The sequence below is a fragment of the Schistocerca americana genome, chromosome 8 (assembly GCF_021461395.2).
Source record: "Schistocerca americana isolate TAMUIC-IGC-003095 chromosome 8, iqSchAmer2.1, whole genome shotgun sequence".
Classification (NCBI taxonomy): Eukaryota; Metazoa; Arthropoda; class Insecta; order Orthoptera; family Acrididae; genus Schistocerca; species Schistocerca americana.
In genome coordinates, this window is record NC_060126.1 from 415,422,403 (window position 1) to 415,566,581 (window position 144,179).

The window sequence follows — 144,179 nt, forward strand, 5'->3', positions numbered from 1 at the left end:
GATTCGACCTGTTTCGCTGCATTCATGTACAGCATTCCAGAGGGTGATTTCCAACAGGATAACGCTCGCTGTCGTAACCCGAAATGCTCTACAGCGTGTCGACATGTTGCCTTGGCCTGTTCGATCACCATATCTATCTCCCATAAAGCACATGAAAGATATCATCGGAACACAACACCAGAGTAATCCACAATCAGGATTAACCATCCCTGTTTTGACCAACTAAGTACAACAGGCGTGGAACTCCATCCTACAAAGAGACTTTCATCAGATGTACAGCACAATGCACACACGTCTGCATGCTTGCATTCAATATTTTGGTGGTGACACCGGTTGGTAATGTGAAAGCTTATCTTACGCTTACATTAACCTGTAATCTTTCAACGTTAATCACTTAAACATATTACCTCGACAAATGCAGTCCCTAAATTTCCTTACTCTATATTTATCATTTTTTGGTGTTGCGATGTCTATCTCGTCAGTGTATATAACATGCGTAAGCAGTCAAGGCTACAGTTAAAATCTTGTATTAAATATATATCAGTGGAAAGAATCGCCCTGTAAGTTATCTGCCAATTTCAGTTAAAAATTACAATACTAAAATGTACTCTAGCAGAGTACTCTAGCTATCACTTTGATTTTCACTTCTCGTGATTTTTTTAAAACGTTCATTTCTTGGATAAGCGGTCATCATAAACATAGTCTTGATGTGTCTACTCCAGCAAGTGCAGCATAATTCCAAGCCGAGTAGCCAACAAACTTGTGGTACAATTCTTTGTCTTTTTCGTACTTCTCCACACATGTAACGTGGCTCTTTAGCTTCCTTACGATATGCAGGCAGTGATTTCAGTGCTCCAGTAAACTGGTTCGCACAGTCATCATCATTGTCATTATTCTGTGATTACTTACGGCTACATTCGCAGTGCCCGTCCACATCTGCATGCTCCTCTGTTGTGGAAACTTACACGGTGACACGATACATACTTTTGGGAAGCTTCCCTCGCAACCTACACTTTTGCATCTAACAAAACACATTGTTTGCGAAACTTCGTGGCAGATTAAACCTTTATGCCGGGACGGGATTCGAATTCTAGACATTCACCTATAAAGGCGAGTTCTCTTACCACCTGAGTTATCCAACCATGACTCAGTTTTAATATACCAGATAATTTCATACCAGCGCACACTCAGCTACAAAGTGAAATATTCATTCTGGAAACATTGTTTATGTTGCTGCTTTATGCCTAGTCTCTATTCATGTTCACTTGTTTTTATATCAGTCTGGCGCCATATTGGAAAATTGTCTAATTTCTCTCTTGTGTGTGTGAAAATTGTCTAATTTCTCTCTTGTGTGTGTGTGTGTGTGTGTGTGTGTGTGTGTGTGTGTGTGTGTGTTCGGGTTCATTTACTTCAAAACGACTAAAGCACACAGACAGGAAGATCTAATAATATTCTCTATGAACTCACATGGGTGCCCCATATTATATTCCTGATGCTATATTATATTGCATACGCCGGCCATTGTGGCCAAGCGGTTCTAGGCGCTACAGTCTGGAACCGCGCGACGGCTACGGTCTCAGGTTCGAATCCTGCCTCGGGCATGGATGTATGTGATGTCCTTAGGTTAGTTAGGTTTAAGTAGTTCTAAGTTCTACGGGACTGATGACCTCAGAATTTGCTCATCTGAGGAAATCACGAGGCCTGCTAGCTATGAAGGAAGATTTAAGTTTGCCTTGGTGGAAAGCGAGCGGGCTCAGGGGCAACATAGTGGTTCCAGCGTGACCACAGGACGTTTGTCACAACGTCTCTGGTCAAAGGAGGTCTGACTCAGGAATGCCGCTTTTCGCAGAAGCGTTGTAGTAAGCCCCTGGCTGTCCATTTCGGTCACGAGTGTGGTTTTCTCCTTCTGCAGGAGCTGTCGACTAGTCCCCACATAATTACCATGGATTACGAATTCATCTTTCGGTACACAGAAAGCAGAAAAGAATGATATGGCGCCGCTAGACCAGCGTGGAAAAATTGGTTGCCTTCCCTCCGACATCAGGTTATCTACCTACGTAAATCTTGGTCGACACCGTGCTTTGATGCAAAGGACTTGATCAATGAACGGAAACTAGGAGTCAACACCAAACTTGTGCATACTAAAATGCATTCAATGAGCCCCTGTGTTCTGGAGAAGAAAGCGAAATTCTCCCTCCAGGTTGAATTTTTGGTTAGAGAGTTACGAGGAGAAGACGATTCAGCTTCGACACCTGCCGTGGAGAAGATGCCCGGACCTGTCGTGGCGTCGGTGATATCCATTCGCGGCCGCCACCTCTGTCACTTTTGCATTCGGTGCTGGCTTCTGCGTTGAGGCACACGTTCGCTGAGTTTTAAGTATGTTTCGCATTTCCCAATTAGCACTGCACGTTATCTTAGCAGCTTACAACTTGCAGGAGTTGTAGCACAGTTTGGGTTGCTTCATTACTTGTCTTATTTCGCGAGTATTGCACTGTATTACTTTGCATTTGTGAGCCGTGCAGATTGTGAAAGTTTGCTCCGCTTTCCAAGCAGTCTTCCAGTCAGATATTACGTATCCTACTACGTGTCTGAGGTACATTCTGATAACACTGAGCTTCTTGTGAGCCACTGGTCGCCGTTAATGTTCGCAGGACAGATTATTCTCAAGATTTTAACTGCTTAAGGAGCTCCGGAACGCCCTATACTTGCAATGTTAAAATAACGCTTATAAATTACATCTTTCCTCACAAAGTATTTGAGGTAGGAAGTTGAACTTTTTACAGATTATTTATTGGAATATGGGCTACAACTTAACACAGAGATTTTACAAAATTTTAGTTTAGTTATTAAAGATGATTTTTTTTCAATTGTAACGAAAATTCACAACATTTTTTTGCAATTTTTTATTTGTATATTCAAAAATATACAGTTTTTTGGAAAAAGGCTGTGTTAAATTATGCAGAAGGTACTGTGTAACATTAACTGAAAGTTTGAAACAAATATGTTTGGAAGATCCTTAGAAAACATGTAATTAGTATGAGAAAATAAAAGTTTTGGGAATCGAGCGACAAAGATTGGATTAACTTTTTAGTGCATTCCAGGTCCATAGGATGGATTATCTTCATCCTCTGCAAACTCCTCCTCCAGCTTCCTCTTGTTCCTCCTCCTGTTTACTCTTGCTTGTATTTCTAGACTCTTTACAGCCCTTTCTGCAGCCCGAAGGCGTTCCTTGTCTAAAGCAAGCATCGCTCGTTGTTGTGTTCGTAGATTTTGCTACCATTTTCTTCAGTTGCAGTTACTGCAACACTGTTCCAAAAGGTGGTCATGTATGAACACTTATCACATTTCAGTTGTATTTCACTAGCAAGTCCTACGTGCTTTATTATGGAGAGTTCCAGACCAACTTCACTACAATGAATACATCTTACACAGTTTGAAAAAAATCCTTTGAGAACCGACATATCAAATATTTCATTCACATCCGATTCGCCCATAAAACATTCATAGTTTTCACTCATTGAACCAAGCTTCTTCTGTGAAGTATTTTCTTTCCCACTTTGACTGCTATGGGCAGGTGTACTTGAGAGGTTAGGTTCACTCACTTGGTTATCGTCTTTATTGTTTACAGTAATATCACATACCTTTGGCTTTCCAACATTTCTTCTTTTCTTAAAAGCCTTCAGAGGATTTCTAATAACTTTACTTTTACTCATTATTATACTTCAACAAAACAGAGACTCAAGAAACAGAATTAATTACGAATATTTTCGAGATAACGACATAGTAAATAAACATGAAACAATCGACAATCACACTAGCGATATATATTGAACCATCACAGGTTAGCCACAACACATACTTTATCTCACATCACTAAAATGTAACTGATGAACACGGACGTTAATAATAACACCATTTGACAGCAGTTTAACAGCGCCACAGTGGGTCACGCCCATGTAGAACACATTTCAAAAAAAAAAATTTAAAAATAGTTGTAGTCTTGGGAATTGAATAAATTATATATCTATTAAAAGGTAATAGTCTGCAGATTCAGAAAACACAAAAAAGTAAAAATTGAACTTTTCATGATTTTGAGCCTTTCCGGAGCCCCTTAAGTCATTTTCTGTGTTTCATGTAGAATTTTGTCCACAATAAACTGACATTGTTCTATGCATTCTTGCTTTGCAATTATAAGCGCCGTTTGTTCTAAAACTGCTCTTAATTAGGCGAGCCATAAGTAATAAATATGGTTAGTTAGTTGCATATCTAATTTGTTGTCTCGCTGTGACGGTATTTCCGCTGCAATGCAGGTGCCCAAGCTCCAAACATTTCAATTAATTTCCTTAAATTAATGTATAACGAGCACTGAACTCGCTCGTCTAGCATTTCGATGTTGAGGTCGTTAGCGAGGTACACATGGAGCACCCACAACTGCCGAGCCCCAGCACGATTTCGACATAACGTCTCATTGGGCCGCTATACTAACGGTTTATGACATCGTAAAAGGGCTCAGTTTGAAAACTTTTTCTTTCATTCTTTAAAGCTCTCTGAAAACATTCTAATAGCAGACCAATATACATAGTGAAATGTCTGAGTTGAAAGTAATTTCAGGAAACCCGAATACGAAGTGCCGAAGCGTGTGCTCTGTTGGAACCTATGAACCGAAGGAGGATGGCGCAATGGGGATAACACTGGACTCATATTCGAGAGGAGCGGTATTCCATTCCCAATCAGTCCGCCCAATGTTTTCCATGATTTCCCCGTATCACTTACAGCGAATCATGGGATAATGCTTTAAAATGGGTATGATCGATAGTCATCCCTCTTTGTGCAATCCTAGCTCCAACAACATTACTAGTCATCTCACTGTCGATGGGACGTGAAATCTAATTTTCCATCCTCTCTTCTTTAGAATCCTGGAGTCAAGAGGAAGACAGGAAAATCTGCAGGCTACGCGGAGGACCATAATCGAGAGGAATATTAGCGAATTGTATTGAAACCTGTACAGAACTAGAAACACTTGCACAAGATCGACTGGACGTAAACTGTTTGTAGCATATCCGTTGTCCAATAATTAATGAAGCGAAATAATTTACGAATGGTAAATAATTTTCCGTTGCCCTGTAATATAACCGGATAGCTACTGCTATAAACACGTGTGTCCTCTCGGTTATATTGTGCCCACTTCCCATCCACTTACGTTGCGCATACGGCGCGCTAAAGCATTGCCTATTTTCCATGCGCTTGCACTGGCGCTCTGCCAACTCGGGATAAGGCTTCACGTGGTAAAGGTATAAATCTGCAGGGTCTACGTGCGAGAAAGAAGCTCCGCTCCAACGCTAAACGGGTGAATCATTGCTGAAACGTGGGCCTTGTGTAGGCCAGACTCGCAAAGTCATCAGTTTCGTGGCAGTCTGCTTACCGCACCAAACTCCGCTTGGCTTGGTGCTCCACAATTCAGATCATAATTACGCTAGCATCCAGGGGTGCGTAACGAGCGAGTAAGGATCTTGTCATGTTTCACCAAGACTATAACCCTGGTTCCACTCGGACTCACTGTTCCCATTCTACCTCTGTGACTGTCGAATATTTGTTGAAACAGTATTTAGACGAATGAATGTATAGGTTACTGGCAAACTGTGACATCAGACATTTTATGGAAAGCGTAGATAGTGTACAGAATACCAAAAATCGTTAGGAAGGGTATGAAATGTATCTTATTTAATACTAATTCTTGGCTTTTAATAGAATATCGATTACATTTAAGGCAAAGTACGACAGAAAGACAATTTACTGCCATAAAGCATAAAAGTAGTATAGCTTCGATGTAGAAAATCATTTCCTAAGGAAAGTATTCAAATAATTTAAATATCTTAACGAAAAACCGAGCGAGGTGGCTCAGTGGTTAGCACACTGGACTCGCATTCGGGAGGACGACGGTTCAATCCCGTCTCCGGCCATCCTGATTTAGGTTTTCCGTGATTTCCCTAAAATCGCTTCAGGCAAATGCCGGGATGGTTCCTTTGAAAGGGCACGGCCGATTTCCTTCCCCATCCTTCCCTCACCCGAGCTTGCGCTCCGTCTCTAATGACCTCGTTGTCGACGGGACGTTAAACACTAATATCCTCCTCCACCTTAACGAAAAAGTCTAGGAATTCTATACAGCCCCTGCCCCTAATATAAATCTTGGAGTCCATCAAACAATAGTTGCCTTTTAAGGTTTGTATTTTGTCTAGGCACTCTAAACAACGCCTTTATTTCACACTTCGCCGGTAACTTGTGCAATAATTACTGATAAGTATGATCTGCAAATGCTAGAATACGCGCTCAAGCTTTAATTTCCAGAAAGGTCAATAAATCAGTTACGTAAGGAAGGTTATTATGGAAACAGCAAAAAAAATGAACTTGCATTAAACAAATAATTAACATTTGAGTAAACCGACCATATTAATAGAACCTCTCATGGTGGCTTTCCACTTTTAAGTCTATTTTTCCATTTGTGTTTCAATATGTTCTGCAACAGGTTCCATGTAATGGCGGCACATTGGCAAGTTAAGAAGATGGCAGCCTCAAATGAGCAAAATTCACTATATCGTCGAAACGAGTTTTTCTACCAAACGTTCACAAGTCAGTATTCTTAGCCCACCTCTCCAACAGAAATTTTGACGTCCATCAAACAATGGTCGTCTTTTAAGTTTTTCCAAATATCCGCTATTGATATGTGACGTTACTATTATTTTAAAACTTGTCATGTTACTATTATCATCATAACAACTTAATGATTTTGTAAGTTGTTAGTGTACAGTGGGAATTTAACATAACAATTTGAAAGCCATCTCGTAGAAAAAGCCTTTATCTTTACGCACGTTGTAAGGCCCTAGCGAGGCGCAATGATTCTCTAAGCACTGTTTTCATCTGCTTTTGAAGTCGCATCTTTGGGTACAAAGCGAAACCATTTCTGTACGCGGCTCTTTGGAGGCCGTACCTCGCCAAAGACTCGGCTAACAGGGCGGTTGATATTTGAGTTAGCATTCCAGTTGGACGGAGAGACAAAGTATATTTGTGTTTCTGCTGACAGATGGGGCTAATCCAATAGTTAGGACTCTGCCCGCAATTTTCATGGTACTATTTATTAACATCTGACGCATTTGTGTAATTTTTTTACTTCGATGACCATTTTCAAGTTGTAACATATAGGATGGCTCAGAGCACTATGGGACTTAACATCGGAGGTCATCAGTCACCTAGAACTTAGAACTACTTAAACCTAACTGACCTAAGACATCACAAACATCCATGCCCGAGGCAGGATTCGAACCTACGACAGTAGCAGTCGCGCGGTTCCGGACTGAAGAGCCTAGAACCGCTCGGCCACCGCGGCCGGCAACATATAGGAATTTATGGTAATAACATTGTCCGCTAGCGCTCTTTGGCGTAATATTACATTTACATGATTTTCAACTTCCCAGGGTCAATGAAACTTCCTGGCAGATTAAAACTGTGTACCGGAGCGGTATTCGAACCTAGGAAGTTTGCCTTGCGCGGCCAAGTGCTCTACCACTAAAGCACTTGCTCACGAAAGGCAAAGGTCCCAGATTCGAGTCCCACTTTGGCACACAGTTTTAATCTGCCAAGAAGTATCATTTTAGCGTATACTCTGCTACAAAATGGAAATTCAGTCATTAATGATCAACATTCATGGGTTCAGGGGTATGACAGGAATGATCATTCGAAGAAAAAAAAATTCCATGGGTTCCAAAATGCATATTTTCAGAGCTATGACCTCTTGTTCATCTTTGCTACTGTGAAACGCATCTCTTCTACTGAACAAGTATCTCTTAAGGTGTGCAGTGTTTAGTAGACAATTTTCTGGTTTTGATCCATACATTATCTTCCCAAAATATGGAAAGCAAAGAGCTTGCAGTAGAAGTGATTTTTTTTTCACAGTATCGAAGATGAAGTGGTCGCAGCTCTCAAGCTGTACTTTTTAGAGCCCATGTTTACTCGACTTTTTTGCTTCGATTAATCCTCCCTTAATATTGGCTATTCCGTATTTGTCAATAAAGTTAAATCAGCTGTTCCGAGCGAGTTAGTTTATTTCATGTTCAAGTAGCAATATCGATCTTTCATTAAGTCATCCACGAAAACTGGTCATGGTTCACCTTACTGTCCCACTTACTTAATGTTACAACAACTATATGAAATTATATGCGGCTCCTTTTGTTCTGTTTCTGATGAATTGTGATACTCTGTTCCTAGTGGTCCTACTGAGGACGTTTCTAATTTCACTACAGAACTTCCGTACTTGTTTCTTGGCCGGCCGCGATGGCCGAGTGGTTCTAGGTGCTTCAGTCCGGAACCGCGCGACTGCTACGGTCGCAGGGTCGAATCCTGCCTCGGGCATGGATGTGTGTGATGTCCTTAGGTTAGTTAGGTTTAAGTAGTTCTAAGTCTAGGGGACTAGTGACCTCAGATGTTAAGTGCCATAGTGCTTGGAGCAATTTGAATTTGAACTTTTTTCTTGAATAACAATATCCGTAACTTATTTCAGGTGCTCTTCAATATTTTTTCTTCCCGAAGCCACTAATAATTTATCAGGCTTTCATGGTCAGCGTCCATGTGCTCACTTATTTTTGGTCTAAAGTCGTAGCTAAAGCGAACACGCTTCACTAAATAGGTCCGCCTTCGGTGTAATCGTTATTCAAATATAAAATAATAATATCTTTGCACGAATATTACAGCAAATATAAGGTAGATCCAAGCCGCTGAGGAATTCTAGACACGTTCTGGTCCTAAATTATCCAAATAAGGCGGAAATTGGTAGGTATTCATGTACAGAAAAACAGATAATTAAAATTTCAGGAAAATTGGATAAATTATACAAGAGAAAGAGCTTCATAAATTGAGCTAGTCAATAACGAGGTGGTCCACCTCTGGCCCTTATACAAGCAGTTATTCGGCTTTCCGTTGATTGACAGAGTTATTGGATGTCCTCCTGAGGGATATCGTACCAAATTCTGTCCAAGTGGTGCGTTCGATCGTTAAAATCCTGAGATCGTTGGAGGGTCCTGTCCATAGTTCTCCAAACTTTTTCAGTTAGGGAGAGATCCGGCGATCTTCCTGGCCGACGTGGTTTGGCGAGCACAAAGACACAGTAGAAACTCTCGCCGAATATAGACAGGCATTATCTTGTCGAAATGTGAGTCCAGGACGACTTGCCACTTTGGCAACAGACCTGGGCGTAGAATATCGTCGACGTACCGCTTCAGTGTAAGGGTGCCGCGAATGACAACCGAAGGGGTCCTGCTATCAAAGTGAATGGCACGCCAGACCACCATTCCTCTGTAAATTACTTGCCAGCCGGAGTGGCCGAACGGTTCTACGCACTACAGTCTGGACCCGCGTGACCGGTACGGTCGCAGGTTCGAATCGTGCCTCGGGCATGGATGTGTGTGATGTCCCTAGGTTAGTTAGGTTTAGGTAGTTCTAAGTTCTACGGGACTGATGATCTCAATAGTTAAGTCCCATAGTGCTCAGAGCCATTTGAACCACTTTTTTTTCTAAATTACTTGTTATCAAGATGCCTGTGCAGTGGTTGACGATGCCGGCTCGAAGGTATGCAATGAACCCAGGCAGCAGAGGCTGCCTCAGCGAAGCCCAAAGCGGTGTGTTCGGCTGTGACGGACCGTAGTAGCAGCAAGGCCAGCGACCTCCACGAAGCATAAGCATCGGCGGCCTTGTGGACGCTACAGCAGGGACCGTGCTCGCCAGACAGCGGGCGTCTCTGGGAGTGGCTCTGGTGCAAGACGCGTTGGAGAACAGAGTCGAACGTAAGACCCTTTGGAGATCTCCAGAGACCGAATGATGTCACTCTGGAGGTGGCCCACTCTTGGTGGTTCTGGCTCAAGGTACAGAATCCTCAGGTCAAGCATCCACACGTAGACCAGTAGCTACCAGATGTTGCAGCTAGACAGAGACGAAGCTGGTTGGCCCACGTCACAGTATAGGCTGGCATGGAACATTTCTCGTTTTAGTAGCATACGAAGGAAAGGATACCGACAGGTTTGAGCAGCGAGTAAACAGCATTGCATAGATATATATTTATTCCTCATTCCCTGTCACTGTCATCTCCTCCATCGCCTCTCTCGGCCCGCTGCATCCATTCCCCACTCTCTCTGTCCATCTCCTCCTTCCCTCTCTGTATCCATCTGTTCCTCCACCCTCCGTTTATCTCCTCCCTCCTCCTCTGCTGATCTTCCCGTTTCCGCTCTGTCCATCTCCCTCACTACCCCTTTCTCTGACCACCCCCTTCCCCACCTTCTCTCTGTCCATTCCACCTCCTGTCCATTTCCTCCTCCACCCTTTTCTGTGTCCATCTCCTCTGACCATCTCTCTGTTCACCTCTCTTCTCCTCAAGTTATCACCCTCACCCCAATAGGAGGCCGGTAGTTCTTATACCAAATACCATTTCTTGCCAGTTCGTAAGTGATACGTGTACCAAATGTGATTTAAATCGCTCCAGGGATTGAGGATGAGCTTTTACGCCGAGTACCGTTAAGTCAAATGTATTTTATTTGTATTTAAAATACGTCACACGTATTTGTACACACATTCCAGTTATATCTCTGGCGAGTTTCGCCTTACTGTTTCGTTTTAGCTGAATGTTTATGACGTGGTATCTCCAGAACATTAAATTTTGCGTAAGACAAACATTACGCATTGCATATTCATTGGCAAACAAAAACACAATTTTTTAAGAGAACGTTACACTCATAAAAAACCACAATTTTTTAAAAGAAGGTTACAATACAGACATACACTCCTGGAAATTGAAATAAGAACACCGTGAATTCATTGTCCCAGGAAGGGGAAACTTTATTGACACATTCCTGGGGTCAGATACATCACATGATCACACTGACAGAACCACAGGCACATAGACACAGGCAACAGAGCATGCACAATGTCGGCACTAGTACAGTGTATATCCACCTTTCGCAGCAATGCTGGCTGCTATTCTCCCATGGAGACGATCGTAGAGATGCTGGATGTAGTCCTGTGGAACGGCTTGCCATGCCATTTCCACCTGGCGCCTCAGTTGGACCAGCGTTCGTGCTGGACGTGCAGACCGCGTGAGACGACGCTTCATCCAGTCCCAAACATGCTCAATGGGGGACAGATCCGGAGATCTTGCTGGCCAGGGTAGTTGACTTACACCTTCTAGAGCACGTTGGGTGGCACGGGATACATGCGGACGTGCATTGTCCTGTTGGAACAGCAAGTTCCCTTGCCGGTCTAGGAATGGTAGAACGATGGGTTCGATGACGGTTTGGATGTACCGTGCACTATTCAGTGTCCCCTCGACGATCACCAGTGGTGTACGGCCAGTGTAGGAGATCGCTCCCCACACCATGATGCCGGGTGTTGGCCCTGTGTTCCTCGGTCGTATGCAGTCCTGATTGTGGCGCTCACCTGCACGGCGCCAAACACGCATACGACCATCATTGGCACCAAGGCAGAAGCGACTGTCATCGCTGAAGACGACACGTCTCCATTCGTCCCTCCATTCACGCCTGTCGCGACACCACTGGAGGCGGGCTGCACGATGTTGGGGCGTGAGCGGAAGACGGCCTAACGGTGTGCGGGACCGTAGCCCAGCTTCATGGAGACGGTTGCGAATGGTCCTCGCCGATACCCCAGGAGCAACAGTGTCCCTGATTTGCTGGGAAGTGGCGGTGCGGTCCCCTACGGCACTGCGTAGGATCCTACGGTCTTGGCGTGCATCCGTGCGTCGCTGCGGTCCGGTCCCAGGTCGACGGGCACGTGCACCTTCCGCCGACCACTGGCGACAACATCGATGTACTGTGGAGACCTCACGCCCCACGTGTTGAGCAATTCGGCGGTACGTCCACCCGGCCTCCCGCATGCCCACTATACGCCCTCGCTCAAAGTCCATCAACTGCACATACGGTTCACGTCCACGCTGTCGCGGCATGCTACCAGTGTTAAAGACTGCGATGGAGCTCCGTATGCCACGGCAAACTGGCTGACACTGACGGCGGCGGTGCACAAATGCTGCGCAGCTAGCGCCATTCGGCGGCCAACACCGCGGTTCCTGGTGTGTCTGCTGTGCCGTGCGTGTGATCATTGCTTGTACAGCCCTCTCGCAGTGTCCGGAGCAAGTGTGGTGGGTCTGACACACCGGTGTCAATGTGTTCTTTTTTCCATTTCCAGGAGTGTATAATTTTGTAGTTACAGCCAATGGTATAATTGTCTGTCTGCGAAATGTGTTTCAAATAGAAGTAGTAGCAAAGAAGTAATAAATTTAAATGTCACGTATGATGATGTTTTCAATGCATCTAAGTGTATATTAAGCCATATATCCTGAACCACGTGTCGTATAGTCATATGATTTTGTTGGTATTTTCCGTGGTCTATGTGAATACTGTCTGCAAAATCTGTCACGAATACGATTAGCAGTGAAGAATTAAAAAATTAAAAATCATGTTTCATGCAGTTGTATCTCGGCATGAACAGCTGAAATGTAGAAAACTGTAAACTCTGTTTCTTTCATTTTCTGTGGGGATGGACGTCTGCGAGGAAAAGTTTCGAAAAGATCTGAAGTTACGTGTAGTGTTTGTTCCAAATAACCAATTTCTCATTCTCAAATACTGGATGAACGAAGTATGGGTATTTGTGCATCGTGGGCTACACTGATTTCTCATCCCCACCGCTTTGATAGGTAGGTGGTTCTAATCGGAAAAGCGATTCTTTCCAGATAGCAAGTGATATGTGTACCAAATTTGGTTGAAATCGGTCCAGTGGTTTTAGAGGAAAAATCGAACACACATATACAGATTCATTTTTGTAATATGTTGGATTTGTCCAGCATTGTTATGACCAGTCCCTGCCTCGGCCACACTGGACGCCAAGCCGAGCATCGTCAGGCCACAGCATGGTGTAATTCGGCTCGTCACTGTGGCAAAGTGTAGTCTGGTGCCACGCCGCCACAGTGTCATTCTGGCCCTGGCAGAAGGACTGGACAGGCAGCTAGCGTGCCTGCCTTAGCCACTTGGTGTGGAGCTCTGCTTGGAGGGCTGATGCCACAACATGAAATTTGTTTATGGATTTGGTGCCTGTCTTCGCAGTGTTTATTCATTATAACTAACCATAGTTTACGTCGCGACTGGTAGTGGGAAACTGTACTTTTGGGCTTTGAGTTGTGTAACTTTGTGTGTGCATAGGACAGCTATTCGGTCGCCTGGACCTGGTATAGGTTAGGTGAATTTGCTTGTACGGCCGAGGACCAGTTGCCATTTCCAGGGCTGGGGGCGCATCACAGGCCGTCCGGATAGAGCGAGCCAGATACAAAGATGAGCTGCGTCGCCAGATGTGGGAAAATCGTAGTACTGGGTATTTTCACAACGTTCGTTCGCTTAAGAGGACAGACAACCCTCCAAGAAATGGCGAGGTTTCAGGTAATCTTAAAGATAACTTCTTAAAACTCTCTGAAATTCGACAATAAAGACAATAAATCAGAGCTTCGTAATGATGCAAATCTGAACACATTGGCGATCTCAGAAAAATGAGGTAAGTCCAGTGGCATAACAATTGTTGTTGTTGTTGTGGTCTTCAGTCCAGAGGCTGGTTTGATGCAGCTCTCGATGCTACTTCATCCTGTGCAAGCTTCTTCATCTGCCAGTACCTACTGCAACCTAAATCATTCTGAATCTGTTTAGTGTATTCATCTCTTGGTCTTCCTCTACGATTTTTACCCTCCACGCTGCCCTCCAATACTAAATTGGTGATCTCTTGATGCCTCAGAATATGCCCTACCAGCCGATTCCTTCTTCCAGTCAAGTTGTGCCACAAATTTCTCTTCTCTCCAATTCTGTTCAATACCTCCTCTCTAGTTATGTGATCTACCCATCTAACCTTCAGCATTCTTCTGTAGCACCACATTTCGAAAGCTTCTATTCTCTTCTTGTCCAAACTATTTATCGTCCATGTTTCACTCCCATACATGGCTACACTCCATACAAATACACTCCTGGAAATTGAAATAAGAACACCGTGAATTCATTGTCCCAGGAAGGGGAAACTTTATTGACACATTCCTGGGGTCAGATACATCACATGATCACACTGACAGAACCACAGGCACATAGACACAGGCAACAGAGCATGCACAATGTCGGCACTAGTACAGTGTATATCCACCTTTCGCAGCAATGGAGGCTGCTATTCTCCCATGGAGATGATCGTAGAGATGCTGGATGTAGTCCTGTGGAACGGCTTGCCATGCCATTTCCACCTGGCGCCTCAGCTGGACCAGCGTTCGTGCTGGACGTGCAGACCGCGTGAGACGACGCTTCATCCAGTCCCAAACATGCTCAATGGGGGACAGATCCGGAGATCTTGCTGGCCAGGGTAGTTGATTTACACCTTCTAGAGCACGTTGGGTGGCACGGGATACATGCGGACGTGCATTGTCCTGTTGGAACAGCAAGTTCCCTTGCCGGTCTAGGAATGGTAGAACGATGGGTTCGATGACGGTTTGGATGTACCGTGCACTATTCAGTGTCCCCTCGACGATCACCAGTGGTGTACGGCCAGTGTAGGAGATCGCTCCCCACACCATGATGCCGGGTGTTGGCCCTGTGTGCCTCGGTCGTATGCAGTCCTGATTGTGGCGCTCACCTGCACGGCGCCAAACACGCATATAACCATCATTGGCACCAAGGCAGAGGCGACTCTCATCGCTGAAGACGACAAGTCTCCATTCGTCCCTCCATTCACGCCTGTCGCGACACCACTGGAGGCGGGCTGCACGATGTTGGGGCGTGAGCGGAAGACGGCCTAACGGTGTGCGGGACCGTAGCCCAGCTTCATGGAGACGGTTGCGAATGGTCCTCGCTGATACCCCAGGAGCAACAGTGTCCCTAATTTGCTGGGAAGTGGCGGTGCGGTCCCCTACGGCACTGCGTAGGATCCTACGGTCTTGGCGTGCATCCGTGCGTCGCTGCGGTCTGGTCCCAGGTCGACGGGCACGTGCACCTTCCGCCGACCACTGGCGACAACATCGATGTACTGTGGAGACCTCACGCCCCACGTGTTGAGCAATTCGGCGGTACGTCCACCCGGCCTCCCGCATGCCCACTGTACGCCCTCGCTCAAAGTCCGTCAACTGCACATACGGTTCACGTCCACGCTGTCGCGGCATGCTACCAGTGTTAAAGACTGCGATGGAGCTCCGTATGCCACGGCAAACTGGCTGACACTGACGGCGGCGGTGCACAAATGCTGCGCAGCTAGCGCCATTCGACGGCCAACACCGCGGTTCCTGGTGTGTCCGCTGTGCCGTGCGTGTAATCATTGCTTGTACAGCCCTCTCGCAGTGTCCGGAGCAAGTATGGTGGGTCTGACACACCGGTGTCAATGTGTTCTTTTTTCCATTTCCAGGAGTGTACTTTCAGAAACGACTTCCTGACCCTTAAATCTGTACTCGATGTTTAACAAATTTCTCTTTTTCAGAAACTCTTTCCTTGTCATAGTCAGTCTACATTTTATATCCTCTCATAACAATATTATCAATATATTTCAAACTACAAAATTTAATATTTACAGTGACTAAAGATTTTTCACAATGAGCTGCTGAATTTTCAACTTTTTAAAATCTCCATGCAGTTTCAACAAACTGTATCTCAGATGGTAGAACTGTACAACAATTTTCATCCCAGAAAGCTAAGTATCTCTATATGTTTTATTTATTATTTAAAGGGTCTTTTATACCTTTTTCATTACGCACAAGTCTGCCAGAACATCACATTCTTCACAATAACACAGCATACGAATACCTCACATTTTGTTATACTTAAGTATTTATTTAATGAACAGTTCATTATTCTGCCAGTAATTTTATTTAAATATTGATTGCAAGCACTATTAAAAAATCTTGGAAATTTAGGAAGTGGTCAATGGTATGTGTTAGCTCACACCACTTTTGCAAAAGTGCCAAACGACATCTCTGTCAAGCAGATATAAATAATTGTTTAAACAATACTTAACAATATTCTGTTGTCATTTATCACGAGCACATTTGCACAAGAATGATGCCTTATTTATTAAATGAACAAACCATTATTTATAATTATTGTGAATGATCTAGGTGTGACCAAATGTTTATAACATTTCTTTATTTAAATAGTGTTGTAATATATCAGTTAAGCGTGAGATTGAGTCAAATTATGTCTGTAAAACGTATGAACGATGTACTTTTGAGGGGAGCGATTCTGGACACTTTATTTTGAGATCTAGCGGAGGGAAGACTTGCCTATGGTAACATGTGATAATGGATCATCTCGGTGATATACTCTGGACATGAACTGTCGCTACCATACTCTAACTTTTGAAGAGAATTTATATTTTGAGAGGTGTGAATGTGTTTCAGAGAAGATATCTCTTGCTGCTTGCAGGCAAAGTAAAAAATACTACTTTTCGTACTTCGTGTGTTTTGTTAATCGTAATGCTGAGCACGGAATTATTTGAGCTGGTGAATATTTCATATATTGTGAGCATAAATTGACTTCACTCATTTAGTTGGGGAATTTTGCTACCATTCTCGTAACGCTCTCAGCGTAACAGTACTGCATTTGATAAGAATATTTTATGTGTGTAATCGAATATTGTAGACCACATTCCGTTTAAGATATTCTTTCAACATAATGTTCTATCATTTACGTTAATTACAGACATTAGAATTAGAGCCCCTTTTTACCAAATTCTTCCTTTATCTGTTATTTTATATTTAGGTATAATTTATTAATTCGCAATATTCTAGCCAATGCGTAGACTATCTGACTGCAGGATCACAGTTACAGGTTATTATTTGCAGCGAGATAGCACCTGGGAAAGAAAGCAGATATGCACGGCTAACATAGAAAGTCTCAATTAAGAACTTTTAAATACTTCATACGATTTGTGTGTAACTACATTGAGCCATTCTTTTTTTTTTTTTAAAAAAAAAAAAAAAAAAAACAGAGTCGTGAGTAGCCCAAGTACCTAGACGCGAATAACATCAGTTGTTCGCAACTGGTTTGCTTATGGGGTTACGGTTCAGAACAGAAACTATTCAGCAGAAAACTGTAACACTAATGAAAACAGGGAAAGCAGCCGGACTTGACGAAATCCTCCCAGAATTTCTGAGGGAGCTGGGACCCATTGGGAGGAAATGGATGGCCAAGCTCTTCACGGAATGCATTAAATCAGGTGGACTCCCGAAGTTATGGAAAGAAGCTAAGGTAATAGCGGTACTGAAACCAGGGAAGGATGGAGATAATGCAAAGAACTATAGACCGATCTCACTGCTTTGTACCTCTTACAAACTATTTGAGAGAATATTACTGGCCAGACTAGCACCATACGTTGAGGCGAACCTCCCGGACTATCAAGCAGGGTTCCGTGTGGGAAGGAACTGCTGTGAACAAGTTTTGTCCCTTACAACATATATAGAGAAAGGCTATCAGAACAAGCTGAAAACGGGCCTGGTATTAATAGATCTTACATCAGCCTATGACACTGTCTGGACGGAAGGACTACTGCTCAAGCTTACTCGAATTATCAAATGCAATCAGACGTACACATTACTAAAAAATATGCTGACAGGCAGGAAGATCAAGGTCTATCTCCATGGAAAGAGCGGCAAAAGCATGGTCATAAACAATGGCCTGCCGCAGGGGTCAGCCCTGGCGCCGACCCTTTTTCATTTATACATATCTGATATGCCGAGCACCAGGTCGCGTAAATTTGCGTATGCGGATGATCTGGCCATCGCATACCAAAGCAAAAATTTCGAAGATCTTGAAAAAACATTGAATGCGGACCTTGAAGCGCTGAACACCAACTACCTTAAGTGGCATTTGCATCCCAACCCCAATAAAACGACCAGTACCATAATGCACCTTAATAACAGAGCTTCAAGCAGGAAACTATAACTTTCCCTGAATGACCGGCATATCAGACATGAAGATAGGCCCAAATATCTGGGAGTAAAATTAGACCGCACACTAACGTTTAGCTCCCATCTGGAAGACACCCAACAGAAATTAAAATCTCGAAATGCCATTATGTCTAAACTGGCCGGAACATCATGGGGGTGCGGAGCTAATACACTAAGGACGTCAGCATTAGCCCTCGTGTACAGCGTGGCTGAATATTGTTCACCAGTCTGGGCGAAAAATGCGCATGTAAATAAAGTAGACACCCAACTGATAGAGACGATGAGAATTATCTCAGGCACACTTACGGCTACCCCATGTGACTGGCTCCCAGTCCTTGCCAACATAGAACCCCCTGATATAAGGCGCTCCATGGCAAACTCAAGAATATATAGGAAGATCGTACACAATCCAGAACTCCCTATACACCAAGACTTATCACCCATCAACAGGCTAAAATCTAGGTCCCCCTTTTGGAAGACTGGCAGGGAATTACAGGACTTCGACCCAAAGCTAGCCTGGGGGGAATCATGGCGCAAAGGGACACACAAGAACCAAAAGCTTACCGATGACCCCAGCAAGAAGATAAATGGTTTTGATCTCCCTCGGAAGCTCTGGGTTGTCTTAAATCGCCTTAGAACAAGCGTGGGAAGATGCAAACATCTAATGAATAAGTGGGGACTTGCGGAGAGTCCCGTGTGTGAATGTGGTGAAATCCAGACAATGGACCACCTACTGGTGTGTGAAGTGGTAGGATATAGTGGTGAACTGAAGGACATACATTACTTGCCTGACCTAGCCATAGATTGGCTCAGAGCTATAAGTAGCATTGTGTAGTGGTGTAATTTCCTGGTGGATTGTAATGACACTGTAATATTTGCCTTGTATACGCCGAACGAATAAATAAAAAATGTTACGTAGTGTCGCAGTTATCGCTGTTGATTTACGTGAATTAATTAGCAGCTAACTGAATTTCTCTCACAATCCTTTCTCTATTCGATGCTCTACCTGTACCACATGCATTTGTTATTATTCGATAGTTTTTCAATTGAATCAGTAATTTGTATGTGGCTACTCTTCACACGCGTGTGAATATTATTCAACAGCTATGAATTTGATTTAAACTGTAATCCTTTCGTTTCGTCAATATTACTAATCCTACAGGATTTATTCGTTAATTTCACTATTTATATGTTATACGCTAACTTGCCTGCTTACGCAGAATGATTAAGAATCAGTTCTGTAATGAATTTGAGTTTGGAGCGCTGGTTCATGACCGACCGCTATGATATCATGATGAGCCACACCAACAAATCGGAAAGTGCGTTGCTCATACCGACAGTGCCCAACAAAACGGCTGGTGCTGTCATAGCTTGCTGGCCAAATATTGGCGGTGAAAATTTGTTCCACCAACAAAATTGCAACTGGCTACCTCCGAGTCGAACACGACAGCGCAGGAGTGCGTTAGCAACCTCGCTTACGGAGGCGGCTATTCTAAACGATACTAGCACACTCGAGCCGCAAGTGCTACTGTACTGAAAGTGCGCACTTAATGTAGCACTCACTGATATTAGCAGTTTAGTAACTGCAAATACATGCTACCAGTTAGATGCATGCATTTTCAATTACTAGTTTACGAAATACTATACAGGACGCTGGTAGTTTGCATTTTTATTCTAGTTACTGACCATAAATCGCGCCATGTATGCCTGTGATGCTTAACTGAATGTCTATGTGCTAACACGAATGCGTGCATCAGAATATTTGTGTGTTTGATCGTGATTGGAATGTTTCGTGCGATGAGATCCTACTGTGTAGGATGTGGTACGGCATTGTGAATCATGATTTATGTCTTCTCTCGTATCCTCTACAAAAGTATTGCAATGATGTTTTATTTAGTTATTCTCGAGGGGCTTATGATTACAGAATCTTATCTACATTTACTCTCGGCAAGCCGTCTTATGATTCGTGGTAGAGGGTTCTATGTGTATTGTTATCACTTTGCTTCTTTTGTGTTCCATCCGCCGATAGTGTTGCGGCAAAACGATTGTAGGTCAGTTTCCGAGAGAGCTCAGATCTCTTAATCTTCTCTGCTTGGTAGGAGAAAGCAATGCACTGATTGTGCGATATGTATAGACGATGATATTCCTGGCCACAAGCGTCCCAGTTACACCAGTTTCAGTTTCAGTTACAGTAGCAAAACGGTTCAAATGGCTCTGAGCACTATGGGACTTAACTTCTGAGGTCATCAGTCCCCTAGAACTGAGAACTACTTAAACCTAACTAACCTAAGGACATCACACACACCCATGCCCGAGGCAAGATTCGAACCTGCAACCGTAGCTGTCGCGCGGTTCCAGACTGTAGCGCCTAGAGCAGCTCGGCCACCCCGGCCGGCAAACAGTAGCAAACGTGTTGGAAGAAATGAGAGTTTAACCAGTAACAAAAGCCCGAGTCTTTAAGGAATCGGACACCCATATATAAAATAGCTTCAGAAGTCTGATTACAAATAAATTAGTGTGTTAAATATTTGACGTTAAGCAATTAAGCCAAATTTTCGTGCTTTAAAATGCTTATGACGCCATATCTTCTCAATGACACGTTATTCAATGATATAATTTCGCAAGCACATTCAGTGTCATATGTGGATAAAGTCCGTAAAACAGGTTTCAAATAGATTTACTGGTAAAAAAGTAAAAAATTGAAACTGAAGTTTTACTGCATTAGCTGCGAAAATGTACGTAGTGACCGATAAACTTTCTTCGTTTCACTATTTTTGAAGGTTCGGCGAGCAAAAAGTTTCCAAAAGCTTTGAAACTTCGACTAAAGATTGTTGGAAGTCGCTAAGTGTTGTCATTCTCAAATACTGGATGAATACTGTACAGGTATTTTTGCGCGCTGTGAGCTATGCTGCCTTAAGACACGTACACAGTTTCCAACTTTGATACTTGACTTCCTGTATTAAACCTTTAATGTAAGATTATACCTCTTAATGCGTAGATAATGATAGTATTTTAAATATTTAAGTTGGGTCAATAATTATGCGAAATACTGAGAACCAAATTTATGTTGCCACTGAAAGTCGTTACATAGGCACTCTGCAACTGAAATTGGCTGAATGGGTGACGATTTTAGCCGATTACTAACACAGATGTGTGTCGCTGCTCTATACTGTTGTTGTTGTGGTCTCCAGCCCATAGACTGGTTTGATGCAGCTCTCCATGCTACTCTACACTGTGCAAGCTTCTTCATCTCCCAGTACCTACTGCAACCTACATCCTTCTGAATCTCTTTAGTGTATTCATCTCTTGGTCTCCCTCTACGATTTTTACCCTCCACACTGGACTCCAATACTAAATTGGAGATCCCTTGATGCCTCAGAATATGTCCTGCCAAGCAATCCCTTCTTCTAATCAAGTTCTGCCACAAATTTCTCTTCTTCTCAATTCTATTCAATACCTCGTCATTAGTTATGTGATCTACCCATATAATGTTCAGCATTCTTCTGTAGCAAAAAAATGGCTCTGAGCACTATGGGACTTAACATCTGTGGTCATCAGTCACCTAGAACTTAGAACTACTTTAACCTAACTAACCTAAGGACATCACACACATCCATGCCCGAGGCAGGATTCGAACCTGCGACCGTAGCAGTCGCGCAGTTCCGGACTGAGCGCCTAGAACCGCTAGACCACCGCGGCCGGCTCTTCTGTAGCACCACATTTCGAAAGCTTCTATTCTCTTCTTGTCTAAACTATTTATCGTCCATGTCTCACTTCCTGACACTTAAATCTACACTCGATGTTAACAAATTTCTCTTCTTCAGAAATGCTTTCCTTGCCATTGCCAGTCTACATTTTATATCCACTCTACTTCGACCATCATCAGTTATTTTGTTCCCCAAATAGCAAAACTCCTTTACTACTTTAAGTGTCTCATTTTCTAATCTAATTCCCTCAGCATCACCCGATTTAATTCGACTACATTCCATTATCCTCGTTTTGCTTTTGTTGGTGTTCATCTCATACCCTCCTTTCAAGACACTCTCCATTCCGTTCAACTGCTCTTCCAAGTCCGTTGCTGTCTCTGACAGAATTACAATGTCATCGGCGAACCTCAAAGTTTTTATTTCTTCTCCATGGGTTTTAATTCCTACTCCGAATTTTTCTTTTGTTTCCTTTACTGCTTGCTCAACATACACATTGCATAACGTCGGGGATAGGCTACAACCCTGTCTGATTCCCTTCCCAAGCACTGCTTCCCCTTCACGCCCCACGACTTTTGTAACTGCCACCTGGTTTCTGTACAAATTGTAAATAGCCTTTCGCCCCCTGAATTTTACCCCTGCCACCTTCAGAATTTGAAAGAGAGTATTCCAGTCAACATTGTCAAAAGCTTTCTCTAAGTCTACAAGTGCTAGAAATGTAGGTTTGCCTTTCTTTAATCTATTTTCTAAGATAAGTCGTAAGGTCAGTGTTGTCTCACGTGTTCCAACATTTCTATGGAATCCAAACATCTTCCCCGAGGTCGGCTTCTACCAGTTTTTCCTTTCGTCTGTAAAGAATTCGTGTTAGTATTTTGCAGCCGTGGCTTATTAAACTGATAGTTAGGTAATTTTCACATCTGTCAACACCTGCTTTCTTTGGGAATGGAATTATTATATTCTTCTTGAAGTCTGAGGGTATCTCGCCTGTCTCATACATCTTGCTCACTAGATGGTAGAGTTTTGTCAGAGCTAGCTCTCCCAAGGCTATCAGTAGTTTTAATGGAATATTGTCTACTCCCGGGGCCTTGTTTTGACTTAGGTCTTTCAGTGCACAAGCTCTTGACACACTATCGTATCTCCCTTTTCATCTTCATCTACCTCCTCTTCCATTTCCATAATATTGTCCTCAAGAACATCGTCCTTGTGTAGCCCTCTATATACTCCTTCCACCTTTCTACTTTCCGTTCTTTGCTTAGAACTGGGTTTCCATCTGAGCTCTTGATATTCATACAAGTGGTTCTCTTTTTCTCTGTACTATATTACAATTTTCAAAGACGAGTAATGACAACGGTTCTCTACAATTCCCTGTTGCGGCCTTATAGGTGCTATTGGTGCAGTCACTTTTGTTTCGTGAACTGAATACTAAAGTCGGGTTTGGGAGAAGCAATAGAATAGTTTTATTTTGTACCTGTTCTGTCGTAGCTGTTCCGTTACAATCTGCATGAACGGTTATCCAGCTTCATGATTCGATGGTCCATGCTCCTTGATGAACGATGCTAGTTGCAGGGGAACTATCTAACGGCTTCCAGGGGCAAGAAGAATGTGATTTTTAATATTACGCATAACTACTGACCGAATTCAAAAATATAAAACTTGTCATAGTATACTCATTAAGAGATCTTATGTGAAATGCTTAACAAAATAAGACAGGTATTACAGTTAAGTACTATATATATACATCATCGTGCATAAATACCCAGAATATACTCATCCAATAATACGTTCTGCGTAGTTTCAACTGCCATCGAAACTTTTTCTCGCGGATACCCCCGCACAAAATAGTGAAAGAAAAGAAGTTGATGGCTTATTATACTTTGGCTGTTCATCCACTAAAACTGCCGCATCAGGAATGACGTTTTTATTTATTACTTCTTTACTACTATCTCTACTTGCTGCTCACTTTGCAGACAATATTTGCGTGTACCGGGCGATTATAATTAAGTGCAGCTAGTCACAGATGTCGAGTGTGAACTGTAATTATTATACGGCGCGAAACTTAGTGGATAGGCTAATGCGTTAATGAGGAACCGATTTACGCTGAAAAGAACGTTAGTTCCAGGGGTGGTCACCAGGAGCAAGACTGGCTCTGTACACCGTTTGTATGGCTTGCTGTCATCTGACAAGTCATAACGTGAGTGAGCAGTATGGCTATCGAGAAGAAAGGCAGTGCCCTGTTCTTGAAACCGTGCTATGTGAACGGCAGCAATTACAGTGCTTCAATGAGAGAGCATCGCCGACTGAAATGTCTGAGAAAAGGTCCGTTGTCATTAAATGATTTAAAGAAGATGATAATGAAATTCGAAACCACGGGCGAGCTCGGCAGAGGAAGGTGTCCTACCCCTGTGGAAGTTACTGACGAGGCTGCTGCTGCTGTATTTGACCATGCGGCACGTGCAACGGGTAGCGCTAGTGTTTGTGCACTATCACCAGAACTGTCTATTCCATGGTCAACAGTACGGAAAGTTTGCGGTCTACGTTACGCTGGTACCCCTACGGGATCCAGACGGTACAGCAACTGAAACCTCATTTGCTCTTCTGTTTCTGCAACGACCCAAGTTGAAGACATGCGGCTGGGCAATATTCTATGGAATGAAGAGGCACGTTTTGTACTGCTGTCCTCATTAACGAACAAGCTGGATTCCGACCAGGAAAATCATGCTGTGGCCAAATCCTGAATCTCACACAGTACATCGAAGACGGCTATCAGAGAGGAGAAGTAACTGGGGTCGCATTCCTGGATCTCAGTGCTGCATATGACACAGTTAACCATAAGTTGCTTACCCAGAAAGTGTATAATGTCACTAAGGACTACACCCTTTCTATGTTCGTGCAATGTATGCTACAGAACAGACGCTACTATGTAACCTTACAATCTAAAAACAGCCGATGGAAGACACAGAAAAATGGACTTGCACAGGGAAGTGTTTTGGCTCCAATATTATTTATCATCTATACCAATGATCTTCCTATCAGCCACCAGACACGAATGTTCATATATGCTGATGATGCAGCAGTGGCCACACAGGATAAAACCTTTGAACAAGTGGAGGAGAATCTCACAGGAGCCTTAACAGAACTTGCTACCTATTACGACGGCAATAATCTCAAACCAAACCCCAGTAAATCACAAGTATCCGCCTTCCATCTTAGGAGCAAACAAGCCAAACGGAAACTCCGAGTCATGTGGCAAGGGGAAGAGCTGAAACATACAAACAGCCCAAAATACCTGGGAGTAACATTGGACAGAGCACTTACTTTTAAGCAGCACTGTCACAACACTAAAAAAAAGGTCTGTGCCAGGAACAACATACTGCGGAAGCTAACAGGTTCATCGTGGGGAGCTCAACCACATGTTTTGCGCACCACAGGTCTGGTGCTGAGTATCTCAGCTGCGGAATATGCGGCGCCAGTTTGGAGGAACTCTGCCCACGCTAAGCAAGTTGACATCGCCGTAAACGAAACTGCACGTATTGCCACAGGATGCCTCAAACCAACCCCCACAGACATCATTTACCCCATCATAGGCATAGCACCACCCACTATCCGCAGACAAGTAGCCGCCGAGATCGAAAGATCAAAACAAAAGAATGATCCTCGACACCCGATGTATATGCACCGAAAACAACGTGTCCGGCTGAAATCTCGCAGGAGTTTCATGGAAGCTACTGAAGAGCTCGCCACCAAGCCCGTCGCAAGGCGACTATCTCTCTGGGAAGAAATGGTGCCACACTCCACAATGGAACTACTTGAGGAGGGATCTGCAGGATTTCAACTACCTTTTACAACTTGGAGGTCATTAAACCGGCTGCGCACTGGAGTAACTGGGTGCAAATCAAACCTATTTAAATGCGGTTACAGTCATAGCGATAGGTGTGAATGCGGAGCAATACAGGACTTGGACCACCTACTGATCTGCCCAGACATGTCTATGACATGCACTAAAGATGATATTTTGAAAGTCAATGACAAAGCAATCTACGTTGCTAATTACTGGGAAGGGAAGATATAATTGGTGCACCCGGACACGGAAGAAGAAGAAGAAGAACTGCGGTGGACACACAGAGCTGCTGAATGTCGTGTTTTGTTTAACCGGTTGTCGTGCTCGAAGAGCCAGTGAACTCCCCGTATGTGACTCTGTGGTTTGGGTTCCGTTCTTCTTTTAAGAGAATACACCCAGGTGGCGTGCCACGTGTACCGTGACGTCAGCACGCTATCGAGACCTATTTGTACAGCATACGATTTCTGCTTTAGAAAGACGCAACTGGGCGGAAATCACTGTTTTCAAGCAACATGGGCAACATCTCATTTCGCTCGCTCAGGAATGATATGCTTACAGCAGCTTTTGACGAACGTAATATCACCAGAGGTTTTACAGATCACCTGATCTGAATCAGTGTGACTTTTGGCGCTGGGAACGTCTAAAAGAACGCGATAACCTGGGCTTAGTTCAGTGTGATCCTGATATGAAGGCCAGTACACAGGAAGCGTCGCTCAGATTCCAGAAAACGTTGTCAGAAACTGTTGATCACGTCGTTTTGTTGATGCAGCACTCCGTCGACATCTCAGGTGCTCATATTGAAGAAGTTGTGCTAGAGGCAGTCCATAATAGAATCACCATTAGGCCGTTCTCAATTGTTAAGGTTTTCGTGGCCACTTGTTGACCAACTGCCTGGCTCGGGTTCTTCGGCCGACGTTTGTTCCTTGATTTTTCCGACGTTTCGCCAGCACGAGTGACTGGCATCGCAAAAACTTCACCCTCCATTGCTGGTGGTGCACGATGGCGCACCAGGTACATATAATCTTCGGCCGTGAGCTCGACACCAGTCCACCACCAGCAGTGGAGGTTGAAGCTTCGACAATACCAGTCACTCGAGCTGGTGAAACATCAGAAAAATAATCGAACAGAAGTCAGCTGTAGAGCCCGAGACAGAAACCAACAGGCAGTTTGCCTTTCTCACTTGTTTGATCTTTTTGTCCACGTCTCGTTGCTTACCCATGGCGTTTACGAACATTTCTGTACGTCTTTCTAGCATTCACAGTACCAAATATGCTTGAATACCTAAGGACCAAACTGCTGAAATCATCGGTCCATAGACTTACACACTACTATGGTAAGAACAACACACACACACACACACACACACACACACACACACACACACACACGCCCGAGGGGAGGACTCCAACGTCAGGCGGGAGGGGCCGCGCAATCCGTGACATGCCGCCTCAAACATATTTGCACTTCGTGGACGAACTCGCAAACAATTTTTTAACAGTGTAAACCGTTTCCGCATAAGAACGTCAACCAAGTTACGTTGCCATACGACAATTCAGCCTACATTGGACCTCTGTGAGTAGCTACACTTTAATTGTAACCAACCAGTACTACTTAACGACCCTGCAATGTTATATAGTTGTATGACACTTTGATCAGGAGATCTGAAGTCATAAACAGTGAGACTTGTAAGAAACTAGCTTTTGCTTACAAATGCAACACAAATTATAAAGACTATATTCATCCAGTGTTTTATAATGAGAGCAGTTAACGACTTGCAACAAACCTCAAATATAACTTCAAACCTTTTCTAAAGTTTTCACTGCTAACATGCTTAACGTCAGATATTTAGCACATTAACTCTTTTTTGTAAAGTACTCAGATTTTTTTGGCTATTTTGTACTAGCGATCGTGTGAGACCCAACTCGCTCTATTTGTTCATGAGACCCAGAAAATATTAGATACAGGCTCCCAGGTAGATGCCATTTTCCTTGACTTCCGGAAGGCGTTCGATACAGTTCTGCACTGTCTCCTGATAAACAAAGTAAGAGCATACGGAATACCAGACCAGCTGTGTGGCTGGATTGAAGAGTTTTTTGCAAACAGAACACAGCATGTTGTTCTCTATGGAGAGACGTCTACAGACGTTAAAGTAACCTCTGGCGTGCCACATTGGCGTGTGATGGGACCATAGCTTTTCACAATATATATAAATGACCTAGTAGATAGTGTCGTAAGTTCCATGCGGCTTTTCGCGGATGATGCTGTAGTATACGGAGAAGTTGCAGCATTAGAAAATTGCAGCGAAATGCAGGAAAATCTGCAGCGGATAGGCACGTGGTGCAGGGAGTGGCAACTGACCCTTAACATAGACAAATGTAATGTATTGCGAATACATAGAAAGAAGGATCCTTTATTGTATGATTATATGATAGCGGAACAAACACTGGTAGCAGTTACTTCTGTAAAATATCTGGGAGTATGCGTACGGAACGATTTGAAGTGGAATGATCACATAAAATTAATTGTTGGTAAGGCGGGTGCCAGGTTGAGATTCATTGAGAGAGTCCTTAGAAAATTTAATCCATCAACAAAGGAGGTGGCTTACAAAACACTCGTTCGACCTAGAGTATTGCTCATCAGTGTGGGATCCGTACCAGGTCGGGTTGACAGAGGAGATAGAGAAGATCCAAAGAATAGCGGCGCGTTTCGTCACAGGGCTATTTGGTAAGCGTGATAGCGTTACGGAGATGTTTAGCAAACTCAAGTGGCAGACTCTGCATGAGAGGTGCTCTGCATCGCGGTGTAGCTTGCTGTCCAGGTTTCGAGACAGTGCGTTTCTGAATGAGGTATCGAATATATTGCTTCCCCCTACTTATACCTCCCGAGGAGATCTGGAATGTAAAATTAGAGAGATTCGATAGCGCACCGAGACTTTCCGGCAGTCGTTCTTCCCGCGAACCATACGCGACTGGAACAGGAAATGGAGGTAATGACAGTGGCACGTAAAGTTCCTTCCGCCACATACCGTTGGGTGGCTTGCGGAGTATAAATGTAAATGTAGATGTAGATGTACTAGGACTGTTGATATTTTTAAAAATATCGTGAAGCCGATATATCAATATTTAAGAAATTATCACTGTCGGCTCTCGATGTATCGGGCGAAGGCGTAGATGTATCGATGTATCGAAAAATAAACATCGACGTATCGAACAAAAAAATAAAATAATAATCGGCTGTATATTGTAAATATACTGCCGCTTTCAGAGCTGTATATTTAAGTTTTGACTTATTAGATATCCTACGCATCAAGAAACTAGCAGCCCGCCTATTCCCCTAAGAGAAAGAATGGGAAGGAAAACGATGAACGTTCACGCTTGGCAATAACCACTTTGCTAACAGTGGTAACTGCTTACAAGTAGCACAATAAAAGGTGCCCGATGGGTCCATCGCTAGGTTTCGTCACATACTGGGTTTAATCAGAATACTTCATGTCGAGGTCCCTGTTTTTTCCATTTCTGCCACCGCCACCGACCTAGTAGCTGTAGTGTCAAAACTGAGTGGTGAAGCTAAAAGTCGCAGTTTCTGCACTTAGCGCCGAGCGCCCATTACGTCAGCATTTCCCCTCACACGTCTGCGCCCACCGCAAAGACCAGTCTTGTCATTTAGATTTTTGTTCCTCATTTTCAGCAACGGTCTTTGAAGAACACCGATGAAAAGAAATAACACACTAGTTGCGTTAAATTGTTTTTTATTTCTTCACATGGGAAAACTTGTTATTCCATTCACCCCCCCCCCCCCCACCTCCCATGGACTTCTTTTCTTGTGCCACATATACTTGCTTCACACAGTCAAAGAAAAAGATAGGACGTGATGAATTCTGAAAAAGTAGTAAGACTTCTTCACTCAGTGAAAGTAAAATTATGTTCTACTACAATTTCAAAAGAATTACTTCAGATACATACCGAATATTGTGAAGAACATACAATATGAAATAAAAATATCTGCACTCGACATTGCCATTTTGATATCGGTATATCGATATATCTCGGAGAAGGGCGACGCCGAAATATATCGATACTTTTGGCGGAAATAACGGCATATCGATATTTTACAAGTCATAATTTGTGCATTGGAGTTCGATTAGACTTTAATGGCCGAAATATATCGATACTTTTCGCGAAAATATCGACACATCGATATTTTACTACAAGCCATATTTTGTGCATTGGAGTTCGATTAGAGTTTACTGGCCTATCCTAACACTGGTAACGTAACGCGAGAGGGAGAGAAGGGAGTCAGAGAAGTCTTACCGTGTTTACGCAGTCCAACCCTTCTTTCTCTAAAGTCGGTTATTAAAAAGTGTGCGCACCGTAGATGGCGGCAGACCGTGGCACCGTGCGGCGCAGCCGATGCGGCAGCCGCTGCGGCGAGGGCTGGGAGCCGTACCAGAGAGGCAGCAGATATTTCCCAAAAGGCCGGTGCAGCTGACGCGGCCGTCGTAAAGACGCCCCATGACCTGCGCCAACGCGGCCCTCTGCTATCCGCTGCTCCACAGAGCTTACGTCATAGGACCGGCGTCCTCAGGAGGCCGCGGTCGAGGCTGTCGCTTCACTTATTCGGAAGTGCAATGTCGACGCAACGCAGCCTACGTGTACACAGAAACGCCATACTAAGTCTCCAGTGTCCGTGACTGCGACGACAGTGTCAAAGCGTACTTCCGGTGTAACTATCATTTTTCACTTTTGCCAGTTCCACTAGCGAATAGTGAGGTATCTCCGGTATGTGTTCTAATTTCTCTGACTGTCGTGATCAGTTCGAAAGACATTTGTGATATGATGTGATATGCTGCTCTTCTTCGAAATTTCAACACAGCCATATTTGTCACATATCCTTAACGCACATACGGAAAATACATATTATATTCATTTCATTGACGTTTGCAATATAGGATGTGTTATTTATGGTTGTTCAAAGCAGGAAAATACGTAGGCACAAAAGCGTACAAGCCGACCTCGACTGTTGACTGACAGAGACTGTCGACTGTGAAGAGGGTTGTTCAAATGGCTCTGAGCACTATGGGACTTAACTTCTGAGGTCATCAGTCCCCTAGAACTTAGACCTACTTAAACCTAACTAACCTAAGGACATCACACACATCGATGCCAGAAGCAGGATTCGAACCTGCGACCGTAGCGGTCGCGCGGTTCCAGACTGTAGCGCCTAGAACCGCTTGGCCACCCAGCTGGCAAGAGGGTCGTAATGTGTAATAGGCAGACATATATACAGACAACCACACATGAATTCCAAACTGCATCAGGATCCAGTGCAAGTACTATGACAGTTAGCCAGGAGGAGAGAAAACTTTGATTTCAAGATCGAGCGGCTGCTCATAAGCCACACATCACGCCGGTAAATGCCAAACGACGCGTCGCTTGGTGTAAGGATCGAAAACATTGGACGATTCAACAGTGGGAAAACGTTGTGTGGAGTGTTGAATCATGGTACACAATGTGGCGATCCGATGGCTGGGTGTGGGTATGGCAAATGCCCGGTGAACGTCTTGTGCCAGCGTGTGCAGTGCCAACAGTAAAATTCGGAGGCGGGGTGTAACGGTGCGGTCGTGTTTTTCATGGAGGAGGCTTGCACCCCTTGTCGTTTTGCGTGGCACTATCACAGCACAGGCCCATATTGATGTTTTAAGCACCCTCTTACAATTTGGGGATGGCGATTGCAACTTTCAATACCATCGAGCACCTGTTCATAATGCACGGCCTGTGGCGGAGCGGTTACACGACAATAACATCCCTGTAACGGACTGGCCTGCACAGAATCCTAACGTAAATCCTATAGAATACGTCTGGGATGTTTTGGAACGCCCAGTTCGTGCCAGGTCTCACCGACCGACATCGATACCTCTCCTCAGTGCAGCACTCTGTGAAGAATGGGCTGCCACTCCCCAAGAAGGCTTCCAGCATCTGACTGAACGTATGCCTGCGAGAGTGGAAGCTGTCACATTTCCCAAAAGGGCACCTGTTCATAATGCACGGCCTTGCCAACACCGTATTGAATTTCAGCATTACCGATGGAGGGCGCCACGACCTTTTAAGTCGTTTTCAGCCAGGTATCCGGATACTTTTGATCATACAGTGTATATTTGCGATATGTTTCATTCTTATTAGTCTCTTTGTGGACTAAACATCGGTAACGTAAGTTATTAGGTCTACATTTCAGTTTACTTGCCTCATGTAGAGCAATTCTGTTGTTTGCACAAGGCTTGGAAAGGTAACATTATACTGAGTATATAAGACGAATACCCGCAACACTGACGCCACAGTGGCAGTGTATTAAAATTTCTTGGCGGAACACATTGATACGTGCTTATAACTTTTTGTATGAGTGGTCGGACAGCGTTTAAAAAGGGATAGATGTCTATGGAATAAATACGTGCTCCTGTATAAAAAAGTTAGGATGTACACCGCGCACCAAAATACTTGCCTCTTTACGTAATATCATTTGCCGAAAATCTAGTTCCCATAACATCTTCCCCTCTCCAATTGGTCGTTCTAAGCTCATTAGCCCGAATTATTGGGAATCTCCACCAGCTTTAACCCTAAATGGTACAAATATCTACTTCTCTACCTCAACAAGTAGTCTAGGAGTAATAATAGATGAAAATCTAAATCGCACTGAGCGCTTAACTCCAATGCTCAAGAAAGCATCAGCCTCTCTCCATGTCACACAAATGTACGGAAAGCTCTTCCCTGCTGACCTGAAAAAGGAACTTGCAACAAATGCTTTTACTTACAATTATTGATTACAGCGAGATTATCCTAGAAGGTTGAAAGGTTACAGGCCGTCTGGCTTGCCCCCTTCCATTTACTCGTGTACGCTACATTAATCTGCACCTTGTATCAACTTGCTATCAGCAGGACACTTTAGTTTCATCAAGCTTAAGCCTCATGACGTTATTTAATGCTGAGTAATGTATTTTACAAAACTGCAGTGTTTGTCAGTCGAGGCTTGTAGTTCCATTCTAAGAATGCGTGAGAATCGCTCAGTTCGCACAGAACGCAGAGAGCGACAAGGGTTCCAGAGCCCTTGTTCCGGCTTACATGTGTCAAGTGGCCACCCGAGAAGGATCACGGAACTCCCACGTGAATCAAGCTAAGACGAGCTTCATGGTATTCGGCACGGTTATGCTCTGTAGAAGGGTAACGGCGATAGTCTCAAGCGCTGGCTGCCACCTAATAACTGACGGTAGGAAGTCACAAGTCCCGGAATTTTCGGGCCTTCGTGACGGGAAGAAAAGTCTTGCGGAGTTCTCGTCACGTTGGTTAGCTTGTGGAAATTCAGATGTATGTAAACAACGCTGTGATTTTCACGTCGCCTACTGACGTCAGGCGGGAATTTCTAGAGCAATCTGGCGAAGAAGATGTGCTGTGATTGGCCAACGTGTGGAGACAACCTGTGATGCGAATTTGTTAAATGCGGCAGTTGTCACGCTATTGGCGGAGACCGTAACATGCTTACTGATTGGCGGTTGCGACAGGATTGGTGCAACCAGCATAGATGGAAGGAGGACACGTGGAAACGAACGAACTTGGTTTGGTTATGGAAGGTGAAAAGTCTCTGGTTTTAGACGTCGAGGACGTTGGATGAGACTTCTGGAGTCCTGAGGAGCGAGATTCTGGACCTTCACATGCTACCACGCACGGCCGACTTACCACCGCAGCATATTGGTAATGCTGGCAAAAGGGAACGCACCGTTGCGACAGTACCATCAATCCCGGATCCAGTCTTAGTATCGTTTCCCTTTATTATTCAATCAACCAGTGGAGTAACTAAAACGTTTGGTGGGTTTCATTCGTATTAGTGATGGAATGTGCAGCTAGGATGCGGTACTGCTCCCACCACCTGTGTCGTTCCCTAATTGCAATCACTTTTCTTGATAGTCGTGCCACTTAGTCTTATTCTATGTCATTGCTTCAAGCATAATAAAACACCAATTTGATTTTACTTGCATTTCATTTGAAGCAAATTGTAGTTTCCTCCAATTAATTATACTCATTCAGCAAATTTTATAGCTATTCCTCACCGTAGGGATCCATGTTAGGGTCATTTTTCAGATAGCGATTCCGATGGGCAATTAAAATTTAACATCGACTGTTCAGGGGTGTGTGACGGAGTCTGGACAGTTCCATCATTCCGGTAGCATTTCACATCGACATACGTAATGTCTTTCTCAGGAAACTTCACGGCATCTGGAACTGGTTATGAAGGCCTGTGTTCGACATACACTCCTGGAAATGGAAAAAAGAACACATTGACACCGGTGAGTCAGACCCACCATACTTGCTCCGGACACTGCGAGAAGGCTGTACAAGCAATGATCACACGCACGGCACAGCGGACACACCAGGAACCGCGGTGTTGGCCGTCGAATGGCGCTAGCTGCGCAGCATTTGTGCACCGCCGCCGTCAGTGTCAGCCAGTTTGCCGTGGCATACGGAGCTCCATTGCAGTCTTTAACACTGGTAGCATGCCGCGACAGCGTGGACGTGAACCGTATGTGCAGTTGACGGACTTTGAGCGAGGGCGTATAGTGGGCATGCGGGAGGCCGGGTGGACGTACCGCCGAATTGCTCAACACGTGGGGCGTGAGGTCTCCACAGTACATCGATGTTGTCGCCAGTGGTCGGCGGAAGGTGCACGTGCCCGTCGACCTGGGACCGGACCGCAGCGACGCACGGATGCACGCCAAGACCGTAGGATCCTACGCAGTGCCGTAGGGGACCGCACCGCCACTTCCCAGCAAATTAGGGACACTGTTGCTCCTGGGGTATCGGCGAGGACCATTCGCAACCGTCTCCATGAAGCTGGGCTACGGTCCCGCACACCGTTAGGCCGTCTTCCGCTCACGCCCCAACATCGTGCAGCCCGCCTCCAGTGGTGTCGCGACAGGCGTGAATGGAGGGACGAATGGAGACGTGTCGTCTTCAGCGATGAGAGTCGCTTCTGCCTTGGTGCCAATGATGGTCGTATGCGTGTTTGGCGCCGTGCAGGTGAGCGCCACAATCAGGACTGCATACGACCGAGGCACACAGGGCCAACATCCGGCATCATGGTGTGGGGAGCGATCTCCTACACTGGCCGTACACCACTGGTGATCGTCGAGGGGACACTGAATAGTGCACGGTACATCCAAACCGTCATCGAACCCATCGTTCTACCATTCCTAGACCGGCAAGGGAACTTGCTGTTCCAACAGGACAATGCACGTCCGCATGTATCCCGTGCCACCCAACGTGCTCCAGAAGGTGTAAGTCAACTACCCTGGCCAGCAAGATCTCCGGATCTGTCCCCCATTGAGCATGTTTGGGACTGGATGAAGCGTCGTCTCACGCGGTCTGCACGTCCAGCACGAACGCTGGTCCAACTGAGGCGCCAGGTGGAAATGGCATGGCAAGCCGTTCCACAGGACTACATCCAGCATCTCTACGATCGTCTCCATGGGAGAATAGCAGCCTGCATTGCTGCGAAAAGTGGATATACACTGTACTAGTGCCGACATTGTGCATGCTCTGTTGCCTGTGTCTATGTGCCTGTGGTTCTGTCAGTGTGATCATGTGATGTATCTGACCCCAGGAATGTGTCAATAAAGTTTCCCCTTCCTGGGACAATGAATTCACGGTGTTCTTATTTCAATTTCCAGGAGTGTATGTGTAACGTTCCACACTCTGACCGTATTTGACCATCATATGTACAGTTATCCTGGCTGCGTGCATATAAACGCCGAGATTTCCATACTCTCTGTCTTGTGTACTGTCTTATCAACCTACACATTTCCTCATTTCTCTCCTCGACATTAACGCTCTTGTCTGAACGATATGGCAGAAACACCTGTACCCTCAGACTAAAAACCCTTCTGTTCTAGTCCATCACTCAGCTACTTTCTCAAAGCCCTCTTCACTAGCAGGAACCCGACTCTGAAATAACCTCGCTCATTCTATCAGGGAACGGAGTAATATGTCCAGTTACAAAAGACAGTTAACGACGTATCCACTGAAAAACAATAATGTCTGTTTTTTATCCCGTACGCAACCGTTACCTCTATTTTGTACACCTACAAATACGTTTTTATATCTACCACTATCTTTACTATCATTACTATTGTCTTTATTATTACTATTATTGTTATAATCATTATTAGTGGCAGCAGCAACAGTCACAGTAGCTGTAATAGAATTAGTGCTAATATAAATTTTATTCGTCCTTAGTCAGTGCTATTTATTCACTTAGTCTCTCCATACACTCAAATCATTTTATTGCTATTTGTCATATTAAAAGTATAGTTAGTTCTTAAGTAATTATGATGTATAAAATGCTGTAGGTGTGACGCCCTGGTCTAGTGTAACAGAGGGCCTAATGGCTCTAATCTGATCAGCTGAAATAAATAAATACATGAAATGTGATGAATTTTGTGACTCCTCACGCCGATACTCCGCTTGGTAGCTACGAGGTCGTTTTTAGGTGCAGCAGAAGACCAGCCATCTGACGTGAAATGATAGCCGTCGAGGTTTGTAATGAAGCCAGGTGAATGGATGGTATACGGACAAACAGAAATTCTTTTATAGGCAGCAAAAGGTCACTAAAAACCAAGAAGTACCCTTAACTGAAAGTGGGTAAATGATATTGGAAAACATACAGGAGCTGGTCCAAAATAACATTTCATGCACCTTAAGATAGTCTTACTGTCCAGTGGAAGATGATGTAAGTTGGGTTGCCTATCTTAAGGTGCATGAAATCTTTCAGCGGCAGTTTTATTCGTCCCACCCTGTAGCTGAAGACAATAGTGCATGGCAAAGTATAGAGGAGACCACTCACAAACGGAAGTCCAGTGCATGACGGTGATGATGATGATGTTGTTGTTGTTGTTGTTGTTGTGGTCTTCAGTCCATAGACTGGTTTGATGCAGCTCTCCATGCTACTCTATCCTGTGCAAGCTTCTTCATGTCCCAGTACCTACTGCAGCCTACATCCTTCTGAATCTGCTTAGTGTATTCATCTCTTGGTCTCCCTCTACGATTCTTACCCTCCATGCTGCCCTCCAGTACTAAATTGGTGATCCCTTGATCCCTCAGAACATGTCTTACCAACCGATCCCTTCTTCTAGTCAAATTGTCCCACAAACTCTTCTCTCCAATTCTATTCAATACCTGATTAGTTATGTGACCTACTCATCTAATCTTCAGCATTCTTCTGTAGCACCACATTTCGAAAGCTTCTATTCTCTTCTTGTCTAAGCTATTTATCGTCCATGTTTCACTTCCATACATGGCTACACTCCATAGAAATACTTTCGGAAACGACTTCCTGACACTTACATCAATACTCGATGTTAACAAATTTCTCTTCTTCAGAAACGCTTTCCTTGCTATTGTCAGTCTACATTTTATATCCTCTCTACTTCGACCATCTCTACTTCGATGATGGTCGAAGTGGTGATGATATGAACAAATATTTTCGCAATGCTGTCTGAGCCGTGCTGCGGCTCGCGTTGCTGTTTGTAGGTTTCCGCCCTCCGTTGAAGGTCAGACCGTATCCTTTGGTTGGCATGGTTGCGGTTGTTTGTCTTCTTCTCGTCTTGACTGGCGTCACTCGTTTCGCAAGCGTTGCCTGTCCGCTAGTGGCAGCAGCGGCGGTTATCGATATGTAGTAATTGCGGCCCTATCTTCGGGGCGACGTCGCGGTTTTTCAGTGTCGTGTGAGTGAGGCAGTACGGTTGGGGACTCAGGAGGGGCCAGGTCCGCGCAGTGCGAGAACTCAATGGGACCGCTAGCGGCACGCATGGACTGCCGGATGGAAGGGCTGTGGTCACGAGGATGCAGGACCTTATAAAAATGACTTTTTTTAAAATTATATATATATATATATATATATAGCGTGGAATGTCAGATCCCTTAATCGGGCAGGTAGGTTAGAAAATTTAAAAAGGGAAATGGATAGGTTAAAGTTAGATATAGTGGGAATTAGTGAAGTTCGGTGGCAGGAGGAACAAGACTTCTGGTCAGGTGACTACAGGGTTATAAACACAAAATCAAATAGGGGTAATGCAGGAGTAGGTTTAATAATGAATAGGAAAATAGGAATGCGGGTAAGCTACTACAAACAGCATAGTGAACGCATTATTGTGGCCAAGATAGATACGAAGCCCTCACCTACTACAGTAGTACAAGTTTATATGCCAACTAGCTCTGCAGACGACGAAGAAATTGAAGAAATGTATGATGAAATAAAAGAAATTATTCAGATTGTGAAGGGAGACGAAAATTTAATAGTCATGGGTGACTGGAATTCGAGTGTAGGAAAAGGGAGAGAAGGAAACATAGTAGGTGAATATGGATTGGGGGACAGAAATGAAAGAGGAAGCCGCCTGGTAGAATTTTGCACCGAGCACAACATAATCATAACTAACACTTGGTTTAAGAATCATGAAAGAAGGTTGTATACCTGGAAGAACCCTGGAGATACTAAAAGGTATCAGATTTAGGAACCAGGTTTTAAATTGTAAGACATTTCCAGGGGCAGATGTGGACTCTGACCTGTAGATTAAAACTGAAGAAACTGCAAAAAGGTGGGAATTTAAGGAGATGGGACCTGGATAAACTAAAAGAACCAGAGGTTGTACAGAGTTTCAGGGACAGCATCAGGGAACAATTGACAGGAATTGGGGAAAGAAATACAGTAGAAGAAGAATGGGTAGCTTTGAGGGATGAAGTAGTGAAGGCAGCAGAGGATCAAGTAGGTAAAAAGACGAGGGCTAGTAGAAATCCTTGGGTAACAGAAGAAATATTGAATTTAATTGATGAATGGAGAAAATATAAAAATGCAGTAAGTGAAACAGGCAAAAAGGAATACAAACGTCTCAAAAATGAGATCGACAGGAAGTGCAAAATGGCTACGCAGGGATGGCTAGAGGACAAATGTAAGGATGTAGAGGCCTATCTCACTAGGGGTAAGATAGATACCGCCTACAGGAAAATTAAAGAGACCTTTGGAGATAAGAGAACGACTTGTATGAATATCAAGAGCTCAGATGGAAACCCAGTTCTAAGCAAAGAAGGAAAAGCAGAAAGGTGGAAGGAGTATATAGAGGGTCTATACAAGGGCGATGTACTGGAGGACAATATTGTGGAAATGGAAGAGGATGTAGATGAAGATGAAATGGGAGATACGATACTGCGTGAAGAGTTTGACAGAGCACTGAAAGACCTGAGTCGAAACAAGGCCCCCGGAGTAGACAATATTCCATTGGAACTTCTGACGGCCGTGGGAGAGCCAGTCCTGACAAAACTCTACCATCTTGTGAGCAAGATGTATGAAACAGGCGAAATACCCTCAGACTTCAAGAAGAATATAATAATTCCAATCCCAAAGAAAGCAGGTGTTGACAGATGTGAAAATTACCGAACTATCAGCTTAATAAGTCACAGCTGCAAAACACTAACACGAATTCTTTACAGACGAATGGAAAAACTAGTAGAAGCCAACCTCGGGGAAGATCAGTTTGGATTCCGTAGAAACACTGGAACACGTGAGGCAATACTGACCTTACGACTTATCTTAGAAGAAAGATTAAGGAAAGGCAAACCTACATTTCTAGCATTTGTAGACTTAGAGAAAGCTTTTGACAATGTTGACTGGAATCCTCTCTTTCAAATTCTAAAGGTGGCAGGGGTAAAATACAGGGAGCGAAAGGCTATTTACAATTTGTACAGAAACCAGATGGCAGTTATAAGAGTCGAGGGACATGAAAGGGAAGCAGTGGTTGGGAAGGGAGTAAGACAGGGTTGTAGCCTCTCCCCGATGTTGTTCAATCTGTATATTGAGCAAGCAGTAAAGGAAACAAAAGAAAAATTCGGAGTAGGTATTAAAATTCATGGAGAAGAAATAAAAACTTTGAGGTTCGCCGATGACATTGTAATTCTGTCAGAGACAGCAAAGGACTTGGAAGAGCAGTTGAATGGAATGGACAGTGTCTTGAAAGGAGGATATAAGATGAACATCAACAAAAGCAAAACAAGGATAATGGAATGTAGTCTAATTAAGTCGGGTGATGCTGAGGGAATTAGATTAGGAAATGAGGCACTTAAAGTAGTAAAGGAGTTCTGCTATTTGGGGAGCAAAATAACTGATGATGGTCGAAGTAGGGAGGATATAAAATGTAGGCTGGCAATGGCAGGGAAAGCGTTTCTGAAGAAGAGAAATTTGTTAACATCCAGTATTGATTTAAGTGTCAGGAAGTCATTTCTGAAAGAATTCGTATGGAGTGTAGCCATGTATGGAAGTGAAACATGGACGATAAATAGTTTGGACAAGAAGAGAATAGAAGCTTTCGAAATGTGGTGCTACAGAAGAATGCTGAAGATTAGATGGGTAGATCACATAACTAATGAGGAAGTACTGAATAGGATTGGGGAGAAGAGAAGTTTGTGGCACAACTTGACCAGAAGAAGGGATCGGTTGGTAGGACATGTTCTGAGGCATCAAGGGATCACCAATTTAGTATTGGAGGGCAGCGTGGAGGGTAAAAATCGTAGAGGGAGACCAAGAGATGAATACACTAAGCAGATTCAGAAGGATGTAGGTTGCAGTAGGTACTGGGAGATGAAAAAGCTTGCACAGGATAGAGTAGCATGGAGAGCTGCATCAAACCAGTTTCAGGACTGAAGACCACAACAACAACAACTATATATATATATATATATATATATATATATATATATATATATATATATATATGTATGTGTGTGTGTGTGTGTGAGAGAGAGAGAGAGAGAGAGAGAGAGAGAGAGAGAGATTTTTGATTGAGACTCTTTAAGTCGTAACTGGTACCTGAATTATGGTTGCTGCCTCCTTGAATGATCAGCTTCTGCACCAGTTGTTGACGTATTGCAATTTGGAGGAAGTTACTGTTCTTTAAAGTTTAAAATACGACTCTGTTAGTTACTTGGCGGTATTGCAGATAGCTTAGAGCCCAAGTTTTCGTAGCTTTTCATACCTAAGGGACCACTGTTGTAAGTAAGTAAGTAAGTTCAAACAGCAATCTGATTTTTGTGAGAAAAGGAGATTGCCTGGCACACAAACTTTCTTCAAACTACACGTCCTGCTACGTCAGAATTGGTCAGTGTGTAACGCCGGAAATGCATATCCTCCTATTTCCATCTATTGTACTATAATTTTTTTTCCTTATTTTGTTACCTGAAGATATGACGTTTCTGTGTGATTGTATATTGTAATTGTTTTACTATTTGTATATATATGCATTTATGTCTATGTATGATTGGTTTGTTTTGTAAATATTATTTGTATTTTTACGCTGGGTCTGGCCTAGGGAAAACTATGCTATCGAACGATTACATCGATAGGTCGTGTGGAGAACCAAAGTGTTTAGGATCTTTGGTAGTGTTAACTCTGCCGCATGGAGCGCGGGCTGAGAGAGTCTGGCTGGAATAGGGCGGTGGAGCAGGTATGTTGTGTGACGCTCCCGCGAGTTGCCGCGCTTTCGGGGATTGGCAGCATGTAATTGCGCTCGACTTGCTATGATAGTTTCTGACACGGGGTCGCGGACGGGAAGCATCAGCTGGCGCACATCAAGAGCCCGTTTCGCCTGGTGACCGTGTCGAGAAGAAGGCGCGCCAGCATCCAGCTTCTGCAACAGCGACGGCCGACAATGAGTGACTGTCGCCACCTCCTGGACCGACGGCTTCAAACCTTCAATCAGCCAACAAGGAAGACTGGAAGCACCTAAAGTTTTAGAACTGTATGGCAGACCTCAGCTTTTCAAACTTTTAAAATTGTTGCATCACAAAATTACAGCAACTTAGCATGAACCTTTGTTGCTCATTGTCCCAATTGCATTGCCAAGCAGGGTCCCTTCCTTTTCCGAAATGAGCCCGAGTGTCGTTGAAATTCAAACGCCAGCATCAATCGATTTCACTGCTTTAATTTCAAACTTCAGTTAAGGTATTCATAGCTGGCTACAATATTTAGATTGCACAAGCACAAATTAAGAGTGCGAGTTTTGTTACCGTATTTTAGTTACCTGTGACTGCAGCTCAGCTTGGTACATACTAAATTTTACTATTGTTAATTGATCAGAATCATTTAATTCAAGTTCAAAGTTAAATTATTTATTTCTAAATTGCGTAGATTCAAGTAGCTTTTGAAATGATTGTTGAGGTAGCCCAAGACTAACCTTATTTTATTGAATTTCGTAGTGCTTCAGAAACAAAGCTCACTATTAATTTCAATCACTAAATTAACTTTCAATTTTCCGGTTTTATTAATTCTTTTGCTAAATTAGGTCAGAATGTAGCGAAATTTATTACTTCTGACAAACTTTCAGTTTTCACACAACACGTGTCAACCTTCAGTTGCCACGCATTTAGTGCTAATTATATGCGCAATAACGTTTCTTTTTCAGTTATTATAGTAGTTGTCCATAGGACTGGCGACCGTAATTTTCTCCAAATCTCAAATATCTAATTAACGCCAATTAATTGTTAACGTGACGACCGCACATTTACTTTCTTTATTAGTTTTACCCTTTTCTCAAAATTAATTTCGACCAATTTCATTTACATTTTTCCTTTCATTTAGATGTAACCCTTTCCTCCCTCTTTACCGACAGATTAACTTCGGTGACGATTCCCAAATTTCCATTAGGTACACGCGGTTTAATTTTTCACTGTCATTAAGGTCGATAAGTGAGGGGGAGGTTACAAGTGGAGTTCAGCATCATACTATTGTACAAGAACATAATCCAGTTACTGTAATTAAGAAATTATGAGGGATTGTTACTTACTGAATGAAAACTATAGAGAATGCATTTCTTTCCTGTATTTTAGTGAACTTTGTACACTTACAATTCTGTCGACTGATAGGCGGCAACGACAAATAAAGTTTACTTCCTTTTCCAAAACCAAGATATTTCTACTCTTCACTTCCAGAAGATTTGTATACATAAATGTTTGGCAACTCTTACACATACTACCGAGCGAGGTGGCGCAGTGGTTAGCACACTGGACTCGCATTCGGGAGGACGACGGTTCAATCCCGTCTCCGGCCATCCTGATTTAGGTTTTCCGTGATTTCCCTAAATCGTTTCAGGCAAATGCCGGGATGGTTCCTTTGACAGGGCACGGCCGATTTCCTTCCCACACCTTCCCTAACCCGAGCTTGCGCTCCGTCTCTAATGACCTCGTTGTCGACGGGACGTTAAACACTAACCACCACCACCATCTTACACATACTTTACTCGGTTTTATCACTAAAATATCAATTTTCATTAAATGTAACAATACGTTCTGAGCGACGGCCTAGCAACACGTCCTCTATCCAGAAGATACAGATCAACAGTCTTTTATTAAATAAAATCAATTGTCTTTTTAGATTCTCTAATACTATCGTTGCGGGGATTGAGCGCTTAAGTGTTTCTTGCTGTCCAGCTGCTCTTCACTTCAAGTACTTTTTGAATCACATTTACATTTACGATATTTACAAACATTACTGAGCTTCTCAGAATAAAATAAGGCACAAATTAGCTAAAGAGAAAAAGCAGCGAGGCACACATAACATTACAACCTCCTCGTAAACCAGATCCAGCAAGCTTTATGATGAATGCATTTCAAATCCAAGTAGAGCAGAGTCAGTCACCCGTGTGGGCCTCGTAGTAGGTTTGTGATGTGACAGATTACCATCGCGCCGTCATGTTCAGTTTGGTGGATCTGCCTATCGCTTAGTATTTGAAGACCCTACTGTGTTAAAAGCACTTGGATCAGTGATTAGACGGTGTGGTTACTGAACTGTGAATTAATAAAGCAGTGAAGAGATTTGTTTCATTCTGCCAACCGTCCTCAGAGTTGTGACAGTGAGTTCAGTGGGCGTTTGTGTGCCTAATGAATTTGATATCACTCATTTGGTACTTGGTTTTGGCTCGCTATGTGATTGTTTCCGGAATGTCGTGTGGTTGCTGATTCTGGATGGTTACATTTCGGTTTTGCCTCGCACGCAAATCGAGGGGGGGTTTTAGTTACTGTTACTGTTACTGTACTGTACTGTGACTTGTTTGTTCAGATTTTCGGGTTTGTGGAACCGGACGGAAATATCGTAGTGGTTCCTTTCTCGTCCGGGCGCTCTAAATACAGTATTCTGGGGACGTAGTGCAGGCCGCCGGTTCCGACTCTGGCGTGTTGTTCCATCATTGCATTTGGTTTATTGGACGTCAGGTAGAGGAACCAAGATCATCATTAGTCATTCGTTAGATTGCCACTAGTCTGAGTTAGCATCTTGTGAAGTGAATGAAACTCTTGTTTGCCTATCTCATCGCTCGTGAAAGTGTTCTCAGAGGTCGATTCCTGGAGCACCGTCTGTGACTGGTCCTTGTCTTTTATTATTGTATTATTTATTACAATACCTTGTAATGCCTACATAGCTAGTTAATAGTTCTGGTAGCCTTCTGGAATTAATCTAGCGGAGTAAGGGGTGTGTTACAAGGTTTACCATCGTTTTATTTCACCCGTTTGGTGATCAGTTGCTTTTTTTTAAATTAACCTTTGCTATTGTATTTGCTGTTTTATGGCAGGTTTCCAAATTTTTAATATAATGGCCGTTCCTGGCGGGTAAGGCCTTCACCCGTAACTGTGGTTATTTGCCTTAAAATTCTAATTGTGTATTGGTATTTTTAGCAGTAAGACTTAAAACCTTATTTACTGCCATGTCTGGTGTCTGATGCCTTCTGCTGTGCCGGCCGAAGTGGCCGTGCGGTTCTAGGCGCTGCAGTCTGGAACCGCGAGACCGCTACGGTCGCAGGTTCGAATCCTGCCTCGGGCATGGATGTGTGTGATGTCCTTAGGTTAGTGAGGTTTAAATAGTTCTAAGTTCTAGGGGACTAATGACCTGAGAAGTTCAATCCCGTAGTGCTCAGAGCCATTTGAACCATTTGAACCTTCTGCTGTGTTTGTGGCTACTCACCTTAATATTTTAATATTTGTAAGTTGTATATTGCAGCGAGTTCTCAAAAATTCTTAATTTATTGCCATTCTTGGCGTATAAGGCCTTCAGCCGTGATCACAGTGGCTTGTTTTTAAAACATTATCTGTTGTATCTGTATTTTATGGTGATTCGATAGATTGTAACACTATTATTTTACACAGTTGTTCATTCCTTCATTAATAACGTGTGGTTTTTTTATTTATTGTTGAGTCTGGAATTATTGGTTTAAAATAAATGTGTGTAACTGTAAAAGGCAACCAATAGTAACTGTGAGAGGTGGCGTGCCTTTAGATGCACACAGTGACTCGCCCCCTCTCATATTTAAAAAATGTTCAAATATGTGTGAAATCTAATGGAACATAACTGCTAAGGTCATCAGTTCCTAAGCTTTCACACTACTTAACCTAAATTATCCTAAGGACAAACACACACACCCATGCCCGAGGGAGGACTTGAACCTCTGCCGGGACCAGCCGCACAGTCCATGACTGCTGCACTTTAGACTGCTTGGCTTATCCCGCGCAGCTTTATATCTTACTCTGAGTAATTCTATTTAGGGAAGTATGGCCGAGTATTGTCATTACAAGGCTAGTATCGAGAACTCAGAAGACATGAATATTTTCCTCTCTAATTGCATGTGGTGAAAAGTTGCTATTGCTTCACACGCAGACTTCCCACACAGGGTCTCTCGTCACCCAGGTGGTCCGGTGACAGGTGGCTTCTGCTGATCTTGAAAGGGTTACGCCAACAGGTAAGAGGGAGTCGAGTGGATGCTTTCCAGACGCCGACATTGTCATAAGAGTGGGGGTGACACGCCCACAAGGGCCTGAAGGAGTGGCTGGGCTAGAGATTCCGTTAATTCGCAGAAACTTAGTCAAAACACTTTCTGACGGGCTACCAGCGAGGTATGGGAATGATTTGTGTTCCCAGGCAGTCTTGGCGGGCAAATTCCAGCGTTTTCTGCAAAATCATAACTGTGATTGGCTTGCTCAGGGGATAGCTCCGTGGCGTAGCAAAATCGGCGCAGAAATTTGCACCAAGTATCTCCATTGGTGGAATAGTAGTGCTTCGGCAATAGAGTGGAATTTTCCGCCGATTTTCGAGTTGCTGATTGGCACGTTTTAACCACGGCCACTTTCGTGGGGTGCGAATGTTCTGTGTCCAGCTTGTACAGGAGCTCTTGAGAGAGTCAGCTCTCGGCTTTAGGTTGGAGTAGGTTAGAAGACTGAGCTCTCGCTTCTCTGGACAGCCTACCTGCCGTTGGCTCTCTAATATGCTTTCATTTGATTGTAATTGTTTGACAAAGTTGCTGGAGTTTCGACTTCAACGTAACTTTCCGAGCACAGTTGGCAATTGAGCGTTCTGCGTACAAGCGGCCTATGTTGTCCGTCTTGAGCAGTTTTGGCTAAAGTTGACTGTATCAGAGTTACTGTGTGACTTCGGTTGTTAAAATCAATCACTGTACCGTCAGTGATTGTGTAGCGAGCCTTCTTCGTCTCCCTAAGAGGCGCATTTGTGTTGGTAGGAAGTCTTTAGTCTGGAACAACCAGACCAGAATTATTTGTATCGGACTATACTCGTGACATTATCATCACCACGACTGGACCTCGAAGCAACCAGCCATCGCTTCCGGTACGCCAGATCGTGTCCTTGCAGTTAAGAAGACAGCTTGGTAATGTATGTCCGCAGCATCGACAGATTAGGGAATACTGCTACGTGACAATCAGAGCTCAGCAGAGCGTGCCTGTTCCCATCTTTTCTAACGTGGCTCTGTCTTGGGTGTTCATTGTCTGAGTTCTCACTACTGTAGCAGCAATTAATGTTGGGTTAGTTGGGTGTTTCTCTTAAGATTTGAGTTGCAAGTAGTTGGCTCCACATACCACTTGGTCATAAATGCCACAGTCTAGTTTATGGACAACTTCACCTTCACAGTATTTATTTGAGTATCCAATTTGACGTATTGTAAATATTTCATGTGTTTTGTTTATTATTTTGAGTTTAGTCATAATAAATCAAATTTTTATTTTGGACAGAACTTTCATTCTGTTGATCGGTAGAGCAACCCTTTCATTTTTCACTACGTTAATAAAACTCTCCTTTATCAAATTAATTGCTATCAAATTAAATTATTGCAGGTGCCAAACTCTTTTCTACTCCACCTGCAGGGTCGATTACAGTCAGTTCGCGTTTCTTCTTAATCCATGTGCAACAGCAAAAGTCGGAGTTAGAAAAGGTGGGGGGGCTTAGAGTATCATTTCGATATGAAGATTCTAGAAGAATTTAGTGTTAAATACACTGCTAGCCCCGGCACCTCGCAACTGACTGTAATCCCGTTCACAATCGTAACCGGATCCTGCCTTCCCCTGACGACCAGGTTTCACTGTGCGTCAGGCAGGTCCCACTCCGTGTTTTCGACTAATATTCACCTGTTCCTGGCATAAAACAGTGGGTGTGTATGCTGCACGTGTCAGTCTCTGCCACGCGTACAAAAAGGTCAGCAGCAGTGAAGTAGATGGACGAGCAGCAGCAGCAGCAGCAGCAGCAGCAGCTGTTGAGGGCCGGTGCTGTTTTATATGGGCGGAGGGCGGCTTCTAAATCTCATCCGGCTGATGGGTGTGGCTGTGGGTGGCTCCGGCTGGCCGGAATTACTGGGCCAGCCAGCAGGCAGCGTCATAAGCCGCAGCGCGGCTGGCGCTCCGCCAGGGGCTGTGGAGGCCTGCCACACCGCTGCACTCGGCACTGCGTCACAGAGGCAGACACGCCCCCTCCACAGTAAAGCCGAGCTACGGCGTCATTTCAAGTTCGAGATAACACATCTGGAACCTAAACATGAGTATTTCTCAAATTGCAAAAAGAAATTTTCCAAGGAGTAAAAGCATGAAGGATTCTATAATACACTGACGGAACAAAATGCTACAACAAAAACATTTACCGTAGAGTAATGAAATTTCGGGAATACATCTGTCTAGGTAACATATTTAAGTTATTAACATTGCAAGATCACAGGATAATACAAGCGCGATATGGCCCATTGTAAATGTGAAATGATGGTAGTCGTGGACAAAACGAGCGAGACCCTTCGCCTTTTCGTTATGCTGATCCGCACAGCTTTAAAGTCTGCTACACAGCATAACAGGCAAGGCGACGAAGCACTGTACCAATAAAAATTAATTTCAGCTTATCGAGATAACATAACCGTTTTAGTAAGACAAATAAGACAAAGTACCCCAGGTCGTTACGAATTAGCACAATATTATGCGCATTCGGCTTCGAAACGGTCTGTGTCAACGTTCAGACCAGTCAGAATGGGTTACCGTTGCTATCCTACCATGAAATGGTATAAATTTAGCAATGCGTGAAGAGTCATAACGAAATTCTGTTAAAAATCATTCAGTGTCACGCTCAAGTCAATTCAGTTATTGACAGAAGCGGAAGAAGTAGGCAGTAATAAGCATGAAATTCTACAAGAGTATCATATTGACATCCACAGGGCGCCGGTACAGAATAAATGTAGCAATAAAACGTATTTGGGGCGCGAGAATTTCTTAAAATTGATTTACTGATAGTCTATCTGCCTCCATCGAGATGAGAACCGAAAGTAAACCAGACCTCCCTTGCAGTAGCAAACACCTTTCACTATGCTAACGGCTTTCCCAGGCAAACAGCCCTCTATTATTACCCCAGACATGAATAAACCGGCAATTTCGCAATGAAAATGGCAAAATGATCTGTAGTTTCTGTTGCATACAGCTTTCTGGACTCAAAAATTTATAAATTTTCTACCTTTATGTCACCGCTTATGTGACAATCATTCAGGATGTTTATCGAAATAACAAAATGTTGTTATTAGGGAGTAAATTTAGTATGATAATTCCGCACAACTCCAGTAAATGAACGGCGACATAGCTGCCAAAAGTATTCTACAATGTTTCGAATTCTCTGTTAGATTCGCCACAGCCAGAAAACGTTCATTACCAGAAGTGTTTCTTAAGCTAACTAGCAATGGGAACACTCGCACTTCTAAAACGCGGTGGCATTAATACTGCAATCTGAATTACCTCGTGTATAGGCAAATTGATTTTATTTGCAATCCTGTAAATGTGATTTGGATGGAAAGCGTAACTACCATTAATATGCTGATGTATCGACTGCAACTAGAACATTTAGAATAAAGAGTAGGGGGAATTATTTATGCGGCCCTCATCTTAAATTACTGTTGTAGCTATTTTCGTTTTCGGATTTCGTCACCTAAATCGGTAAAAATGGAACCCTACTAGTCTCATTTTCTTAACCGTCTATCTGTCTACCCAACCCTTAAAACCCGTTTATCTCGAGTACGGGTAGACATAACAAGCGGAAATGTATCGCACTTCCTGCGGTTTACGGTCCCTTGGTGGTGTAAGAAAGTGAGCTGTGTCAACGCAATCTAAAGATAGGGCCGTTTATGTAAAGAAATTTACGCGAAAGGTCAAAAAATGGCTCTAAGAACCAAACTGCGTAGGTCATCAGTCCCATAGACCTAGAACTACTTAAACCTACCTAAGTTAACACACTTCCATGCCCGGAGAAGGATTCGAACTGACAGCGCAAGCAGCCGCGCGGTCCACGATATGACGCCGTTGAACGCACGGCTAACCCGCGCTGGCAAGCTGTTAATATCATCTGGTGTTGCTAAAAAGTTGTTCACTCTGGTGTATGATTTTCTGCGCAGTTCATTTAAGGTAGAATAACTAAAATATATTTGATGTTACGGAAGAGGAAAGACGCCTAATTCGTTTCCCTTTGTCTTTATTTGTGATGTTAGATTCGCAATGTGAGCATACGTACTATCCATAACCAACTATAGCGCCAAGTCATAGTCATAGATATGCGAATACCACACATTGGCTGATACTTCAACTATTTCGCGTAGTGAAAGGTGTTTGCTACTGCAAGGGGGGTCTGGTTTGCTTTCGGTTCTCATTTCGATGGAGGCAGATAGGCTATCAGTAAATGAATTTTAAGAAATTCTCGCCCCCCCCCCCCAATACGTTTTATTGCTACATTTATTCTGTACCGGCGCCCTGTGGATGTCAATATGATACTCTTGTAGAATTTCATGCCTATTACTGCCTACTTCTTCCGCTTCTGTCAATAACTGAATTTACTTAAGCGTGGCACTGAATGATTTTTAACAGAATTTCTTTATGACTCTTCACGCATTGCTACATTTGCACCCTTTCATGGTAGGTCAGCAACGGTAACCCATTCTGACTGGTATGAACGTTGACACAGACCGTTTCGAAGCCGAATGCGCATAATATTGTGCTAATTCGTAACGACCTGGGGTACTTTGTCTTATTTGTCTTACTAAAACAGTTATGTTATCTCGATAAGCTGAAATTAATTTTTATTGGTACAGTTCATACTAATTAGCGTTTCTTCTTTCATTTATATCTTATATTTACTTGTTGTGTTTAACACACTAATCAGCATTAATATAGTCTTACCCATGTTTGAAAACAGTCTGACAAAGTTCGGATAGTTTTTTAATTTCACGCCTGTGCATAGTATGTTGGTAGCACTTCGTCGCCTTGCCTGTTATGCTGTGTAGCAGACTTTAAAGCTTTGCGGATCAGCATAACGAAAAGGCGAAGGGTCTCGCTCGTTTTGTCTAAGACTGTACATGAATAATCGGTATAAACGGTAGAATGTTGAATACAAGCATGAAAACGTGCTTCCATTGTGTTGTACAGGCCGGATGTCAGTTTGTTTGATGGAGTTCCATCCCTGCTACACTTCGTCAGTCAATCCACGAACGTTTAATGCTGTCCATGTATGACGTTGCAGTTGTCATATGTGCTCGATTGGAGATGGATATGGTGATTGAGCCGGGTAAGGCAACATTTCGACACCCTGTAGAACAAGTTCGGTTACAACAGTGGTATGTGGGCGAGCGTTGTCCTATTGGAAAACACCTCCTGTAATGCTGTTCATGAAAGGCAGCACAACAGATCGAATCACCAGAATGAGGTACATATTTCCAGTCAGGGTGCGTGGGATTACCACCAGAGTGCTCCTGTTGTCATATGAAATCGCATCCCTGACCATGACTCCGGGTGTAAGTCCATTGTGACTAGCATGCAGACACGTGGGTTACTGGCCCTCAACTGGCCTCCTTACGACCAGCACACGGCCATCACTGACGCCGAGGGAGAACCAGCTTTCACCGGAAAACACATCAGACCTCCACCCTGCCCTCCAATGAGCTCTCGTTTGACACCACTGAAGTCGCAGATGGCGGTGGTTTGGCGTTAGTGGAAAGCACGACAAAAGGCGTCTGGCTCGGAGCCGTCCTTGAAGTAACCGATTTGTTGCAATTCGTTGTGTCACTGTGGAGCCAACTGCTATTCAGATTGCTGCTGTATATGCAGTATGATGAGGTCGATAGTGCCCCGTCTCGTTAGTGCCCTGTGGCCGCCCGGGGCTGTCTCCTTGTGACCGTACATTCTGATGACCACCGCTGCCAGCAATCATGTACAGTAGCTACAGACCTGCCACGTGTTTCTGCAGTATAGTATAAGGAACATACAGCGTCTCGTAGGCCTATTACACGACCTCGTTCAAGCCCAGTGAGCTGCTGATAGTAGCGTCTTCGTCGTCTTTAAAGGTATGTCTAATCTCAAAGTTAACTAACGCTCACGACTGCTACAGCATATTCAAAGTAAATCTACTAACGCCACTCTTATGCGACTAGCGAGAAATCTGAATACACATCGTCTTTCGGATGTAGAATTTCGAATGTAAAAACACGTCGATCAACTTTCTTTAATGTCTCACAACTCGCTGTTGCGTTGCGATTTTTTCCGTCGGTGTTTGAATATTTCGTAATGACTATAAAATTTACAAGTGTTGCATTTAAAACCGCTAAACCGTGAAGGCGTCATGTATAGTACTTTTATCCCACAGCAAACGCAAGGAGCAACGCCATCGTCATTCCGTACATAATGAAAGATTACGCAGCGGAGTATTCATTCAAATATCTTATTTGTATGGTCTTTTTTTTATCCACAGCTGGCATGATTTTCTTGAGGAAAGTCATTTTCCTACGTCGATTGTATTAATTTGAAATAACCGTTTTATTTCATTTTTTTTTGACCAGATATTAGGGTCAGTCAAAAAGGATGGAGGCTGTAAAATTAAATTCGCGGAAGTGATCGTGATGATATTACTAACGGAAGTGGTGTTGTCCCTGTATCCCTGTAAAGTCGCTGAGGCTCTAAAGGAGCAACTAGAGAGACCATGAGCACACACCCACGCAACGACTCTCGCCCATGTCCCTCAGCGCTCTTACAGGGACCACACCTTCGCCCGTAGGCAATAGCGTTGCGGGTCCTTCACTTGGTTTAATTTTACAGGCTCCAGCTCGTTCTTTTTCAGCAACACTAATAATTTCGCCTTTTAGGGCGTTATGAAAGTACATCGCTGTCAAACAAAAATGAAGTGCATGTACCATAATACATTAAACACACATGTGTGTAGTAACCAACATGTGATGGCGCCCAAACATAGTGGTTATGGGCACAACTATATTGGACATAAAATCCATATGTGCAAATGGGAAAAAAGTGCGACCCTTATCTGGGATTTGTCGCTGTCACAGCATAAAATAGACTAGTATAATTATTTGAAGTTAAAATATACATGGTGAGGTCAGAGATAGTAATAGGATAATGGCAGTTCTGGTGGAACTTTGATATCAAATTTATATCAAATTAATTAATTATATCTGCCCCATACCCTGATGGATTAATGGGTTCTCACCAGCTGGCATGCGGGTCCCTTCCTCCACCACCCCTTGCCTGTCCCCCTCTCTCCTCCCACCTCCCTGCCACCACCACCCTCACCACCACAATCCCTGGAAATTGCAGGAAACTCGCTCACTCTGTGTTGGGTTGTTGGACTGGTAGGACCTCACAACAGTAAGCTAATATAGCATGCATAAGGCACTGTTTAACCAATTTTCAGGGATATCGTTTGTTTACAGAAGCCAAGGCAGTGGAGAATACTGTATACTGTTTAAAAAATTCAGATGATGTGTGTAATACTGTTTATTTAAACAATTTCGGCACTTTTTTATTCTGATAGCGAAAGAATTACTGTCATGTAACACTCACCAAACGTAATTAAGCTGTCACATGTCTTTCTAAATATATCTGGCAATCCTGTTTCACTGTCTGCAGGCAGCAGATCAGAAACCACACTGCCTTCCTCTCTGGGACATTTTACACGCTTTTGCGGAAATACCGCAGTTGTCCCTTGTCTTTGAACACGAACTGCTTCAGGCATTGTTAAATCTGGTGTTTAAACAATTTAGGTAATTTGAGGATACTGTCACACACATATCTTGAAGATGTCACAAAACCATGCAAATGTCGTTTCAGGAGAGGGATCACCGGAAATATTACTTAAACAATTCGCTTCACAAACTGAATATATGGCTCAACGATAGAGTGAGACAGAAAGCGTTTTGCTCTGATGGGAGCGGGTAGACAAGAGCATTAAGGTAGAAGAGAGGTATAGAATACAGCGTACATTAATCAGACACTAAAGAAAATACAGTGTATGGTAATGTCTGCACTTGTGTGCACGTCGCCGCAAGGATAACTGAGCATATGATGGTGAAATATTATCAAAGAGTCGAACATGACACATGCAACGAACACATGCATTAGGAACCAGTTACAGGCACTGTGAGCTTTCGTAAGACAGACCTTGCAGGATAACATCACTATAATCAATAATTGGAAGTGTAAGTATTTGTACAAGTTTCTTTTTCATGTCCCGATGGAGAAACTTATATTTTTGTAGAGCATGGAGAAGCCTTCTCGCACGTTGCAATTATGTGCTCAGCCCAGTTTAGATTATCATCTATTATTAGTCCTAGACCCTTCTGAGGGAAATTAGCTGAATTTGTACCATTTATGGTTAAAGATCGTAGGGATTCCCGAAATTTCTGGTTAATCAACGTTATGTCTTTGGTTTTGGTTTAGATGAGCTCAACTTTAACCCTACGTCCTGTGCCCATTTCGATAGTGCACACAGGTTGGTACTGAGATTCTAGATAGCTGTCTTCAGGTTTGTTGGTTTTTACTTACATACAACTGAAGGTCATCTGTGTACATGTGGTATTTGCAGTATGAAAAACTCATGTCGCATCACTGAAGGCATTAGGTTTTGCACTTTGAAATCGCACTTTCTTATGCCTCGTGTAAGTGGGAAAACTGTCTGCCACCTTGTGACGGAATTCGACATTGCTAAGATCAAGACCAACTGTGGCTGCAGTTTATCGTTCCATGGACATTTGAAGTTTGTTGCTCGTTGCCTTTTCAACAAGCAGCAATATATTCCTTTTTTCCAAGCAGGCATGCCTTGTGAATTTGTTTGGAGTAAAAAATTCCACTCAGTCTCGACTTGCAGCAATATATGGTGAATATTTTGACAGGGCGAAATCATGTTGCCAGTTTTATTTGTAAATTCAAGCTTTACCTATGTAGGGATGAAATTGAAGACTTGTTTATGTTACCGGGACTGACTATAATGATCGACGCAGCAAGTGAAAGATGCTCATTCACAAAATGAAATTTGTTTTTTTAAGTAATAAATTCTGTTAGCAACCGTTTTCCTAGTTTGCAGAATGGGTTCTTAGATAATTTATAGTTAATGAACACTTTTAGAAAGCGAAATCCAATCCAAAGTAGAATTTCTTCGCTTCTGCAGGTAAAGTGTCCTGAAAATGATTATGGTAGCTCTATCAAAAATTTAAGGGTCGGTGAGCAGTATCAATTATGAGATAAAGCTGTGAGAATACTGAATCCATTCCCCAAAACTCATATTGTTCGAAATAGATATCCGACTATGCTACCAATAACAACAAAAGTGACAAACTGAATGAATTTATAGAATGTGATATGCTTTGACTGAGGCCAAACCGAATATAATAGAAGACATTGTTAGAAATAAGTAGTATCAATCTACTTCTTTTACGTGTTACATAAATACAAACTGCACTTCACGGTGATGAAAATATTAGTGTTCAAAAAGCTTTTCTATTGATGTGAAGTTTCGTTAGGTTTTACACTTCATTGCATGTATTGGGCGACATCTGGTCTTTTTCGGGAACAAAGCTCTCAGAAGAGGTGAGAACCATTGTTGTACATAGTACACTCCTGGAAATTGAAATAAGAACACCGTGAATTCATTGTCCCAGGAAGGGGAAACTTTATTGAGACATTCCTGGGGTCAGATACATCACATGATCACACTGACAGAACCACAGGCACATAGACACAGGCAACAGAGCATGCACAATGTCAGCACTAGTACAGTGTATATCCACCTTTCGCAGCAATGCAGGCTGCTATTCTCCCATGGAGACGATCGTAGAGATGCTGGATGTAGTCCTGTGGAACGGCTTGCCATGCCATTTCCACCTGACGCCTCAGTTGGACCAGCGTTCGTGCTGGACGTGCAGACCGCGTGAGACGACGCTTCATCCAGTCCCAAACATGCTCAATGGGGGACAGATCCGGAGATCTTGCTGGCCAGGGTAGTTGACTTACACCTTCTAGAGCACGTTGGGTGGCACGGGATACATGCGGACGTGCATTGTCCTGTTGGAACAGCAAGTTCCCTTGCCGGTCTAGGAATGGTAGAACGACGGGTTCAATGATGGTTTGGATGTACCGTGCACTATTCAGTGTCCCCTCGACGATCACCAGAGGTGTACGGCCAGTGTAGGAGATCGCTCCCCACACCATGATGCCGGGTGTTGGCCCTGTGTGCCTCGGTCGTATGCAGTCCTGATTGTGGCGCTCACCTGCACGGCGCCAAACACGCATACGACCATCATTGGCACCAAGGCAGAAGCGATTCTCATCGCTGAAGACGACACGTCTCCATTCGTCCCTCCATTCACGCCTGTCGCGACACCACTGGAGGCGGGCTGCACGATGTTGGGGCGTGAGTGGAAGACGGCCTAACGGTGTGCGGGACCGTAGTCCAGCTTCATGGAGACGGTTGCGAATGGTCCTCGCCGATACCCCAGGAGCAACAGTGTCCCTAATTTGCTGGGAAGTGGCGGTGCGGTCCCCTACGCCACTGCGTAGGATCCTACGGTCTTGGCGTGCATCCGTGCGTCGCTGCGGTCCGGTCCCAGGTCGACGGGCACGTGCACCTTCCGCCGACCACTGGCGACAACATCGATGTACTGTGGAGACCTCACGCCCCACGTGTTGAGCAATTCGGCGGTACGTCCACCCGGCCTCCCGCATGGCCACTATACGCCCTCGCTCAAAGTCCGTCAACTGCACATACGGTTCACGTCCACGCTGTCGCGGCATGCTACCAGTGTTAAAGACTGCGATGGAGCTCCGTATGCCACGGCAAACTGGCTGACACTGACGGCGGCGGTGTATAAATGCTGCGCAGCTAGCGCCATTCGACGGCCAACACCGCGGTTCCTGGTGTGTCCGCTGTGCCGTGCGTGTGATCATTGCTTGTACAGCCCTCTCGCAGTGTCCGGAGCAAGTATGGTGGGTTTGACACACCGGTGTCAATGTGTTCTTTTTTCCATTTCCAGGAGTGTATTTCTTGCCTGAGGATATTAGCAGCACCTGAATTTTTGGCTGCTCTGCTTCTTGGTCTCCTGGACTTCACGACAGAGTTGGAAGCTAAGAACGCCAAATGTCATAAGCATCAGTCAGACGCCCTACACCACTTGGTCCCTGCTGTGTTAAAATGGATGAAGCAGCGACTGGGTAACCGCAATATCGTAAGTACGCTCAGTGCAGGAGAGCGAGGCCACAGTTACCAGCGTGATCAAGCCTCCAAGGGGGACCAATTATCGGTACGTAAACACTCTGCTGTTGTCTTTATAGGGTCCGTGGCAGCCACAGCTCGGCTGTTTAACCGTGTCCTGCAAGCCAAACTACAGGCACATTCACCTCACCTGTTCACCTCAGATGTCTACTAAACAGTTTGCGAAATATTAATTCTGTATACACCTAAATTAATAGTGAAGAAGCCCCTTACTAAATAACATACAGACTCTCTCCATAGCTATTGAGCAAGGTGATGGGAGTGGCTGACACGCTGGGCTCGCATTCGAGAGGGCGACGGAACAAATTCACGTCCAACGATCCTTGCTTAGATTTTCCGCGATTTCCCTAAATCGCCCCTGGCAAATTCCGGGATGGTTTCTTTTAAAAGGCGTGGCCAGTTTACATCCTCATCCTTGAAACACACTGAGCTTGGTCTCTGTCTCTAATGGCCTCGATGTTGACAGGACGTTAGTCCCTAACGTTTCTTTCTTTTTATTTTAACGGCTACATTAAATACAGATATAGCTATCAACTTTGATTACTCAGACAGGTATGATAACTGTGGTGTCACCGCCAGACACCACACTTGCTAGGTGCTAGCCTTTAAATTGGCCGCGATCCTTTAGTATACGTCGGACCCACGTGTCGCCACTATCAGTGATTGCAGACCGAGCGCCGCCACACGGCAGGTCTAGTCTACAGAGACTTCTTAGCACTCGCCCCAGTTGTACAACCGACTTTGCTGCGATGGTTCACTGTCTACATACGCTCTCATTTGCAGAGACGACAGTTTAGCCTAGCCTTCAGCTACGTCATTTGCTAGGACCTAGCAAGGCGCCATATTCAGTTACTATAAGTACTATCTTCAAGAATGTATTCCAAACAGATTATATTGTGAATCATTTACCGTCAAGAGCGACGTTCATCATTAATGGATTAAAGTTAAGTATCAAACTAATTACGTCCGCTTTCTGAATTCTCATTCCTTGTCATGTTCCAGACCTCACGTCAGTATAGTTCTTCCCTCCTCACGCTAGCCTGCTTGAGCTAAAACGCGTGCATTTCGGCCTCCACTCGTAACACGGTGTTGGCTCTTCATCTAACACAAAAATAACGTCTGACGGTAGTATTGTAGCTCCGAGACAGACAATTTCAATGACGGTTTGCTCTTCAAAATCAGATGATTAGTTTCAGAGAACTCAGGTCCTTTGAGTTTTCAATGTGGAACCGATTTCTGTCTTATACAGAAGTTCGAGCTGTTATACGGAACTGTAGTGTCAGGCTGATTAAATGGTCCAGATTCACGCAGACAACAGATTCGACTTAAAAAAGAAGAACAGTTGCGGGAAGTCTAATTTACGCGGTCCAGTCAGAGTAATGTGACCACTTGGCAAAACCCTGAATATCTTTTGCAACACAGACGTGCAGGAAGAGAGTCCCGAGGTTCTTCGAAGGTACCGACAGGGAGCCACGCCGCCTCAAGTGCTGTGTCCAGCTGCGCCAGGTTTCTCAGCTGAACATCCATGCCGAGAATAGCCCGATTGAGGTGATCCCACAGATTCTCAACTGGGTTTAAATCCGAAGATTCTGGTGGCCATACTTCGAACCATGCACTTAAATTGCGAGCTGTATGACACGTTGCATTGTCATGCTGGTAGATGCCATCGTGTTGAGGATGAAACTAACTGCATGTAGGGGTGGATACGGTCCCCAAGCATAAATGAACACTTGTGTTGATCCATGGTGCCGCCCTGAATGACTAGATCACCCAGGGAATCCCACGAAAACATTCTCCAGACCATAACTCCCCCTCTTTCGGCTTGGACCATTACATTGATTGTTGCAGGGCCATACGCGCCAATGGCCATCTGTCCAATGGAGCTCAGAACGTGAGTCATCTGGAAAGGCCACCTGTAGCCACTCAGTGGATGCCAAGTTGCAGTACTGACGTGCAAATTGCAGGCTCAGCAGCTGATGAACAGCAGCTGGCATGGTTGCATGAACCAGAAACTGTTTCAGAGGCACATACGCAGCAGTGTTCGTTGAATGATCGTTGAGAACACACCGTTAGCCGCCACTTGGTATATTTGGGTGGTCAATTGGTCTAAAGTTGCACGTTTATTCGCCCGCATACATCTCCACAGCCGTCGTTCACCTGTCATCTACAGCCCACGGTGAGACACTGCTGTCTCGGCGGTGGCTTCGAATAGCGCAATTTTCCCATGGTGGCACCCGTTTCGGAAGTGCTTCCACCCTTCACCCGAAAGCCAATGATCATGCCGTTTTGAACGTCAAAAAAATCGCTCTGTTTCCGCATTACGACTGCGACTGAACTGATTTGTGCGCCTCCCCCACCCCCTCCTCTCCTAGTGTTACCACCTGCCGTCTGTAAGTGGTTGTTGCACGTTGATGTCGAACATATGTGTGATCACGGTAATGTGATTGGATCGTGTAAAAGTGCCATTAATCACAATTGGATACGTGTGGTTGAACCGTTGCCCCAGCTGGATAACAAAGGACGTGGCATCTTTCGACGATTCATGAGTGAAGTAAGGTAACAATTACGTTGTTGTTTCTGGTAGTGCGCACGACTAAAATCGAACTGGTTTGATATACGCAGAACTGAGGTATAAAGACTATCAAACAGTAAAATCGCGTGTTGGCAAGGTACACACTAACGTTTTAAAAAGTAGGCCTATGTACGAACAACCAACGAAAAGGAAATCGTAAAAAAGAATTTGGTCGTAAATTTTTCTTTAAAACTTTGTTTAGCTGGAGCTCACATGTGGATCATGAGCAACAGCTGTCAAAACAACTATTCCGTTTGAGTAGTTCGTTGCAGGCTTATTCGTTACCTTCTGTTTAGTATTGCAGTGTCCTTCCAGTGACAACTTTTAGCGCATTGACTAAATGGTCAGTTTAGTTGGACACGGTCTGTCGAAATACCTTTGTGTGTACAACTCACCTGTTCTCTTCGTTTTCGTTATGTGTTCTCCATATAGACGTAGCATATCTCGTTTCTCTCAGTCTTTGAAACACATTTATTTCTTCAAACTATCCAACACTTGACACACGTGTGTGACACAGACAGAATAAGAGCTATCGTTACTCTGTGACGCCTTTATACCGATATTGCAACCATATCCTCAGTTTCCTTTTTGTCCGGCGTGACGTATTTCGTCATTTAGATATGAAATCACGAACTTCCAAATAAGACAACAATCGCTTTCATGTTTAAAACAGTCAAATCGCCACTGTTTCTTCCTATCAATCCTCTCCCTCACTGTCCATACCCTCCCGCCATCCACCCCCTCCTCTATCCATCTCAATCTGCCCCCAGCCATGCCCATCTGCACGTGAAGCACCTACAAAAAGGTCGATAGAGCAGACAGATATTGCTTCAACACGATGCACCTGTCATGCACTGCAACCTACACGTTAAGGGCTTGAAAACCGTTTTTTGTCCGTGATGTACAGGCTGTCGTGCAAAGCGGGTCGATAAAGCAGGGTGATACTAGTCCAAACCAACACGTCTATCGTGAATGACTGTGTACATGTTGGGGCCCGCAAACCATTTCTTGGCTCTGAAAACCAGATTGATAACGCAGGCAGATACTATGCCTACACAATACACAACATGTGCAGGTCTGTTCGCGTTAGAGCTAGAGCGTTATAAACCCTAAAGTGCTGATACTCGGGACGTTTCTTCTATTTGTGTGCCAAATTTGGCTGAAATTGATGCACTTAGTTTAGGAGGAGGTCCTGAACACACACACACACACACACACACACACACACACACACACACGATGCTGCTCTCTCTCTCTCTCTCTCTCTCTCTCTCTCTCTCTGTGTGTGTGTGTGTGTGTGTGTGTGTGTGTGTGTGTGTGTAATGGCTTAGAAAAAGTTCAAATATGTGTGAATTTCTAAGGGACCAAACTGCTTAGGTCATCGGTCCCTAGACTTACATACTACTTACACTAACTTCAAGTAACTTATGGTAAGAAAAATACACACACCCATGACCGAGGGAGGACTCGAAGCCCTGACGGGAGGAGCCGTGCGATCTGCGACATGGCGCCTCTAACCGCGCGGCTGCAATGGCTTGGAGCCACACATGGTAGCCACATGGTCTGGGGCTCCGCACCACGGTTCACACGGCTCCCACCGGCGGAGGTTCGTTCTCCCTTGCGCATGGGTGTGTGTGTTGTCCTTAGCATAAGTTAGTTTAAGTTAGTGTAAGTAGTATGCAAGTCTAGGGACCGATGACCTAAGCAGGAACTTACCACCATCAATGGCTTGGAGCCCCACGCTCGTCTCACACATACTGTCAACAGAGTTAAGAGCCCCCTGAGATGTGGAACAGTCCAAAGCTTCTGTTACTTACATTTCCCTCAGCACTGAATGGTTTATATTTGAGTTTATTATATTCTGTAAGTTACACAACATTTACAAACGTTGCTGTGACTATGGAAGCACTGCATAATGTCTCTATCAGTTTTTTTATTATCAAGAATATTTAAATAAATTATCTACGAGGGCAGTTCAATAAGTAATGCAACACATTTTTTTTTCTCGGCCAATTTTTTTTGAAAAAACCGGAAATTTCTTGTGGAATATTTTCAAACATTCCCGCTTCGTCTCGTATAGTTTCATTGACTTCCGGCAGGTGGCAGCGCTGTACGGAGCTGTTGAATTGGCGTCTGTAACGGATGTGCGTTGCAAACAACGGGCAGTGATCGAGTTTCTTTTGGCGGAAAACCAGGGCATCTCAGATATTCATAGGCGCTTGCAGAATGTCTACGGTGATCTGGCAGTGGACAAAAGCACGGTGAGTCGTTGGGCAAAGCGTGTGTCATCATCGCCGCAAGGTCAAGCAAGACTGTCTGATCTCCCGCGTGCGGGCCGGCCGTGCACAGCTGTGACTCCTGCAATGGCGGAGCGTGCGAACACACGCGTTCGAGATCATCGACAGATCACCATCAAACAACTCAGTGCTCAACTTGACATCTCTGTTGGTAGTGCTGTCACAATTGTTCACCAGTTGGGATATTCAAAGGTTTGTTCCCGCTGGGTCCCTCGTTGTCTAACCGAACACCATAAAGAGCAAAGGAGAACCATCTGTGCGGAATTGCTTGCTCGTCATGTGGCTGAGGGTGACAATTTCTTGTCAAAGATTGTTACAGGCGATGAAACATGGGTTCATCACTTCGAACCTGAAACAAAACGGCAATCAATGGAGTAGCGCCACACCCACTCCCCTACCAAGAAAAAGTTTAAAGCCATACCCTCAGCCGGTAAAGTCATGGTTACAGTCTTCTGGGACGCTGAAGGGGTTATTCTGTTCGATGTCCTTCCCCATGGTCAAACGATCAACTCTGAAGTGTATTGTGCTACTCTTCAGAAATTGAAGAAACGACTTCAGCGTGTTCGTAGGCACAAAAATCTGAACGAACTTCTCCTTCTTCATGACAACGCAAGAGCTCACACAAGTCTTCGCACCCGAGAGGAGCTCACAAAACTTCAGTGGACTGTTCTTCCTCATGCACCCAACAGCCCCGATCTCGCACCGTCGGATTTCCATATGTTTGGCCCAATGAAGGACGCAATCCGTGGGAGGCACTACGCGGATGATGAAGAAGTTATTGATGCAGTACGACGTTGGCTCCGACATCGACCAGTGGAGTGGTACCGTGCAGGCATACAGGCCCTCATTTCAAGGTGGCGTAAGGCCGTAGCATTGAATGGAGATTACGTTGAAAAATAGTGTTGTGTAGCTAAAAGATTGGGGAATAACCTGGTGTATTTCAATGCTGAATAAAACAACCCCTGTTTCAGAAAAAAAATGTGTTGCATTACTTATTGAACTGCCCTCGTAAATGTTTGTTTGCGACCACGATTTAGATTCCCCGCTAAGTTGCTGTATCGATATGCAGTCCTAGATAGTGCGGTTACAAAGAACCAGTAACCCCTCTTCCCTCCACTATCGAGTCTTTAAAGAATCGAACTGGATGAATTTAGTCTGAGTAATTTGTGCGCTCATGAGTTCTGCTGTCTCAAGTCATATATGCAGTTTGTTACTTGAATACTTAACTTAGTGTGGTATACATTAACGTAAGATTATGCCTCTTAATGATTAGCGTATGACAGCATTTTAATTTTATTAATTCTTTTAATAGTTATATAAAAACAAAAAACAACCACACACCCTCTGAAAAGGCCTTGAAGGTCCAACGGTACCGATCAGCCGTCGTGTCATCCTCAGCCCTTAGGCGTCACTAGATGCGGATACGGAGGAGCATGTGGTTAGCACATCGCTGTACCGTGCTTTGTCAGTTTTCATGACCGGTTTCACTACTTTTAAATCAAGTAGCTCCCACAAGGGGTGAATGCACCAGCCTGGCAACAGCACTCCGCAGATACAGACAGTGACCCTCCCAAGTGTTAGCCAAACCCGACAGCGCGTAACTTCAGCGATCTGGCGGGAACCAGTTTTACCACACTTTTGTTGCCACTCCCAGCCGGTTTAGTAACAGTTCCTCACGACTTTACAAACGGCACAAGTCGGCCGTACAGTGGGCGTGCCCTCTGGCAGTCCTCTCTTTAAATACGGGCCCGCGATAACGTCCTGTCATTTGCCTGTTATCTCCTGAAGCCTTTCGGACCGTGCCATACGATACAGTGTTGGACTATTGCCAGTTATACGGCTTTATCTCTGGCTCACGACAGCCACGATATACTCTAGACACTGTTTCTAGCCACTCGTTTACTAAGTGAACTCAGTCATTACCGAGCACTAGAAACTGTCCATAGTTCCACATTTCACCTTGTCACTACATGCCAAGTGATAATGACCTCCTGCTACCTACATGTAGTAGGACAGGCGAGTGACGATGAGGCCATTAATTGCGCTACAGAGATCAGAGAAAAATTTTTAATGCATTGCTTCTATGATAATTTAAACAACTGTAAGAATATTGCGAGGGATAATTCAATGATTTATGCCGCAGTCTTACCTTTACGTTGCGCCGTCAGCTGTCACAGCTGCCTTTATGGGTGTAGGCCGCTGGCGAGCCGGTCCTACAACAAGGAGTACCGATATGCAGTTTACATATTAATTATACTACTCGACAAAAAATAGTGAAGCATCCACAAGATATGGCTGCAGGTCAGTGTAACTTCGTACACATACAAGATGCGACAGTAAAGTAATGAGACTGATGTGAAAAAAATGTTGTTTGCAGTTTTAGTCAAGTTTAGTGTTCTCTCCTTCTGAGCAGTTCCCTTCTGATTGCACACAATTTTCCAGCGCTTCTGCCATTGATGGTAACATTTCTGGAACTCATCTTCTGTAATATCCTCCAAGACCCTCGTCACAGCCGGCTGTGGTGGCCGTGCGGTTCTAGGCGCTTCAGACCGGAACCGCGAGACTGCTACGGTCGCTGGTTCGAATCCTGCCTCGGGCATGAATGTGTGTGATGTCGTTAGGTTAATTAGGTTTAAGTAGTTCTAAGTTCTAGGGGACTCATGACCTCAGATGTTAAGTCCCATAGTGCTCAGAGCCATTTGAACCCTCGTCACAGCTTTTTGGACAACTTGTGTTGTTTGAAGATGGTGTCCCTTGACCGCTGTTCTGACACTTGGAAATAAAAAAAAAAGTCGTACGGAGCGATATCTGGTGAATAAGGTGGCTGTGGTAGAACTGAAATTTGTTTTGAGGTTAAAAATTGCTGTATTGGCAGAGCAGTATGGGATGGCGCATTATCGTGATGCAGAATTCAATCATCAGCAATGTTAGCACGGACACGAAGAATTCTTTTACGAAGTCTTTCTAAAATTGCTTTTTAGTAATATTAGTTAACTGTTTGTCCAGGAGGCACCCACTCTTTATGAACAATTGCCTATGCAAGCGTGCAGGGTTGCCACATCTTGCAAAGAAAATCAGTCCCATTACTTTATTGCTGCACCTCGTACACACCATCGGCGCGTGTATAAGTGATAAGAAATGGAAATCTCTGTGACAGGTAGAAAGGCCACCAGAGTGCGTTAGTGTTGTTCGTTTTTAGTTTTTTACTATGCGCAGTAGGATGTATAAGAGGGGGTCAACAGCGCTAAATGCTGAGTGACCACTGTGAAGCATGGCAACGATCTAAGGAGAGCTCCCATATCCGAATGTCTTGGAGAGACACAGCAGAATTTTTTTGGCGCCATGGTGTAGGGAATCATTGAGTATAGCTTCAGGTCACGGCTGGTAGTGACTTGGGGAAAAATGATGGCACAACCGTACATTACAGATATCCTGCATCTCGCCTGTTACCTCTCATGCGATAGTAGTGCGGTGCCATATTTCAACAAGACAATGCCTGTCCACACATGGTACGTGTCTCCATGAACCGCCTGCATTATTTTGAGGTACTCCCGTGGTCAAGAAGATCTCTTGATCTGTAATCGATGGAAAATGTGTGGGGCCACCTCGGGAGTTGACTATCCCAGTGCTGGGATTGAGGATACACAGGACGAGTTTCAGTTGCTCAGAAGAGGATACCATGGCTTCACGTCATCCTTTTCAACTGAATCAGTGCATGCATGCATGCAGGCCGGAGGGAGTGCAACGTTGTACTGTGCTAAGTGGGTTCATGATATCAAGTTCTTTGTAAATTTCAGTCGATACTCTAGTCACTAAAATAGCTTCACATACCCTCTAGGATCTCTTTATTAATATTAACACGTTAGTTATGTTTAACAATTCCCTGATTAATTCAGTTCTTATATTAAATTTTTCCAATTTTAATTAAATGGTGTGGCGGCCCTGAAAAAATTTGTGATACACAAAACCTACATTAGACGGCATAGTTTCACACAGGTTAACTTCCTCTACTTTCTGTTTTCAAATCACTTTACAAATAACCGTTCTACCATTAATAACCATTTACCACTGAACAGCTTCCTGCTACGATTCGACTTGACAGCCTCCTGTAACCTCATCAGGAGATTTTGGTAGCATGCTCCTGCGATGATTTCGCCCTTACGAGTATAATCTGTTAGCATCACATCATGACAGTCCACAAAACTCTCGGCATCACCTATCCCGGTGATTGGTCTTCGCCTTTCTCGGCACTGCATGCTTTGCTCCTTTGTTTAGGGTCACAGCGAGACATAGAGGACTCCTTCATGCGTATTAGGAGGTTGAAGACATTCCTGTCTTGGTCTGGCAGGCTGCTTGAAAGAGTGTGGACAGTCATGGAGCTGAGCGAGTGAAGATATCTGTCATGATCAAAATACTGTGCACCAGGTCTTTGAATTCCCCGCCAGTGCCATTTCTTCACAGACATGGTCTTCCACTTCCTTGTTCGTCATTCAGACTTCTTTGACCACACTGTAAGTGTATGAGCCACACGGCCACTGTGATACGGTAGTGCATTGTTGCCATACAAAATAGCTCTAAGCACTATGGGACTTAACATCTGAGGTCATCAGTCCCCTAGACTTAGAACTACTTAAACCTAACCAGCCTCAGGACATCATACACATCCCTGCCCGAGACAGGATTCGAACCTGCGACCGTAGAAGCAGCGCGTTTCCGGACTGAAGCGCCTAGAACCGCTCGCTCACAGCGGCCGACTTGTTGCCATACACTTCCTCCTATTCAGCACAGATTGTTGCAGCGTTGTTCCGCTTCAAACGCAGTAAACGAGGTACCGCACGATACTCTACTTCTTGTATGGGTTACACCACTTTGTTTTGGGTTCTCCACTGGAGTGCTACGGTACTGTGGCGTAGCTTAAGTAACGGTCTCTACCTCTTCCTAACTAATTAATTAACTAGGTATAGGTAGAGAGTGTTTCTGGCAGGACATATTACCTCGTCGGACACGCTAATCGCACGAATTGTCCCTCACCAATAGTTGTGTGTTCTATATAACCCAGTCCCCCCTCCAATTAAACAGTCATGTTATTTATTTGACAAACATTATTTCTTCGACATTTCTGTCTAAAACAACAGACATAAAAATGATCTGTTCAGTATGCAGAAGATAGGTTGCAGATCAAAACGCACAAAACTGTTGTTGATGAAGTCAACAGTAAAAGAAAAAAGTCATACTTATCACAATTATCTTGATGTTGCCGTAATTTTATTGTTGGTTTTCTTGTAATATAAGGGGGTATGATCTCGGTGCAAGAGTCCTGGATTTTTCATGTATTTAAACAAAATTCACATCCATGTAATCAATGTCTTATAATAGTGCATTTTTCAAACAACTGAGTGTGTAATTAACTTCTGTTCACGTGAGCAAAAATGCGTATGAGTGAACTTTTATAGCCGGCCGTTGTGGCCGAGCGGTTCTAGGCGCTTCAGTCTGGAACCGCGGGACCGCTACGGTCGCAGGTTCGAATCCTGATTCAGGCATGGATGTGTGTGATGTCCTGAGGTTAGTTAGGTTCAAGCAGTTCGAAGTTCTAGGGAACTGACGACCTCAGATGTTAAGTTCCATAGCGCTCAGAGCCATTTGAACCATTTGAACTGTTATATGATACACCTTTTAAAAATCACTTCCATATATTTCACATGATCAAATTCGGAACAAATCTACAGTTCCTTCACTTTTTATAGATATTCGAAACTTCACAAAATGTGTTCCATGTTTGAAATCAGGACAAGACCAGACACTCATCCCCATTTTCGTCACCATCAACACTTGAAACAGGCTTCCTTATGACTCCACTACCATATTACGACAACTTCTCTGCTTACAAACTTCAGAGAGTTACAAAACAAGAACAAAGATGTTACATTTCAACAGATCACAGATTTCAATTTATATAGAAGTAGTTCAAATGGAATTACATTTGCGTAGAAATTATTATTTAACTCACAAACACATTTTGTAAAACACAACTTATTGGGTGTTTCTAATAGTTTGTGTTTGCAGAGGAAACGTTCAGCTGCTGATACCTGGTATAGTAAGCAAGACAGATCATATGAGACAAATAATACTCTAAGATAACAGGCGAAAATATCTAGCAAAGGACATTCAAAATATAGAGGAAATAATATAAAATGATGGACGAGGTTTCAGATGAAGGCCGCCAAGTATCAAAATGGGTTCGCAAACACACAACGACCGGCCGCGGTGGTCTAGCGGTTCTAGGCGCTCAGTCCGGAACTGCGCGATTGCTACGGTCGCAGGTTCGAATCCTGCCTCGGGCATGGATGTGTGTGATGTCCTTAGGTTAGTTAAGTTTAAGTAGTTCTAAGTTCTAGGGGACTGATGACCACAGATGTTAAGTCCCATAGTGCTCAGAGCCATTAAACACACAACGAGAAAATGTATTTTATAAATACTAAGAAATATTGCAAGGACGAATATTGTATCGAGATGTTCATTAGACACAGTTGTATTGTTATTCACTATTACAAAGTTGTTACTAATGTATAGGTTCGTTTCAGTCTGAAGGGCTACGTTGACCACTTTGCAAAGATAAGATCCAGTACACACGCAGCAAGTTCCCTGATTCACAGTTAAGAGGTTTGTTTACCTTACGTCTTGTGAAGCTCTCTCAGTGTGTCAGTCTCGATGTTGGTCTTCTTCTCACCCACCATTCGTGGCTCCACCCAAACATCCAATCGACTGTGAATAAAGGAATGGGAAATGGGAAAACCTCGACGCTAGTTTAAATCAGAAGTCTCGCAATAGTGGGATGTCACCATGTTTTAATGAAAAAGCAAGGAAAAACGAGCCTTTAGACCCAGTCAACTGGAACAACTGAATGTCAGTTCATGAATTCTAAACTTCAATTATCGATCACTGTTTCAAGGTCATGAAATTATTTCCACACAATTAATAACAGTTCGAAGTCACACACTAGCGAATTGGTACGTTAATGTTCTCAAAGGCACTGGCATCTCAGGTAATCACTTTTACGAGAAAACATGTTCGGTTCACTGTACATGCGTCGTGCCTCTCCAAGTCCGAGACTGTGTAATGAGCTATTTTTGGTGTTTCGTACCTACCTGCACAGGGCCCATTTCTGATTGGTCGATTTAACCACAATGGTGGATATCATTAAACAAAAATTCTAACTGAAATATGAGCGTGACTTTGGAGTTACTGAAGTCATGATTAAGATGCTTGTCAGTGAGGACAATACCGTTAGTCTACTTGAGTCGTATGAAAACACATAAACAGTTAATATTAATACACAAAGTTATGTGTTTGTCGTCAAGACTCACACCGTGTTTCACCGTATTCTCTGCACGACCCAGCACGATCGCGTCGTGTCGCGTCTTTGTTCTTAGGCTGGGCGACCGTTAGAACTGCGCAAGAGCATAGCAGTATAAGCCCGTCTGCGCTATGTGATAAAAATCTAATAAACCGGGAGTCAACATGGGGCACACATGCTAAAATATTTCGATATGTACCAGAACTGCAGAAGTGAACCTGTAAACAAACGAAAGATTAATTACGTAAATTTAGTTTTTCGCGATGATAACTAAACCTTGCACATTTTATTTTTAATCGGCGTTGTTGCATTCAGTTTCAGGCTTAAATGATGTTAAATATTACGCATGACATGTTTTAATGTCGCCCAGTGTGTACAGTATCACAAAAAGGACCTCATGTATTGGAGAGCGCTACATTGTACATGAATACATCGACGTACGATGGTGTTGCACCCTCTAATGAAGAGCACTTCAGCAACTTGCCCAGCAGGCGACGCGTTGACGCAGAGTTTATGATTAGCAGATTATTCGCCATGTTGAGGACCAAATCCCAGATGTGTGTGCACGAGTCGTAAATAGGAGCAAAGTGTATTGCTGATGGCCACTTTGGCGTCAGATGGCCCTCTGAAACTGTTAACGGGGCTCGATATTTCCGGGCGGATGTGCGTTAACAGGCAGGGCAACACGTCGCTCTTTACCTCCATTTGCTTCCCCATCTTCATCCGCGACATAATGATGTACTTATCATGCGTCCGTGACAGTCCTATAGACGGTCTCGACACACGCTGGCACGAAGGTAATGGGACACTAAGCGCAGTAAGGCGGTAATGTCAGGAATGCCAGAGAGCTCAGCAGTCTGCCCTAAATTCGGCAAATGCCGATGCACCACCCAGCCTCAGTCAGTACCTCTTTATTTCTTTTAATGTTATGCCTAAATAATGACATTCATTAAAGTCAAAGCTGAGCTGATGCTCACGACTCTTTAAGTTACAACAGTTTTCAACGGAAACAGGTGCACATCGCCGATAACCTGAATGCTGGTCAGACGCACCACTCCAAAGGACACATCAAGTGGTCGAGAAGTAAGAAGTGATGAATATATTACTTCATAAGAACATATGTGCCACGATGGGGTCAGTACAGAAATCTATGGTTGTTTTAACCTATTGGAACAATATGGCTGCCGGCCGCTGTAGCCGAGCGATTCTAGGCGCTTCAGTCCGGAACCGCGCTGCTGCTACGGTCGCAGGTTCGAATCCTGCCTCGGGCATGGATGTGTGTGATGTCTTTAGGTTAGTTAGGTTTAAGTAGTTCTAAGTCTAGGGGACTGATGACCTCAGATGTCAAGTCCCATAGTGCTCAGAGCCATTTGTACAGGACTGCTAGGACAGCTACATTTAAGGTCGACATATTGCGTTGGAATTGAAGTAGCAGTTATCCTCATGGGCAATAGGACCTTTTTATTGTTGTTTCTTCGTCTTCCTCGCTCAGTACAGGCTAAGGGGGGGGGGGGGGGGAGAGTGGTGGCTTGTCAGCGGTACAGTCAACCTGCTCTACAACTAAAGAATTTATACGCAGACAAAACGAAGAAAAATGAATTAAAAAGAGCAAATTTTTACACATGTCTTTAACATTCGTAAAACGGCGGTTTTCTCCCGTAGGAAAAATGGCTTGTTGCTGTTGTGGGCATCATTTAATGGTTCAGTAAAATGGAAGAGTGTGGATACACGTACAGCTACATCTGCATACATAATCCGCAAGTCGCCGTATGGTGCATGACGGAGGGCACCTTGTAACACTAGTCATTTTCCTTACATTCGCAAATGGAGCGAGGGAAAAACGATTATCTATGTACCTCCATACGCGCCACAATTTCTCTTATCTGTCTTTCCTGTTGCAGTCAGGCGCAAATGCAGGTTCTCAAACATTCTCAACAGTGCCTCGCAAAAAGAACGTCGCCTTCCCTCCAGGGATTACTATTTGAGTTAACGCAGCATCTCCCTAGTGCTCGCGTGTTGGTCGAACCTACCGGTAACAAATCCAGCAGCATGCCTCTAAATTGCTTAGAGAACTGCCTCTAATCCGACCTGGAGGGAAATTAAACATTCGTCAAGTACTCAGGAATGGTTCGTTTTAGTGTTCTTTATATGGTATCCTTTATAGTTGAGCTACACTTTCCTAAAATTATTCCGATGAATCTTAGTCGACCATTCGCCTTCCCTACTACCAACTTTACGTGCTCGTTGTATTCTTCATTGGAAGAATCCTAAGGAAATCTGCTTTACCGACGATCAACTTTATATGATCATTCCATTTTAAATCACTCCTAATGCGTACTCCCAGATAATTTATGGAATTAACTGCTTCCAATTGCTGACCTGCTATATTGTAGCTAAATAATAAATTATCTTTCTTTCTATCTATTCGCAGCACATTACACTTGTCTACATTGAGATTCAGTTGCCATTCCCTGCACCATGCCTCAATTCGTTGCAGATACTCTTGCATTTTAGTACAATTTTCCATTGTTACAACCTCTCGATATACCACAGCATCATCCGCAAAAAGCCTCAGTGAACTTTCGATGTTATCCACAACGTCATTTATGTATATTGTGAATAGCAACGGTCCTACGACACACCCCTGCGGCACACCTGAAATCACTCTTACTTCGGAAGACTTCTCTCCATTGAGAATGACATGCTGCGTTCTGTTATCTAGGAACTCTTCAATCCAATCACACAATTGGTCTGATAGTCCATATGCTCTTACCTTGTTCATTAAACGAGTGTGGGGGACTGTATCGAACGCCTTGCGGAAGTCAAGAAACGCGGCATCTACCTGGGAACCCGTGTCTATGGCCCTCTGAATCTCGTGGACGAATAGCGCGAGCTGGGTTTCACACGATCGTCTTTTTCGAAAACCATGCTGATTCCTACAGAGTAGATCTAGTCTCCAGAAAAGTCATTATACTCGAACATAATACGTGTTCCAAAATTCTGCAACTGATCGACGTTAGAGATATAGGTCTATAGTTCTGCACATATGTTCGACGTCCCTTCTTAAAAACGGGGATGACCTGCGCCCTTTTCCAATCCTTTCGAACGCTACACTCTTCTAGAGACCTACGGTACACCGCTGCAAGAATTGGCGTACTCTGTGTAAAATCGAACTGGTATCCCATCAGGTCCAGCGGCCTTTCCTCTTTTGAGCGGAGACTAATACTGTATTCGAACATTACAGGACTGTTTTTCCTACTAATATGTATAATCTTACCACGTGATCCTGTATACTATAGTCACTCAACCACGATATTTTCTCGTGTCCTATAGGGTCAGCAGCAGACAGTAGCAGACTGTTTTATGGTGGTAAGTTGCTATGGGACCAAACTGCTGAGGTCAAGGTTCAAAAATGGCTCTGAGCACTATGGGACTTAACATCTTAGGTCATCAGTCCCCTAGAACTTAGAACTACTTAAACCTAACTAATCCTAAGGACAGCACACCCATCCATGCCCGAGGCAGGATCCGAACCTGCGACCGTAGCAGTCCCGCGGTTCCGGACTGAAGCGCCTAGAATCGCACGGCCACCGCAACCGGCTGAGGTCAAGGGTCAATAGGCTTACACACTACTTAATCTAACTTAAACTAACTTACGCTAGGGCAAAACACACACACACACACACACACACACACACACACACACACACACACACACACACACATGCCCGAGTGAGGAATCGAACCTTCGACGCGAACCGTGACAAGGAGCCCTAGAGCACGCGGCTACCCCGCGCGGCCGCGAACTGTTGTTTACACTATTCGTCAGTTCATTTATAGAGGCCTGGTAGGTAGTATCGATGAGTGTAGGTAGGGCCATAATACGAAGGGGAAAAATAGGTAGGAAAAGATGGATAGGGGAAGCCAAAAAAGGGTACGGAAAAATCGATAGGGAAGCGTAAAGAGAGGAAACGGTGATGAGGTGGGATGGGTGGAATGGAATTATAGTCGGTGTGACGGGTAAATATAAAGAGATGGATTTTATTGACTGGAAAAGGGAGACATTGAAATTTCTTCATGTGTCAATAGTAGGTGAAATATGATGCGATGTGGAGGTATCCACTTACACAATAAATCCCCACCCTGCACTTACAATGTGTTGATAGATAATCGTTAATTCGTTTCAGATATATACTAACAACTCTTTTCAAAAGCGGCTTCTCGTTGTCCTTGCACATGATCGTCACTTTAGCCTGTATTCCCACATTCGTTTCCTATTTTTGGTCCTTCCTCACTTCAGTCAACGTTTTACCAGTTTGTAACTTTCGCGTTTCTTGGAAATCAAGGTTCTTGAAATTTGTCCTTCAGCGGTACGCTTCTTTTGCGTTATTATATTTCGCCACTTCGTTCTCCCTCACTAGCGATTAACCCGCCTAGTACGATGTTCGCTTTCACAGGATTTGGGAAATTTTATTTTTATTTAAATTTTTGGCTGGATGACTTTCTTGAAGCCACAGTCGTTAATGTAACCTACGGGAAGGAAGTGGTATGTATCATATCTGTGAATGATGTAAACTATGGTGTGTGTGTTATCGTAATTCAGCTGCATGTGAGTCTTTCTCTCTGAGACGGAATTTGGGGACCACCACAACATTTACCAAATCGAGTATAGGAAACAACTTTAAAATCAGAGTCATTTTGGCTAGGGTAAGAGACCACGCATGTTAAACAGTCGCACGGATTCGAAATGGGTCTGACTCACCACCCTCTTTCACAAACTAGCGCTCGGCTTGTTACACTATACGAGCAAGTACTTGTTATCGGCATTTTTTCTAAGTGTTACTCTATCTCAGTGAGCCACACCGCCTTTTTTTGTTGAGAAAGTAGCGTAAGATTAGATTTCTCGGACTTTCATGCGAGCAACACGTTCATATTAAACAATCGTCCTCAAACGAATGATCCCTGTGGTCTTTCCTAGATGCGTATAGTGTTCATGGTTGTGTCATCTTCTGAATACAATGTTTTTTTTTTTTTTACAGTAGTTGCGATTTTTATCGAGGCACCTCTTTCTCTTACTTCTAGCTTCTCGATCAGACCTTTTCTATTCATGCGAAGTCATTTTGCCTCTGGTTGTATTACTGTGCATTTATGTAGCATTTTGGCGTTAACTGATACTGATTACTTTTTGTACACAATGTTGATTAGTTGACACGCCGTTTCTGTTTTAATGCCCCGTCGTTCAAAGGCTTCTTTCTCAGAAGTGTTGATATCTATAGACTATCCTAGGTATTTAAATTTTCTTTTGACTTCTCCTTTTTCCACCTCTTGTACTCCGGTAGCTAACTTGATGTTCGTTACAGATTCTATATTCTCTATGGAAATGTGGAGTCCTGCCTCTATGAGGAACATAGCAGAGTGTACAGTACCTCAGTGTACGGCTAATCTCACACACAGATGTACTGGCTTCCTGGAGACAATTTTTTTTAATCATCGCATACTGACACTGCTAAGTCGCTAGCAGTCGCTAGGAAGTAGACGACGTAAATATTCCAGAATTACAATCAAGAACAGCTGCTAACATGAGTAACGTAGAAGTAGATATCCTCGGATCAGTGAAGCAACTTAAATCACTTAATAAAAGCAAGTCTTCTGGTCCAGACTGAATACCAATTCCTTTCCTTTCAGAGTATGCTGATGCAACAGCTAGATACTTAATCATATACAACCGTTCGCTCGACGAAATATCCGTACCCAAAGACTGGAGAGTTGCACAGGTCACATCAATATTCAAGAAAGATAATAAGGGTAATCCACTAAATTATAGGCCCATATAATTAACGACGATATGCAGCATGATTTTGGAACATATACTGTGTTCGAATATTATGAATTACCCCGAAGGAAACGGTCTCTTGCCACACAGTCTCTTTCTTTCTTTCACTAGTGCCATGTCCCGCACTGACACAGGGTCGGCATTGTTAGGAACGGATTTGGCAAGGTTAGTGCAAAGGGGTGGTCGGATGCCCTTCCTGCCGCCACCCCATACCCCTAGGGACGGAATGAGTGTACCCCTGCTGTCCACGTCGAGTGTAAGTCATGGGATAGTAGGAACGTGTTCAGATGTCTGCGAGTCGTGTAACCGAGGCGGAACGTGGAGACCAGCTCGGTATTCACCTAGCGGAATGTGGAAAACCGCCTAAAAACCACATCCAGGCTGGCCGGCACACCGACCGACGTCGGTAATCCGCCGGGCGGATTCGATCCGGGGCCGGTGCGCCTACCCGAGTCCAGGAATCAGCGCATTAGCGCTCTCGGCTGACCTGGCGGGTCTGTTGTCACACAGTCTACACGGATTTAGAACACCGTTCTTGTGAAACACAGCTGGCTCTTTATCCGCATGAAGTGTTAGGTGCTATTGACAACGGATTTCAATTTGATTCCGTATTTCTGGATTTCCTAAAGACATTTTGACATTGTACCACACAAGCGGTTTGTTCAAATGGCTCTGAGCACTATGGGACTTAACTTCTCTGGTCATCAGTCCCCTAGAACTTAGAACTACTTAAACCTAACTAACCTAAGGATATCACACACATCCATGGCCGAGGCAGGATGCGAACCTGCGACCGTAGCGGTCGCACGGTTCCAGACTGTAGCGCCTAGAGCCGCTCGGCCACTCCGGCCGGCAAGCGGTTTGTAGTGAAATTACGTGCTTATGGAATATCGTCTCAGTTATGTGACTGGACTCGCGCTTCTCTGTCAGAGAGGTCACAGTTCGTAGTAATTGACAGAAATTCATCGAGTAAAACAGGAGTGATTTCTGGTGTTCCTCAAGGTAGTGTTACAAGCCCTCTGTTGTTCCTTAACGATTTGGGAGACAATCCGAGCAGCCGTCTTCGGTTGTTTGCAGATGACGCTGTCATTTATGGACTAGTAAAGTCATCAGTAAAGCAAAACAAATTGCAAAACTATCTAGAAAAAAATATCTGTATGGTACGAGAATTGGCAATTGACCCTAAATAACGAAAAGTGTGAGGTCATCCAAATGAGTGCTAAACGAAATTCGTTAAACTTCGGTTACACAACAAATCAGTCAAATCTAAAGGCCATAAATTCAACTAAATTCCCAGGAATTACAATTACAAACAATTTAAATTGGAAGGAACACATAGAAAATGTTGCGCGGAAGGCTAACCAAAGACTGCGCTTCGTTGGCAGGATACTTAGAAACTGTAACAGATCTACTAAGTAGACTGCCTAAACTATGCTTGTTCATCCTCTTTTAGAATACTGCTACGCCGTGCGGGATCCTTACCAGACAGGAGTCACGGAGTACATCGAAAAAGTTCAAAGAAGGGCAGCACGTTTTGCATTATCGCGAAATAGGTGAGACAGTGTCACTGAAATGATACAGGATTTGGTTTAAAAATTGCTCTAAGCACTATTGGACTTAACATCTGAGATAATCAGTCCCCTAGACTTAGAATTATTTAAATCTACCTAACCTAAGGGCACCACACACATCCATACCTGAGGCAGGTTTCGAACCTGCGACCGTAGCAGGCGCGCGGTTCCGCACTGAAGCGCCTAGAAACGCTCGGCCACAGCGGCCGGCCTACAGGATTTGGGGGGGATATCATTAAAACAAAGGTATTTCTCGTTGCGGAGTTATTTTCTCACGAAATTCCAATCACCAACTTTCTCTTCCGAATGCGAAAATATTTTGTTGGCGCCGACCTACATTGAGAGAAACGATCACTACGATAGAATAATGAAAATCAGAGCTCGTACGGGAAGATATAGGTGTTCGTTCTTTCCAGTTGCTATACGAGACTGAAATAATAGAGAATTCGGAAGGTGGTTCGATGAACCATCTGCCAGGCACTTAAATGTGATTTGCAGAGAATCGATGTAGATGTAGTATTAGTAATAAGCAGTTATTTTATAAAGGGCAGACAAATGAAATAGGAGATAGATGGAAAACATTAAGTAAGCTGTTTTTTTTTATTTCAAAAGTAATGGTCGTAACTTTTAATACATTTATCCCACTGAGAAAAGACGGCCAAAGCCTTCATGGAAAAATGTTTGCTGTTGCCTACGGAACCATGATTGTACCCAAGCTTGCACCTCTTCCTCCGAACCTAATCAACGGCCACTAATATCTTTGTTGACGGCTCCGTAAATATGCAAATCGCGTGGAAAGATGTCGAGACTAAATGGTGCATGTGTAAGGGTTTCCCAGCGAAACTTCTGCAGCGAAGTCCAAACGACCTTGGCAAGATGTCGGCTCGTCCATTTCTGATATGTACTCGAAACAACGTCTGCAACCTGTGGGTTTTTTCCGACTGTGTTGCAGAAGTTTCGCTGCAAATCTCTCCTACATCCTCCATACAGTCTGATTATTTCTCCATGTGATTTCCACATTTTTGGAGCCCTGAAGAAAGATGTTCGTGTCCGTCGATTTGCTTCGGACGAAGAGCACCCCTGGGTAAAAATCATGGTTCCGTAGGCAACTGCAAACATTTTTCTATGAAGGCGTTGACCGTCTCATCCCGCAGCGGGATGAGTGTATCAACAGTTACGACGATTACTTATAAAATAATAAACGGTCCACCTAATTCTTTTCCATTTGTCCCGTTTCCATTTGACTGTCCTTTATAAGTAGCAGTAAACCATACGGATCACCATTTCTTACTTTAGTGCAATAGCAGATGAATTTCATAATAAAAGAGTATTTCACGTTTCTTGTTGATCACCGAGTAGTTTATGCATAACGTAAAATTATTTTCACCCCCCTACCCATTGACAGCATCACAACGTTCCACGCCCGCTGTGAAATTACACATTCTGTCGAAGAAATTACTCGTTGATTCGCAGAATGGCATTGCGCTGCCGACTGTATTTCTCCGAATTAATTACAGTTCTCATTGCAATTATGGAATTTCGATACAATCCACAGTCTGAAGCAGTTTAATTAATTAATTAATTAATTCATTCATTCATTCATTTATTACCGGTATGATAACTCCACATGATTCCAGCCATTTCCAAATCAACAACAAATAAAGAAATTACGTGAGCCAGCTGCAAGAATGTGTATACAGTATGTTATTTCACAAAATGTTGCGATTGCATCATGGCTACTAACATCACTTACCTTTTAAAACACTATATTGCAAAACAAAATATTTTCATAATGATGATTAAAATAATAAATGTAATGTCGGTGAAAATGTCTCAGGGCCGTTAACAGGGATTTAGTTATTTTTACTCAGAGACAAACGAAACATTGGCGGGAGGACTGTGACAGAAGTGCATAAGAACGAGGCGTAGTTAAAAGATTAATTATCAGCTCTAAAAATGAACTAATGTAACTAATTTTTTGTCCTCTGTAAGTACATGTCTGTAGTCCTGCTACACATTGAATTTCCAGGGCCACCATACCACAGGACGGCTCTAATCGAGCCGAAACAGAATTGTGTGGTAATCGTGCTGTAATTCGATTTCTGCATTGGAAAGGAAGCAACACTATAACAGTGCACTATAAAATGACACACTGACTGTTTATTTGGCACAGAAGCTTCCCCTGTGGTGAAACAAGTCTCAATTGCGAAGAACGGAGCTTCAGGCCACCTCTCTGCCAAAAACCGGGAATTGCAAGAAAAGTGGACGCCCTGATGCTAGGAAGTTGGTGTGTCACAATGCTGACGATAGTGGAAAAATGAAAATCAGTCACGGACCAATTTCCAACATTCTAACATTTCGTACAGTATTTTTAACACGGCGAAGGTCGCCGCTTGCTGCGTATGTTCACACCCATTCGAAAAGCCCGCCTAAATGGGCCGAAATATTGCCAAACTTGATAACTCATTTGTCTTCCTAATAATTATGTAAGAGTGCTTGGTGTATCGATTACGACTTCGACCTAAAGGAGGAAAGCGTGGCTCTAGGAGCATGTAAACTGCCCGTCCCCGATAAAGACCCAACCAGCATCGGACAAGATGACGATGAGTATTCTGTGAGACTGCCGTGGTGTGATGCTGACAGATTTCACTCGTAAGCATGCTACTGATATCTGTTAGCAAGGATAGAAAAGGATGTCGAGATGAAGCGTTGAGAGAAGCTGTCCAAGAGAGCCTTTATGTTCCATGAGAACGATCCTCTTCATTCAATACTAGACACTGTCACACATGCTTTTCCTTTGGGCTATCAATGTTTGCCAATGTCTGTCTCCCCCTCCTTCCCCGTATTCTCCCGACTTGGCACCCAGTGACTTGCTCCTCTTTCCGCAGATGAAGAAGCCATTATGTGGTAGGCATTTCGAGAATTACGACAAGGTGCTTTTTGTGGTATGACGTTCCCTCAGCAGTTCAATTCCAGACGCATACACAAAGATCTCTGCAACTTATATACCGTTGGTAGAAAACATGTTCCATTGAAAGGTGACTGTGAAAGAGAGGAATATTACCACCGGCCCTTAGATCCGTGAACTTGGGTTTTTTAGTTTTTTAGAGGTGATAATTAAAACATCGTGACTCCCCTTTCACATACGTCGTTCACAAGTAAGTATAGGTTTCTTGGCGGCGCTGGTGTACTGTGCGATGGACTTAGCAGTCGGCATCTTTGGGCAGCGTAGTGTACGCTGCGAGGTTTCTTTCGATCATGGTCGGAGCAGGAACTCACACTTCAAGTGGCAGTGGTGCTCAGAGGCAGCGTCTTGTGACGGGCCAGACCGTATGGTTCGTCTCAACAGGCGAATTATTTTTTTACAGGAGCTTTCATAACTCTTGCGTAACGCTCACCCTTTCCCACTCTAAAAGCCATACACTGACGCAAATAATGTTTCTCTGGCGATTCATGCAAAATCCATGTGTGGATGTATCGTATATTTGGATCTGACGTCGAAAGCCTTTTGTTCTTGTCCGACATTTCCTGAACTAAACACTGGATGCGACCCATAGCGACTTTCGGCAGAGGTGCCCTGTTTTGGTTCAAATGGCTCTGAGCACTATGGGACTCAACACCTGAGGTCATCAGTCCTCTAGAACTTAGAACTACTTAAACTTAACTTACCTAAGGACATCAGACACATCCATACCCGAGGCAGGATTCGAACCTGTAACCGTAGCGGTCACGCGGTTCCAGACTGAAGCGCCTAGAACCACACGGCCACACCGGCCGGGGTGCCTTGTGTATTCGTAAGCGCCACGCGGGGTAGCTGCCTGGTCCAGGGCGCCTTGCCACGGTTCGCACGGCACCCCCGGCGGAGGTGTGAGTCCTCCCTAGCGTGTGTGTGTGTGTGTGTGTGTGTGTGTGTGTGTGTGTGTGTGTGTGTGTGTGTGTGTGTGTGTGTGTGTGTGTAGCCGAGGGACTGGTGTGTTTGTGTGTGTGTACTGTCCTTAGCGTAAGTTAAAGTCAGGTAAAGTAGCGTGTAAGCCGAGGGACCGATGACCTCGGCAGTTTGGTCCCATAGGAGCTTACCACAAATTTCACAAATTTCCTGCAAAAGCAGACGTCTCTAACGTCTCATTCTTTGTTTTTGGACATCCAGTGTGCTGTCTGTCCCATTGTCTGTGGTCAGGTGGGCATCTCGTTTGGCCAATACATTACATTAACTATTATTTTACGGTCGTCATGTTGTATGAGAAACGAAATGTCGTGTAAGAAGACGGCGATTTACTTTTCATAATTTTTGCTTTTTTTTTTGCTAAATTACGTTTTCATGAATAAATTGTACCCAGTGTCGACCCCAATGACCATCTTCAGATGTAAAAAAAATAATAAAAAGCTAATACTAAATCATTAATGCAAGTAAAAAGATATATACTAGTTCTACTTGTGAAGTAAGTAAAATGCTATTAAAATGGTCCTACCTGAGAGCTAAGATAGCTGTATTTAAAATACATGTGGATCATATCTAACAGCAGCATTTACCGAATAAATGTTGATGCCTGTAAGCATCCGCTGGAGCTGCAGCATAGTGCCACTTAGCTGAAGCGTGCAGCCGCTTGGGAACCCGTCACAGGTTCTCTCTGTACTTCTTTAAAGCGCCTAATAAAGGTGCGCGGATGGCGCTGGAGATGTTGGCGAACTGGGTGGACTCTTTGCCGCTTTATAAACAACCTTTGCAGCCTCGGGCCCCGTTCATGTTTCGACGAATGTATTTTCAGGGGGTTGTGTCCCACAGCTACTATATATTTGAAAAAAACATTACATCACCACATCGAACAGCTGGAAAAATTCTTCATTTGTACAACAGTTTTATCCGTCTGACCATCATCAGGTTATCACATAAAAGTATCACAGAAACGTAAATGCGTACACCCCCCCTAGTTTCTATGAACTGATGACGTACGTAACACTACTGGACATTAACATTGCTACAACAACAAGAAATGCAGATGATAAACGGCTATTCATTGGACAAATATATTGTACTAGAACTGACATGTGATTACATTTTCACGCAATTTGAGTGCATAGATCCTGAGAAATCAGTACCCAGAACAACCACCTCTGGCCGTAATAACGGCCTTGATACGCCTGGGCATTGAGTCGAACAGAGCTTGGATGGCGTGTACAGGTACAGCTGCCCGTGCAGCTTCAACACGATACAACAGTTCATCAAGAGTAGTGACTGGCGTATTGTGACGAGCCAGACACTCGGCCACCATTGACCAGACGTTTTCAATTGGTGAGAGATCTGGAGAATGTGCTGGCCAGGGCAGCAGTCGAACATTTTCTGTATCCAGAGAGGCCCGTACAGAACCTGCAACATGCGGTCGTGCATTATCCTGCTGAAATTCAGGGTTTCGCAGGGACAGAATGAAAGGTAGGGCCACGGGTCGTAACACATCTGAAATGTAACGTCCACTGTTCAAAGTGCCGTCAATGCGAACAAGAGGTGACCGAGACGTATAACCAAACACGTGGCCAAACACGGATGCGACCATCATAATGCTGTAAACAGAACCTGGATTCATCCGAAAAAATGACGTTTTGCCATTCGTGCACCCAGGTTCGTCGTTGAGTACACCATCGCAGGCGCTCCTGTCTGTGATGCAGCGTCAAGGATAACTGCAGTCATGGTCTCCGAGCTGCTAGTCCATACTGCTGCAAACGTCGTCGAACTGTTCGTGCAGATGGTTGTTGTCTTGCAAACCTCCTCATCTGTTAACTCTGGGATCGAGACGTGGCTGCACGATCCGTTACAGCCATGCGGATAAGATGCCTGTCATCTCGACTACTAGTGATACGAGGCCATTGGGATCCAGCATGGCGTTCCGTATTACCCTCATGAACCCACCGATTACATATTCTGCTAATAGTCATTGGATCTCGACCAACGCGAGCAGCAATGTCGCGATACGATTAACCGCAATCGCGATAGGCTACAATCCGACGGAAACGAAATAGTAGGTATTTCTCCTGCTTACACGAGGCATTACAACAGCGTTTCACCAGGCAACGCCGGTCAACTGCTGTTTGTGTATGAGAAATCGGTTGCAAACTTTCCTCATGTCAGCACGTTGTAGGTGTCGCCACCGGCGCCAACCTTGTGTGAATGCTCTGAAAAGCTAATCATTTGCATATCACAGCATCTTCTTCCTGTCGGTTAAATTTCGCGTCTGTAGCACGTCATCTTCGTGGTGTGGTAATTTTAGTGGCCAGTAGTGTACATTATGATATGATAACAGTGTATTATTCATGATTTTATCACCTGACGATAAGGATTTTATATTTCACCTAACATGATGCTGTGCACACTTTTATGTGAGAATCTGATGATCAGACTGTTTCGTAAATAAAGTATTTTACCACCAGCTCAAGGCAATACTATAAGAGTTTGCAAATTTTTCATCGTTTTGCACTGCACATCATGGGGTCGATCACTTTCAATGCGGTCGCAGGCCCACGATGTCCTTATAGAAGGCTTGTATCTTCCTTAGGGGGTCAGGAGTGCCAAAGGGTGTCAAGAACGTTTTCCTGTTGCTCACCGCGCTACGAACTCCCTGTTTTCGGCCGTGAAATGTACGAGAATCTAGACCACAAGTGAAGGACAATTTCATTGACGCCCTTAACCCCACCCCGTGAGACCTTTTTGTGTCGATTCTGAGCGGTGTCGAGTCTCAAATGCTTCTCCTCGGCCACCAATAAGAAAAACGCGTGTTTTCAATGCTGGGTCTCGCGATTCTGTCCGTTATCGCAGAGGCGTCAAAACAAGGAAGTATGGGTCAGAGGTGGTGTGAGGACCTTCCCATTCTGTGACACGTGCACGGCGGCGTTGGGTAGAACTGTGATTGAATTTGCCGCCAGTACAAGGACATTAACCCACCTTAAACATCACATGAAATTCTGAGCTCCGACTTTTCTTTCGTACGTACCGCTACTTATTTTTTTTAGAATCGCCAAGACAGAAGGTGAGGCACGGGGTGCCACTCTTTTGTACACTGCAGAGTAACATTGTACGTATGTTTCGCCAAATTTCAAATTTTTACGTGGCAATTATGAGGTTTCGAAAAAGTGACCTATTAACTGTGTTGCGCAGTGTACTTCCTGGGATTCAGAAGATCACTGTGCAAGAACTACAACACATACAGAAAACAGACACATGATGTGGATAGATCGCCTCCCCATGTTTTTAATTTATTTCACAGCTGGTGAATATGGGCACCATTTGTGACGTGGCAAACGCCAATAAGTGAGTGTATTTCATTGACACGAATTGTGCGGGAAGGGCGACAAAGACCATTTTCCAAATCTGTTCATTGGGTTGCTTATGCAACAATACTTTCATGTGAGATGCAACAATACGGAACTGAGGGTTGGCAATTTAAACTTCAAGACATTACAACCTACTGGTGAACTCCGTAACTATAATAATTCTGCATATCATTAACAGGCTTTCCTTTATACCAGTGGGACATCTACATCTACGTGATTACTCTGCCTGTCAGAGAATTCAATGATCCACCTTCAGGCTGCCACTCTCAAACGGAGAGCGCGAAAAACGAGCACTTAAATTCTTCTGTGCGAGCCCTGATTTATCTTATTTTATCGTGATGATTATTTCTCTCTATTTAGGTGGGGGCCAACAGAGTGTTTTCGCAGGCGGCGGAGAAAACTGTGATTGAAATTTCATGAGAAGATCCTGTTGCAACGAAAAACGCCTTTGTTTTAATGATTGCCACTCCAATTCACGTATCATGTTCGTGACACTATTTCCCTTACTTCGCGATAATACAGAACGAGCTGCCCTTCTTTGTACTTTTTCGATGTCATCCGTCAGTCCCACCTAATGCGGATCCCACACCGTACATTAATACTCCACAATAGGGTAGACAAGCGTGGTTGTGAGCAGTCTCTTTGGTAGACGTGTTGCACCTTCTAAGTGTTCTGCCAATGAATCGCAGTCTTTGCTTGGCTCTACCCACAACATTATCTATGTGATCGTTCCAGTTTAGGGTATTTGTAATTGTAATCCCTAAGTATTTAGTTGAATTTACAGCCTTTAGATTTGTGTGACATCACGTAATCGAAATTTAGCTGAATTCCTTTGGTACTCATGTGAATAACTTCACATTTTTCTTTAATTAGGGTCAATTGCCACTTTTCGCACCATACAGATTGTCCGCAGCTCTTGGTCTTACGGTAACGTTCTCGCTTCCCACGCACGGAGTCCCGGGTTCGATTCCCGGGGGGTGGGGGGTCAGAGATTTTCGAGATGACTGACTGTTGTGTTGTCTTCATCCCCATTACGGTCGGAGGAAGGTAATGGCAAACTACCTCCGCTAGGACCTTGCCTAGTGCGGGTCTCCCGCATCGTTTCCTACGCTCCTCGGAGTATGGGACCTCGCCACAGCTATTTTATCTAAATCATTTTGCAATTCGTTTTGATCATCTGATGACTTTACGAGACGGTAAATGACAGCAGCATCTGCAAACAATGTAAGACGGCTACTGAGATTGTCTCCTATGTCGTTAATATACATCAGGAACTATAGGGGGCCTATAACACTTCCTTGGGGAACGCCAGATATTATTGCTGTTTTACTCGATGACTTTCCGTCTATTACTACGAACATTGGTGCAAAGTCTCATTCGTTCTCCGGTAACCTATCGCAGGACACATACAATGAGGCGATAAAAATCATAGGATATCTTCTACTATCGCGTCGCGCCTGCTTTTGTCAGGCGCAGCGCAGCCACTCGACTTGGCTGTGGACTCAACAAGTCGTTGGTAGACCCCCGCATAAATACTGTCATACTGCCTCTACAGCCGTCCGTAATTACGAAAGTGTCGCCGGTGCTCGATTTTGTGCACTAAATGATCTCTCGATTATATCCCGTAAATGTTCGATTGGATTCATGTTGAGAAATTTCGGTGGTCAAGTCATTCGCTAGAACTGTCCAGAACGTTCTTCAAACCAATGAAAAACAATTCTGGCCCAGTGACGTGGCACATAGTTCAAAATGGCTCTGAGCACTATGGGATTTAACTTCTGAGGTCATCAGTCCATCAGTCCCCTAGAACTTAGAACTACTTAAACCTAACTAACGGAAGGACATTACACACACCCAGGCAGGATTCGAACCCGCGACCGTAGCGGTCGCGCGGTTCCAGACTGTAGCGCCTAGAACCGCTCGGCCACCCCGGCCGGCGTGGCACATAGTCATCCATAAATATTACATCCTCGTTTGGGAACGTGAATTCCATGAATGGCTTTAAATGTCCTGCAAGTAGCCGAACATAAACATTTCCAGTACTAGATCGGTTCAGTTGGACCAGAGGACCCAGTCCATTTAATATAGAAACAGCCCACACCATTGCGGAGCTACCATCAACTTGAAAAGTGCCTTGTTCAAAATTTGAGTCCACGACTGCGTGGTGTCTGCGGCAGACTCGAACTCCATCATCTACTCTTATGAAGTGAAATCAGGACTCCTCTGACCAGGCCACGGTTTTCCAGTCCTCTAGGGTCCAACCGATATGGTCACGAGCCCAGGTGTGGCGCTGCAGACGATGTCGTGCTGTTAGCAAAGGCCCTCGAGTCGGTCGTCTGCTTCAGTAGTCTATTAACACCAAATTTTGCCGCACTGACGTGACGGATACCTTCGTCGTACGTCCCACATTGACTTCTGCTGTTAATTCATGTAGTGTTGCTTGTCTATCAGCACCTAAAACTCTACGCAAACGCCGCTGCTCTCATTCGTTAAGTGAAAGCCGTCGGCCACTGTGTTGTCCGTGATGAGACGCAATATCTGAAATTTGGTATTCTCAGCGCACTCGACAACTGTGGATCTCGTTATATTGCATTCCTGAACGATTTCCAATGCGTCAAGCTTCAATTACCACTTCCCATTCAATGTGTGTTAATTTCCGTCGTGCGCCCAGAATGAGGTCAGCAACCTTTTCACATGAATCACCCGAGTACAAATGACAGCTCCGCCAATGCAGTGCCCTTGTGTACGTGTTATTACCGCCTCCTCTACATATCACTATCCCATGACATTTGCCACCTCAGTGTACAGCCCAATTGTATTGTAAGGGTTAAGGTTTACTGTTCCCAAGGTACCACTGGTAAAGACTGAGCATTCGTTCTATAGTCATCCATAGGGTATAACACACCGCTACATTACACAAGCATTCATCAGCAGGAAACGTATATGCACTTGAGAAATTACACGGAAGAAAGAATAGAAAACTTCATATCAGTATCAAGTCACCTTCCATTGGCTGCACTCAACGACTGTGATATGACTTTCAAACGATAGAGCACAGTAATCAGTCATCCTTTTCTTGCAGGTTTTATTCGCCAAGTCTAGATATGGGCTCGTCACTAGCCATTGTGAATGCACAATTTCGTAGTATCAGTGCATGTTCTAGTTCGTCAGCCCGCTGTTATCCAGGGCTCTCACAGTTCGTTCAAGACTATCTGCAAGAAAAGGACACCTGATTACTGCGATCTCTCTTGGAATCCATATCAATACTTGTGCGAGGTCCAAGAGCACACGTGGAAATGGGTCTTCACATTTGGGATCGAAGTAGTAAGTATCTGTTGTTTTGTGGTCTTCAGTCCTGAGTCTCCATGCTACTCTATACTGTGCAAGCTTCTTCATCTCTCAGTACCTACTGCAACCTACATCCTTCTGAATCTGCTTAGTGTATTGATCTCTTGGTCTCCCTCTACGATTTTTACCCTCCACGCTGCCCTCCAATGCTAAATTTGTGATCCCTTGATGCCTCAAAACATGTCCTACCAACCGATCCCTTCTTCTAGTCAAGTTGTGCCACAAACTTCTCTTCTCACCAATCCTATTCAATACCTCCTCATTAGTTACGTGATCTACCCACCTTATCTTCAGCATTCTTCTGTAGCACCACATTTCGAAAGCTTCTATTCTCTTCTTGTCCAAACTGGTTATCGTCCATGTTTCACTTCCATACATGGCTACACTCCATACAAATGTTTTCAGAAACGACTTCCTGACACTTAAATCTATACTCGATGTTAACAAATTTCTCTTCTTCAGAAACGCTTTCCTTGCCATTGCCAGTCTACATTTTATATCCTCTCTACTTCGACCATCATCAGTTATTTTACTCCCTAAATAGAAAAACTCCTTTACTACTTTAAGTGTCTCATTTCCTAATCTAATCCCCTCAGCATCACCCGATTTGATCTGACTACATTCCATTATCCTCGTTTTGCTTTTGTTGATGTTCATCTTATATCCTCCTTTCAAGACACTGTCCATTCCGTTCAACTGCTCTTCCAAGTCCTTTGCTGTCTCTGACAAAATTACAATGTCATCGGCGAACCTCAAAGTTTTTATTTCTTCTCCATGGATTTTAATACCTACTCCGAATTTTTCTTTTGTTTCTTTTACTGCTTGCTCAATATACAGATTGAATAACATCGGGGAGAGGCTACAACCCTCTCTCACTCCTTTCCCAACCACTGCTTCCCTTTCATGCCCCTCGACTCTTATAACTGCCATCTGGTTTCTGTACAAATTGTAAATAGCCTTTCGCTCCCTGTATTTTACCCCTGCCACCTTCAGAATTTGAAAGAGAGTATTCCAGTTAACGTTGTCAAAAGCTTTCTCTAAGTCTACAAATGCTAGAAACGTAGGTTTGCCTTTTCTTAATCTTTCTTCTAAGATAAGTCGTAAGGTTAGTATTGCCTCACGTGTTCCAACATTTCTACGGAATCCAAACTGATCTTCCCCGAGGCCTGCTTCTACCAGTTTTTCCATTCGTCTGTAAAGAATTCGCGTTAGCATTTTGCAGCTGTGACTTATTAAACTGATAGTTCGGTAATTTTCAGATCTGTCAACACCTGCTTTCTTTTGGATTGGAATTATTATATTCTTCTTGAAGTCTGTGGGTATTTCGCCTGTCTCATACATCTTGCTCACCAGATAGTATAGTTTTGTCATGACAGACTCTCCCAAGGCCATCAGTAGTTCTAATGGAATGTTGTCTACTCCCGGGGCCTTGTTTCGACTCAGTATCTCTAATAACTGAACTCCAGGTAAACGAACATTCAGTTCTCGGTTCGACATTTTCTGTCTACTATTTTGATGAAAAACCCTGTGTAGTCTCTAATTACACTATGAGGTCAAAAGTATTCGGACACCCCCAAAAACATACGTTTTTTCATATTAAGTGCATTAAGCTGCCACCTACTTCCAGGTACTCCATATTAGCGACCTCAGTAGTCATTAGACATCGTGAGAGAGCAGAATGAGGCGCTACGAGGAGCTCATGGACTTCGAATGTGGTCAGGTGACTGGGTGTCACTTGTGTCATACGCCTGTGCGCGAGATGCCCACACTCCTAAACGTCCCTAGGTCCATTGTTTCCGATGTGATAGTGAAGTGGAAACGTGAAGGGACACGTACAGCACAGAAGTGTACAGGCCGACCTCGTCTGTTGACCGACAGAGACTGCCGACTCTTGAAGAGGGTCGTAATGTGTAATAGGCAGGCATCTATCCCGACCATCACACAGGAATTCCAAACTGCATCAGGATCCACAGTAAGTACTATGACAATTAGGCGGGAGGTGAGAAAACTTGGATTTCATGGTCGAGCGGCTGCTCATAAGCCACAAATCACGCCGGTAAATGCCAAACGACGCCTCGCTTAGAGTAAGGAAGTTCAAAAAAATGGCTCTGAGCACTATGGGACTTAACATCTATGGTCATCAGTCCCTTAGAACTTAGAACTACTTAAACCTAACTAACCTAAGGACAGCACACAACACCCAGCCATCACGAGGCAGAGAAAATCCCTGACCCCGCCGGGAAACGAACCCGGGAACACGGGCGTGGGAAGCGAGAACGCTACCGCACGACCACGAGATGCGGGCTAAGGAAAGTAAACATTTGGCGATTGAACAGTGGAAAAACGCTGTGTGGAGTGATGAATCACGGTACACAATGTGGCGATCCGATGGTAGGGTGTGAGTATGGGGAATTCCCGGTGAACGTGATCTGCCAATGCGTGTAGAGCCAACAGTAAAATTAGGAGGCGGTGGTGTTATGGTGTGGTCGTGTTTTACATGGAGGGGTCTTGCACTACCACAACACAAGCCTACATTGAGGTTTTAAGCACCTTATTGCTTCCCACTGTTGAACAGGTACTCGGGGATGGTGACTGAATCTTTCAACACGATCGAGCACCTGTTCATAATGCACGGTCTGTAGTGGAGTGATTACACGAGAATAACATCTCTATAATGGACTGGCCAGCACAGAGTCCTGACCTGAATCTTATAGAACACCTTTGGGATGTTTTGGAACGCCGACTTCGTGCCAAGCCACACCGACAGACATCGATACCTCTCCTCAGTGTAACACTCCGTTATGAAGGGGCTGCCATTCCACAAGAAACCTTCCAGCACTTGATTGAACGTATGCCTGCGAGAGAGGAAGCTGTGATAAAGGCTAAGGGTGGGCCAACACCATATTGAATTCCAGCATTACCGATGGCGGGCGCCACCAACTTGTAAGTCATTTTCAGCCAGGTGTCCGGATACATTTGATCACATAGTGCACATATTGAAAGTATGGTTCATCTGTAAATCAGAGTTTTTTTGTGGACTTCATCAGTTATTACCTGGTGATGAGCTAACACAACCAAATCCTGCTGGTTGTGAAAGGGATAAAGAGAGAACAGTCACTGTTTGTTTTCCAAGTTCACATACAAAAAACATCTATAGAAGAGCTTAAATTTTTGCCCTGTCTACAATAGGTGCTAGTTTTAAATGTCAGGAGTAATGAAGTGCTTCACTGAAAGGCCTGAGTCACACACGAACAGCATAGGAAACAACTCAGAAAGGCCAGATTAAGGAGAGGGGTACGGGGAGGTAGGTGGGGTTGCCGCAGTATCCTGTGGAATTGCCTAATTTCCTGTCATCGATGTGAACGGGAAATATTTTTCTTTCAACGGCATTCAGGTTTCTTCTGCTGGCTGTTTAAAATAAGGTGCTGCGTTTCATGTTTTTCTTGCCGTAACAGAAACTAACTTGTAAGACTTCATATTTCTTTTCACCAACAACAGGTGGCGTAAGCGCAGAATCAAGCTGCAGTTGACTGACGGGGTTTTATCGTTGGAGTATTGATCCACACGTATTGAGACTTGAGTCCTATTTCGACTTTTCCCAGGTCTGTTAATTGTGTCACTATTCACGTTAATTGTGTTGTGCGTCCAATAAACGAACATTTTGCATGTTTTTCATTTAGTTTAAACGGGCACCAGATCAGCTACTTAATTTCCAAACTGCACTAGTTTCTAAATGATGAATTCTACATTATATATTATAACTTATAACATTCTTATCATAATGGATGTGAAGTAAAATATGTAAAATGCCTGGTTAGATGTAAGAGAGTGGCTGATTGACCTAATCTAGCCAGGTTACTTAAATCAATAAATAAATGGATACAGCTGTAGATGTTTTAGAGCAGTGATTTTGAGCCTGTGAGTGCTCAGGGGTTCGCTATCACAGGAGGAAGCAGTTGCAGTATGGCCGACAGTGTATGTTTCGTGCTCATCATCTGTTTTGGTAGAAATGTTACACGGTAGTGACAGTTTCGTGAAAGCACGTTGTAATGTCGATCACTTTCAGATATGGTGCTTATTTAGAGTAATGAACATGAATTTAATCATAGCGTGTAGGCTTTCACGGCCGACGTCTTCAGTAATTAAAACTTCCGGGCTAAGAGGCCGTGGTCCAATAGTAGAAATACTTCTCCCTGACGTTTCGTTGCCAGTTGCGGGGAACATCATCTGAGGTGAGTCTACGACTGGCTGCTAGGCCGTGGAGGTCCTGTTTATATAGAGCGCGTAGAGGGCGCCACCACTCGTCACGTGTTGTCAACAGTAAACTAACTAACTAACTAACAGTAACTATTGGACCACGGCCTCTTACCCCGAAAGTTTTAATTACTGAACATGAATTTAATTTAAACCTGTTGAACACTTGAAAATATGCAAAGATTTTGATACGTGTTACAAACCGGACACAATAGGAAGGACCAGGCCCGTTTGCTTTTTTCTTTTATCACTCGTTTATTACATCAGAGAAACACACATTTTAAGACAAAATTTGACAGCATGAAATGTTGTTCCCAGTAAAGGTTAACATAACCAGTGACAAAACTTAGTTCTCTTAAGGGTTTCTGCTGGCAACAAATTTTAAGGAAGCAATGTACGGTTTATATCAATTCAGTTCAAACACGTAGCTAGTGACTGAATCACGACAGACACTTTAACAATTTCGGCAACGAATAAATAGCGTGAATTTGTACTCACAGCAACCAACTAATCAACAGCCTTGCCATTGAATAAGTAGTAGGCCATTCGGAACCAATTAGCAACACCCACCAACTAGGGGAGTTAATACCAACAGTCTTTAAATGTCTTGATCCCCACTAAATAAACAAACTTACAGTAATTACATGAATAGCAAATCAAACACACTACGCATCACTCATACTCTTCAGAGGAAGCCAAGCCAAAATGAAGATTCCATTAACTGACTAGCACTGAAGTCACACTAAAGCTCATCTCTGTGTTCCCAGACACACATGGGGCAAACTTACACAAGACAAGATTTTGAAGGGAGCACATCAGTAAAACCGGTAGTGGAGCTAACTCGTACCACTGAAAATTAAGGTACTAGACCGAGGCACAAGGTGGTATACAATGAGGTTGCCTTAGTGCTATACTGCGCTCCAAAATATTAATTCAAATGGCCAATTCAAAATTAAGTACACGTAAACCAGCATTAATTAACGAGGAGTGACACCAGGTCGCTCGAAGGGATCACGACACTTAATTGAAAAGACGAAGGCAGCCAACACATATCCTCCATCCTGAACTGGCGGACCGTGTACAACCAACTCCACATATACGTGGTTGCTTCCCACCTCGTACCTCGCGTCGTCTCAGTAGGTGGCCCGAGCAAACGTCAACTGCCACTCGCCCTGCAAATGCGGACAACAACAAGGCAAGCAAAGATAAGAAACATCGAAGGATCGATAATGGACATCGAAGAGACTGGTGCGCCAGTAACGAGCGCCACGGCTCAGATTTGCAGCGATAAGAAGTGACGACAAGATTTCTATCAAACTTTCCAACATCTACGGAGCGGAACTAGGGCAGCAAGAGTTAGTACCAGAGTGTAATCACGAGTTCACCTCTGAGAGATTTGCTGGGAGAGGATAAGGACCACATTAACTTCCGGGTGAGAAAATTGGTGCGCGGACAGAGTTTTGTGCAGTACTGAGGACATACGTTTCATGCAGATCATATGCTGCGGTAAAAATATCACACGGAACTACAACAACACGAGAAGTACATTTAGAAGACACTCAAGTTGAAATGTGACACAAAATACTGTAGCAACAACAAAACACACACACACATATACAGCTCACGTGCGAGACATCGTACCACGGTTATTAGAATGCGTTTCAGTAGACGTGCTTCGAAGCAGCCTATAGATCGTTAGGATTACCAGCGGTGAGAGAAGGTACGAAGTATACCAATTTCTACCTTGTGAATCTAGGACGTTTGAACTCACCTCAGATGGTAATAGACACACTGTGCGTTAACGTCGTTTATATTTCCGTAGCTCTGAGGCCTGATCGGGATTCCTACAGAATCGGCGTTGCATGTTGTCTGCTTCATTTCTCGTTTCTTTCGTGTTGCTAACTGTGATAGCTGTGAAGTAAATCATTGTTACTTTGATAGTGCTTTATAAAATAGTTGAAAAATATCTTCCAAAAGCCAGTACAATAATTTGTAACAAAATATACCAAATATTCTACATCTAAATTTATACTCCGCAAGCCACACAAAGGTGTGTGGCGGAGGGCACTCTACGCGCCACTGTCATTACCTCCCTTTCCTGTTCCAGTCGCGTACGATTGTCGGAAAGTCTCCGTGCGCGCTCGAATCTCTCTAATTTTACATTCGTGATCTTCTCGGGAGGTATAAGTTAGGGGAAGCAATATATTCCATACCTCATCCAGAAACACACCCTCTCGAAACCTGGACAGCAAGCAACACCGCGATGCAGAGCACCTCTCTTGCAGAGTCTGCCACTTGAGTTTGCTAAACATCTCCGTAACGCTATCACGGTTACCAAATAGCCCTGTGAAGAAACGCGCCGCTCTTCTTTGGATCTTCTTTATCTCCTCTGTCAACCCGACCTGGTGCGGATCCCACACTGATGAGCAATACTCAAGTATAGGTCGAACGAGTGTTTCGTAAGCCACCTCCTTTGTTGATGGACCACATTTTCTAAGGACTCTCCCAATGAATCTCAACCTGGCATCCGCCTTACCAACAATTAATTTTATATGATCATTCTACTTCAAACCGTTCCGTACGCATGCTCCCAGATATTTTACAGAAGTAACGGCTACCAGTGTTGTTCCGTTATCATATAATCATACAATAAAGGATCCTTCTTTCTATGTATTCGCAATATATTACATTTGTCTATGTTAAGGGTCAGTTGCCACTCCCTGCACCAAGTGCCTATCCGCTGCAGATCTTCCTGCATTTCGCTGCAATTTTATAATGCTGCAACTTCTCTGTATACTACAGCATCATCCGCGAAACGTCGCATGGAACTTCCGACACTATCTACTAGGTCATTTATATATATTGTGAAAAGCAATGGTCCCATAACACTCCCCTGTGGCACGCCAGAGGTTACTTAACGTCTGTAGACGTCTCTCCATTGAGAACAAGATGCTGTGTTCTGTTTGCTAAAAACTCTTCAATCCAGGCACACAGCTGGTCTCATATTTCGTAGGCGACAGTGCGGAATTCTGATGTAATCTTCCTTTGAACATGGATGACAGTATGACAAAGGAAACAACCAATCCAGTTTCGTAATAGAAAAACATGCCCCTAAGAAAAGATAAATTTATTTTTTATTATAATTATGTTATTCTTTGTTTAAGATTAATTCCGAATTGAGCAGAGGTAGATTGTTATAAAACAAATACACCGTGAGAGAGTACCTTTGACTAGAAAAGAGCGCAAACACGTGTGTGTCTGTCCGCTATTGCAGAAGCCTTTGAAACAGTGGTTTAAAGCGACTGTTACAGTTCCTGAACTTGGTTGTGTTACAGTCTAATTTAACGCAGAGCATACGACTGCTGTGTAACCGAGTTAAATAGACTAGCTTCGTCGGCATGGCGAGCTCCGTAAACGGTTACAGCGCGGCGCTGCAATCAGTTGGCAATATCGATGCTACGAAAGTGCGCTAGTGAAACTTCCACGACTGAATCGCTTCAACAAACACCTTCTGCTCCAGCAAAACAGCAATCTTCTGTTTCTACCGATAACTTACTCTCATCAGAAAAAGCTGTCATTATCGATAATGTTCCCAATACCGCAAAATATATGTAAAATCAGAAAGTGGCATAATTTCTGGCATAAATACTACGCATTGCTCTCGTATATCTGAACTTGATACCCCTCACCTGCTTGTCTCTCCCATCCTCTCCCACCCCAGTCCGCTGCCGCGCCTTTCCACATCCCACCTGCTGTCTATCTCTGCACCCTCGATAGCCTCGCCCAAGGTGGCTTCCACCAACTCCCCCTCCCTGACGATGCCCTCATCCCCTCCATCTACCCCTCCTACCAACTTTGATCCTCCCACTCCACATCCTGCGTTTTTTCCTTAGGGGCCAGCCTGTGTGGCCGAGCGGTTCTAGGCGCTTCAGTCTGGAACTGCGGGACCGCTGCAGTCGCAGGTTCGAATCCTGCCTTGGGCATGGATGTGTGTGATGTCCTTAGGTTTGTTAGGTTTAAGTAGTTCTAAGCTCTAGGGAACTGATGACCTCAGCAGTTAAGTCCCGTAGTGGTCAGAGCCATTTGAACCATTTCCTTAGGGCACTCTCTCTCCCTCCTCCCTCCCTAACCCCCCTCCACCCAGGCTTCCCCTACTCCCCTACCTTCTTTCCTCCCCCTCCCATCTCCTCTGCCACTGGCATCTACACTCTCCCCTCTCCCTCCTCCCCCACCTTTTCCCCTTTTGGCAGATCCGCGCGATGGAGATCATCGCCATCGGTTCTCTCTTGTGTGCCGTCGTGTCAGTGCTTCAGTGTTTTCACCGCACCACGCTCCATCGTTCACTTGTGTCATCTCAGTCGTCAGTGTTCGTGTACAGTGCTGACCGTTTTTTATTTTACTACACCTGTGAACCGGCTCCGTGTTTTTACTCATGTGTCTACTGTTTTTTGTCCACCATTATGTTTTGTTTTTCTGTGTCTTCCTTGCTTCTGTTTGTACTGTCTGTGGCCGAAGAGCGACGTAATATTGCCGTTACCGGCCCACCTTATGTATAAGGTGTCATAACATCAATAAAGAAAAAAAATATTCGCATATCTGGAGGCAACATTTGTACAAGGTGTTTCAGAATGAATATACGGGTTTTAAGGCTTTGTAGCACATATTACATTCACCTTAAAATTATAAAGAATGCGCCAAATGAAAAAGAAACACAAACAGTTTTTCTTACAATTATTCAGTGTGAACATCCTTCGAGTCGATAGGCGAGCTGCTCCGGAACCTTGGTCAACTATCAGGAGTAGCTGTTGCAATAACACAGTTTCTAAAGTCGGATAGATTATCTGGTATCGGAGGCACATACACGTGATCGGGTCAGATCTTGTGTGAACGTGGACGTCATGCATAATATGGTCTGTCATCTGGCCCCTTACGGCCAATCCAGCGATCGGTTAGAAAGTCATTGAACCAGTCGCGTACTGAGTTATGCCAGTGAGGCGGCACACCATTTTGCTGCCAAATAAAGTTGTGTTGTTCAGCTTCTTCCAATTGAGACACGGGCCATACTTGAAGCACATGAAGATAGCCAACACTAGTTATAGTTGCTTCACCGAAAAGCCGCGCGGAGTGGCGGCACGGTTAGAGGCGCTATAATCCCCCCCCCCCCCCCACCTCCACCACCACCCTCCCCCCTGATTCCCGGGATTTGCGAAATTACAAGTTAACAATGACCGTGAATTATGAATTTTGACCCGTGTCGGGATAAGGCATCCGAATCCGAAATAAATAATGATTATTCCGCGGGAAACAGGAGACGTTATAACTTGATCGTTATTGAATGAATAATTTCATTCAATAACGATCGGTAAATGAAATAATGGAAACAATTTGGAAATAAATTTTTCCAGTGGAAATTTTGCCGAAAGAAATGATTAAGTTGTAAAAGCAATTAAAACACCGGTCGCCAGCTCAACTGATGAGCGACGGTACTGTTAAGTACGTGAATAATTTTGTCAAAAATGAAGTTTACCTGTTTGTAGCGCAGCAGGTGGAACGGGAACGTCTACGTAAGTGCTGTATCAGGTTCAGTAGTCATATAAAATAATGTCATAACAACCTAACTACGCTTAACATTAATGGTTAACTTTCAATAAGTATTTTGATAGTTATTTTGTTCATAATTTGTCACTTAAGTTCAATGCTGCCAACACAGATAATTATCTATCGACATTTTGAATAATGGACTGTCATTCTGTCTTTAAAATTACGTAGTTTAATCTACTGATAATAAAATACATTGCCAATAATTGTTTCATGAAATATCCTTGAACTAACTTCAGCTGAATATGCATTGAAATACATATTAATAATCAAATTTATTACTTCAGTCTATTATTAAGTTACTACGGTTGGCGTAAGCTTATTAAGTGCAACAATTGACTATGATAACCAATCGTTCAAAACAGTCTGAAACTTGCTCTTCGCCGTCTATGCAAATAATCTGATAATTAATATATTTTCTCTTGATAATCGCGTGGCACACTCGATTCAATAAGGTAAGGATCGGAAGGAACCCACTTGGTGTTATTCTCGGGTGGAATGTAACTGCAACACTTGGATTATAGAGTGTTTGTTATTAATTGTTCAACTTCAGTGAAAAGCACAGTCACTGGCAAGCCTTCTGAAATTTTATCCTACGAAACTTACGTAGATCTTACTTCCCTCGTTGTCGGTGGATCGACGGAAGTCCACGGCGGCGACACAATGTGACAGCGGGCTTTTACTGTTGCGACTTGTGCCCACAGTACGACTCACATTTAAGCCCTCGTTTCTTCAGCACTATGCCCATTAATCCACAATGACTTCCCCGGCCTTGCTTCCAGATATGCCGACCATTACTTTCCCGTCGTACTTAGATCCACACACTAGCCGTTAGGTGTAACACAGCTAGGACTAGCAGCACTCGACTGTACGTCTTACTCCGAGCGCGGCGTCAGTCGGGCGTCCTCGGGCATGGGAGTGAGTGTTGTCTTTAGGGTCAAGTTAGTTTAAGTAGTGCGTAAGTCTAGGGACCGATGACCTCAACAGTTTGGTCTCTCAGGAATTGACACACATTCGAACCTTTTTTTTTTCACCGAGAAAGGAAGTCCATAAACTTTCCGCACGAATACGGCACAAGAAACATTCAATCTGCAACTGTATCATCTCCTGCGGATTATCTGATCACCAGATGTGCACATTACGTGTGTTGACACTTCCACTGACGTGAAATGTTGTTTCATCTCTGAAGACGACACGATCCAGAAAATCTTGGTTGTCATGGTGCAACATTTCGTTTGCTAAGTTGGCACGTAAACCGTAATCTGTAAGTGTTAGAAATTGTAACAACTGCAAACGATAAGAACGTAGTTGTAAGCAGCCGGCCGATGTGGCCGATTGGTTCTAGGCGCTTCAGTCTGCAACCGCGCCACCGCTACGGTCGCAGATTCGAAACCTGCCTCGCGCATGGATGTGTGTGATGTTCCTAGGTTGGTTAGGTTTAAGTAGTTCTAAGTTCTAGGGGACTGATGACTTCGGATGTTCATTCCCATAGTGCTCAGAGCCATTTGAACCATTTTTAAAAGTCCCAGTACACGAGTTGTCTTTTCTAATGTATTTCCATTTATTAGTAACGCTGTAAGAGTAAACAAAATGTCTAAGCCGGCCGAGATGGCGGAGCGGTTCTAGGCGCTACAGTCTAGAACCACGCGACCTCTACGGTCGCAGGTTCGAATCATGCCTCGGGCATGGATATGTGTGATGTCTTTAGGTTAGTTAGGTTTAAGTAGTTCTAAGTTCTGGGGGACTGATGACCTCAGATGTAAAGTCCCATAGTGCTCAGAGCCATTTGAACCAAAATGTCTAAATGGGGATGTATAGAAGGGCATGTTAGACATAGTCCAACTCTCTCTCATATAAAATCATTTCGACGATTTCAGCGAAGTTCCATCCTATGAGGGAAATTATTTTCCACCATGGATGACGTTGCATATCATCATTGCTAAGGTGTTTGTCATATCAAGAAAGATTGCTCGCAGTCACTGACTATTCTAAATGGTGAAAGCGAAATTTGCTAACGTATACAATGCTGCTATACAATAGTTAGTACCATTGGTACAAGAAGCAGCTTAAAAATTCCTCTTCCTCCCACACGGTCTGGAAAAGAGCAACATACCTCTGACTCTGGCACTACCGTTCCAGAAATATCACCCAAGCTTATTAAAAGACATCGACCTGACTCCGATTTGAATAAGGATACTGTCAACAGTCCAGTCGTCAGTAATAGCAATATTTCTTCCAGTGAACACCAAACTAAAAATCTGTCAAATCAGCCTGTCAATGTACTACCTATGGAAACTAACGACTGATGTAACTTAGCGGTACCGAGGAATCTAATACGAGGCTCACATAGCGTCAGGCGCAGCAGCCGGTACAGACACACCGCCTGCATCTGGTGCTACACAAGAAAACAAAGACGTGATAGATATGGAGTCCGAATGTGGTTAGTTAGTATCAGATTTCTCAATGAGAGGTGCGCCACTGGCGAAGATATACGTAAAGATTACCTCATGTCTTCAAAGGAATTTAAAAGTGACAAAAATTTGAAAGTGACACGAAATTATAAAATAATGCTTCCGATTTCAAAACAGTAGACTAAAGGTTTTGCAGTTGTAGAACAATTAACGGATAAACAACTTATAAAAACCAAAGCAATCGACGAACGTCGTCATCTACAGCGATTGTTAAATGCGATTAAAAAGAAACGTTCACTAAATGCGATACATGTTCATCACCTCTGTGTTCGAGCAAGAACGATGCAGTAGAGTGGATACTTCCGAAATAAATGAAACACAACGGGAACAGTACACTGATTATCACTAATGAAAACATCAAATACAAGTCAAACAACTTGGTCTCTCCAAAAACAAACCAAGTGCACACAAAAAAAAAATCTGCGACACTCCAGAGCTGCAACAGCTAACTTAATGCAGATTGACATTATTACTATCAACGAAGCGTGGGTGGAATGACTAGAGGCTACTAAGTATTCAGGGGCGCAGGAGAAGGGAAAGGGCAGCAATACACATAACCAACAAAAATATTTATTCTGTAATGATCAGCCACTTGTCCGACGAAGATGCAGTATTTGTAGAAATAATAGAAGAAAATTTGTGATTTTTCATATCTAGCGTGTAGTTAGATATCACAGAACCCATGAAAGATGACCTGAGAAAAATTGACGACATGATTACCTACAATGAAGGAGTAGGCTTAGTGACTGATATGGACAGAAATGCAAGATCTAGCTTGCGGCATGATATAATAACAAACTCCAGAGGAAATGAGATGGAAGAATTTCTGGCTTCCACTAATCTATACCTACTGAACGAGGGACATCACAGACAAACTTTTGAAAATAGTAAAAGAAAGAGCAATATTGATTTAATTATGGCCACCTCTCGTCTAATGCCGATGCTAAGCCAATGGACATGTGATGAAGTAGAGAGTTGCTCCGACTATAAGATTATTACTTTTAGCACAGAAGGGTGCCCAACAGCATATGCTTCTAGGATAATTCAAACTAAAAAGTTTATTGGTAGAGCCGAAGATCTGAGAGACTTTTACGGGTACTTATTAGAAGAACTTACGCACAAATATTTACAAAACACGGACTTATATCTTACGCAACAAAGCGTTTAAGACACAAAACCAGCTGAAGTACGGAACTGGAGGGAGGTCTACCTCCTGGTGGACATCTCAATTAACTGCAATTCGAAAAAGAAACAACGTGTTAAGGCGAATTTATCGAAGGACGGACAGCGAACAGCAGAGAGGACTACGAAGGAACCAATATTGTAAAGAGAAGAAGGAATACAGCACAACTATACAGAAAGCAAAAAAAAAGAGTCCTGAAAGCAATACTGCAGCTCGACACGAACCAATAATCCTTTAAGCGCAGTCTATTGAATCGCATCAGGGAAAAATCAGAAATAGTACTCCAATGGCAACTATAAGAAAAAGTAATAATATGAGAACGGCCACCTATATGCTAGAATATTTTGGGCCTGAGGGAGATCAAACTCAAGACACGGAACACCATAAGCTAATCAGATCTGGCACCTTTCACAAAGACAGAAATACACAAAATACAGGGTGTTTATAAACGAATATCGGGGTTTTAACGCTTTATGATATTTATTACATTAAACTTACAGTTAAAAATGATATATCAAGTGAAAGAGCAACTCAAACAACTTTACCAAGAACCTTATAAATGTTCGATGTGAGCAAAATTTGTCACACGGCACACATGAAGTCTATAGCAGAGTTCTTCCCAAGCCCAATGACAGGGCATGCTTTGCATGGCCTCCACGTTCACCCTACCTAACGCCATGCGATTTTTTTCCTTTGGGGCTTCATCAAGGATCGTGTGTACGTGCCTCCGCTATCAGCAGACCTCCCTGAATTAAGAAACCGGATTGAAGCAGCTGTTGCTACAGTCACTGAAGACAGTTTGGGAAGAACTCGGCTATAGACTTGATGTGTGCCGTGTGACAAATGGTGCTCACATTAAACATTCATAATGTTCTTGGTAAATCTGTTTGAGTTGCTCTTTCATTTGACATATCATTTATAACTGTAAGTTTAATATAATAAATATTATAAAGCGTTAAAGCCCCGATATTCATTTATAAACACCCTGTATAACGAAGTTGCCTGAAAACACGACTCCTGGTGAAAATGGTATTACTAGTAAGATCCTTCGTCGACTGTATAGCATTTTCCCAGCTGTCTTATCGCTTTATATACCAGTTGCCTAAAGAACGGCTGCTTTCCGCAACTGTAGAAATGAGCTGAAATAGAGCCCATTCTCAAAACTGATAAAGAAAACAACATGGATGTGTCCAAAATGGAAATGAGCGTATGGCGTCGTTGTCCGAGAGGCCCCATTCGGGGAAGTTCGGCTACCAAGTGCAAGTCTCACATCAGTCGACGCCACATCGAAATGATGATGAGGGCAACACAACACCCAGTCTACGAGCGAAGAAAATCTCCAACCCGGCCGGGAATCGAATACGAGCCCGCTGCGTGGGAGGCAGGCCCGTTACCACTCAGCTAGGCAGGCGGACTTGGATGTGTCCAAATTATGCCCCATAACTCTTCTGTATACGGAGGAAAAAGTATTAGAAATGCTATTAATTAACAGAATTATGCACGAAGTCTTCTCTAAGGATCTCCTAAGCAACAGTCAGTATGGATACACTCCACAGAAAGGAACAGTGGAAGCATTGTTGACTGTTAAGAACTTCGTAGAGGAAAGCATGTAAGAAGGACAGTACGTAATAACTGTCAGTCTTGATGTACATGGAACTTTTGATGTACGTTGGTGGCCCAGCATCCTTAAGGCGCTACTAGAATTTGAATGTCGTAGGAACTTGAGTAAACTAACAAAAAACTATTTCAGTGATAGAAGAGCAGTGTTGGCATAGGAATGTAGGAACCCCCGGAAACGAACTGGCAGACAAGCTTGCCAAACAAGCAGCTCAATAAATCGCTACAGAAAGCTACGACAGAATCGCTTCGTCTTTGATCAACAGAAAGCTAATATGCACTCCGAAAGAAAAATGGAAAATAGAATGGGCTGAAACTACAAAAGGGGCGATAAAAAAAATACGACTATTCAAACTCGCCTTTCTATAATGTTACCGCAGTCATTTAAACTTACAAAAATGTTAACAGGGCGTAGAAAATTGATGTCTTACTACCATCGGTTCAGGCTAGCCCCAAGTGCTGCTTGTACGAGCGTAGAGGGCGATCAAACATTACATCACTTGCTATGGATGTGTCGCGAACTTAAAACGGAGAGAGATGCCTTAAGGAAGAGTATTGTAGGAATGGGAGCCAGCTGTCCCGTCGATAAGCCCGTTTTAGTAAAGCTATACATGAAAACTTTTCATAAATTTTGAAATATAATTAAGTTTGCCCAGCATACAAAAAGTTAAAAAATGATGTTCTAGCTGAAAACTTTACATCGATCATCCTGTTGTGAATATAATTATTGATACACTTTTATCGCGTTCTACCTGGAAACCTTATATCGATCACACAGAAGTTTTCTATTGTAAATACTTTTCATCCTTACTATTGTAACTCCTTGTAATTAGACTTGTCCTTTATGTATCCAGGTATCTAAACGTGTAGTATTACAAATACTGTAATGGAGCATATTAAATAAATGAAATAAAATGATACCATGTTAAAGATGAATAAACGCAAAATCGGGAAACTGTTTTCAGGTCCCGATCGATAACTAAATGAACAAGAACCGTAAGTAGGTTCGAGAAATTCGAAAAAAGATCTACTTCTTTACAAATTTAGTGGGAACTCGCTTCACGAGCACAATTCGCTTCTGTGTCTTACTTGTAATGCAAAACGCTTCTTATACTAAACATATTTTTCTATAGGAATTCATATGAAAATGTGGTAAGTTCTTTCAGTCCGAAAAATACAAAAACATTTTATAAAGTAGTAATATAATGTTTAATAGTGCACATTCTTTTTTACGAGAAAGTTGTCTAAAGACATTTGCTTTTGCCTGCTCTTCAAAATGAGTGCTAAACGCAGAAGACGACTAGTTGAATGAGACAACTATCTATGTATTAGTTAATGGGTATCATTATTGAATTCGTGTTCGTTAACGACGACAAATCTAAAATGGAATTGATAAACAGCTATTTAGAGGTTATGGATTAACGTGAGTTTTCGAAGATTGGAGAGCATGCAGGACTACCACAGAAAATTTCCAACATCTTCGAGAAGGCATCAGCAGAAGTTCCAGGGACAATTGCAACGCGAGGAGTCTCGCTAAGAGTACAGCTGAATACTGCATTGTCTGCGTCACTGACATTTGTCGGAGCTTCTATTGAACAAGAAAGAAGGTCATAAAACAGAGTGACTTACTGCCCAGCAATAGCGGCTTAGCATGTCTCCTAGGCACTGAACAGACTCGTTATGCGAAACATTGTTCGTTAAGCAATTCAACCTTACATAAAATTTCATTGTGTATTCCAAGTTATGCGAAGCATTCTTCATATGAGGAGCACGTGAAACGATGTTTGTATGTACTCGTTCATCGTAATAATAATACTGATTTAAACATTGTTGTTGTTGTGGTCTCCAGTCCTGAGACTGGTTTGATGCAGCTCTCCATGCTACTCTATCCTGTGCAAGCTTCTTCATCTCCCAGTACTTACTGCAACCTACATTCTTATGAATCTGTTTAGTGTATTCATCTCTTCGTCTCCCTCTACGATTTTTACCCACCACGCTGCCCTCCAATGCTAAATTTGTGATCCCTTGATACCTCAGAGCATGTCCTACCAACCGATCCCTTCTTCTAGTCAAGTTGTGCCACAAACTTCTCTTCTCCGCAATCCTATTCAATACCTCCTCATTAGTTACGTGATCTACCCACCTAATCTTCAGCATTCTTCTGTAGCACCACATTTCGAAAGCTTCTATTCTCTTCTTGTCCAAACTATTTATCGTCCACTTTTCACTTCCATACATCGCTACACTCCATACAAATAATTTCAGAAACGACCTCCTGACACTTAAATCTATACTCGATGTTAACAAATTTCTCTTCTTCAGAAACGCTTTCCTTGCCATTGCCAGTCTACATTTCATATCCTCTCTACTTCGACCATCATCAGTTATTTTGTTCCCCAAATAGCAAAACTCCTAATCTAATTCCCTCACGATCACCTGACTTAATTCGACTACATTCCATTATCCTCGTTTTGCTTTTGTTGATGTTCATCTTATATCCTCCTTTCAAGACACTGTCCATTCCGTTCAACTGCTCTTCCAAGTCCTTTGCTGTCTCTGACAGAATTACAATGTCATCGGCGAACCTCAAAGTTTTTATTTCTTCTCCCTGGATTTTAACACCTACTCCAAATTTTTCTTTTGTTTCCTTTACTGCTTGCTCAATATACAGATTGAATAACATCGGGGAGAGGTTACAACCCTGTCTCACTCCCTTCCCAACCACTGCTTCCCTTTCATGCCCCTCGACTCTTATAACTGCCATCTGATTTCTGTACAAATTGTACAGCCTTTCGCTCCCTGTATTTTACCCCTGCCATCTTTAGAATTTCAAAGAGACTATTCCAGTCAACATTGTCAAAAGCTTTCTCTAAGTCTACAAATGCTAGAAACGTAGGTTTGCCTTTCCTTAATCTTTCTTCTAAGGTAAGTCGTAAGGTCAGTATTGCCTCACGTGTTCCAATATTTCTACGTGTTCCAATATTTCTACGGAATCCAAACTGATCTTCTCCTAGGTCGGCTTCTACCAGTTTTTCCATTCGTCTGTAACGAATTCGTGTTAGTACTTTGCAGCTGTGACTTCGGTAATTTTCACATCTGCAAACACCTGCTTTCTTTGGGATTGGAATTATTATATTCTTCTTGAAGTCTGAGGATATTACGCCTGTCTCATACATCTTGCTCACCAGATGGTAGAGTTTTGTCAGGACTGGCTCTCCCAAGGCTGTCAGTAGTTCTAATGGAATGTTGTCAACTCCGGGGGCCTTGTTTCGACTCAGCTCTTTCAGTGCTCTGTCAAACTCTTCACGCAGTATCATATCTCCCATTTCATCTTCATCTACATCCTCTTCCATTTCCATAATATTGTCCTGAAGTACATCGCCCTTGTATAGACCCTCTGTATACTCCTTCCACCTTTCTGCTTTCCCATCTTTGCTTAGAACTGGGTTTCCATCTGAGCTCTTGATATTCATGCAAGTGGTTCTCCTTCCTCCGAAGGTCTCTTTAATTTTCCTGTAGGCAGTATGTATCTTACCCCTAGTGAGATAAGCCTCTACATCCTTACATTTGTCTTCTAGCCATGCCTGCTTAGCTATTTTGCAATTCCTGTAGATCTCATTTTTGAGACGTTTGTGTTCCTTTTTGCCTTCTTCATTTACTGAATTTTTATATTTTCACCTTTCATCAATTAAATTCAATATTTCTTCTGTTATCCAAGGATTTCTACTAGCCCTCGTCTTTTTACCTACTTGATCCTCTGCTGCCTTCACTACTTCATCCCTCAGAGCTACCCATTCTTCTTCTACTGTATTTCTTTCCCACATTCCCGTTAATTGTTCCCTCATGCTCTCCCTGAAACTCTGTACAACCTCTGGTTTAGTCAGTTTAAGGTCCCATCTCCTTAAATTCCCACCTTTTTGCAATTTCTTCAGTTTTAATCTCCAGTTCATTACCAATAGATTGTGGTCAGAGTCCATATCTGCCCCTGGAAATGTCTTACAATTTAAAAACTGGTTCCTAAATCTCTGTCTTACCATTCCATAATCCATCTGATACCTTTTAGCATTTATTCTTCTGCATTCTCTGTTATCTCATTGTCTTTTTTTCCCGCGGAGCATAAGCTATACCATCAATAGTAAAGTCAAAACAATATAATTGTAATTTGATGATTGATAACTACTGTCTCTCATTTGTGTTACTTAAAACCAAAGTTGACGCTTATTAGAATTTTATTGTTTCTAACAGCTTTTATACATAGGGTGACACCATCGATATCTGTCTCTGGTGCCACTTACTCAGACAAAAGTAAGCTAGGATTATAGGTACTACGCTACAGTAAAAATACAACAATTTCAGTAAGATGGTGTGCTTGTTTGTCCATTAATAATTCGTCAAATCATGGTTCTAATTTACAGGCACAAATAACCAAATCACTTTCTAATTTATGCCTGCTTCTCTTCTTAGTTTTTATGTTCACCATTGAAGAGAACGCTTACTCGTACAGGTAGGAAGTGGCGAATGGCAATAACAATACCAAAGATTCCCCTGCCAGGTGCGAATATTCTGGTTTTATGTTCTTTCAAACTATGCCAATATTTTGAGAGTTTCATTCCATTTTTAGCATGCTGTCAGCAGAAAATCAATGAGTGTTTGTTTCATCCTCGAGCTCAGATCAGTCAGTTCTACTGACATATCCAGAAATGGATTTAATATCCATCTGTGACCGTTGTCAGCTTCAAAGTTATGTTCTGGAAAGTAACTTAGAATATGATATTCCCAATTATGCAAGCTCTTTATAACGCAGGCAATGTGAGAACTTAGCACCACCGACTGGTCTGTTGCAGTTCCTTCAACAATCTTCTGAACGCAAGAGAAAGACTGTATCACCTTTTCTAAAGACGTTGACCACAAATGAAGTTTTTCGAGGAATCCTTTGATTTTATCTTTGGTCTTTACAACGTTATCTTTTCTCCCTTGGAGACTCTTGTTTAAAATATTTACGGCCGGTGGTTAACATGATCAGCGAGAAATGCTTATTTTAATAGCCACAAAAACAATTGGTATATCCAGATTTAGAATCTTGTAAGAACATCAAAAGTTCAGGTTTAGTTCCAGAAGTCACGTCAATACCGTTCTTTGGAAGCCACCTAACCGCTGTGTGATACAGGCGAACCCATAACTTCGCAAATGATTTTAAACTGTCCAGTTTGCAGCGCTTTAAGTGTAATATATATCGCAACGTTTATGGCCCCTTTAAGGACGTCATTTAAATCGCAACGAGCCCAGTTTTATTGGCAGTCATAGCTTCAGCACCATCATTGCAAATGGCGACACATATTGTCCAATCAATCTCGTAGTTGCTAGTGCTTTCTGAAAAAATGACATACAAACACCGGCCAGTAGTGTTCTCAGAAAATGCGTTGAAAAATATGATGTCTTCCATGGAATGTTAATCTGATTTTAAACGCACAAATACCATAAACTGCGCACAATCTGAAATATAAGTAGACTCAGCAAACTGTAAAGCAAAATGTAGGCTCTCCTCTGATTTTTCGACTAACTGTCCTCGAATGTCACCGGCAAAACCGTTTATTCTGTGTTCAATCGTATCTCGTCTCCGGCTTACTTAACATAATTTCAACCGTATCCAGGGATGCTGGCAAAATAAGATTCTCGGCAACTGCACGCGTCTTACCTGCCTTAGCCACTCGGTAGCTAGCTAATACAGCTTTCTCGTTGACACTAGGTACCAAGAATTAGATGAAAAATTTTGATAAATAAGAAGAAGAAATGAATAATCAATAATATAACATTATTTTTAATCAATAAATAACAATACTATTTTATAACCTAAAATAGTAGTAGTGTGCTGCTGTCACAGTTCGTAGTAATTGACGGAAAGTCATCGAGTAACACAGAAGTGATTTCTGGCATTCCCCAAGGTAGTGTTATAGGCCCTTTGCTCTTCCTTATCTATATAATGAGCAGCCGTCTTAGGTTGTTTGCAGAAGACGCAGTCGTTTATCGAGTAGTAAAGTCATCAAGAGATCAAAACAAGTTGCAAAAGGATTTAGAAAAGATGTCTGTTTGGTGCAAAAATTGGCAATTGACCCTAAATAACGAAAAGTGTAAGATCATCCGCATGAGAGCTAAAAGGAATCCATTAAACTTCGGTTACACGATATAATATAAACGCCGTAAATTCATCTAAATACCTAGGAATTACAATTACGAACAACTTAAATTGGAAGGAACACATAGAAAATGTTGTGGGGAAGGTCAACCAAAGAATGAGTTTTATTGGCAGGACACTTAGAAAATGTAACAGAATTACTAAGGAGACTACCTACACTACGCTTGTCCGTCCTCTTTTAGAATATTGCTGCGCGATGTGGCATCCTTACCAAATAGGGTTGGCAGAGTACATCGAAGAAGTTCAAAGAATGGCTGCACGTTTTGCATTGTCGCAAAATAGAGGAGAGAGTGTCACTGAACCATTACAAGATTGGGGATGGACATCATTAAAACAAAGGGGTTTTCGTTGAGGAGGAATCTTCCCACGAAATTCCAATTACTAACTTCGTCATCCGAATGCGAAATTATTTTGTTGACGCCGACCTACATAGGGAAAAAACGATCACCATGATAAAATAAGGGAAATCGGAGCCCGTACGGAAAGATATAGGTGTTCTTTCTTTCCGCGCACTACGAGATTAGAGTAATAGAGAACTGTGTAGGTTGTTCGATGAACCCTCTGCCAGGCACTTAAATATGATTTTCAGAGTATCCACGTAGATGCTTCAGGATGTTCAGTTTCCTTTCGAAAAAATCCTTGCAATATTCAACTGAGAGGTGACAAATAGGCTTTGATGGTTCATATGGTTCAAATGGCTCTGAGCACTATGGGACTTAACTTCTAAGGTCATCAGTCCCCTAGAACTTAGCTTAAACCTAACTAACCTAAGGACATCACACACATCCATGCCCGAGGCAGGATTTGAACCTGCGACCGAAGCGGTCGCGCGGATCCAGACTGTAGCGCCTAGAACCGCTCGGCCTCTTTAATGGTTCCACAGTTTCACGTGACAATACCTCACCGCAAATTAGACACTGAGGCTCATTATTTGTGACATTAAAAATATAACTCAAAAATTGTGGTTATAAAGTCTATTTTTTTTCCGACAATGATACGCTTCCGCCACTGCCACGTCTACCAGACGTGGACGGCTGGGCAGATGTTTTGAGGAACCGCTCCATTTTATGCTCGATTGGAGGAAGAGGAAATACACAATAATCGCGTCCGTAATTGTTGGTGTATTCGGACAACTGACTGAGGCAAGCAAACACGTGCGTACCTATGAGACGACTGACCCTTTCTCGCCCCCACGCATGCACCACGGCAATGAATCAGTCACTGCTCGCAGAGCGATCTGATTACTTTGCATAATGCACTTGATTTCTCTATCAGCATACTATCAACACAAAGAAAATGAAATATGTTGCTTTTGAAATAAGTGACATGGTTTTGTTACGGCTCTGGGGGATCGCCTGAACTTTTTTACTTCGAATGGACTCGCTTACTCAAAAAATAGTTGGAAAAACATTGAGTATGCGTAATGAGTGTGGCGCTGATGAATTTTGTACGTCGTCTTACAGGGAGAAGCCAGCGCCTGAATGCCACGTAAAAGGACACTCCTCTAGGATACGCGTGAAAAGGAGTGTACGACGCAGCTGTCTCGTCGGAGAAACGGGCGTGCCGGCACGCGAGCGCCTGTGTGGCATGCTGCACGCATAGCACAAGTGAGAAGGTGGTGGCCGAGAGGAGACACAGGAGGCGACGGGCACGCTAACGTGTGGGCAGACAGGTAGAGGGCTGGGGGAGGCTCTTGCTTTATCTCTTTACAATTGTATTCTCGAGTGCGCGACATTAACGCAACACACCACGGGGACTAAGCTTATCCTGGATTTAACTGGCAAGTGAATGTCAGACAAAGGCTACTTATCACTACCTTTACAAGTATCTTTTTATTACGTGATACCAACAAGTCAGGGAAAAATACTGGTTATTATTAAAGACTGCTAGATAGTTTTCACTTTAATCGTTAACGTAAATTGTACCACTTAAATTTCCTTGTGTCAACGCACCAGCGACAGTATTGTGTCAAGCGACAATTTCAAACCGCAGCACTCATAATGTTAAAGCACCGCAACGGCAATCCTTAGCCCAGCAATTTTTTCACACTAAATCCACTGAACTTCATAAAAAAAGATTCTGACTGATTTTTTCGTAGAGGCTGATGATGATTTTTGAACGAAAGTCATCCTGTTGTTAAAACGTGGAATATATTCGGAGACAAAGTCTCTTCGGGTTTGCTGTCGGATCCTAAAATCAACTTGACTCGATATTTCGGCGATCCAACTGGTCACCATCTTCAGGAGGCTGCTGTGTTGCGGCCACATGTAGTAAGCGTTGCTTCACGCAGTGGAGAATGGCAAAACACAGGCACGCCGGCGATCAAGGCGTTGCGAAGTAAGCACGCACAGATAGCCTTGCTGACAGCAGCTGTTTACCAACAGGCTGACGCAAGGACACACACAGACCGAGCGCCGAGCGAAGCCTGGAGACTGCTGAGGCCAGCACGCTAAGTTACGCTGCAATATACTGCGGGACTAATAACAAAAAGCTACCAACGAGGGTGGAAAACGTCCTCCTGCCGTATATAAATAGTGGAGCGCAGGCAGCAACAGACAGAAGCCATTAGGAAGCAGTTCGGATCTGAGGACGGACGTGGTCCGTGTCCAAATGTTCAATCTTCGTAGGTGACGATTCCGGAAGTGTGTTCCAGCTTGCAGAAGTCATCCGTTCGCCGCCAGATGTCAACTTCAGCTCTGGGGGTCGGCCCGAGTTCGGTCGGCACCATGGCTGACTAACTACAGCGATAACTTCCAGCAGGACCGGCCGCAGCGCGGTTTTGGTCACAGGCGCCGCCGGGGACTGACGCCCGGATTTCACGGCAACCCGGCCCCACGGCGCGTGGTCTGTCCATGACGGGACCTCGCGGACATCGCGACTGACGGCTTCCCAGCTGTCGGTGCAGCAGGCGTCGGCAGCTGACCTCACGGCGACGCGGCTCCGTGGACGTGCCGTTCATCTCAACCACAGGGCATCCTGGCTTCAGCGGAGCACTGGTGGCCTGAGGCTCCCGAGTGCGATCAGCGGTGCGCATTACGCGCATTGTCGAAGAATCTACACAGCAGCAGGCAGGCGGAGGGATCCGCAGGGCTGGGCAGTGACGACGATGGAGAAACTGTAAAGAAAGTTCAATAAATAATTGTAAAACTCCACGCCATCTCAGTCTTTGGCGCAGCCACTGTATCTGCTGCTAACAAGTGGTGCAGAAGCCGTAACAGCTGCTTCTGCTGATGAGTCCCGCTGAGAACCGACGCCAGGCTGCTAATCGACGTCCTATATAGGACACCGTTCGGTACACGGCGCATGTGCCGCCCATCGTGGTTGCTGTCTCCAAGAGCGACCGCTACGGTCGCAGGCTCGAATCCTGTCTCGGGCATGGATGTGTGTGATGTCCTTAGGTTAGTTAGGTTTAAGCAGTTCTAAGTTCTAGGGGACTGATGACCTCAGATGTTTAATCCCATAGCGCTCAGAGCCATTTCAACCATTTTTGTCCAAGACTGGGAGATGGCGCCGCCCTTAGAACACTGGCGGCAACGATATATCGCACTCAGGGCCGCACCGAACAATGTTCAATTTTGATGTGATATAGTACAGGATTCCAAGTCCTGCTAAGGGGAAACCCATTGTCCGCCAACCTAATTTCCATCGCTTCTTTATAGACACTATTCCAAAAACCGTAAATGTTGGCAACTACCGCAGTTTCATCAAATTTCATACCGTGGGCCTCATTTAAGCAGTGTTCTCCTATTGCTCATTTTTCTGGCTGTTGTAGCCTCGTATGACTGCGATGTTCCACACACCTGTCATGAACTGTGTGAATCTAACGGCCGATGTAAGCCTTCCCACATTGACACGGAATTTTGTATACACCGAGTTTCGTAAGCCCCAAATTATCTTTCAGAGCCGAGTTGTGCCCTAATCTTAGGTGGACGGAACACACTCTTAATGTTAAAATTCCTTAAAATTCGTCCAATCTTAAACGATATGCCTCCAGCATAAGGAAGAAAGGCCACCGATCTATGTTCCTCTTCATGCACCTCCAGAGATGGTCCAAACTCCATAGCCCGACGAATCTGCTTCTCGGAGTATCCGTTTTCCTTAAAAACAGATGTCAAATGCGCAAGTTCTTGGCTTAAGCTGTCCGCGTCGGAGCCGGCCGGGGTGGCCGAGCGGTTCTAGGCACTACAGTCTGGAACCGCGCGACTGCTACGGTCGCAGGTTCGAATCCTGCCTCGGGCATAGATGGGTGTGATGTCCTTAGGTTAGTTAGGTTTAAGTAGTTCTAAGTTCTAGGGGACTGATGACCTCAGAAGTTAAGTCCCATAGTGCTCAGAGCCATTTGAACCATTTTTTTCCGCGTCGGAAATGGCATATGCTCTGCGTACAGAAGTCCCAAGGACGCCACTGCGTTGGTGTGGTGGATGACAACTCTTAGAATGCAGAATCTGTGTGCGTCGCCTTTCGGTGAACACTGTGCCCCAAAGTACCATCAGGTTTTTTATAAACCGTATCGTCTAAAAATGGAAGCAGCCCATCACTTGCAACCTCCGTGGTAAATTTAATGCGGGGAAGAAGATATTGAAGTGGTCCAAAAATCTATTAAGAGCAACAAGTCCATGCGGCCAGCCAAAAAAGGTATCATCCACATATCTCCAGAAGCACGTTGGTTGCAAAGCTGAAGTCCTCAGTGCCATATCCTCGAAGTCCTCCATAAATAAATTGGCGACTATGGGTGATAAAGGACTACCCACAGCCACTTCGTCATTCTGTTCAAAAATGTTACCGTTAAATAAAAAATACGTGGATGTCAGCACATGACGAAAAAGCTTCACCAACTCTTCATCAGTTTTTCACCAATCAAGCTAAGGGACTCTTCTAGAGGGGCTCGTGTAAACAGAGATACCACATCAGAACTCACCAATAAATCTGAAGGACTCAGCTTCAAAAATTTCAATCGTCGAATAAAATCCACCAAATTGGAGATATGGTGTTCACACTCGCCAACATATGGACTGAGAACAGATGATAAATCGCTAGTTTATAAGTGGGTGCACCCACATTACTAGCAATAGGGCGTAGAGGAAGCCCTTCATTATGCAACGTAGGCAAACCATACAACCTAGGCGGCACGGCAGCACCAGGATGAAGATTCTTACGTAAATCTACGGACAACGAACTCATTTTAAACAGTGAAAGTGTCTTGCGGTTAATCCTTTCTGTGGGGTCACTAAATAGTCTTCTGTCTGCCGGTTCGTTGAGTAGTAAATCCATTTTTAGTATATAATCATCCCGCGTCATTACAACCGCGGCATTCCCCTTGTCAGCTGGTAATACTACTACTTCATCGTCATTACTAAGGGAACAAATAACTGCTCTCTCTGCGGAAGAGATGTTTTACCGCGGTGGCCGAACCCAACGTAATGTGTGAAACACTTCTTGCCTTATTTCTTCCGCTTGGTCCTCGGGTAGGCTGTGTAGTGCTTGTTCTACAGAGAATATGAACTTTGTGACAGGAAATCTCTTGGGAGTGAGCGAAAAACGTAAACCTTTCTCCAACACCACCACTGTGGGCCCATCCAACGCCTTGTTAGAAAGATTAACCATAGTTAGCCGACGTTTATCCCCTTCTGATGCTGTAGAACGAGAAAGAAGCCGTTCAAAATTTGAAGATTGTCTGGTAACGGCGCTCCTATGTGCCCAATCTGATAGCGCCCATGTGAAATCATCAACCCACTGCCAAACATCACTTGAAAGCTGCGATGACAAGTTCAAATGTAAGTAAAATAAACATTTCGAATCAATATCCGGCTGCCTGCGGTTAAAACGAATACGCTCTCTTATAAGTGCTTGGCTTTCACGCTCCTTAATCCTATTAGCTCTCTTACTACTAATAAAATGAACAAATCTGGCAAAATTAGGAATAATACCTTTGTCATGCATCTCAGCAAGAAGGCGAATGTATTCAACAGCTTTTTATCTAACTTACGTACAAGTTCCACCATCTCCTCCCCGTAGAGGTACTTATTGTGACTTCGTAGGCTTTCCCGGCGTAATATGCCCATCCTGAAGACGGTGATGAGCTGGATCGCCGAAATATCGACTCCCGGCAGCAAACCCGAAGAGACTTTCATGACTTATTACGCCGACAAAGCTTACGAAGTCACATATTCGGAGACTGTTTACCAGGGATTAATTCTTTGTCTGTCGTAATCTTGAATTTCATTAATAAACTTTTTACACTGTCGGATATCAATTTTTTTCTTTCATCACAAATGTTTTTAAATGAGACCAGTTTATGGCGGGCATATTTAATTATGTTTTTTAACATTTAATCCTATATATATATATATATATATATAGGGTGTTACATATGTTATGTGAACATGTGTCCGGAAACGCTTACTTTCCATGTTAGAGCTCATTTTATCACTTCTCTTCAAATCACATTAATCATGGAATGGAAACACACAGCAACAGAACGTACCAGCGTGACTTCAAACACTTTGTTACAGAAAATGTTCAAAATGTCCTCCGTTAGCGAGGATACATGCATCCACCCTCCGTCGCATGGAATCCCTGATGCGCTGATGCAGCCCTGGAGAATGGCGTATTGTATCACAGCAGTCCACAATACAAGCGCGAAGAGTCTCTACATTTGATACCGGGGTCGCGTAGACAAGAGCTTTCAGATGCCCCCATAAACGAAAGTCAAGAGGGTTGAGGTCAGGAGAGCGTGCAGGCCATGGAACTGGTCCGCCTCTACCAATCGATAGGTCACCGAATCTGTTGTTGAGAAGCGTACGAACACTTCGACTGAAATGTGCAGGAGCTCCATCGTGCATGAACCACATGTTGTGTCGTACTTGTAAAGGCACATGTTCTAGCAGCACAGGTAGAGTATCCCGTATGAAATCGTGATAACGTGCTCCATTGAGCGTAGGTGGAAGAACATGGGGCCCAATCAAGACATCACCAACAATGACTGCCCGAACGTTCACAGAAAATCTGTGTTGATGACGTGATTGCACAATTGCGTGCGGATTCTCGTCAGCCCACAAATGTTGATTGTGAAAATTTAGAATTTGATCACGTTGGAATGAAGCCTCATCCGTAAAGAGAACATTTCCACTCAAATGAGTATTGATACATTGTTGGATGAACCATTCGCAGAAGTGTACCCGTGGAGGCCAATCAGCTGCTGATAGTGCCTGCACACGCTGTACATGGTAGGGAAACAACTGGTTCTCCCGTAGCACTCTCCATACAGTGACTTGGTCAACGTTACCTTGTACAGCAGCAACTTCTCTGACGCTGACATTAGGGTTATCGTCAACTGCACGAAGAATTGCCTCGTCCATTGCAGGTGTCCTCGTCGTTCTAGGTCTTCCCCAGTCGCTAGTCATAGGCTGGAATGTTCCGTGCTCCCTAAGACGCCGATGAATTGCTTCGAACGTCTTCCTGTCGGGACACCTTCGATCTGGAAATCTGTCTCGATACAAACGTACCACGCCACGGCTATTGCCCCGTGCTAATCCATACATAAAATGGGCATCTGCCAACTCCGCATTTGTAAACATTGCACTGACTGCAAAACCACGTTCGTGATGAACACTAACCTATTGATGCTACGTACTGAAGTGCTTGATGCTAGTACTGTAGAGCAATGAGTCGCATGTCAACACAAGCACCGAAGTCAACATTACCTTCCTTCAATTGGGCCAACTGGCGTTGAATCGAGGAAGTACAGTACATACGATAAAATACCTGACGGCTTACCAGAGAGGACATTATCATCGTTGATAAAGAACGTCCGTCCTCAGAGACCAAAAACAGGAAAAGTTAACGTAATATTGGTAAACTGCAGGAGTATCCAGGGCAAGGTTCCTGAATTAGTATCTCTTATTGAAGGAAATAGTGCGCATATAGTATTAGGAACGGAAAGTTGGTTAAAACCGGAAGTGAACAGTAACGAAATCCTAGACACAGAATGGAATATATACCGCAAGGATAGGATAAACGCCAATGGTGGAGGAGTATTTATAGCAGTAAAGAATTCAATAATATCCAGTGAAGTTATTAGCGAATGCGAATGTGAAATAATCTGGGTTAAGTTAAGTATCAAAGGTGGGTCAGATATGATAGTCGGATGCTTCTATAGACCACCTGCATCAGCAACCGTAGTAGTTCTGCGCCTCAGAGAGAACCTGCAGAACGTCGTGAAGAAGTTTCGTGATCATACTATTGTAATAGGGGGAGACTTCAATCTACCAGGTATAGAATGGGATAGTCACACAATCAGAACTGGAGCCAGGGACAGAGACTCTTGTGACATTATCCTGACTGCCTTGTCCGAGAATTACTTCGAGCAGATAGTTAGAGAACCAACTCGTGAAGCTAACGTTTTAGACCTCATAGCAACAAATAGACCGGAACTTTTCGACTCCGTGAATGTAGAAGAGGGTATCAGTGATCATAAGTCAGTGGTTGCATCAATGACTACAAGTGTAATAAGAAATGCCAAGAAAGGAAGGAAAATATATTTGCTTAACAAGAGTGATAGGGCACAAATCGCAGAATATCTGAGTGACCACCATCAAACGTTCATTTCTGAGGAAGAGGATGTGGAACAAAAATGGAAAAAATTCAGAAACATCGTCCAGTACGCCTTAGATAAGTTCGTACCGACTAAGGTCCAAAGCGAGGGGAAAGATCCACCGTGGTATAACAATCATGTACGAAAGGTACTACGGAAACAAAGAAAGCTTCATCATAGGTTTAAGAGTAGTCGAATCATAGCTGATAAGGAAAAGCTGAACGAAGCGAAAAAGAGCGTAAAGAGAGCAATGAGAGAAGCATTCAACGAATTCGAACATAAAACATTGGCAAACAATCTAAACAAGAACCCTAAAAAGTTTTGGTCATATGTAAAATCGGTAAGCGGATCTAAATCCCCTATTCAGTCACTCGTTGACCACGATGGCACCGAAACAGAGGACGACCGAAGAAAGGCAGAAATACTGAATTCAGTGTTCCGAAACTGTTTCACTGCGGAAAATCGTAACACGGTCCCTGACTTCAGCCGTCGCACGGACGCAAAAATGGAAAATATTGAAATAAACGATATCGGAATTGAAAAACAACTGCTATCACTTAGTAGCGGAAAAGTATCCGGACCAGACGAGATACCCTTAAGATTCTACAGTGATTATGCTAAAGAACTTGCCCCCTTTCTATCAGCAATTTATCGTAGATCGCTGGAAGAACGTAAAGTACCTAGCGACTGGAAGAAAGCGCAGGTCGTTCCCATTTTCAAGAAGGGTCATAAATCAGATGCGAATAATTATAGGCCTATTTCGCTTACGTCAATCTGTTGTAGAATAATGGAACATGTTTTGTGTTCTCGTATTATGACGTTCTTAGATAATACAAATCTTCTTCATCATAACCAACATGGATTCCGCAAACAGAGATCATGTGAAACTCAGCTCGCCCTATTTGCCCAAGAAATTCACAGTGCCGTAGACACTGGCGAACAGATTGATGCCGTATTCCTGGACTTCAGGAAGGCATTTGATACGGTTCCGCACTTACGTTTAGTGAAAAAAATACGAGCTTACGGAATATCGGACCAGGTTTGTGATTGGATTCAGGATTTCCTAGAAGAAAGAACACAACATGTCATTCTTAACGGTTCAAAATCTGCAGATGTAGAGGTAATTTCGGGAGTACCGCAGGGAAGCGTGATAGGACCTTTATTGTTTACAATATACATAAATGACTTAGTTGACAACATCGGTAGCTCCGTGAGGCTATTTGCAGATGACACGGTTGTCTACAAGAAAGTAGCAACATCAGAAGACTCGTACGTACTCCAGGAGGACCTGCAGAGGATTAATGCATGGTGTGACAGCTGGTAGCTTTCCCTAAACGTAGATAAATGTAATATAATGCGCATACATAGGGGCAGAAATCCATTCCAGTACGATTATGCCATAGGTGGTAAATCATTGGAAGCGGTAACGACCGTAAAATACTTAGGAGTTACTATCCGGAGCGATCTGAAGTGGAATGATCACATAAAACGAATAGTGGGAAAAGCAGGCGCCAGGTTGAGATTCATAGGAAGAATTCTAAGAAAATGTGACTCATCGACGAAAGAAGTAGCTTACAAAACGCTTGTTCGTCCGATTCTTGAGTATTGCTCATCAGTCTGGGACCCTTACCAGGTTGGATTAATAGAAGAGATAGACATGATCCAGCGAAAAGCAGCGCGATTCGTCATGGGGACATTTAGTCAGCGCGAGAGCGTTACGGAGATGCTGAACAAGCTCCAGTGGCGGACACTTCAAGAAAGGCGTTACGCAATACGGAGAGGTTTATTATCGAAATTACGAGAGAGCACATTCCGGGAAGAGATGGGCAACATATTACTACCGCCCACATATATCTCGCGTAATGATCACAACGAAAAGATCCGAGAAATTAGAGCAAATACGGAGACTTACAAGCAGTCGTTCTTCCCACGCACAATTCGTGAATGGAACAGGGAAGGGGGGATCAGATAGTGGTACAATAAGTACCCTCCGCCACACACCGTAAGGTGGCTCGCGGAGTATAGATGTAGATACTGACGAAACTAAAATGAGTTCTAACATGGAAATTAAGCGTTTCCGGACACATGTCCACATAACATCTTTTCTTTATTTGTGTGTGAGGAATGTTTCCTGAAAGTTTGGCCGTACCTTTTTGTAACACCCTGTGTGTATATATATATATTGCTTGTTTTACCTACAGATGTGACGAAGTACTCTGAGTGATAAACTAGTTTCATCACCCGTTCTACCTATTACCTTTGCCTCATACCTCTCTGCGAAATAATACCGTGGAAATGATCTCTACCAAACAAAATTTTACTTCACCACGTCTGGCGCGATCTGTCTACTACAGTCTCATTGCAGAAATACACTACACGAAATAATTAACTCAGATGATACCTCCTCAAGCTCGGGATTAACGAAGTGTTCCAGTTTGCCACGCGCTACTGTAAGTATGCTACACAAGTGTGACTCTCGCTGCGTACATGTGTTATCTAGACTTTTAATTTGGAAAAACTGAACAACGCTTCGATTACTAGCTACAACACATTTAATTATTAGGTTATACAAATAATGTCCCAACTGTGGGCAAGTTAATTTACGAGTTGTACAATATTCTGGCCTAGCTTTCCTTTACTACCACCCGATACCGCCTCCTTTGTAGTTGAACAGCTTGTGGCTTTCAACATTGCCACGAGACGTCACTTCACAAAGCAATGAAACAGATATCAACACTTCTATTAAAAATCCACTATTACTGTAAACAATACTCACTCCTTGTGAATATGCACTTCAATGTGCGCTACTACTGATGCGAACTGCTTATAGTAGAGGTTTTTCTCCTAAGAAAAAGCAATGTAGAATAAATGGGCCATTGCAGTGACCATCTGCAATTGGAAACGACCAGTGCAGTCCCAAGGCTGGAGGACAGAGTACAAGCCATAGGGTCATGAACACCCTCCCCAACCAGGAAAAAGGAATATTTCACTATAAATATTTCATTTTATCACGTTTTTATTAGGTCGCTTTCTTGTCTGTCTGTCTGTCCAGCGCAGACTGTGCAATTGATTTTAAACTAACTCCTCAATGAGCTAGAGGCATGAAATTTTAAACATAGCTCAAAACTGGATGACAATGCATTATCCGCTGGCTTTCTTGTCAGTCTGTTTGGTATGGGTAAGGGTGAAAAGGCTGCCCTGCAGGACTGGTATGCTCTGCAAGTGAAATCAGAATGTATTCTAGGTAGTACACCAGCAGAAAAGCATGGCTCATTAGAGTGAGGAGGGAGAGGAAACGTACTCAATTTTTGTGACAAGCGCATTCATGGAAGAAGTCAAAGGAAAAACCTAGCATACAAGGACTATCCGAAAAGTAAGTTCCGATCGGTCATAAAATGGAAACCACAGTGAAAATCAAAAACGTTTTATTTGCAACATTTATCTTCCAGTTACTTCTAAGGCGACGTTTGTCGTAGCACTGTACCAGAATTCCAGTACCCTCGTCACAGAAGGTAGCCGCCAGTGCTATCTGCTAATTCTCTACGCTGATCTGAGCCTGTTGTCTGTGCTAAAATGCTGTCTCCATAGCAAGCGGTTGATGGGAGCAGAAATGGAAATCAGAGGGAACCACGTCCAGGCTGTACGGTGCTTAATCAAATACTTCCCAGCGAAAACGACCACGAGCGTCGTCATTGTCCACGCTGTCTGCGGCCGAGAAGTGCCACTCATATTTTGAAGACAATATATTCTAGACATCTTTACATGTTCCCTGTGCGACTGGACACGATCGACCGGTATACTAGAGACACTGTCCAGCGCATCTGTGCAGAGCTATATCAGATTTTCTTTTCATGATCAATCGGACTTTACTTTCCGAATATCCCTCGTATAAACAGGCTGATTCAGCTGCCCCTACCAATGTCGTTTTATGCAGCCCGCGATGTTGTATCTCCCCTTCATAAATTTTCGTATTCTCTAACTCGCCACGCGGAACCAATTAGTCCTACAGAAAATATGAACAGAATCTTCTTGTAGAAAATTTAATGTAATAAAATTTTGTACTGGAATAACGTTTTCACTACATGCGGTGGTTTTCGAGTTATTCCTTCACTCATCCCCCATCAGGCAAGATTTCTAGTATGTTGTTCACGGCAGTCCATCCTACTACTGTACAAAAATTTGCGACCGCACAAGTTATTTCCCACCTTCGACTTTTTTCGTGTTCATTCACTGGCCTTATTATGCCATCGACTTATTCCAGCACTTATAAGTTGTAAAACTGACATATGTGTAAATTTCGTTTAACAATTTTGTGATTTTAACAGCACGAAATAAACAGTTGTATCGTTGTATTCGTCAAGCCCTCTGACTACGAAACTACTGTGCTTGCAGGGGTTAAGTTTGGACCTAATCGTCAACATGATTAGTTTACAAATGTCGCTTCTCTTCTGTTATTCTCATGGACTCATTTAACTTAATAATGTTACAAAATTAGGGGACTAGGGACTATGCTGCTTGCGTGAGACCACAGTCGCTAGAGACCAAAACGGTCGAATATCAGGAATAGTTTGTGGAATCGGAAATTTTGGTACAGTGACAGGAGGGATTGCACGAACAACATACTAGAAGTCCTGACTCGTGAAGAATGAGTTTCGAAGTGGAGAAGCGTTTGAAGGCCAGTTTTGTAGTTTCTCCTTTTTTTCCTTTTTTTTAACCGTGGTCCCCAGCGAAAACGTATCGCAGAACGAAATTTGACTACATTTAATTTCATACAAAAAGGCCCTGGTTATGTTTTTCTGTAGAGCTAATAGTTCGAGCGTAGCAAACGAGAGAATATGAAAATCTTGCTTTTGGTTTATGAAGACCACATATAACATTGCGGGTTGCATAAAACACCGTTGGGGCAACTGAATCACCCCATATACAAATAATTATTTCAATAAAAAATATAATCACATCAAAGTGTTTAAAATCCACTGAGAAATTTCACGCACTCAAGACTAAAAAGGAAAACTAATTATTTACGTAAAGTTTTAGTGCAACAGGTTTTTAAATCGGACTAAAAACTATAAAATGACTTCCCCTAGTCCCGTACGGATTAGCGACCCGATAGACACATTCCTAGTATTATTTTGTGCTTGTGAATTTTTAATAGCTAAAAGAATAATGTTCAAATGTTCAACTGTGTGTGAACTCCTAAGGAACCAAACTGCTGAGGTCATCAGTCCCTAGACTTACACACTACTTAAACTAACTTAACGCGAAGGACAACACTCACACCCATGCCCGAGGGAGGACTTGAACCTCCGGCGGGGCTATAAGAATACATACAGGTACTGTCGTAGGTACTAAAAATTCACAAGCACAAATTTCGAGGGTAATCTGTACGTAAAAGTCCGATTTAAAACACTGTCAAGTTAACAATTTATTTTTATTTCGATAATTATATAGTAGTCAACTTGCATGTTGTACAACATCCCCATTTTCAGTATGATAAATTTAAATAAGCGATAAAATGCGACTTTCACAGCCGTAAGCAATGGTGTCTGCGCCACTCTCCACCACACACCATCTGAGAAAAAATACACGGACACGGTTATTAAATGCGAAACAGACCAGCACTCGCGAGGCGGGGAGTTTTGTGTCGTCAGTACAGAAGCGGTAAGGAGAACTCAGCAACTTCGAACGTGGACTAGCCATTCGGTGTCACCCGAGTAATAAATTCATCTGGGTCATTTCAACTCTTCCGCAGATGCCCAAGTCGACTCTCGGTGATGTGAATGTTAAGTCCAAACGCAAAGGAAAAATCATAGCTAAATCAGGACCTGGAACATCTCAGGTACTGACTGACAGCGATTGTGGAGCACTGCGAAGGGTGATTGTAAAAAAAATAAAATAAAATTAAAAAAAATAAAATAAAAAATCAGCAGAAGGAATCACTCGTTAGTGTCAAAGTGCTACCAGCAGTCCAGTTAGCCCAGTGACTGTGATTAGGGAGTTAAAAAGAGTGGGGTACAATGGTTGAGTTGCTCCATATACACCACACATTCCTACATTTCACGCTTCACATGGTGCGAAGAGCAATGCCACTGCACAGTGGATGACTAGCAATTTTGAAAGAAGAATAACGCTATACACTTTGTCAATACTATGGAACGGTTTGGATTTGGAGAATGCCTGGACAGTCTTACATGATCTGGTATGTAGTTCCAACAGTAAAGTACTGAGGAGATGGTGTTACAGTATGGGGGAGGGGGAGTTTTCGTAGTGTGTGGTCCCTTTATTGTGCTTAAGGAAACGCTAATAGCATAAGGATGTGAACATAATTTACGGCATTGCGTGCTGTGTATAGTTGAGGAAGAGTTTGGAGACCATGACTGATTGTACCAGCATGACAATGCTCCCTGTCAGAAAGCAGAATATGTGAGAAAATGGTTTGCGGACAATAACATTCTTCAAATGAACCAGCCTGCCCAGAGTACCGACTTGAAACCAATGTAGCACCTTTGGGATACAGAATGAGGTTTTCACTCTGCAGTGGAGTGTGCGCTGATATGAAACTTCCTGACAGATTAAAACTGTGTGCCGGACCAAGACTCGAACTCGGGACCTTAAGGCGAAAGGCAAAGGTCCCGAAATCGAGTCTAGGTCCGACACACAGTTTTAATCTGTCAGTAAGTTTCACCTTTGGGATAAATCAGAATGTCGATTCGCTGCAGATCCCAGTGTACAACACCAGTAACATCTCTGGTTTTGACTTTTCGGGAATAATAGGCTGACAACTCTCCACAGACATTCAGACAGCTCTTTGAAACTGTCCTCAGCAGAATTCAAACCAAAATAAAGGTGAAGGGCGCACGCACATATTAATAACCACTACTAGGTGTCGGATATTTTTGATCAGGTACTGAATGTAGAGATGGAAAAACTATCATCACATGCGGTAGTATTAAGCGTAGCACCAAAACGGTGGAAACGCTGATTTGAGAAAACATTATTCTGGGATGACTTCCTACTTTCGCTTTCGACGAGGTCGTATCAGATGCCTGGAGCTGCGAAATCAGACTTTAAAATGTTAAGAACCGTTTAAGCGGGGAAATTAGTCTGTGGAAACTCTCTGCCACATTAAGACCAGGTTAATGGACGTGCGATAAGACATACATGGATTTGTACTTCGGCAATGTAAGGGCCAATGTTCGATTAAAATGGTTGAAAATCACGAAAAGTGGAATAATTATAGCTGGTTAGGGTAAATATTGGGGATTTGTTAAAATTCGATTCCATGCCAGGGCACAGACGTAATTAACGACACCCTTGAATGATGTGACCCACGTTACAACATGTTAACAAATCGTAGATACACACGTTACATTTACTGTATGAAATACTTGTCGTGATTCAGGGCAGAATCGACAGTGCAAGACGAACAACGAGTACGTAGGAAACTATGAATATATATGTAGACTGATATGTAAATTTAGGCGAACATCGGTTCTCGTGTAGTTATACAGTAAATTAGCACGGGCCTGAAAAAAAAATGCAGTCTCAGTTGTCAACAGCAAACCCCCTCACCCGATTCTTTAAAGAATCGTACTCCCACGTATAAAACGTCATATGTCACGAGCTATGTGTCGTACAATGATATAATCTGCCACGTACATTCACTGGTATACGTGGATACTGTCTGCAAAATGTGCTGCGAATAGATGTAGTAGTTAAGGAGCAACACATTAATACGTCGTGCCTTATCTGAAGTTTTACTGCACTGACAGTGAAACAGTAGTAAGCGGTAAACTTTTCATTTAATCGTTTTGCGAGGAGTGTCAACGAGAAAAAGTTTCGTGACGGTTTAAAACTTTGCGTAAGCTTTCATGGAATTCACTTAATGCTCTCATTCTCAAATACTGGTTGGATATAGTCTGGGTAATTTGCTCGCCATGAGCTACGCAGCCTCAATGCATAAACACAGTTTCTGGCATTTCAAATTTTTATATTTGGTCAGTATCTGTATTAAATACTGAATGCCCGTGGAAGCCGTTAGACAGGCAACGAGCAACTGAGACTGCACCTCGACTTAGCCATTCAGCAGTAGTAGAGTTGTGCTGTACCAAAACAACGGTTCGGTAGTTTGGGTACACTATATAAATTTCGTAGTAAATCATAAGATTACCGGTTATTGTTGGCACTGGTAGGGAAGAAACAAATGAATGTCAGAGAGGAACTGGGAGCCGGCTACTTCTATTTGTTCTTTCTTTTTTGTTTCTTTGGTTGTGTGTTTTGCACATAATTAGAATCGCACATCAGACGTGTGCTACTTCATTGTGTCTTTTATATCCTTACTAATATAAACTGCAATCCGTAAGTAATAAACATTAGTTAATCCAGTAACTTCTGCTCTTATATGTAACCAAATTAACTACTTGTGATGCAAGTACGGTTTACAAGCGCAAACACTATTCGTAACAAAATCAATTACTTTTGATGAAAGTACAGTTTACATGCACAGACATAACAAATGTATGATTATTGTTGTTGTTATGTACTCAGCAGAATGTACTTCATAATGATCGAAGGCAAGAGTTTCCTGTTATTACTGATAAATGCGAAAGTCGTTTAGACTAACAGAGCCGCGCTGGGTAGCCGCGCGGTCTGAGCCGCCTTGTCACGGTCCGAGCGGCTGCCCCCGTCGGAGTTCGAATCCTCCCTCGGGCATGGGTGTTTGTGTTGTCCTTAGCGTAATGTAGTTTAAGTTAGATAAAGTAATGTGTAGGCTTAGGGACCGATGACCTCAGCAGTTTGGTCCCATAAGACCTTACCACAAATTTCCAAATTTTCATAGTACGAGAAACACTTTTTATACAGTTTCGGCGAATTATTCCAGAGATGTTCAACATATTTTTGTTTTTCAGTTTCCTTATTTTACCTTTTTGTTGAGAAAAATGACTTTTCTTTGGTTATATGACGAATCTATTGTTTTGCTCGTTTTTGCAACACCATCCCTGTTTCACGTTTCAAAATAGCAGTTTTCAAATATAACCTAAATTAAGCATTGACAATTTCAATTTTGCCATAATTATGTATATTTTTAAGTACAATACAGGAGGACTACTACGTAGAGCAAAAATTTTCCGTAGCCTTTTATGTATCCTCACTCAGCTTCTAGGTGGTTCACCGCTTACGGTCTCTAGGAGAAACTAGGAAGACATTGATCGCCTACATAAAGAAAGCGATCGTTATGAGGTAACGTTCGAGAGGTGTGCAGCACTCCTAACGTACCTGTGACGTGGGGACGACTTTGACTGACCAGAGCTACTAGGGAAACTACCGTTATCTACTTTTACTTATGACAGCCTAAGGTAGTTTCAGAACTCTAAGTAGCAGACATTCTTTATAGCATGAGCCGACTTCATCCATCTTCACATTGGTGTCGAAATGTGACATATGTTCCAAGATATTAAAGGTATGGAATGATGATACACGGTTCCTCCGTGATTGTTAACAAATCCAATCTTGTACTTTGTCTACCACTTTGGAAATAAGAACCGAAAATGTCACTGATGCTTAACTTCCTTTCGACTGCAGCCTTCGGTCTCCATTTGCTATTGATAGAAGGTAAAAGAACGCTTCTAAATCGGCAGGAACAAGAACGGGCGTATTTGGAAAACTGAGGAGAGCTGCGAACGGGAAGTCCACGAGAAGGAACGCCTTAAACTACGGAGAATGGAACACCGATGACGAAGTGCCACCGATTTCTCTTCTGGAGAAGTTGGACCCGCTTGGAGGAGAGACTGAAGAAGTTCCTAAAAGTCGGGCAGAGGCGCAGCAATCGATGTGGCCCACTGCGGCCGAGTCGGCCCTGCGCCCGCTGCGGCTGATTGATGGCTCTGCGGCAGAGCGGGGTCCCTCGCGGCTCGATGTGAGATCCCGCGGTGCCTTGGTTGCCCGAGCACCGGCGCCACTGCCCAACGGTCATCCCTCTGGCTAGCTACTATCTTCTTGTCCTGTCTGTTTTGCCTCAACTTTGTCATCTTTTCATACCTTTTATAGCCTGTGCAACGAGGGGTAAGGTGTCTGTAACCAACAAAGGTGGAAAGCTGAAGAAATTCACACGTTCATGTTTAACACATATGAACCGTAATTTATTTTCAAGGAATATTCTTAAGAATTTATTTTATTTACTAGCGATTCATCAAGAACATTAACACATTTAATCACACTATGTAGGCATGGAAGTAGTTGCCAGGGAGTAACTGATGAAATCATAACCAAATTCCTTTTAACAAATGGGAATTTTATTCATTTTAATAGTGCCTAAAAGCATTTTTTAAAAGAAACAGATTTAAAATTATAATCAGAAAGCACCCTCTAAATATCAAAGTTACAATTTATTCAGAGGCAGAAAGAAACAAGTTTTGACTGTATGAGCTTTCGGGCAGAGAACCTTGCCGCTCACTTTTGACTTGGCCTTAGCTACGACCGCTCACAACAGCCTCTGAAAGACTACACTGGTGCAAATCTGCAACACACCAGATAACTTTAAACTAAGAGCTTTAACAATTTACACAAGCACACAGACTATGCACCCCCCGGTAGGGGGGATGGAAATGGTACAAAACACTAACAATAAAATATTAACCTTGCCACTGAAGGTGCAACTTGATTTTAACTTCTAAGCAAAGTCTTACGGTGAAAGGGTCGCAACTTTATATACTAAAATGATCATTTAAATAATTGTCCATGAAATGCAATCTTATATAAAATTCTACAAGGTTGACCAAACAATAGTTAAGATGTTCTACAGTACACAGATACCACCTATCAAGATCATAGGCAATAATATCAAAGTTTCCAAAGATCAAAACATATTTCAGGTATTAGGCCGTTACACTCCAAGCAATAAATTTGTTAACACACCAAATCCGACAAACATGACAGAGGCAGCTACTAACGTACGGTAGATTGATAGGGAGATTACCGACCAACCCAAACCGCAGGTTGCTCTAACCCGCCCCAAAGCAAAACGGCTGGTGACCGCACCAAGGAAACAAGTAGCATTTAACAAGAGTAAATCAAACAACATATCACCAATCACTTAACTTCTCATAAACTGCGATTTCTCGAGACGACCTGGCGCAGCACCCCCAAATCGCTCTCCCGAAACGTCCGCTGCCAGCCGCTTCAACGGACGCAGGAAGGCGCGCCCATCTCCCGTCTCATGGCGTCGCAGCTCGCACCGGCCAGACATGTCGTGGGTTGACTCCTGTTGCTCTCGTATCGACCGTGAAGTCACTACCCCTCGCTATACGCCGCGGCCCACTGGACTCACGTGACGACCTCACATGCGCCGACGCTCAAGACGGACAAGTCATCTTGTGTCTCAGTGCGAGACCGACCAACCGATCGATCCAACCGCCAATGACCATTCCCCGAGCAAACTCGAGCAGACTGGCGGCCTAACGCGCAGTCTCAGATGCAGGAACTAAGCCCCGACCGGGCGACCACTCGCTGTGTTCTCTTACTGGCGGAGTGGAAAGTCTCTCATTTTGCCGGCTTTAAAGGTTGATCCGAACGACAGACATACTTGCACTCCGAACGACAGACGGACACTAACTACCTAACAGATGCGGACGAGAGACAGACTAGCAAGCTGGGGACGAGAGACTGACCCAGACTGACCGACTGGCGAGCTCATAACGCCCCTTAAATGCACGTGAACAAGCAACCTTTTCCGCTTTCCCACCAGAGGGAGACACCAAAGTTGCGACTGCCACAGCGGCGCCACCGCCAGCAACGGAGGGCGACTGCTTCCCACTACGCGCTGCGGCGCGCTTTTCAAAGCAGCAATTTTTACCACGAAAATTCTATTGTCTACGTACATAATTTTTTTACACCAACAATCGCTACTGAAAGAAGTTTTTCCATAAAGTTACATTACTGGCCAGCTCCTGCAGTGGTATCAATAAGGTGAAGTGGAATTCAATGGTTTGTGTGCATCAAGTGAAGAAATATCACAGCACGAAGTGGAGTTGATTAGAGACGAAGCTCTATATCAGTTGGAGAGTTACATTACTGGCCAGCTCCTGCAGTGGTATCAATAAGGTGAAGTGGAATTCAATGGTTTGTGTGCATCAAGTGAAGAAATATCACAGCACGAAGTGGAGTTGATTAGAGACGAAGCTCTATATCAGTTGGAGAGAAATAGGAGTCGGTATCTAGACAGGCTCTGCCCCTAACTACCTCCGAAGTGATGCGACAAAACCATAAGAACCATAACAGTGACGGGAAAATGATAACTAGACCCTGATCTTCACTAACTGAGTCCAGTCTATCGAGCAATGCGCCAACTAGCTAGATTCGTATGTCTGAGCCTTGCCCTTGTGAACAAAAACATTAAGAGAATTTCAATTTTAAACTACATGATCATCATCGGACGAGATGATCCTCTCCACTCCTCTCAAACGGCAATATTTTTGCGACTGATCCCACAGCTAAAGATGTTCACCGTTGAATCACTTACATTAGATTATCCCCAGAATATTGCCCATCTCTCTCGTTTAGGATATTTAGACCACGTCAGGCAACTGTAAGGCATTTCTGGACGTCCGTTCTGCTGCCAAAAAGCGTTTCATTTCTTCTCTGGGCGCCTGTCCTCTCTCCTCTGTCCAGTTGCTGCTCTGCTTCTGCTCATAGTGGAGGGCCTTGAAGATAATGGTCAGTGATTTGTAGTTTTATCGGTTAGAGACTCCTCCCGATATATCTGTATGCCCTTGAGATACCTGGTTCAGTCACATTAATGACACGACCACCTATGTTCGACGTCAACGTGCAATAACGACTCACAGACGTTAGGTGGCAGCACTAGCAGTAGAGGATATATAAAGCATGTCCAAGGTGAGTAGGGGAGGGGGAGGGGATGAGAGGCGGATGGGGGGGGGGGGAGGGGGCGCAGCACAAACAGTGCAGTCGTTGTAATGCGGAAACAAAGCGATTTCTCTGACGTCCAAAAGGGAATGATCATTGGCTTTCGGGCGAAGGGTGGAAGCATTTCCTACACGGTTAAGTTTGTAAACAGTTCGTTCGCGACAACCGTGGTGTACCACTGTCCATAGATAACAAGGGTGAACGGCGGCTGGGGAGACATGTACGGCCGAAGAGACATGCAATTGTTGCGTATCTGACCGCCCAGATGAACCAAGGGGCTACCAACAATGTGCTCTCACCGACCGTTCAGCGGATGTTACTGCGTATGGGCCTCTGCAGAAGGCGCCTGGTTGATGTACCTATGCTGGTTGGTGTTCATCTTCAACGAAGGTTAGAATTTGCATGCCAGTCACTCAACTATATGTCCAATGAATGGCCTTCTCAGACGAATCAAATTTTATGCTCCATGGACAGATGGCCGTTGGCGTGTATGACCTGATATCGTCATTCGGGAAGGCACAATCGATCAACGCAAATATGCACCTATCCTTGGGGACCATGTCCACTCCTACATGTAATTTGTTTTTCCTCAGCATGATGCCATCTATCAGTAGGACAATGCAACGTTTTATACAGCTCGCAGTATACGTGCGCAGTTCGAAAAGCACTGGCATGAATTTACCGTACTTCCCTGCCAATTAATTCACCAGATTTAAACCCAAGCGTGAATCTGTGGTAGCACCTCAGTCAGGCTGCACTCGTCATGGCTCCTCAACCGAGAAACCGAGCTCAGCTGGCCACGGCACTGCACTCGGCATGGCTGCACACCCCTGTCTGTACCTTCCAGAATCTGACTCTCCTCCTGTATGTTTTAGCAGCTTTCATCCATCTGACAGATAGTCGCATTAAAGTGACTGGACGGTGTATAAACGCGTTTGTTTGGTGGAGGAGAACGTGTCCCCCCTCACCTCCGCGAAAATCAGCACCTGAAAAGACTCATAGTTTAGACTTTGTATTAATTTTCTTGAGTAACCACCTAGGATATCGAACACCTTTGAATTTTCAAACATGGCTTTACTTTCTCCTACTGCACCACTAAGAACACTATCACCCAGTGTAGACTGAAAAGCAGAGGACGTAATAGCAGAAACTATTTGCGAAGCCAATCACAAACGAAAAACGGACCAAATTACTGGAAAACAATATCGATGTAGGCAGCAAAAACCGGAACACTTCCAGTGTCTACCGCACTAACATACAATGTGAACTGCTGATCTCATTGTCAAGAAAAAGCGATCGAAGACGGCTTTTCCAATCAGCCATCCTCATCCTTAGTTGTTCCACTCGACACATGACGAGTCTTAAATAATTTTAGAACGTATAGCACTGTTATGTGACTTTCAGCGACTGCTTCGTTGTTAGCTCAACAACCAAGCTCGCTAACAGCAAGCGCAAAAAGCAAGTGGTCAGACCACGAAACTCCTTTCCGTAAACAGAGCTAGCAATGAACGACGAGATTTAGTTTTCCTTATTTTTCATCATTTTCTGCTTTTCCTTCTTCATATTTGCGTTCATTATTATTTCTTTCATGACCTGAAAATCCCTAAGCCGATGCCTTCTTTTGTGTGATCATATTTTTTGGACCTAATTTTACATTTTTCTTTCAGACAAACTGTTCCTAATTTTCTCTACTAAACAGATGGTTTGCACCTTCTCGGGTTATTTGCACAAAGAAAAGTAAAAGAAAACTGGATGGAGCACTTTATTGCGCGACTGAATTTATAACGTGGAATTCCCAACCACAATAGGTCTGCTAAGCGTATTTTAAGCACTATAGAATACCTACGTTTGTTCTCACAAATACACCACGACGAAGAAGAAGAAGAAGAAGGAGGAGGAGGAGGAGGAGGAGGAAAGGTCTACCGTGTGATAGGATAGAAACAGCAACAAATACCACTACAAGACAGAGTGCACTGCAATGTATTGAGAAGCAGTCCTTGTAGTTTCCAAGTCTAGATGCCAGAGATTGCTGAAAACACTTGTACGTACAGCCTACTCACCTCCTACATGTGTACATGCAGCACGCCCGTCGCCTCATACACCATCAGCGTCAGTGTTCAGGAGTAGGAACCGAGCGAGGTGGCGCAGTGGTCAGCACACTGGACTCGCATTCGGGAGGATGACGGTTCAATCCCGAATCCGGCCATCCTTATTAAGGTTTTCCGTGTTCTTCCTAAATCGCTTCCGGCAAATGCCGGGATGGTACTCTTGCATCACATTAAGTGATTCCTTGAGGTGTTCCATACAGATGCTCTCTCGGCCTGGGGCCTTTCACTTTTTTGCTGTTGTTATTGTCTCAAGTATTTCCTATTTCGTTATGGGGGTGTGATTTTCCATCGTTGTATCTGGAGTTAGTACAAAATCTGTTGGCCGACTTTGATGGTTGAGGATGTTTTTGAAGTGGCTTTCCCACGATTCCAATAAGATAGTATTTGTTGCTAGGACTTTGGGTTTCCTGAGAGCTATGAATGGGTCAGTTTTGACGCTTGGTACGTGCCTCCTGGCATCGTCTTCAATAAATTCTGCCCTCGTTTTCTTGATTAGTGTCTTATATTTCCTTCGTTGCTCGGCACATTGGAATAGATCATTTGGGTGATCTGTATCCTTCGCTCGATGTAGTGCTAGCAGGGTTTTCCTCTGTTCGTTACAGCAGTCCTTATTAAACAATGGTTGCAATTTTCTTTCTTTCTTTTGAGTTTGGCAGGCTTGTAGAGTTCTCGGGCATATTTTTACTGCTTTAGTTGATTAGTGTTGTTGTATTAACTGTCTTGCTTTGTCTACTTCTTCGCGGTTGTGTCCAGGTTTCTCCATATCTAATTTCCTAGATATTTTCTTCCTTGGCGGTATGGGAGTTTCCTCACAGCCAATGATTTCAAAGGTTGTTAAGATTGGTAGATGCTTTCTAATCGGAGCCATGGCCGAGTGAGCAGGTAACAATGCACTCATATAGGATATAAAAACTGAAGATTTCTACAAAGACATAAAATGAATGATTGATTACTTCGATACAAGTGACTATATACAACATTCCAAAAGTAAACAAGACAGTTTTAGACAAAACGAAGGATGAATGCAATGGAAAAGTAATGGAAGAATTCTGCGGTTTGAGAGAAAAAACGTGTGCCTATAAGGTTGGTGAGGAGGCAGATGAAAAATAGGAGGTGTCAAGAAATGTGTAATAAAGAAAAATATAAGCCTTTAAAACTACAAGGACTGTCTGTTCAATAATATTCAAAAATATAAAGCGATGAACCTGATTCAATATGAAAAACAAGAAAGCATTGAGCCTGCATGACAACAAGAGAGATGCTTTGAAAAATAAAATAGACACACTAATGTAAGGATATCATAAAATCTAAGTTTATTAATAACAAACTGCTCATTAAAGATTGTTTTAACTCTACATAGGAGGGCTCATGTTTGGTCCCTCCACAAAAATTCTCCTTTTTTCTCAATGTGGCTTCATTGGCTGAAAATTACTCTAGAATTAAAGAAAATCAGTCACACATCTTAAAAATTTTTTGGTAATTACTAATGATATTTTAATATGCACTTCCAGGAGTCAATTATTTTACCCCTAAAGATTTTAAGCAAAAAAAAAACATTATAATATATTTCTTAAAGATAACAATCTACCATACACAGAAATTAAATATGATAATCGAAGGATGTTTGTGATTTTAATACTGTGATAATTAGAGATGATTTGAAAGAAAATGTGAAAAGCAAATATATCAAAAAGGATAAATAATTGAAGAGTTATCAGCAACTACACTTATGTTCAGATAGAAATTTTATAAGTGGACTTGGTCAACAACAAGCTTGCATATAATGGCTAGGATGATAATGGATGATCAAAATAATCCTTGTGATGTTTTACAATATTCTAATCCTAGAGATGCAATTATTCAAAAATGTTGACATAGAAGATAGGCGAAATTTTAAAGATTTATTACACGTAATTCACAGCAACATCCATAATATTGAGGAAGATACTATAGCATTAGAAAAATTAAACCTGTCCAATTTCGAATGAATAAGAATTATCAATTAAATTTAGGAAACTGGTTCAAAGATATTTGGTTTTCCTTGCTTGATGAGAAAAACGTATTAATTATATTTTAAACATTATTCATTATGATATTACAGGTCTTCTGAGCAGAAAACGTGAAATAAATAATCAAATTAAGTCAAATTTCATTAAATTACAATCTAGAATATACAGAAATGAAATACAATACTGCACTAAATACGATTAAATTTTATATTTTCTATGTGTCGTATAATGATATAATATTGTAGGTACATTCAGCGCCTTATGTGGATCCTGTCTACGAAATTTATTGCGAATAGTGTTAGTAGCAAAGAAGTAATAAATTTAAAAGCCATGCATGACGCAGCAGCTTTTCTCGCATCTCATTGTTGATGACGTCGTATCTTCTGAAATATGTGTATTCAATTCTTCAATGATGTAATTTTGAACTTGCGTTCAGTGGCATATGTGTGTACTGTCTGTAAAATACGTCGCGAATATAGTTAGTAGTAGAGAAGTAATAAATTAAAACGTCATGCGTCATCGATACTTCTACTGCTTGAACAGTGGAAAAGTAAGCGACGGACAAGTAGTAACCGATAACCATTTTTGCTTTCATCATTTTGCAGGTGTTGTCACGGAGAAAAAATTTCCTAGAAGTTTGAAATTATGTTTAAAGTTTGTCTGAAGTCGCTAAGTGATCTCAATCCCAAATGCAGGGTGTATAAAATCTGGGAATTCACGCGTCGCTGTCTACGTTTGTTTTTCACCTCCTCCCTACCCCCACCCCTTTGACAGGCGGGTGGTTCTGCCCCAAAGTGACTATCGCCTCACAGAAATTTGTTTGAAGTAGGTCCAGTGGTTTAGTAGGGGATGTGGAACACACACACACACACACACACACACACACACACACACACACAATTCTTTTATATAAGTGTGGATTATATTTACTAATATCTTAAATAATTAATTTCACAAAACATATGCTGACTAAGTTTCTCGCTCTAAGGAATTGTTCTAATACAATCACTTTTACGTAATATTAATAACACACAATAATTGCTATTTAAAGTTATAAACCATACCAAAGAGTTAAAGATTGTTGCAAGTATACCGAGTGGATCACCTAAAACTTGCATCGTAAATATTGCCGAAATTGGAAAGTGCTACTGAAGAGCGGTTTTCACAGTGTGGATTACAAGTCAAGGACTCGTTTTGCTAGCCAATAAACGGATTGTAATAAATTTTAGGAAGTGTATTTTTTGTGCAAACATACACTTTTTTAAATGAAACGATTCCTGTTGACACCAACAAACTAAAAGTAGTGGTATTCGTTGCAAGATTCTAGTGCGACTCGTTTACGAAACAATGTATTGTGAAAAGTTCCACACCGACACTTGTACAATACCTTTGGTACCACACACTAAGGAACACCACAAGTGGTTATGTGCGTTCTGATCGGTAACGAGACAACTGTCCGTCACAGGTTTTGTTCAAAATGACCACTAGCAGTGGCAATACACGCTTCTGATGTGGAATGACTGCTGCGACGTGCTAGCATTTCAGCGCAGATGTCCGAGCATGCTGCAGTAATATGTTGTTGCACGTAGTTGGTATGTGTTTGTATACAGCTCCAAGGTACAGGTCCTCTATGTCCAATCCAACGATTTGGAAATAATTCTTGAAGACACTCTGTAGGACTTCGTGCGCTATGGAATGGGCAGCCATCATGTTGGTAGCACAGGTTCCTCTTAGTCTGTAGAGCAACGTCTTCTAGCATCCCTGGAAGATGGTCTTCTTTAAGGCTACGATACTTGCCCGCGTTCAGTGTTCCGTCTATGAGAAATGGGCCTATGAGCCGGTGGTTCACTATCCTACACACCTTCACACTCCATGGATGCTGATGTTCTACCTGACGAAGCCAACGGGGATTGTCAACAGACCAATAGTGAATGTTTCGACGGTTTACCTGTCCATGATTGGCGAATGCGACTTCATCACTGAACAAGCTACATGATAGAGCTGGGGCATCCTGTCGTAATCGCCATGCACAAAATTTAACACAATTCTCATAATCGTTTCCAAGCAGCTCTTGACGGAGCTGCGAGACTCGTGCCGCGCGGGAGCTAACGTGCGGATCAACTGCAACAGCAGCAACAACACTAATTTCCCCGTCTTCTGTCGTCACTTCTTTCCTTCTCTTACGTTTTCTATGGGTTACACTACCACATTCACGTAACGAGCGCCTGGTCCGGCGAACCGGCCAGTCTGTGGATGGTTTTTAGGCGGTTCTCCATCTGCCTCGGCGAATGCGGGCTGGTTCCTCTTATTCCGCCTCATTTACAGTATGTCGGCGATTGCTGCGCAAACAAGTTCTCCACGCACGCGTACACCACCATTACTCTACAACGCAAACATAGGCGTGAGACGTTCCCTGGGAGGGGGGGGGGGGGGGGGGGTCCACTGGCGGTCGAACCGCACTGGGTTCGGTGTGGGGCGGCGGAGGGATGAAGTGGACTGCGGTAGTCGCCGTGGGGTTGAGGACCACTGCGGCTGCGGCGGGGGCGGAGCCTCTCCGTCGTTTCTACGTCCCAAGTTAACATACAATACATAAAACACAACTGGTTGAAGAGGTTGATAACTGAATGCCAAGACGCTTGAAGTCTATTGAGATATCTTGCTACAAACAACGTGCAAGAATCTTCCTATATTCTCCATACACCACGAGCATGTCGGCTGTTCCTGCTTTGGTAAATCCCATCGCCTACTCAGGACCTATTGCTTGGACTGTCACACACTGAGTGGCAGGTCGCATTGGACTCAAGGAACACACAAGCATACTGTAAGTAAACAAAACAACAACGTACCAAGTAAATATGCAGGCTGAATGGCACAAACAGTTGTCCGTGTGTAATCTTTGTGCCGTACAATATCTCGTAAACGGATCGCATTAAAATCCTGCAAGAAACACCACTGACCTTCTAATGTACCCTACTTTTAATTTGCTGATGTCAATAGGAATTGCTTAGTTTTAAAAAGTGCGTGTTTGCACAAAGAATACACTTCCTAAAATTTATTACAATCTGTTTATTGGCTAATAAAACGAGACTCCGACTAACAATCCATTCTGCGAAAATCGCTCTGCAATAGCACTTCACCTTTCTGCAGTATTTACAGTTCAAGCTTTAGGCGATTCACCCATACAACTGCAGATTGAAACTGAAGAAACTGCAAAAAGGCGGGAATTTAAGGAGATGGGACTTGGATAAACTGAAAGAACCAGAGGTTGTAGAGAGTTTCAGGGAGAGCATAAGGGAACAATTGACAGGAATGGGGGAAAGAAATACAGTAGAAGAAGAATGGGTAGCTATGAGGGGTGAAGTAGTGAAGGCAGCAGAGTATCAAGTAGGTAAAAAGACGAGGGCTAATAGAAATCCTTGGGTAACAGAAGAAATATTGAATTTAATTGATGAAAGGAGAAAATATAAAAATGCAGTAAATGAAGAAGGCAAAAAGGAATACAAACGTCTCAAAAATGAGATTGACAGGAAGTGCAAAATGGCTAAGCAGGGATGGCTAGAGTACAAATGTAAGGATCTAGAGGCTTGTCTCACTAGGGGTAAGATAGATACTGCCTACAGGAAAATTAAAGAGACCTTTGGAGAGAAGAGAACCACTTGGTATGAATATCAAGAGCTCAGATGGCAACCCAGTTCTAAGCAAAGAAAGGAAGGCAGAAAGGTGGAAGGAGTATATAGAGGGTTTATACAAGGGCGATGTACTTGAGGACAATATTATGGAAATGGAAGAGGATGTAGATGAAGATGAAATGGGAGATATGATACTGCGTGAAGAGTTTGACAGAGCACTGAAAGACCTGAGTCGAAACAAGGCCCCGGGAGTAGACAACATTCCATTAGAACTACTGATGGCCTTGGGTGAGCCAGTCATGACAAAACTCTACCATCTGGTGAGTAATATGTATGAGACAGGCGAAATACCAACAGACTTCAAGAAGAATATAATAATTCCAATCCCAAAGAAAGCAGGTGTTGACAGATGTGAAAATCACAGAACTATCAGTTTAATAAGTCACAGCTGCAAAATACTAACGCGAATTCTTTACAGACGAATGGAAAAACTGGTAGAAGCGGACCTCGGGGAGGATCAGTTTGGATTCCGTAGAAATGTTGGAACACGTGAGGCAATACTAACCTTACGACTTATCTTAGAAGAAAGATTAAGAAAAGGCAAACCTACGTTTCTAGCATTTGTAGACTTAGAGAAAGCTTTTGACAACGTTAACTGGAATACTCTCTTTCAAATTCTGAAGGTGGCAGGGGTAAAATACAGGGAGCGAAAGGCTATTTACAATTTGTACAGAAACCAGATGGCAGTTATAAGAGTCTAGGGGCATGAAAGGGAAGCAGTGGTTGGGAAAGGAATGAGACAGGGTTGTAGCCTCTCCCCGATGTTATTCAATCTGTATATTGAGCAAGCAGTAAAGGAAACAAAAGGAAAGTACGGAGTAGGTATTAAAATTCATGGAGAAGAAGTAAAAACTTTGAGGTTTGCCGATGAGATTGTAATTCTGTCAGAGACAGCAAAGGACTTGGAAGAGCAGTTGAACGGAATGGACAGTGACTTGGAAGGAGGATATAAGATCAACATCAACAAAAGCAAAACGAGGATAATTGAATGTAGTCAAATTAAATCGGGTGATGCTGAGGGGATTAGATTAGGAAATGAGACACTTAAAGTAGTAAAGGAGTTTTGCTATTTAGGGAGTAAAATAACTGAAGATGGTCGAAGTAGAGAGGATATAAAATGTAGACTGGCAATGGCAAGGAAATCGTTTCTGAAGAAGAGAAATTTGTTAACATCGAGTATAGATTTAAGTGTCAGGAAGTCGTTTCTGAAAGTATTTGTATGGAGTGTAGCCATGTATGGAAGTGAAACATGGACGATAACCAGTTTGGACAAGAAGAGAATAGAAGCTTTCGAAATGTGGTGCTACAGAAGAATGCTGAAGATAAGGTGGGTAGATCACGTACCTAATGAGGAGGTATTGAATAGGACTGGGGAGAAGAGAAGTTTGTGGCACAAGTTGACTAGAAGAAGGGATCGGTTGGTAGGACATGCTCTGAGGCATCAAGGGATCACAAATTTAGCACTGGAGGGCAGCGTGGAGGGTAAAAATCGTAGAGGGAGACCAAGAGATCAATACACTAAGCAGATTCAGAAGGATGTCGGTTGCAGTAGGTACTGGGAGATGTAGAAGCTTGCACAGGATAGAGTAGCATGGAGAGCTGCATCAAACCAGTCTCAGGACTGAAGACCACAACAACAACAACAACCCATACAAGCAAAGAATGTCTGCCAAAATCATCTGATCAAGGTGATCTTGTTAAACAGGGACAAAATACAGAGGACAATTCTTACGAGGATAAGGAACAAAGAAGTTCACATGCACAGATGGCCGGATACGCCTTCCAGGGAAGATGCAACAACTTGAAGATCGAGTTCAATGATCTTTGAGAATGATGTCATTATCAGCACCGGACAGGTGGCCCGCCAGCCTGAGGTAGGCAAGAGGACCGTTTGAAACGTTGCCACTATCTGCATCACTTACAACCATCGAGAGTGTATGTGGATCAATGGAAACGTGTCACCTGGTCTACTGACAGTTATACCTACTCGATGATTGCGCCCGAATTCGCCGTCATAGAGCCGAACGGCTACTCAGAACATGCTGTATCCCAGGGACGCAGGCCGCTGGGGACAGTATTACGACATGGAGGAAATTCACCTCGGCTTTTTTGTGATCTGTGATAGAAATCGAAAAGATAGAGACAGTTGTGGACTGCGTGAACATTATTCCCAACCATTTGAATCTCTCCATGGTTAATGTCGTGCCCTAAGGGGATGACATCTTCCAAAAGGATAAGTGTCTGTGTCACAAGGCCAGACTCATTCTGTAGTGTTTCGAAGAGCGTAATAGTGAACTCATATTCGTGTTGGCCACCAAATGTGCCTCTTGTAGAAGTAATGGAATACATTCTGAACTCTATTGGACGCCAGCTCCACGTCCATTAGATACTAGTCCGTAATCTACGGAAATTGCGTCATGCGTAGCAATCTTGTGGCACATACTTCAGAAACATATTAAGGGCACGTCGAATCCATGCCATGAGGAATCACTGCTGTATTGCATTGCATAGGTGGACCAACGTTGTATTAAGCAGATAATTATATCGTTTCGTATGATCAATATGTACTGTCTGGGCAACGACAGGTGAGAGAGTAAAATATAACTATTCAGCTGTACGAAATTAACTAGCAGACTTAGACAGTTACCTCAGAAAGCCCAAGAACAGAGCTGTAATAAACTGCTCGTTAACTCGCATTGACGTGAACTATTTTAATGGAATTTGTCCCGGGTTAAGGAGACAGTTCAAAGTCGACAAACATTCGCGCAGTGATATGCTAACAAAATCAGTTACTCAATAACGCGAGCAGTCTGTTTCTAGCGGTCGTGATGGCGTAGCTGACCCGTATGTAACAACCGTAGCCGAAACGGTAGCGTAAGCTGCCTAGTTACGTAAACATTTGGGTCGATGTGGCGCAGTGACCGTGCGGTACGAGTGGTTGCACCGCGCGGGAGGGGAGGGAAAGGGGTCCGCCGGGCACGCGATAGGTGGCCGACCCCTCCCCCTCCACCTTGCCTGCCCCTCCCCATCCCACTGGCTTGTCACCGCGCCGGGTCGATGTAAGCCACAGCCTGCGTGAGGGGCGCCCGTTTTGCACTGTGCGGGCGAAGGCGGCCGTCACTGCGCTCCCACAATGCACCTGGCCGACCATTAACCCGAGGCGCCGAAGAGCCACATGGAACTGACGTCCAGAATCGATTTACACACCTTCTGCACTTGACAGCTGTCACCTCCTGGCTATTGTCAAGTGGAATATTGCACTGCTGGCCATTAAAACTGGAAACACAGCAAATAACAGATTGGTACTTACAGCTGGTATATAGTACAGCACGAAGAATACGAGATTTGGCTAAAATGTATCTGGACTGTTTTTCTTTAACTCTGTGGTGCAGTTGTCCACTACAGACTGGAAAAAGAGGGCAATTGAAGGCCGCATATAAGTTGGGTAAAGTAACGGATACGCAAAATTACAGACCAATAACCCTAACATCGATTTCCTGCAGAATCCTTAAACATATTCTCATTTCGAATACAATCAATTTTTTTGAGACCGAGGGGCTTTTATCCACGAATAAGCACGGTTTTCGAAAACATCTCTCGAGCAAAACTCGGCCTGCCATTTTTTTTACATGATATACTGCAACCTATGGACGAGGGGCAACAGGCAGATTCCATACTTCAAGATGATAGGGTACCCCCCGTACTATTGACAACTGTGCGAGCATATGGAAAATATGACAAACGCTGGAAGACCTTTTAAGCAATTGTGCTCGACGGCGAGTGTTCGTCAGAGACAAGGGTAGAGTCAGGAGTGTCTAAGGAAGTATTATAGGACTGCTAGTATGCACAAAATACGTAAATGATCTGGCTTACAGACTGGATAGCAATCTGCAGTTGTTTGCTGATCATGATCTGGTGTACGGGAAGGTGTCTAAGCTGGGTGACTGTAGGAGTGTACAACATGACTTACAAGGGGAGGCCGCCAATTGCGAAATTCAGATTCGATTCATACTGCGCATAATAAAAGCTCATGGCCAGAGGTGTAACATGGCAAAGCACCAAGATGCACTTCTCAGCCGTTGTCGAGAAAATCGACAGTTAAAAGAAACCGTTGCAGTGAAATACTCTCAAACCATTAATAATTCTCTAGAGCGTCGTAGCGCAGCGATATGCGCTCTGGTTCGTAATCCGAAGGTCGCCGGATCGAATCTCGCGCTATGCAACCTTTTTTTTAGTATTTGTTTTTTATAATTCAATATATATATATATATATATATATATATATATATATATATATATATATATATATATATATATATGAAGTTTGCAAGAGACAGGGGACAAAATGGACAGAGGAAAGAAAGAGAATTCATGGGGAAAGAATGAGAGAAGTTTGGAGAATAAAAAAATTGAATCGGAAAAGCTTTGCGTGATCCGTATGGGTCCAATCGCACATAATAATATATATATATATATATATATATATATATATATATATATATATATATATGTATGTATATATATATATATATAATTCCCGGCAATCAGTTGCAACAATTATGCATATAATAAGTTGTTGAAAGTCGTTTGTCGTGGTAAAACTGGCGACTTCGAACATCATTATGTTTTCCGCAAACAAAGTTGTATTTCACAAATGTTATTAATTGTCTTCATAATGTTAACCACGCATAGTTAACGGAAGACGTAGAAACGATATTCCGAAACGAATACGTATAGCGTAAGTCAAACGTTCGAATTAGAATAGAGACCCCACGAACACAAATTTGCTGTGGCAGGTATGAAATATAAACTCCGTTCCTCGCTCGTTACACTTGAATGACAGATGTTGAATGGGCCGAAACGAGCCGCCGCATAACAGCGTAGTTGCCTGCTAACTTCGAAAGAAGGTAGATGCGGTCCCTAGCGCAACTTACAACATTGTCGAAAATCAGTGCGGACGGGAGAGCTTTCGTACACCCTGTCAAAAAAAAACGGAAAAATGGAGGCGGTACAATTGGATAGCGATCCGCCTTCACCAACATGCATAAGCAATTCATTAATACTATATATATATATATATATATATATATATATATATATATATATAATTTGAATTACAAAAAACTAATAATTAAAAAAACGCATGGCGCGAGATTCGATCCGGCGACCTTCGGATTACGAACCCGAGCGCTTACCGCTGCGCCACGACGCTGTAGAAAATTACTAATCGTCGAGAGTATTTCACCGGAACGGTTTCTTTTAACTGTCGATTTTCTCGACAACGGCTGAGAAGTGCATCTTGGTGCTTTGCCACATTACACCTCTGGCCATGAGCTTTTATTATGCGCAGTATGAATCGAATCTGAATTTCACAATTGGCGGCGTCCCCTTGTTAGACAAAATTTCTACCGAGCAAGGTGGCGCAGTGGCTAGCACACTGGACTCGCACTCGGGCGGGCGACGGTTCAATCCCGCGTCCGGCCATCCTGATTTAGTTTTTCCGTGATTTCCCTAAATCGCTCCACGCATATGCCGGGATGGTTCCTTTGAAAGGACACGGCCGACTTCCTTCCCCGTCCTTCCCTAATCCGATGAGACCGATGACCTCGCTGTCTGGTCTCATCCCGCAAACAACCCAAATTCAAATTTTCTAGTTGGCATAATGAAAGGCAGCCAGCTTATGTAGCGAAATGTAAGTTCGTGCGGATGAGTAGGAGAAACAAATAAGTAATGTTAGGGTACAGTATTACTAGTGTCATGCTTGACGCAGTCAAGTCGTTTAAATATCTGGGTGTAACGCTGCAAAGCGATATGCAATTGAATGAGCATGTGAGGACTGTAGCAGAAAGGCGAACGGTCGACTACGGTTTACTGCGAGAATTTTGGGAAAGTGGGGTTTATCTTTAAAGGAGACCGCATACCGGAGGCTTGTGTGACATGTTCTTGAGCACTGCTAGAGTGTTTGGGATCTATACCAGGCCTGATTAAAGAAAGACATCGAACCAATTCAGAGGCAGCCTTCCACATTCGCTACTGATAGTTTCGAACACCATACAAATGTTACAGAGACGCTTCGAGAACTCAAATGAGAATCCCTGGAGGGAAGCTGACGCTCGCAACACTACTGAGAAAATTTAGAGAAACGACGTGTGAACCTGACTGTAGAATGATTCCACTGCGCCAGCATACGTTTCGCGTAAGCGCCGCGAAGATAAGATACGAGAAATTACGCCTCATACGGAGGTATATACGAGGGTTGGAACTTTAATAGTGGCACCTATTTCCAGCTCGTTCAAAACAGATACGTGTTTCGAAGTTTTACTGACCTTCAAAGTAGTCATCAGCATTGCGCATAAGCAACACCGACTCAAAGGAAGGCCTCGGCGCTTCTTGGTGACGTCACGTCAGCTAGGCACGGCGAACGCCAGGTCTGTTGCAGGCAGGAACGCCTGGGCGTGCTTATCACTATAAATCTCTTATTTTTGGACAAAATGTTTGGTATTGTTTTGGATTATGCAGTTTTATTTAGATGATTTTCTTACTATCGTAAAGCTACAAATGAAGATCATAGTTCTGTATTACTGAATCCTGTCGAAACAAACGTAGATCAATATGAGAAGACGCTTTGCCCCATTGCAAGCTTCGGAAATTTTACATTCAAGTAACTATATTTACTTGACTCATTTTGCTATCGAAACTTACCCCAACCCCCTTACAATGAAATCGTTTCTTTTATTTATTTATTTTCGTTTGACATCGTCACTGGAAATGTGAACTAATTTACATGTGTAAA